The sequence below is a fragment of the Ciconia boyciana genome, chromosome 2 (assembly GCF_034638445.1).
Source record: "Ciconia boyciana chromosome 2, ASM3463844v1, whole genome shotgun sequence".
Lineage (NCBI taxonomy): Eukaryota > Metazoa > Chordata > Aves > Ciconiiformes > Ciconiidae > Ciconia > Ciconia boyciana.
The window spans coordinates 50,699,323-50,833,409 of NC_132935.1; the positions used below are offsets into that span (position 1 = coordinate 50,699,323).

A 134,087-nucleotide genomic window follows, 5' to 3' on the forward strand; every position below is an offset into this window, starting at 1 on the left:
TGGTTTGCAGCTACCCCAGTGGGCATTTGCCCTATCCCACAAACGTGATGTGAGACTTCAGCCCATGATTATCTGACTCAGAGGTGAAAGTTTTACCAAATGAGCCTTCTCGAGGTAATAACTACATTTTCTTACTTCCTAAGATAACACACCTTTTCTGTCTAGTGCTGACATCATTTGCTAAACTCTTCACTGCAGGTAAAATATCAGCACAAGGATATTTTTCACATTTTTAAATTTTACATTGCTATTTTTCTTCACCTTTCTCCATAATAGCCACTTGCAAGCTTAAAATTAAAAATTGTTCCTTTACTGATTTTTCTTCTCTGTATTATGCAGGTCGCTAATGAGTACCAGGCTGCTGGCATTGCTTTACTTATTTATTAGAAAGAGAAGAGCAGTGAAGCATTTAAAGGAGTCACATACAAAGAGCCATAAAAATTTTTGCGGTGACACACCGTAAGACAGAAATAAAGTTCGGTCAAGACACAGTTCTACCGAACGTTGTAAAGGGTTCATTTCATCTGGACGGCAAATTTCAAGAATTTTCTTTACTGTGTTTTAATTCACAAGCCATGAGAATCTTTAAGTTATTAAACCAGCTTTGAGTACTTAAAAATGATTCTGTTGCTAAAGCTGCATAACGTTAGTGAGGGTTGTAATGACCCTGTTCCACACAAACCCACTTGGAGAAGGCATAAATGGTTGAGGGGAGCTTTTCTTCTCGTGTGCTACTAGTTTTTGGAAGAATATTAAAAACAATATTTGAGGATGAAGCCATGTTGAGTGTTTCTTGGGGCATGTAAGTGTGTGGTTACCTAAAGTTTTTCCTTTTAATTTCTGTCAGCCATTCCTGGTTAATCAACCTGACGTATTTGTGCTCGTTATATCGCGATAACAAAGCATGTGCAAATGGTGTGATTCCTACGTGAGAAGTCCTACCACGTTATTGTGCTTATCATTTAAAGAGAAGAGGAAGGACAAAAAGAATGTATTGGGCTGGATGTATTTTTAAGCAAGAGAATTAGTCATTCCTTAGGCTGCAGCAACTGCCTGAGGAGAAAAAGGCTATTGTTATATTCTGCATTACTTTCTTTAAAATACTGGAAACATAGAATAAAAAGCTGATCGTAGGTATTCGCTGGACACGTCCGGTTCTATTCAGGGGCTTTATTGGGCAGTTTTGGCCTCACAGCCTGGTCTTTTTCATAAGAAATGTCAGCAAAGTCTCTGAATTAATGGACTGCGAAGTGCTTAGAAACATACCGTTTCGCAAAAGTATACTGCGAGGATGTGACACTAACGGGAGGTGACCCATGGGTTTATGGCAAAATAGCCCACCCTAACAACACCACATTAGTACAGCTTCTGTACACAGTAGCTTTGAACAAAGCAATATACAGCGGAGTGGGAGGTGAAGAATGGTAGAATAAGGGAACCCTGATCCAGAATAAGACTTGTAAATTATTTGGTTATCCCCGGTTTTGTTTTCTTCAGGAGAAGGGAGCTGCAGGCTCCCGGCTGGAGAAAAGGAAAAAGGCAAGGCTCCATTTCCATTGGATAATTGGAGAGGGAAACTTAGTAGCAGTTGCGAGCCATGTCACATGAACCTAAGTGGTAAAGTCCTGGATTTGCCTACATGGATTTGTTTTCTTTTAATTTTGCTGCTTTAAAAAAAAAAAAAAAAAAAAAAAATGCAGTGCAACTCCTTCAATCTTTTTGCAATTCTGCGTGGTTGAACATTTGAAATGAGTTTGTGTATCACCCCCAGGCATTGATTCAGACTTGATTGGGGCAAAGCAGACTCCATGTGCTTATTTTTATACACGTCATTTGGGAAGTTATATAGCCAAGGGAACAGAAAATGTGTTGCTCCACTGCCAAATTATCACATATCCCTCGATCAAAACGGGAGGTGATCCTAATCAACAAGTTGTGCGACCTTAGTGCAATGGCAACGTCGGGTCAAGTCGGGAAAGTGAAGAGACAAATCTAAATACAAATAAAAAGAAAGAGAGAGACAGAAAGAAAGAAAGAAACAACCAACAATCCTTATAATTATCATCATCTGCTGCTTTTCCCTCTTCTGGCAAAGAAACACTCCATCCATTTGCAGAAATCGCCCGCGGAAACGTTACATCAAAACTAATCACAACGATTAAAATCAGCTTTTCTGTGCAAGAGGAGAGTAAAAAGCAAGTTGGAGGCTGGAATGAGACTGTTTTTTCCACCAAAAAAATCCGAAAAAAAAATACACGCGATATATATATATCTATCTATATGCACGTTTCGAAGGAGATCAATTTTATGCCCGTGTGATCAGTTAATTTAATTTAACTTTTATTTCGGAGATTGATTCAGACTGGAGGTAGAGACATGAGCTAATTGTATCCTGATCCTTGCCTTGAGGGGTTTCAAAGCCCTGGAGCAACTATTCTCTGTATTTTGCTCTGTCTACCTTAGCCAAGCTATTGCATTTCTCTCTGGTGTAGCGAGGAGAGCAGACCGCTGCCGGGAGAGAGAAATATCGGAAGTGTGAGGTGGGGGGGGGGGGAAAGGGCAGAAAGAAAAAAAAAAAGAGGGGGGGGAAAAAAAGAGGGACACTTTTGCGGCTCCGATGTTCCAGGTAAGGGCTGCTCGGGATTGTTGTTGTTTGCAGCGGAGGGTGCGGAGGGACTCGGGCGCCGCTCGCTTCCACGCATGTGCCGGGCGCTCGCACCCCGCGCGGGGACGCGGCGCGGCCGCCTCGCCCGCCGCGCTCCCCCGCGCAACCCGCGCCCCCGCGCAGCGCCGCGGGGAGGCGGGGAGGGAGGGAGGGAGAGGAGGGGGCCGTGCGGCGGGCGGGGGGCGCCCGCTTTCCCCAGCGCCTCTCGAGGGGGGCTTGGGGTGGTGTGCGCGGGGGGGTATTTAATTTCGATTTGTGTATTTTCGCGCGGGGGGTGCGCGGCTGGCATTGTTCTCCGCCGGGCTGCAGGAGGGGGCCGCCATTGTGTGTGTGTGTGAGAGAGAGAGCGAACGGGAGGCACCTTCCCCCCCACCCCACCCCACCCCACCCCATCCCCGCGCCGCCGTCCCTCCGCGGCGCACCCCCTCCGGAGCCCCCCGCGGCCCCCTTTGTTGCCGGGGCGGCGACGGGAAGGGCGGCCCCGCGGCCCTTCCCCCACAGGGCTCGCGGGGCGAGGCGGCGGGGCCGCGGGGCAGCGGCCGCCCTTCCTCCGCGCCGCCTGTCTGCCCGCTGGCCCCCCGCGGCCGCGGGGGCTGGGGCGGCTGAGGCGCCGCCACCGTTGCCGCCAGCCGCGCGCGGCCGCGGGGGCTGAGGTGAATGAGGCGCCGCGACCGTTGGCGGCGGGACGGCGGTTGCCCGCCGGGGCCGGCCGCCGCTGCCCCGTCCGCCGGTGTCCGGCGCCGGCCCGGAAGAGAGGGAGCCGCGTCCGCCGTCTCAAAAACCAAAAAAAAAAAAAAAAACCCAAAAAAGAAAAAAGCCGTTCGCCGCCTGTTTCCAATCAGCGAGATACAAGTTTATTTGACCATGCCCGGCGGGCACCGAGCGTGCTCGGACTGCTCGGGAAAATGAAAAATGGGCGAAACGCTTCTCCCTTCTCAGCGGCGGGGGCTGCCGAGAGACCTCCGCCTCTTCCCGCCGGCTGGCGAGGGAGGGCAGGGGCAGAACCGCCCGGTGCACCTCAAGCATCGCTCGGTGTGCGGGCGGGGATGGACGGCACCAGGCGGGTGCGGGCGCTTCGGGGCTGGTGGCTTGTCACAAGCGCGGTGGGAAGGCTGCGCCCGAAACGCAACTTTCCATCTTCATCTTCCCCCGAGCGCCGGGGGCGGCTTGGCGGAGGCGGCCGGGGCCGGGGCCCGCGGCCGGGGGCTGCGCGCTGCGGGCGGGCGCAGCGGGGGAACTGCGGGCTGATGCGAGGAAGTCGGTGCCTTGCGCACGGCGAGTCCGGAAAAAAAGTGGCAAGTTCTCCTGGTGCCGGATGGGTTCAGCAGCGCCCGTGCGAGGATGCTCGCCCCGCAGGTCGGAGGCACTTGGAGAAACTTCCCCTCGCCTATTCAAAATGACTGCGGTGATTTTGGTGTATTAATTACGCCCGAAGCACAACACAAAATGTTCTAGCACACACTAGAGGTCCCTCTCAGAGCTGTCAGACGCTAGGGTGTTTTCAGGTTGGGATGTTCTTTTTTTTTCCCCCCTCCCCCCGTTTCACTATTTGAACAACATTGACTATTGCTGCAAATATCAGTGCAGCATATGTTATTCAAGTAAGGGTGAAGAAGGATTGGCGATGTTTCTGTTTGTGCCCCTTGTTGTTTGGGCATCAGTGGGTCAGTTAATATGCACATTCCTCTGCACTCTAAAAAACCGAATCTAAACGGGACTAATTTCATGCTGTGATTTACGAGTTTTGTTTGAAATATCCTTGCAGTTTGTTGTTGTTGGGGCCAAGTTCCAAATTTCGTACTCGCTTTTCTTGTGTGAATCCTGCCGTGGAAGTAAACAGCATAAAACTTGAATAAGGATTCCAGGCTATGGCTCAAGGTTTCTAAAAGAGAAATATGCAAGCAAGCAAAAAGCCAAGTTATTAAGATTATAAAGAGTCAATAAAGGTGATGGCGGTGACTAAAAATGATTGATCCCCAGCAATTTTCATATCCAGACCATGTTATGGAACTAACTAGTCCCCCCAGTCTTCATGTATTACAAGCAGTATTATCACCATTTTACGGATGGAGAAACTGAGAAATAAAAAGAAGGTCACTGACTTGCCTAAAGCCATATAGCAAATAAAAGATAGATCTGGAATCAGCTAGGACAGATTTAGATCTCTTGCTGATTTGCGCTGCTGTAACCATTGGAATTCTTCTGGATTTAAGTCAGATTCAGGCCTTAGGTGTTGCTCTGTCCCTTAGAAACACTGCCTTCATCTAAATTCCAGTTTGAACATGACTGAATTACATGCAAGATTTTTGGGGGAATATTTGGTGTACATCTAATTTTTAAAAGACAAATTACTGTGAAACTTTAGGACTGTGTTGGTTCTTGATTCTTCTTTTTTTTTCCCCCTCATTACAGTTTCCTCTGTCACATCAGCGTGGTTCCCTAGTTGGTTTTTAGTTTGTTTTTTTTTTTTAATGAACAATTTCCTCATGTGTAGTGCAGCTTTTGTTACTGGTTTCCGAGAAGCGCTTCTTACTACATTTCTCTGAATGAAGCCTTCAGTTTTAGGTCGGAACAACCTCAGAACAAATGATTTTGCATGAGGAAGACTTCCATTCATTGTGGATCTCACTCAGGCAGAAATGAAAAATTGCATGCCTACCGTATATAAAAAGCCAGCCTTTCCACTGCATAGAGGAAAGGCTGCATGTAGAAGACTGTGCACATAGACTTTTTATTGGATTATGATAAGTTTATGTATGGAGAAAATGCGATGTGAAAGGAAATATTCACTGATCATAACAAATGTGAGTACATTATTCAAAGTGGGGTCTCTCACAATTAACAAAATATCAAATCTGCCAGTCACAGTCAGACAGCATTTCACATGAGCCCAGCTGGGAAGGAATGATAATTTCTGTATTCCAACTACTTTAGAAACATTTTCAGGATACCATAAAACAGGCACAGATGCACAGATTGTGATTATGGTGCTTTACTGTTCATTTATTAATGTGTGCTGGTATATACAAACTGCCACCACTAAAGCATAATGTAAAGTTCCTGCTTTCGTGTAACTAGTCATCAGCTGGATTGAGTAAGATGCCGATACTTCAGGGAGCTGATAGTCCCTCAGTGTTGCTAACACCGCTGCAATGAGGGTCTGACCCCACATCCTAACAAGTAGGGAAGCAGACATAGAACATGGGTGTAATTAAGAATATTTCCCCCCGACCCCCCAATTTGAGCTTATATGTCTCTGAAAGAGAAAGCATTTAGGTGGGAATTAGCCCCACAGAGTGTATGTGGTTTGTTTAAGACTATGTACGGGCTCACTGGCTGAGCCAAGTTTTAAATGCCAGAGCTTTAGCCCCCTTTCTCATGTTCTGAGCAGTAAACTACTGTGCCTCACTTGTGTTCAGCTCTCCTCTGGTACCAGAGGAAAAATAATGTCGATCAGAAGCAAATTTTAGCAGAGATGCCTGCTGTTACTTATTTTGGATCCTCTTACACTGCTGTAGCGGAGCCAAGTTGGATCTCCTTCCAGGAAACAAATTTAGTTAGTTGTTGTTTTTTTTCTGACAGAAACATAATTCTTACTTTAAATGGAATATCTTCTGTTCGTCTGTATTGCACTTATGTTTTCTTTTTACAGCCTGGGTAAAATTCATCTCTGGTATGGTGCCATTGACTTCTGTGTTGTTTCACAAAGAATTAATTTGCCTTCCTGTGTTAAAATACAAATTTCTGTTGTCTTACTTTCCACAGAATACAATTTCTTTTTTTTTTCAGTTTGAAGGAGAAAAATATAAAATGCACATCTTCATTTTTATTTTGTCCAGCTTCACTACTTGAGCAGGCAGAGGTACCTCTTCTATCACTACTTCTCTGGTAAATTAAGTTGAATATATATACACACATTTAGAGAAAGTCTATAGGCGGGAGGAGGGAGTAACTACTGTCTTCCTAGCTGATAATACCTTCAAAAAATTTTAATGGATGTGAAAGCCATTAGCACATTCCATATTGATGATGTATGTTGTAGCTTTAATAATCTCATGTTCTCTAATGTGTATTTTAATCATGCTTTTGATCCAGAAGTCAAATAAACAACATCCCATGTCCAACTGAACCAAAGTTGATGCTGTTGCATGTTCAGCTGTTGTAAGGCCATGTTTATGAAATGAATGGCTCACCTGATAACCTTTTCCTGATAGCTCTTCATCTGGCTGGCTACCCCCACTGGCAATGGAAGTTACTGGTTTGATGTGGTTGGCAGGTTAGCACAGATGCGGCTTTGCAGGTGGTTTGTATGTAGCCGAAGTCTACGGGTGAGGGATACAAACCTTAGAAGCGCTTGTTGGGGCAAAGGACAACTCATCCTGACAAATTATTAAGTGGCTTTTACTCAACTGGTTTTCCTTGCCCAACACTCGTGAGTAAGAAACAGCCTTTAAAAAAACCAAGAAGTAACACTGAACAGCAGGGTGGCCCCAAGACTATAGGGAAACGAGTTCTGTCTCACCCAGGTTAGTGGCTTTTCTGCTTCTGAATCTCAAACAAGACCTTTACAATTGTGGCCATTCCCCCTCAGCCAGCACTGGTGACTCAGTTCTGCCCCAAACCTCAGGTTCAGTATAGGCATCTATGGCTTTTCCTTCATTTTCACTGGCGTGATTCAGGATGATTTGCAGGATAGCTAACAGGCAGGACTGTAATTGGTAGTATGTAGGCTCAGGCATGTGCACCCCACTCCTGACTCTGTGTGAGTGTGGTTGCCTCTATCAAACAGGCAGCTGGTGTGGGGACACAACTGTCTCCTGCTGCTGTAGTAGGTTTTGCCAGACCTCACCTGTCATAGCCTTGAGTTCTCACCCAAGAACTGTGAAGCCACATTGTGATTTGGTCAGGCAGAAATGATGGGAGGTTGTCTCAGGTGAGGTATTTCCAGCAGACGTGGGGAAATGTTAATATTCTGTGTAAGGCACAGGCGAAACTTAATCTAGAGCACAGTGTGCAGCTCTGAGCATCCATCTTTGAGAAGGGTGAACTTAAGCTGGAACTGCGGCTAGAAGGATGATCGGGGAATGGAGTATCTGTCTTGTGAAAGGAGATTTGAAGAGGCTTGAATGTCCATGTTAGCAAAGTGTAGTCTGGAAAGAGATATGACTATTCTATATAAATACACACAAGTAGTAAATCCCAGAGAGAAGTAACTGTTCAAGGTAAAGGACAGTAAATGTGTATATAAACTGGCCCTGTTTGGGCAATAGTTTCCAAGAACGCTTTCTGATACAATATCTAGAAGATTCAGCATTGAAAGTGGACCTTGAAGTTGGTAATACTCTGCTTTGGGCATGTCTTTAAAACCTGGGCTACTTGGAGAATATTTACAAAAAAGGCACTGCCAACCCTTTACCTCAGTGACCTTAGCTGCACAGTCCCAGTAGGCTACAGTTGACTAAGTTTTTTCATCAACATTTCTGTCAGTGGAGAAAAGGTTTTGTTTTTTTAAAGAAAAAATACATTTTAATATATATTAAAAAAATCTGTCAAAAAGCAATTTGAGATTCTTTTACAAAACTGAAACCAGACTTTTCTCATACCTGAAAAACACTATTTTGAATTTTCATTAGACAGAAATTTGAAAAAGACCATCTGACAGAAAAATGAAAAAAATAACCTGAATTTTTCACAGAAAAAAAATCCTCAATGTCTGTTTTGATGATCAGTGAAAATTTTGTGTAAGTGTTTGTCAGTGGGAGGAATTTCTGATTTGCCCTTTAGATAGGATCCATCATTTCTTCTCGGTTCCAGCTGCAAAACTATTTCTCTTTCTACAGTTCTTCATTTTTTCCAAGTTAGACCTTTAATGCTTACCGTTTTCTTCTGATGTATTTAGTGGCATTCACTTTATTTTCATCATATTCTATAACAAGAAGAGGAGACATTTAACAAAGAGAGGCGACCAAAGAGCCCTTTTCTCTTTTTCTCACCTTCTTACAAACATTAACGGAAAAAGATCCTCTTCATCATCCGATCACCTGTCAAACTTTCTGCATGCTAGTTTACTTGTATACCCAGCTTATAAATCCTGGTGGGGAAGGACCGTCTCTCCTGCTGCAGCAGAGCACTGCAGGTATTCAACAAGTAATTAATAATAGCTCCTGCTATCAGTGTTGCCAGAGGAGCAGCGGGAAGAGAGGAGTGGCAGACATTGAGAACATATAAATAACTGTTGGAAACCAAAGTATCCGGGGGCTGCTGAAGTAGCTCAAAGTTAAGGCAAAGTGCTCTTACGAAATAAAACCAGCTTTATTTCCCCGTGTGAACTGAACTTGGCAGTGGCATTAGATGGAAGAGGTGCTGCGCGTATCACGTCTTAGAAGGGGAGTGCAGGCCCAGCAGCATGATCACACCGCCATCAAGGGAGGGAGGGAGGAGCGGCGTGGTCGCCCAGATGCAGAGGGAGGAATGAAATGGGGGTCTCTCACTAAAATACCCATGCCAGTCTCCCCAGGGTGTACTGCTTTCTAAATAAGCCAAGACTCACCTAGAGGTTTAGTTAAGATGTCCTAAGAGAGATTGATGGTCCATCCATTCAGCACCGGGGACCAGTGCTGAATAATTCAGAGGATCATTATCATTTCTGTAGCCCATTATGTACCCATTATACCAAACACTTTTCTAAACACTGAAGAGAGAGAATCCATGCACTAAGGACCACTCACACAAGGTAAACAGACCTTCCTAGCTTGCCAGTAACAGGCAAATTTCACACCATTTATCTATAGCAGCCTGTTTCGCTGTAAGTGGTATGGCAAAAGGGGAAAGGCGTTAGACAGGCTTACCATCTGTATCGGAGGGGGCCCTACGGGTGATGTCAAGGCAGCTGTACCAGCTGGTGACTGTAGGTGAAGGCATGAAGACCATTATAGGAGAAAATGAGAAAAGGGCAGACCAGGTCGACAGAGGACAATTAACACCCTGATTATCAAAGGGAGCTCACAGATGCGGGGAAGTTAGGGAGAACCTTGAAGACTGGTGAAAATCGGCAGATGCAGCACCAATGGAGGGACTCAGAGTCAAAAGGGAGAGCTGGACAGTTAGGGCTCCATTCTGTGTAGACAAACAAAAGGCTGATGGATTTACCCTAGACATCCAAGAGATGGTCATTAATGAGATCCAGGTGGGATCTTACATGGATCTGCAGCTTAGCTCTGGAGAAAGAGAGAAGAGGGAAAGAAGCAGTGGAGTTTGGAGGTGGCTGCAGATGTGAGCTGAGGGACAAAGAACGAGAGGGTGCAACCTTCCTTACCCTCTAGCTTTTCCTTACGGTGGCCTCTGTGGTACAAAGACAGCTTGGGATTCCTGGAGGCAAAATGAGGACATGATTTTTGCTATTAGCAGAAGACTGAATTTCTAATTATGTCGATGCTGTTCTGAGGCTTCCTGAAAAACGTGGAGGCAGGGGTGTTCATGGTTTGGGGACATATGAGAAAGCAGCTGCAGTTTTTGCTGGGCCTTCTGCACTCAGGCAGGTGAGACCCAAGCAGGAATAAAGAGAGTTATCTCTTTCTCAGGGAAAGAGGTGGTTCTTTTAGGGGAAAACTGTAGCTTTGAAGAAGAATTTTCTTTAGCTCAAAAATCTTTTGTATTATTACTGGCTACATACAATCTTTCCTTTTTTCCTTAATCTTCTTGAACAATTTACATCAATGTCCTGCAACTGGGAGTTCCATGGGTTGCTTAGAGATAAGCTGGAGAGTGATATCCTTATCCATTTATAAGCTAATGCCTTTTTAAATTCCATTAGGTGGCCTCTTGTTTTATGAAGGGCATCTGATTTCTCCTTCACACCATTCATTATTTTATATACCTCAATTCTATCATCTTTTACTGTTTTCCTTTCTAAATGAAATAGTTCTGGTCTTAATCTTTTTGTTTAGAAATACCCCCACATGTCTCTAATAATTTTTGTTGCCTCCGGCTATCTAGTGTAGCTATCTAGCACTCCCATCATTGCGTCTCACTGGATCTTTTAAAGCTAGTTCCAAAGTCATCAGTGTGAAGGAGACTGAAGGATAGTCTTGTGGTTAAAGTACATCACCAAGAGTCCAAAGTTTTGCTTCCAGATCTCCTGCCCTATGACCTTGGGCTAATCACTCAGCTGCAGAGATCCACAGTTTCCCTTTTAGTCCCAGGAAATGGTATGGGAAAATTTCAAGCAAAATATGTTAAGTGTTTCTCCACGCCTGGATGGAAATTGTTATAGAAGCACAGCCATATTAAATGTAGTAGTTTCGATTGTTTTTCCACAAGGCAGCTGCATGTGTGTTGAAATTTGTAACTTCTCCCTAACTGTTTGATTGTATGGCGCTTGGCTGTTTTCTATTTGTTACACTGCTCTGATATTGAGTTCCAAACAAATTCAATTAAGTAATTTCTCTTTGTTATTTTATGGTGAACTTCGTATGGAAAGTATGAGTTACAAACGATTTGGGCGAAACAGACACATGGCTTTCATGCGTCCTTGGGGACTTGGAAAGCCAGCGCAGTCCTGCCGAAAGTGAAAAACAGAATCAAATTCCGACATTTTACATGTAGGACGTGGCCCATTCCTGGGAGGCGTTGGGTGCCACTCACTCCCACTCATACTTTGCGCATGTGAGATCAAGACTAAGGTATTGCTGGCTTGTCTCCAGTCTAAATGAACTAATTATCCACAACCTGTCAAGACTCTCGCAAGGAACGTAAGACTCGCCCATCTGGTTCCCTCCTCTGACATTTGCAGCTAGGCCTGGCTGTTACATATTTCTAGCACCTCTATCGCTCTCCAGAAGCCCACTTCAGGTCTGGGGCACCTCGCTGCCTTGGTGCGTCATTTGGTGCCTCGTCATTTCTGGCACACAGGAGCCTGCAACATTGCAGCTGGGTGTGCGCTGCTGTCACTGCCCCATGCTCCAAGGGATCTCATGAGCAAACGTGTTCCTGAATGTCATCGCTTGCTGCAAAACAGTCATGTCTCAAGCACTGGTATAGGAGATCTTTGAGGTGTCTGAACCATAAAACCTACTGTTTTTAAAACATCTTGTGCCACAAAAGGCGCTAAAGAATACACTTTTTTGATAGGATGCTACTCCAGTAGAATAGCAAAAGCTAGCTGCTTAGATATTTGTAAGGTAAAACTAAGGATAACTAAATTGTGGTATAAACTGCATTTTTTTGGTCTGCTTGTTATCCTCCTAGCCTTGTACCTCCTTTTTTGCCTTGATGTCCCTCCTCCCTTTTGTAAGCAGATAGTCAGCTACTGCTCCCGTGGATACCCCAGATGGCACTGCCTGCTCCTTTTGCTGGCTGGCTCAAGCCTCTGCGCACATTCCCGCCCAAGCCCTGGGAAGTTCAGTGCTCTTCTGGTCTCTTTGAAAAGGGGCCAATCCTACAAGACTCTCCTGATAACCCCAATCATGTCAAAAGGCCTGTTTGTGTGATTAAGGGTAACACATAAGGATGTGCAGGGGTTTGGTGCATCAAGAATCTTTGCAGCTTTAAAAGAGGAAAAGGGTGGTTTGGCCTTTGGGGGGGCTTGGAGGGTTTTGTTTCCCTTATGCCTTATAGCTGGCATTTTGTCAGAGCCTTCTGCTCACTAGCATTCCCATGACACTTGAACATGCTCAAAGAAAAATTTCCTGTGAGAAATCAGTGGGCTTCATTAAATTTTCAAAGTTTAGAGCTGTGATCCTCTTTGCCCCTCTCCATGGGCAGCTGGCCCTGCCAGATTCTGATTGCTTATGTGAACATTTGATAAATCTCACTGTGGACTACATTTGCTCTTTCACCCAAGTAGTTATCACACACATTTCCCTAACACTTTAAAATCATGCCTGCCAAACATTTTCTGATGTAAAGTTAAAAGTCATCTATTACTGAAGTGATTTTTCAGCCCTCATGGGCATGTTTTTCTTTCTTTTTTTTTTTTCTTTATGTAGTTCAGATAGTTTCAAGCTCTTTTAAACAGGCTGTCAAGGGTCAGTTTCAAAACATATATTTTTTTTTAATTTTCTGTGCCCTAAAAATATATTTGTGCTATTCTTCTTTTATACATCTCCTTTTAAAGTCGAACTCAAGTGAAACATAATGTTGCCTTACTGCCAAGGCCACAGAGAAGTTAATATAAAACTGGAGGTTGCTTCTTCCTCTCCCATGCCGGTCGCAGTCCTGCACTTACATCAGGAAGGACACTTTTGCCATTGACTTCAGTTAGCCACAGCCAAATAGGCCCCATACCACTGTGCTGAACTCAACGACATCTTTCTGAAGCGACCTCTGCCATGTGCGGTGGCACTCGTGCCTGCTGTGCTCCCAAGACCTCCAAACTGGGGACATGGCTTGAAGGGTGCACTGGCTCCCACCTGGCTGCCGTGCCGGCTCACGGGGAAGGGAAGCAGGTTCTTGTCCAGAGAAGAGCTGGGGTGGGACTGGATCAGGCATCCAGATTTGAAACACTCCCAGATCCCCCGCTCTAAGTTGGACCTGTGTGGATTTGGTTGCAGCTTTGCAGTCCAGTGATTTGGTGTCGTTTATGGCCAGCCTCTATATGCAAACCATTTGTTCGTATTCAGAGCCTTGCCTGACCCTTTCCTTATTTTTCCCTCTTTTCACCTCCTGTATGGATCATACTCCTGCTTTCAGTGTGTCAGCAGAAGGCAAGATACCACTTCTTTTCTCCCTGATCCTCTCGTTTCCCCCCTTCTCAGTGCTCCTGGCATTTTCCTTTAAAGGCCTCTTTTCTTCCTTTAGGTTCCAGAGCTGTGCATGGTTTTTGAAACCAATTAAAGCAGTTTGTCCTACCATGGCAGGGAGATGCTAAAGCAAAGCATGTGTGTCTCTTGGTTTTAAACCAGGATTTTTCTTACTCTTTTCCCAGTTTCTTGTTTAGCAAACATGGTTAGACAGGACCATGGTGTAAAAAAAGCAAAGCAACTCCTCCCTTCCTGGAGAGCACCAGCCTGATAACACATCCAGTTTTTTTCCAAAACCCTGCTAGTGCCCTTGAACTTACTGAAGCATCAAACTCCAGCATCAAACAGCCTGACCAATCTGAATTTGTCATTTCTCTTCAAAGTGTCTTGGCAGGACCTTTATTTGAAATTGCATTTGCCACTTGTTTGTGTCACAACTGCATTTCATGCAGTATCTAGAAATGCAGAGACTTGGGTCTGGGCCAGTCTTAAATAAAGAAGCTAATGCAAATACCCCCCACCCCAGTAAAACACAAGAAATGCAAAACATCATACGAAGCCTTCTAGGGTGGAGATAGAAATCTAATAGCTAGCTAACACTTAAACTGCACTGCAATTAAAATATAATCCTTTAAATTTCTTGGATTTGGAGGGAGGAGAGGGTTGGAAAGAGGTACAGAGAAGGAAATGAGTCAGAAGTGAAGACATTACAATCCTTAGCCTCAACATGGAACTACTTAAGCATACCATAATTGCATCACAGAAGGTATGCATACCCCGAAACCAAAAAGGAAGCAGGAAGGCAAGAAAAAACAAACACAGTATGATGAACCAAACAGGTAACCTTTGGGAAAAGGAAATCTAGCCCTGGCTAACCCGAAAGAAAGGAACGTAAACTGACAAGGAAAAATGAAAGATGGGAAACAGGAGGACTGAGAGGAAATCTCAAGTGCAAACATACACATTTCTGCAAACAAATGAGAAATATAAATATCTGAAAGAGAATTAGTGGATTTGCTGGATCAAAGGGGCAGTTAAAAATGACAAGGGTATTGCAGAGACTACATTATATCCTTCCATCAGTCTTTACTGATTGGAAATACATTCACTCTCTACATATTTTGTTTAATTACTAAAGATGGGGGCCTGTCAAACATTGAGGTATCAGAAGAGAAGCTGCAGGATTGACATGCTAAAGTAACAAACCTCCCAGAGCAGATGGCATCAATGAAGGCTGATAGCTGTTAACAAAATCATGCGAGTTTCCCTTAAAAATAGACTATTCTGCTATACCAAATCAATGGAACATGGCATGTATTTTATTTTAAAATCAAGATCATCTCAACCACATGAAAAAGAAAGAAAGGTTGAAATATAAGTTAGTGAGTTATAAAATCTGCACATGAGCTTAATGCTAAGCATGACTGATCCAGTAACAGAAAAGCATGCTTTTTTTAACTTCCTAAAAAAACCTTGAAGTATCTCAATGAAACCATGGGTTATGCAGAACCATTTAATATAAATTTTAGAGGAAAGTCCATAAGGTTTTTTGATAACTTTTCTCAAAAGATGCTGTTAAGAAAATCTAACAGTCATGAGGTGAGATGCAAAATTCTGCTTTAGCTTCTGTTTTACAAAAGAAAGCAAGTGTTGCAGGAACGAAGAGTGAAAGATTAGCAAGAAAGGCAGTAGAATACCCACAGATAGACCCTAGGGGTGATCTTTAAAACTTTGATGAATTATCAGAACAATAAGCTGGGACATTTGGAGGTAACAACATTGTCAAAATTGTCTGGCCCCTTGGTCACCCAGGGCGAGACAAGACTCTGAAAAGCTTGGGGACCCAAACACTTACGTGAAGAGGAAGATGACATTCATTTTTTACTTTCATAACGCAGACAGTGACAAATGTGAGAGTAAAGATTTTGAGTTCTCTGCATACACCATCAGGTTATGAAAAACCTCTTAAAGCCTTATTTTAGCCTTGCACGTCACATGCGAGCGAAGCAGCGGTGGAAGGGGCAGACTGTGGTGCCCGGTTGCTGAAGGCAGAGCTGCAGAGACTCCAAACAGCGCCGGGACCTGGAGAGGGGGCTCCCGTAACGCAGCCGGGCTCCTCGCCCTGTGCTGGGGGGCTGCCCAGCACCAGGGGGGTACAAAGCCTGGCCTGCAAGGAGAGAGCTTCTGACCTGAGTGAGCAGGTCTGGTCACCCTGTTGTACAAGAGTTAGAGTAAACACAGAAGGGACCCAAAACATACAAAAACAGAGAGGCATGGAAAGTCACCACCTGGCTGTGGGCGAGCTTGTTTGTTTAGAGAAAAGACTGAGAATATGCTAAAGGTAGATGATATAAAGAATACAGTTGAGAAAATAAATTATATGTTTCATTTCACTCTTTCATAATATTAGGAAAAGGTTTGTGTGGCAGTGTTAGTTTGTAACAAAGAAACTGGTGTTATTGCTGGAAGACTCAGCTTTTCTGAATTTCTGCCCAGAACTGGCTGCAGCATCACTCCTGCCCTTTTCTGTGTGTTTCCCTACCTTTGCAAACTGAAACAGCCAGGGCAATGTTCTCACAAAGATCAGAAATACAATAAAACATAAAGCCAGCAAGTCTAAAGCTGATAAGAGGAATTATATTTTGATACCAAATGGAAACTCCCTGATGCAGGACATAACTAAAAGCAAACACCATTTTGCTCAGCATGGGCTGGCACAGCCAGGTTCACTCGGGCTGGTCCTAGGGAGAGAGACAGGAGAGAAGGCTGTGCAAAGACTGGACTTAGTGCCCTACAACAAAGCTGTGATCCACTTTTAAGGAGGACTGTACTGGTCCCTTCATATTTTTTGCCCATAAAAATTACTAAATTGTGTAATTCAAAGGTTCCTTTCACTGTTCTTGTGTATTTTCTTTCCCTTACTCCTGCGGTGGTCATGTTCTGCTGCAAAATTACTAGCAAAAAATGTTCAGTTTGGTATGGGTTATTTGAAATTTTGTCAGTCCTGGGGTGGGCAAGAGAGAAACGGGGAGATACTTGAATGAGAAGAAATTCTAGTTTCTGGAAATGAATAAGACATGATTAAAGCACAGAGTAAGCTCCTTTCATCTCACAGCAAATACAATATTTGTGGCATGTCAGGATGACAAGTTTCTTGTGAATGACTAGAGTTCAAAATACTCCTATTTGTAATTTTGCGGCTGGTGGCACTTCAGGGTCCAAGAGTCACCAGAGGAAATTACAGAGAGGGAAATAATTTAGAGAAGAAACTGAAAATTTATTGTGACACAAATCACAGTGGAGAAATGGGAGATGAATTTTGTTCCTACATACAGTACATGCTTTAATCTGCAAGCTAAGAAATAATACAAAGCCTCTCTGCCTAACCTGATCTACAAATAAAATCAATTGAATTCCTCCACCTTTCCCTGGCAGTAAAGAGTGACAGTATAGGTAAAATGTAGGTGACTTCAGGGTGATATTGCCTACACTGATTTTTTTTGTTACTTAGCTAAAAAAAAAAAAAGGAAGGTCACATTTTGTCCTTTTTAATCAGTGTCCCCAGTGGGTGCTTCTGTTCTTGCTCTTACAGAGTATTTTATAAGAAACTGCATTTGAAAGCCCAGTATTTGACTTTTGGTTTTGTCTAACAGGACTGATAAACTTAGGTGCAAAATTGCTAACCTGTGAGAGTGCTGAGATGCCAGGCCTTATAGGGGCCACCAGAAAATAAGAAGAATTAAATATGTGGTGAACTTCCCACAAATTCTGTTACAGAGACTCCTAGGGTAACACCTATTGCTATGTGTATGTGAGAAGGAGAAGGGAGGAAAGAGAACAGCCAGATCACAGTTTTCCTTTCTGTTCTCAAGGGCAGATTGTGTAATCTCTATAGGTGGGTGCACATCTTTAAATATATTCTGAGTATTAATGAATTTGGCATTCATGTCTGCCAGCCATGAAATAGCAATCTGCAAGCTGCTCTGAGCATCCCTTGCTGTGCCAGGGTTTCCGTGGAGGTGGTTAGAAACTCACAAGATTAGCCACACTGGACAAAACCTGCTATATTTAGCTGTGCAGAGGGAGTTCCCCCATTTCCTTGGTTATCTATTACATTTGCAAATAAATGTCCTGCTGAAGGCATTAATAAGTGGTGTCAATAACTTCTTCAATCCATAAACTGATCACAGAGCAGGGTAAAACTGATTGCTAGATAGAGAGTGCAACTATGTCCCACCAGACTGGCAAACTGAGCAGCAGGAGTCACTGTCCCAAGGCAAAGAAATGAATACCAGGGTCTGTCCAGAAGTTAAAACCGAGCAGGTGGAGCATTCCCTAGTCACACACGGAGGAGGAAGGGGTTGCTTGGTGCACCATGCATTTATGAAATGTTATGGGTAGGCAGTTAAACAGAGAGAAGTGCTTTTGTGCTCTGTTCTGAGAGAAATGAGAGAAACAAGTTCCCAAAGGACACAGATTTACCTGGAGAGGCAGCCATGGAAATTATGGACGTGTTTCCACTGTGCTTAGGAGACCCTCTCTTTTGCTATGAGCAGATGACACCAAAGATTAGTTTGAAACAATGATTATTTGAATAGAATAACCACAAAGCAAGATAATGATAGTAATGATAATGGCCACCTCTTCCGTTGCATTTTTTATCAGCAGATTTCAAAGTTTATTAAAAAAGAGGTGTTTAACTTTGGATGCATTTTACAGAGAGGGAGACCGCTGCACAGAGGATGGAGTGACCTATCCAAATTCAGCCAGGAGGCATTTGGCTGAGTCACGAATAGAAACCAGAGTGCCAGCCCGGTGGGGAAGACTTCTTAAAACAACATGGAACCAAGGAAAAATGGGAACAAAGTCTCTGCATTTCAGCAGTGAGAAGCACCAGCTGCCTTATTCACCATTTCTTTAGAATATTAGTATGCACTTTTTTTTAAAGATGAGTATTTAATTAATTACTGAGTTGGCTCTGCAGTTGCTCTACAGGATGAAAACAAACACTTAAACAAGCCTCTCCTGCCAACTCCACCCAACACCTACTCAGTTACAACAGATGGATGAGTGCCATGGACCATATGTCAAAATGATACCAAATTTGACACTGTACAAGAAACTGTAGCATGCTGCAGAAAAAAAAGGCTCCTACACTAACGTTATTTAAATGCCAGATTGCACTGATCCCTGTTAGAAGTGATGTGCACAGAACCCAGACAGCAAAGCCTGTAGTTGCTCCCACAACCTCCTGAAATCTTCCCATCTCTTTTAATAGTCTTGCCTAAATTTTGTCATCTTCCAAGGGTGGGAAGGTTTGCTGAAAAAGGATATAGTAATACCTGGCTGGAGTCCAAGAGGGATGGAATGACTGTCTCCTCTCATTGGAACAGCTTTGATTACACCTGCTTTTGTAGTGTCTAGTAAATAGGGCTACTCAAGGTGCTCCTTGCTGCCCTTGGACACTAGCCTTGAAGGACAGGTGATCTCTCTTCTGAGAGATTGTCTATTCCTGAAAGATGAAGAGATTCAGATGTAGTGTGGACAGGGACATATGTATGTGAAGAAGGTATAAACCTTTGATATTTACATAGGTTGCAGCTTCATTCAAATAGTTTATATAATCTTGTACTGATTGACTACTTTAAATCTGAAGCAGGGTACCCTTCTGAGCAAATCTGAAGGCCTTGCAGGTTGGATAGATGGCCCAGGTTTACTGGGCTTTCCAAGGACATTGGTCACCCTTGGTAGTGTGGGATAATGACCTGAGCCTGGTGAGCTTCCCTGGAGCTCTGGAGCATCTGTAGTTGGTACCACAGAGTTCAGATGAAAGAGGTGCCTTTGCAAGCCTAGTTTGACTTCATCCAAAGCAACAACCTTTGGAAACAGAAACTTGTACAGTGAGACTGGTATGCTCTTCCCAGAGAGTCTCAGCAGTCCAGACAGGAAATGTGTACAAAGCAGTTGTCTGACAAGAAAAGTTCTGTCAAAACTGAAGCTTTTTGCTGGAATGTATCCGTTTTGATGAAATCCTAACCAGGAAAGGTTTCTCAGTTAAACTGAGTGTACAAATGACCTAGAAATGCCAAAAGTCTGCTGATTCGAGCAACTACATGGGATAACCTGAACACCTGGAAGCTGTATGAGAGGTCCCCCACTCAGAACTGTGAGGGGTATTCTTTTTGTCCTAATGGGGATTTGAAACCTCAACGTCTTATGGAAAGGAAATACCATTTCCCAAAGACATGGTTGTAACTGTCACACTGTCCCCATGCTGCAAGAAGCATTTTGCATAAAGGAAGGGAAGTCCAGGGAGATCATGTCTACTGATTTTAAGTTTGAGCTGCTGAGTGTCTATCTTTTTTCAGAATATTTAGCATTTTTGTAGCATTCTGCTCCAGTTGCATGCAATGAGTGCTTAGCTCTTTCACAAATGACATCTCAAGTGATTCGAGTCAGGCATCTACAGCATAAAAAAGAGGCTCTTGGTGCCCACTTCGCTTTGGTTTAAGTGACTAGTGCAGTATCTTAACATAGGAACTTTGTGGCAGAGCCAGGGATAGAATCAAAGGATGTATCTTCAGCTCCAGCAAATCTGCAGACAAACTGTCAGACTACAGATGCCTATTCAATGAGTCCCATCCATCCTGGACACTGAATGAGGCAAAGGCCCCGTAGAAAAAAGAGGATGTGATTAGATCACTAAGTGCAAAAGAAAATGTGTCAGTAGGAGAAGAAGCATAGCCATGCTGGGTTTAATCTAACTAGCAGGGAAACGGTTTTATTGTAGATGTGGCTGTATGGAAGACTCCAGTGTTGGGTGACTTGCATTAATGTCACACCCTTAGTTTGCTGAGCAAACTTACCATATTCTCTTTGGTGCCCACAAACTCTCAGCAACATAATAGAGTCAAGATCCACCCTCAGATCAAAGCTAAATCATGTTCCTGCTGCCTTATCACATTCTTTTTATTTGCAGCATGCACGTGGATCACACAAGGCAGGCGTGACCTGAAATACCAAGGCACTACATGTAAAATAATGGCTGGTCTTTGGCAGCAAAGTCAGGAATTGTACACATTTTTAATATTCTGTAAGATTTTTGCGTTTTACCACTGTGCAGTCTTAAAGAATATAATCTGTTTCAAAATCCTTATAGTATATCTGTGTATTCCTGCATTTTAGAGAAACCCTGATATTATGTCCATAAGGCACAGGAGTTAATCCGTGTTAATCATTAACTGACTCCAGAACAATGGCATGTGAATGCGAATTCTTTGTGGATATTGGACCTCATTACTGTGTTCCCGTTGGAGCAGTGACCTCACCATTTTGGCTTGTATCATGTTAGCACTGTCTAACGCTGTGGAAATGGAGGCACCAGAGGTTTTTAAACACGGTTGTTGAATTCTGTGTGCTTTAGTAGATGTTTTTAGTGTCACACAATTATGTAAGAAAGTCAAAAGTATGTAGCTCTAATTCCTATGATGGTAGGTAGGCTTCATGATGTATCCAAGATCAAGGAAGTGATCATTTGTAGCTGCACAGCACTTGGGTGGTGGTGTTCTCATCAGAAAGGTGGCTTGTGTAGGTCATCTTCACAACAATGCAGCTGTGATAACGGCAATGAGACTCTATCAGTACAACTGTTGCTCAAAATAAAATGAAAACTCTTCCATTAATCAGTCACATTAGTAAAATTGTCAAGGGTAGGCAAGTCCTGAAATGGTACAGGAAGCCTAGTAACAGAGAATGGAAGGGACTTGGGAGGTCTTTTGGAGGTCTGTAGTTGGTCGTTTTGTACTAGTTGATTAGCAGATAGCTGTAATTTCTTCTAGTAAATATTTTCTTTGTGACAATTTTGTTTGATGAAGTGTTGGAGAGAACAAGGGAAAGTAAAGAAGAGCACCAGGCAATGCATATCAGTTCTTCAGGTCATGGTGATAAAAGTTGAAAGAGGAGGCAGAGAAGAAAGGATGGTCTGAAAATAAACAAGAGGAAGAAGAAAACAGTGGAAGTATGAGGCAGAAGAGAACAAATCAGGGAGTTACTTGACAGCTGGGGTAGGTGAGAAGTGCCAAATACGTGTCTCTAGACTGCCCTGAGTTCCCGGTGGAGCCCCCAAGTAAGGTGCAAATCAAAGTTTCAAATGTTTTCCATCAATGCACTTTCCATCCCATAGTCTGTCCCCAGAGCCAGTTATCTACCCCAGTCATCCAACCGCCCTTCAGAAGCCCTGGTAGGTGGCAAGGGGAAGGAGCATCTGGGCCCGTGGTTTCTGTGGCTGAGAAGACTAATCTCCCTTCATTTAACGGCTTATCTTTTTCACAGTTCTAAGGATGACTGCTCAAACGTTCTTAATCGTGTGTGTGCTTGCCTGATGGGAAATGTGCAAGAGCATTTCGGGTCTGTGGCTTTGGTACATGGCAAATGGCAATTAACAGAACAAAATCTGCCTCTGGCAAATTAACCTTGCACAGAATTCTAGAGGGTTTTTTTCATTGGTTTTGTTTTGAAGTGACTTTATTTGCTGAAATGCAGGAAATTGAGTTTATAATTTCAAAAAAATTGTGAGGATGGAGTCCTTCTTCCCTGCCATGTGCACTTATTTTTCAGTCCTTCTTTCCCACTTCTGTTTGCCTAGGCATTGGCCTGCATCCTTTCGTGTGTATTGCCTCTGATGTCTGACTCATTATGGCAACAGAAGTGTTGATGCCAGGCCCAGAAGCAGTACTTAAAAACCTGCTATTCTCTCTCCTTCAAGCTCAAAGCTAACCCAGTTTGTGGCAAATGAAAGAAATGCAAACATTTGGCACCTTGTCCATGCATCAGTTTGGAAACGTAGGACCTTTCTCCTCCGCTTTTCTGAGTCTTTTTCTATTTGACTAGGCTGTCATGAAGACCACTAACTCTAGGGTGTGGAGTTTAATGCTTTGGAAGGAAATGACTGGTTTATTGCATTCTTTCTTGGGTTGCCAAGCCTCTTCCCCCACCTCACCTCCCAGTATATTTCTCAGTGCCTCATATCCAGGAATGAAGAGATTCTCAGATTTCAAAGGAAGAAACAATCATCCTTAGCCCTTATGTTTGGGATGGAGGGTGAATGGATAGGGCAGTGGGAGAAGAGAAAGGCAGAACAGGGCTTGAAAACAAATGCAATCTGAAAACTCAAAACCAGAAGTTAAGCAAATACTCTCAAATACACTGTTTAAAAAATAATCAAGGCTTTTTCTCTTTCTTCGTGCTTTGTTTGGGAACATCTTGTGATCACAAATACTTGAGATTGGCAAGCACTGTGCCCTGTTGTACCCAAAGACTTGCAAGGACACATGGCTGAAAGCACGAAGATTCCTCTATGCATGGTGAGGGAGATCAGTATGGCAGACTGCTGCAGTGCTTGGTACCACCTTGAGTAGAGCATCACAGTTGTTTTGTGCCATGTGCCAAGGTGAGAAGCTGGAACCTCTTGAGGAGGCAGGCAGGGGTGTACAAAAATGGAGGAACTTGGAGAAGGAGGAGGAGGATCAGCCTGTCTTTCCCACAGATACTAGCGCTGTCTGTTCAGCTGTTTGTATGCCTCCATAGGAACAACGGAGCAGCCAGGGATTCTCCCAGAGAAGTTTGGGAGGTCGTCCACCCTGAGATACAATCACAGCTCAGAGAGGAAGGGTTTTTTTCTTCTTCTGCTTTGAAGCTGACAGGCATGCATTTTTTTTCCTGCCAGTTTTCAGAGGATTGCAAAGGAGAAGAGATAAAGCAGAAGGAGGAGATAGTAGAAGAGATGTTCAAGGTAGTTTTACATTTCAGCTCAGCATATTTTCCGTCCCACCTTTCCCTGTCTTTCATCTTCCTGATCCCCACCAACAGAGATATTCAGGCAGCTGGGCATGTATCTCTGCTCATTCCTGAAGGAAGAATAGGTGGTGAAGGAGAGGGTATGGGAGAAAGAACAAGGTGATCTGGAGAGAGTGGAGGACAGATGAGGAGAGGAAGCATTGTCCAAGCTGGGACTGATGTGCAGCATTTCCGTTACCTGGGTGTGATGCACAAGGGAGAGGGGAAAAACTAGGGAGTTTCTCATAGAAGAGTAACAGCAGAAAGAAGAGCACCAGGCCCAGGACATTTATCAGCCAATTTTACCAGCATGAGACCGGATGCTGAGAATGGCATCAAAGGAAAAAAAGCAGGAGAAGGTGTCTAAGATAAATTTCTCCACAGTTGCTTTTAAATAGAGTGGAAAGTGAGAAACTAGTAGGTTTTGTGCCCCTTTGGAGGTTGCAAGAAAGGCAAATGCAAGAAGCCTTGGTGTGTCTTAAAACCAGACTTCTTGTTCACTCTCAGTCACCTTCAGGGTGAAGTGACCCTGTCTGCCAATGACAACACTTGAGTGACCTTTGCAAGATGTGTGCTGCTTGGCACCACTGCCTAGAGTCCTTATCAGTGTCCCAGGAGAAATCTTCTCGTGCCTCTGCAGGCACAGCAAATTTACTTAGGCTTTGGTTGTGACACCAGCAGTTTGACTTGAGACAAGGTTGCTGGAGGTTTTGAGCAGAGCTGACCTGAGGGTCTAGCAATGCAGAAGCTGCTGAGGGCAGCAGATTACCTTGAGGAACAAACCAGCTCTGGCCCCAGTTCTATGTCTGTGCCAGAGCCCTAGAAAATGGGACTGGCTCCCACTGCTGCCTTCACCAAGAGAGGGTCACTGCTGGGAGGGGAAAGAGTCAGATCCCACCTCTTGTCAGCTGTGGGATGAAGTCTGGCTCTACAGCACCCTTCTTCTGGCTCTGTCACATCTGTCCCCTCCCTTTTCTGTGTCAAATGTGCTCTGGTCCTGAACGCTGTCCATCACTGCCCCTTCACTGAGACAGCGGAGTTCAAATTTAGTTGTGCTACTGAGAAGCATTCACCTGTTCTGGGCATAGAGCTCATGAATATGTCTGTACATGCCCAAGGATCACAGATGGATCAGGGCTATAGGAATGCTCCCACGGTGACTCTTTCTGTCCACTGGGACTGCTGATGGAAAGAAACTGCAGGCAGCCAGACCACATCTTCTTCTATTAAATGTTCCTCTCCGAAAAGTATAGGATGAATTGCACACAGTTTGACAACAGGATGGCTTTAGGGCTGTAAAGGTTTGGATAATTGCCAACAGACTTAGGGGACATGCAGGGATTGTTGGAGGAAAGCACAACCTGAGTGGGAGTAATTGCAGAACCATTTCATATTCTTTTGTAGTCCAGATCCAGCCCCCCACCTTTTCCTGTCATTCACCATTGCTCCAGCTTATTTTCCTTGGTTAACCCAGCCCAGCCCTGACATCCTGGTATCAGATCTTCTCTGATACAGCTGTGGCAGTGGTTCAAAAGGAGCAAGACAGGATGCTAATGGAGGAAATAGCCATCTGTTTGGTCTGGATTTCGGGGGGGGGGGGGGGGGGCGTTCAAGAGGAATGTCCATGGTGAAATTGTACTTCTATCTGTTATGACTTTGCAAGTCATCATATGTCAGACTGGTTGTCATGAGTCCAAGATGAGCTCCCCCTGATATTGCTGGGTTTGCAAACGTGGTGGGAGATTCTCTAGAGTTCCCACTCTCTCCTAGAAAATCTTAATGACTCTGAGCTCCTTATTAACAGGGGAGCATTAAGGTCTCACGTATATCAGTAGGGCACAGCAGCAGTCTTGGCATCCTTGCTGTTAACTGAGAATATCCTTTAAAAATATAATAGTAAGTTGAATGATGGTTGACTGCACAGAGCAAGGGGGCTTCTTATTTCTTCCAAGCCAAATATGTGATGCAGATTATTCTACCGGAAAGTCTTTAGCTCTTGTGCCCAGATTACTAGCATTTTCCCTCAAGGTGTATACGTTTTGCAGCAAGCACAAACAGTGTGGCATGGATCACCACAAGCTCTCAGATGACTGCAAACAGCTGAGACTGAATTCTCCTTTCCCCAGTCTATTTGCTAAGCCATAGTCTGTTGGCAGATTCAACAGAGTCAACCCAGACTGCATCAGCCCAGAACACAAGGATACTTTTCATGGTAGGATGCGAAAGAAGAGGTGCAACTAGTGGTCTTAGATTCGGGGGTTTCTCTTTTCTTGCTTTTGAGGTGCTTCTTGAAGTGCTTTGCTTTGCAGTATTAGGTAATGGGCGCTTTGCAGTAGTAAGTAATTTCCACATGATAAATGTGTCCTCTTCATTATCTCATGGAGTGTCTTCAAACCAATTATGCCGACACAATACAATTGCTGCCCATTTCTGCGTACTGTTCTGTTGAGTCAGTGACATTTTAGATACACATGAGGGAAAAGATCCTCTTTTAGCACTGTGTAAAACTCGTGTCATCCAAGCCAGAAGTTTTATTACCTGGCTTTGTTTGTTTCCTTATTTACATCAGTCTATTTTAGGCTTAGGTGGTTTTTTGTTTTGGTTTGGGTTTTCATCCTATTTTAAAACTTATCCAAAGTTGTAGATCATTCACAACATTTTTTTGGTTGTTTCATGTCCTTGTTGCAAAGCAGAAGAAATTGAGAGGAATGTTTCTCTCTCTGAGGTTAAAATGAAGGGTAAACCTTTCATATAGGCAAGTGCTAGCTTGCCTGCTGCCTATTAAAATAAACGTTTATGCATAGGACTTTGAGAAACTACTCTAGGGCCAGTATTTACCACCTTTCATTAAAAAATGTATTATTACTGATGTACTATTTGGAGGAGACTTGCCTAATACAAATATCACAGCGTTTATGTTCAAATTATGATGAAAAATGTTGTTTGACTTTTCTGAGGCTTTCAGAGGGTGAAAACTCTTCTTTTTTATTTCAAAATTCTCCTACTGACCAGCAGATAAAAAAATAAAAATACTGTAAGCTTGCAGGTGTTACTTCACTAACATATCCAAAAATACTGAAAAAGTATTGGGTTTAGGTACATTTGTTGTTTTAACAATGGTCACCCAGCTCTAGATAAAGCCTAAGAGACAGGACAGCCCTTCAGAGAGTGTGTGCAAAACCAGAATTCAGCAGCTTGTCCCTCGATTTGGCTTCTGAGCAGCACAGGGAAGGGAGGTAGTGGTGTTTGTCCATGGCATTAGGGAGAACCTTCATGAAAGCTCAGAGTTTGTGGCCAGAAAGCATGAAGAAATGAAGACCTGACAGACTTCTCCAACATGGGGGTGGTTGTGTAGCTTCTGTGTGTTACTGATAACTACTGCAAAGAGCTGAAACTCTCACCATGACTTCCAAAATGGTAACAGGCTTCTTGGACCTCACAGATCTTAAGAGCCAGGCAGAGAGGTATCTCTGCAGAGGGCAAACTTACTGTTCTGTTGGGTGGCCAAAAAGCCTCTGGGTTTGTACCCTCTGTACAACAATATTTTAGCAACCCCAGTAAGTGAGAATGATTATAAAAATCCTAGGTGGACAGGTTAGCCCATGAGCAACCCACCACGTGTTTCTGCCATGATATAGCATCAGAATCATTTTCCCATAAGATTTTGGATGTGGCCAAAGCCAGGAAGTGCAGCAGGCAGGTTCAAGCAGATTTCCTGTCCGTAGGTGCTAATTAGTGCTGCTGACCTCGGTGGGACATCAGGATTTTTCTAGTTTATTTAGCAGCGTGTAGGGTTCTTTCTACCTGGCCCTAATTAGCCCATGCACTAGTGGCCAAACTGGAATTCAGAAGACAAAATCCTGTCCCTCCTTGTTTGGGATCTGACAAGCTCATTTGAAGTGATGGGTTAACAAATTGGATCTAGAGCTTCCTTTCAAATGCAGTGCCCATCCCCAAAACATTACAAATTATCCAGATACTTTGATCCCTTCACAAACAAAGCTCCTGTAATTCTGCCTCTCCATTTTATGTGTGATTGAGATTCATAAGTACTTAAACACCAGTACTTTCTGATGGAGGAAAACTAGCTCTTAGAGAATATTACTAAACATTTTAGTGTAAGCAAAGCCCAATATATCTTGCTGAACAAAAGAAAAGCTTTACAATTTGGGAACTCCAGTGAAAATAGAAGAACTACGCTGATTAAATGCTGTGTTTAGAGTTGGGCAGAAGAATCCAACTGTAACTGCTGAAAATGCAGTGAAATAGCAGGAGCTTTTGGTAGAAGTATCCTGAAAGTCACATCTAGCTAGTTTTAGAGGAAAAAAAAGTGTGGTACAGAATATGTAAAGCACAGAAGGGACATATTTTCCTTCACTCTTCTACCAGTATGCCAGAAAGACTGAAGGTCAACTTTTCAGAAGAACACTGTGTTCACTAACTCTAATTTAATTATCTCCATAAGCAGCCATGTTTGCAAATGGCTAAGCACAAAGCAGCTCCCATGGAAACCATATCAGGTGCAAGCCTGTTTAAAAGTACAGCTGGCTTAAATACCTATACGACAGTTTTTGAATGCAGAGACCTTCTAATAATCAGAACAAAGTTATTGGTTCTGAGAACTCAAAGAAATCTGGATATGAATTTCTTGAAGTAGTTCCTTGTGATTCTTTGACTCTTCTAAACATATGGCCAAAGAGGTGGCAAAAATGGCTTGTGTAGGATTTGGATGGTGATTTTTTGATAAAGAAATCTTGAGAGGAAATGAAGTCAGAAATTTAGAGACTTGTCCAGAAATCCAAGTCAAGTTACCAGCTCAGTTCTCACAGGCAAGTTTATCTGGGAAATCCCAGGAGTGCCAACCACCAGTCTTCAGAATAAGAAGTCTAGCTTAAAAATCACAGGGATTTCTTCTTCCTGAAGTTACAAAACTCTGGTTCTCCACCTGATTTCCAAGTTTTTACAGAGCAGTAATTCAAGGTTTCAAACTTGTCTTCCAAACGCTAATTTTCAATCCCTCCATTCCAGCATATGGAGGAGAAAACTCCAAACCCACTAAGTATCATGAGGCTGTGAGATTTGGCAACCCTATTATCAAGATGTTACTGTCAAGGCCAAATCCATAGGAACGACCTTGAAGTAAAGGCCCTATTATCTCTCACCAGCTCTTCAAACTATCCATCCCTCAAGAAACTTCGCAATTGGAATAGGATGCCGGGCTGTTTGGAAAGAGATTAAATTGTTCACAGCTGCCTGGGAATTAACAAACTTCCTCCTCTTTACAGTGGAATGCAGCATATTTCTGAGCCAGGTGGAGGATACCATGTGAGGTTCTTGTAGGACCTGGAGTTGGCACAAAGAACAACATTTTCAAGTCTGGACATATATCTGAGTTACCAGGGCTCAATAATAATTTTCTGGCAGATTAGTCCTGCCCTACAGCAGGTTTCTATGATCACTAAAGCCAGAATGAAAGCAATGGGTCCAGATTTCACACTTTATATCCTTCCACACTGAAGCTTTGATTTTAAAAACTGCTTTTTTTCCTTTGACACCAGTCAGCAATAATGAATCTGACAATACACAAGTAAACAGCAGAGTAAACTGCAGGGACAGGTCCGTAACAGGCCAAGTGACACAGTCATAACTTGGAGGAAATTATTCAGAATAACTTGATAAACCTTTGCCAAGATTGCTAATGGAGAGATCGTGCACTGCAAATTGCAAATGTGACCTTGTTTTGTCCAAGGCAAAAGAAGAGCTTACAGTTTTTTTCTTGCTTATTTTAATAATGCTCATTGATCCTAAAAACCAAGGTCTTTACTGGCAAATAACTACCTGCTTGTAATTAAGTAATTCAATCCATGAATCTGAGGGGTTTTAAAATGATTTTTGTTTATTTGATGACACCTTTAGTTCTGTGAAAAAAACCTGAATTTTAGCCTTGATCTTCAAATAAGGAAAGTTTGAATTGGGCACAGCTTAATCTTTCATGGATAGAAAAAGACAAGGCTATTCAAAGCAAGGTACAACTCAGGGATGGACAAAAAAGTTTTACACTTAAGCATTCTCAACAGCGGCAGGTGTAATTTTTTTAGAATGCCAAACTCTAAGAAAATACCGATGCTCACCAGCTGTTAGAAGGTATTTTTCATCTGTTTTAGTGTTACCTGATACTGAAAAAACCAAGAAAGGTACATCCAATGCATCCAGTCTTTTTCACTAAACTTTGTAAGCTTTCTTTATCTTATCTCTGAATCAATTCAGTTTCTTTACTTTTCCAAGCTTTACCCTCTATAACTTAAAATACAGCACTCTATTGCAGCCTGCACCTTCAGGTCTCTCTCACTTCATGGCCTCTGGCTTTAAACCTCAAATGAAAGTCCTGACAATATCCTGAAGATTTTCCCCCAGTTTTTACCTGAAATCACATACGCTAGCAACATTTAGTTTAGTTTATGAAAGTGCTTTTGCATAAAGGATCAGTCAACTCAAAATAAGCATGCAAATTTTCTTTATATATTAATATTCTGCCACATGTTCTACAACTTTTTTCTTTATATGAATCAAATCATGGTCTGATAAATGACGTGATGGGGGCTGGAGGTGAACGTGCTATACTTTTTTATCCCTGTATTCTTCTTCCATATGATCTATGAATTTGTTCCCTTCTATTCAAGTGCTGCTTTACCTGTTCATGTCATCTGTGATGCAAACGTTATTTAGGCAGTTCCTGTATGTTTAGATCTCATAGGATAACTAGCAATACTTTAGCATCTCTCACATTGAGAAGGGAATGTGGCATTCTATTATTAGGGCCAGAAAACATCGTGACCCGATCATGGTTTAGAAGAAAATAGATGCAAAATTTGCGCAGGTCAGATTTGCTGACATCATATCAAATGAAATGGGGGAGAATGAAGAGAAGGCGTACAAAAATTGAAGAGTTGTGTTTAATTGTAAGTTACCGTTTCAGCAACAGAAAGGTGGGTCTGGGTGACAGCCTGAGCGGGGCTGTGACAGCGTTTAACAGTATGGTTATGCTCTCTGTGGGCTTCATTTGAACTCACACAGTTTTGAAGTTGCTTAAACTGGGTTTGTGTCGACCCAGCTGAGGTAACTCAACTGAGAAAAGAAAATCCAAGTAGACAGGCCATTGGTGCTGGGGTTTTTGCTACATAAATACCTGAAAAGGAATTTCCAAATTCACTATGACACAGACATAATACTGGTGGAAAAGGGGAATAATCAGTTTATTTCAGTCACTAAGTCAAAACAAAAGTATATTGACAGTGAATTCATGGTATAAAGAGGCGTTAAAGCCACTAGCTGACAGTCAGAGGAAGATTCCCTTTTCCAGGCTGTGCTGAAGGCCAACTGTTGCCCTGTCCCTTGAGGACCCCCAGCTCTGAGAAAAGCCTGGTGTGAATAAGTTTTGGAGGGTGTAAAGCCCTACCTCTGGCCCTGTGCGGGAATAAGTTTTGTGGGGTGTAAAGCCCTACCTCTGGCCCTGCGTGGGAATCAGTGCTCAGCACACCTCGTGGCAACACAGAAACTTCGGGTCATGCAATGGGGATGGAAAAAGTAAACAAGACAGAATCCATACGGTACAGACACAAGGTGGAAAGTGCATTTCTTCAGAGTCTCATTACATGACATTTTTGTTTGTTACATTGTAAGGACTCAGGTTTTTTCTTCCTTTTTTCTTAAAGGAATGTTTAAGGAGCCTTCTCAGCCAGACCCTGCTGTCATATAACCAGTCATCCCTCCCTGCATTTCTAGACTTCATCCAGCCCCGTGTGACTTCCAGCCTGAACTTTTAGTTCAAAATAAATTTTTATTGGAAGATTATGAACGGAAAATAGGATTTTAAGAACTCCATATCCAATACAGCATTCATTTATGCTCTATTACATAGTACTAAAAACACTGTATAAAGTGAAAACTTGTACTTACACAGACCTACAACACCTATAAACAAGGCTTTGTGGTTCCAAAGGGATCTCTCTTTGGAGGTTCCTTTCTTGAGTTACTGGCTTGGTCCTTCTAAATTTCCCTCAGCTTCATGTCGAATTTATGGACCCAGTTGAGAAGGTCTAAAAACTAACTTAAATTATCAGCCTGGATGGAAAGAGCTCTTTCTCTCCACAGAGGAGAAACGTTATGCCGCTAACATGGTGGGTTGCTCAGTGTCAGTAGTTCACAGACAGGACCGGACAACTGCTAGAGCAACTATAACCAGCTACTGCTGTGCCTCACAGACCAGCCAATTTGTGTCAAGTGCCCTCATCACCACAGAAGCAAAGACAAACATAAACCGAAACACAGCTAAATAAAGCATTAATATATCTCCTGGCAACTTACCTCCAGCACATTTTAAAAGACCCTTAAAACCTTTATGCAGTGCAATGCAATTTATTACCTGCCTCTCGCTGAACTGCCAACATAGCTCTTCTATATTTTTGGAAGCAAAAATGCTCCAGCTGCTTGTCGCTGAAAATAACGATGATTCACAAAGTCTTGACTTTTAATTTGCCAAGCACTAAACGTGTGCTTTCTTACAAAGATGATGGCTCAGGTTTTCTCTGGTTTGTTTTGAAAAAGGAGCACTCGGGAAACAAATCGTGGCCTCAGCAGCAAAAATATTGCTTTTGTAAAAGAAAAAAAAAGCAGTCAAGTGAGTAACGGCAAATACCTGCGGGAAAAAAAAATATGAGCATACTTTGGAAATACGCTTTCGATTGGCACCATGGAGCTTCGTGAGGGGGCTGGTTTGATGCTGCCTTCACGTTTCACAACGTGTCGGTAATAGCTGGTGCTTTGATATGCACAACTACCACTAACATTTCATAATATGACAATCTAAGAGGTGAAATAGCTTTTGTATTTTAAAATTCATTAAGAACAGCTGCAACTTAGCGCTCATGGATACATCATTACTGTCCTAAATCAATGTCTCCTTTGTTGAGTTATATAAAGCCGTTTCATTGCCACGCAGACAGGAGACGCTAATCTAAAAAAGAAAAATTTAAAATAAAAGAGATTTAAAATCTATTATAGCACATTATAGGTCAGCCTCAGCTGTCCCTAGTATCAAGAAGTAATGAAACAACTAGAAATATCATAGACACGATACATATACAAAATAAAAATAGAATTAGCATTTTGAAGTGACAGTTCTGAAATGCTAAAAAAGCTTATCTCAAAACTGCATGTTTCTGGGTGGGAGAAGGATTTCTAGGACATGCTTTTTCCCTAAGTGAATTTTCCAAGAGTCCCAAGTGTGATTTGCCTTCTAGTTCTGTAGTGTCAATATGGATTTCTCATACCAATTTCCACATAGCCTGCCTCTACAGCAAAAATATCTTGTGTTTAGAAAACATATTAACACATTTTAAGAACATGTTTCTTGCATTTAAACTAACAGTAAAAGTATACATGGAGAAAAAGTTATTTTCTTAAAAAGATGCCATGTGGTGAGCCTTAGGGTTAACCAACAAGGTTGTTTTAAGCACTGTTTTTTAAAATCTTTCCTAGATGCCTAGACTGGATCCTGGAGAGCAAACGATCCCAATGGATTTTCTTTGCTTCTTGGCTTTTGGGCGATATTCCAGTTTAGTTCCTAGTGAAGCTTCATGATGAAACACCTACCAAGAAACACCAAACCAGGAAGGTTTAGGTGGCTGTAAGTGAAATAACCACTTAGGGAGGCTACAGGAGAAGTAGCCTGTGTTAGTCTGAAGGAGAATAAGGCTGTGGAGAGCTTTAGCACAATAGTTGGATAGTCGAAGAGCGTGGCTCTAGCAAGTTCTCTGCCTGCCAGGAGTGAGACCGGGGGCCAGGGGAAAGAGTAGCTTAAAAAAGAAGCGAGGAAAGGCCTGAAACTATTTGGTAACGTGGTTACAAGCATTACCTTTATTGTAAACCAACTGACTCACAAAGAAGGATTTTTGGTTTTGGTTTTTGACCTGGCATGCTAATTCTGTGGCATATGGACTGATCTCCAAGTGTACACAAGGAAGGATAATCCGGTCTAGGGTTGCAACCTTAGTGGGGCAGGTGCATTATTAGTGTTCTGTGGGTATTACATCTTCGTTACTGACAGCGGTAATAAAACGTATCCTCCAAGTGTGGACAGGATGTGTATTAGAATCAGCCTCAAACCTTGAGTCCTAGGGGAGAATGCTGTCTATGCCTGTGCGGAGCTCTCGGCAGGATAAAACTCTGATTAATGACATGGAGGGTGGAGTGGATCTGAGTTTAATGTTATTATGCCAACTTCCATTAGACAGCCTTGTGCAACTTGGGCAGTTTTGGAATGCAGTTTGATTACCTTGTATAACTTGAGAGCTTGAACAATAGGATTTAAACTTCTGGAATACAACTGACTAGGGTAAATCTTATCTTTAGGAATGTAGACAGATAACATATATATGTGATTAACTTAGGTATGTATATATACACATGCACACGCATCTATACATATAGGTTATACAGGTATATACGTTATATGGGTGTCTTCCCAATTACGGACGCCTGCAGCACTCTAAACACCTCACTTGCTACTCTCTGAATTCCCCCCTGGCTGCTGAGGTGCTTCCAACTGATGTGTGTAATATGGATGCTCCATATATATTTTTCCCCTCCAACCTCACTGCAAGTTTTTTATGTCCTTTATACTTACTATTAGTATACGGGGCTCCATATTCATCTCCAAGTCTGTCAACATAGTTCACCTCCTGTAATCAGGAAATGGTGATTAAATGAACATCCAAGTACAGAAGCTGTCAGCCTGGTGTTCATCTTTTTTAAAGTTAAAAAAATCAAATGTTCAATTACCTTTTGCACCCATGTGGCTCTGAAAAGCTCTTCTTAAAAAAGAAAGTGGCTTAATCTCTTCTACGATCTTAAAACAGAGTCAAGTCCAAAGGTTAATGCCAATCATGTAATTTTTAACATTTATGGGAACAATAAAGGAAAAAAAAAGATCCCCATAAAAAGGTATACACCACAAGCCCTGCAGTTCTCTGTCTTTTAAGGTGGGTTGTCAGAGCTCCTGAAAGCAGCTTGTCTGGGGCATTTGGGTTTTAGCCACAACATGGTCTTGCTGCTTTTAGCTACCTGTTTCAGCATCTGATCCATCATTGGAAGGTCTTTGAGACTTTGTTGCAGGGTTGGGTTGCAGATAGCATATGACAGGGGAAAAAAAAGTTATTTATATCCTCTTTATGTGCATAGGAAAAAATTCTCTAGAATATATCTATATGCCATCGACCTAAGAGGGAACATAATACGCTCTCAAACTACAGAGCTAGTACAACCTCTTTAGTGCATGCAACAACTTTGACCTCGGTGTAATTACTCCTGGCTTACATCAATATAACAGTGCGGGGTTTCTTTTCAATTATTTTCTGGGAGTGGCAGGTTCTCTTCCCGGAGTGCTTATTTGTTTCGAATTGGCCTAATTTGCTCAACGCTTTGCGCATCCCTTCTTCGGGATCCCACGTTTGCCCGCACGGCGAGGGCTGGGGCTGCCCCCCACGCCCCGTCCGTGGCCGCCGGCCTCCGCCCCGGGGGAGCGGCCGCGGGGCTCGGCGCTGCCCGCCTCCGGTACCGGCACCGAGCCGCCCCACAGGTAACCACCACGGCTGGGGCCCGGCGCTGAGGAATTGCCTACGGATGAGTAGGCACCAAACGTGGTAACTCAGGCCAGCAGCTCCGCAATTAAGGCTATAATTTCAGGTGTAGCCAGGAGTCGTAATGAATATTTATTTCAACGTACCGAATAAAAGAAATCGCCCGGCGAGGCGGCATGGGGAAGCTTGGTGTGTGTGGCGTGGGTGCTACCGGCGGGGGGTTGGTGGGGCACGGCCGCCTCGTCCCCTCCTGTCCCTGGGCGGGACAGGCTCCCTCGCCCGCGGTGCGCGGCCGCAGGGCTTGCGCCCCCCTGCCCGGCCCGGCAAAGGACCCTTCCCGGGGACGGAAGGGTAAGGCGGTGTGCAGCGAGGCGGCTGGCTGTGGCGCCGCCGGTACGGCTTCCCGGGGGAAGAGCCGGGCGGCGGGCAGGCGCTCCCCCGGCGCGCACGGGGCGGGGGGCGCGGAGCCGGCGGAGGGCAGGGCCGAGGCTGCGCTCCCCGCCCGCGCTGGGCTGCCCGGGGGCTGCCCTCTGTGAAAGCCTCCGCAGAGCGGCCTCGCCGGGTCCGGCGGCTCCGGGCCCCCGTGCTCTCTGGCGTGGGCTGCGGAGTCCCCTCGGGTTTTGCCCCGTCGCTGAAGAGGGCGGCTGAGGAAGGAGCCGGGCTCCCTGGGAGGCAGCGGCGGCACAGGGGGCCGCGGGCCCTCCGGCTGCCCTAAAGTCTGCAGCCCAAGCGAGCGGGAGGGCGGCCCGGGGCGGACGCCCGTCAGCCCCCGAGTCCTTATTTCTCTCTCTCCGCAACCAACCTCGCTGGGGCTCCCGCAATCCAAGCGAGCGCCGCGGCCACCAACCGGCTTTTCCCGGGCGGGCTCCGAGCCGCACGGATGCAAAGCCCCGAGCGTCCATCTCCTCCCGAGCCCCTCGACCGAAATCCAGGCGCCCGGCTAAAGGTGCGAGGCCGGCGGCAGGCGATGCCGCGGGGGTCCCGCAGGCGGGGACCGGGTCCGCCCCGCCAGCATCCCGTCAAGAGCAGAGCCGTTCTGCCGGGCAAGCACAGCCCGAGCTTTTTGGGTGTTGTTTTCCGTTTGGGGTTGGGTGGGTTTTTTTCTTTTTTTTTTTTCCCCCCCATGTTTGTTTTTAAGTTACTATCAAATGAGGACGTGCGATGGTTGAGGAGGTGCGAGGCGCGCCGACCTCCGTCCCGGCTGCTTGGTGGCGGTCCGTTGCTACCGAAAGAGCTGCTCCACACACGGAGTGGGTTTTTTTCGGGGATGGGGAGACGGGACGGGCGCCGGGGTGGGGGAACCGCCGGGGCGAGCGCCCCGGCCGGGCCGTTCCCCACCTCGCCCCCGGCGCCCATCTCCGTCGCTCGACGGGACGGACCCGAGGTGAGCGGCGGGCGCGGTAAGTACCGCTCCCTTCCCCGCGGTACCCCCTTTGCGCGGCTCAGCCTCCTCCCCATCCATCCCAACCCCTCCCGCCCCTTCCCCGCCGCCGCCACTGGGAGCGCGGCCCCTTTAAGAGCCCGGCTTTGCCTCCCGGTAGCTGAAGGTCATTAAAACACAAAAGCGCTCCAGCGCTGCGGTCCAATATAGCGCATGCGCCCTGCCCGAGGACTGGCAGGGAGACGGCAATATGGCGAGAATGCCTGGCAGCGGCGGCGGCGGCGGAGAGTGGAGCGGCGGCGGCGGGGGAGGCGGCGGCGGCGGCGGCGGGAACAATGCGGGGGACCGGCCGCCCGGCCGCGGCCGCGGCGTCGCCCCCCGCCCGCACCGCTACTGCAGCGCCGGCGAGGAGGAGGAGGGCGAGGAGGAGGATGAGATCCAGGAGGTGCAGATAACGGGGGACGAGGAGGAGGAGGAGGACGGAGCCGATGGGGGGCTGCTGCTGGACGAGGAGGAGGAGGAGGAGGAGGAAGAGGAGATGGGTCTGGAGTGGGACGGCGAGGAGGAGACGGAGCCGCTGCCGCCCGCCCCGGGCCGTACGCCGGGCGGCAGCGGCGGCGGCAGCGGCGTCGGGGCGGCCCCGGGGGGCGCCGCGGCGGCTGCCCCGGGGGGCGGCGGCGGCGGCCCCGGGGGGGCGGCGGAGGACGCGGAGCTGGAGGCGGCCCTGCTGCTGCAGCGGCCGGAGCGGGCGCGGCTGAGCGAGAACACGCGGCTGGCCACCCGCTACGCCGTGCGCATCTTCCGCGAGTACCTGAGCGAGAAGGCGCAGAGCCCCGACTTCGAGACGATGGACAAGGGGGCGCTCTGCCGCGTCCTGCGCTCCTTCTACGCCGAGGCGCGCTCCAAGAGCGGGCAGCTCTACTCCAAGTCCTCCCTCATCAGCATCCGCAGCTCCCTCAACCGCTACCTCAACGAGCCGCCCTACTGCCGCACCCTCGACCTCACCAAGGACCCCGAGCTCCGCGCCGCCAACCTCACCCTGGCCGCCGTCATCCGCAAGCTGGAGGAGCAGGGCGCCGGGCCGGTGGTGCAGAAGCAGGCCATCACCCGCGCCGACCTCCGCAAGCTCTACACCTGCAGCGTCTTCAGCACCCAGAGCCCCTTCGGGCTCCTCAACAAGGTCTGGTTCGAGACCTGCATGTACTTCTGCACCCGGGGCCGGGAGAACCAGCGGGAGCTGGAGGAGGACTCCTTTGGGCTGGCCGTGGATGAGGACGGACGCAAGTTCGTCTACTTCAAGGCGCTGGGGCCCTACCACAAGTCGCGCTCGTCGTCCTGGAGCAAGAAGCGGGCGGAGAGCAGCGACGAGGAGAACCTGCCCCGCATGTATGAGACGGGCACCGAGTTCTGCCCCTACGCCAGCTTCGTCAAATACCTCTCCAAGCGCAACCCCCTCTGCAAGGCCTTCTTCCAGCGCCCGCGGGACCACTGCAGCGAGGGTGACATCACCTGGTATGAGAACAAGGCCATCGGCAAGAACCTCCTGGGTACCCGCATGCAGATGCTCTCCAAGGCGGCCAAGCTCTCCAAGACCTACACCAACCACTGTATTGGTGCCGTCTCCATCGCCACCCTCAACAGCATCGCCGGCATCGGCACCAAGCTGGGGGCACCGCAGCCGCCGCACCACCCCCCCCCTCCCCACCACCACCACCACCTCCTCCACCACCCTGCTGGCGGGGGCTGCTACACCCCTGCCGCCCTCAATGGTGGACCGCGGCCCCGGCCGCCCGCCGCCAACCCCTACGTGCTGCCCAAAGACGGTGACGCCGTGCCGGTGAAGGCAGAAGCGGCTGCAGTGGCCCCGGCCAAGCGGGCACTCTACGAGGCAGTGTTCCCGGCGGGGGCCGCAGCCGGTGGCGATGCGTGCGGGCCCTCTGCCTCCCCCAAAAGACTCTGCCGCCGCCCCGCCGAGCCCCTGGATGCCGCCGCGCCTGCCGTGGTGGTGGTCTCAGTGAAACACGACCCCCTGCCTCACCTCCTCCCTGAAGCCAATGGGCACAGAAGCACCACCTCACCCACAGTAGTTTCACCTGCTATTGTTTCCCCCACACAGGTAACTGGAACAGGAAAGGGAAAAAAAAAAAAAAAGCAAGGTGGCGACCCCACCACATAGCCCCCACTGCACCCCTCCTTTCTTCCCCATCTCCCCTGAGGCTGGGCACCAATGCACACTGCCAGCCCCTGCCAGCCCCAGGGTGGCTCCCGGGGCAACTTTCACTGTTCAGGCACCCAACGAGCCCGGATGCGAGTTATCCAATGTCGCCCCCCCCCCCGCCCCCAAGTTCCTGACCCTCCGCCACAGATCTGTGGGCCGCTCGCCATGTGCCAGCGGGTTGGATGCGAGTGGTGCCCGGGTGCTGCCGTGCTCCCCCTCGGCAGCAGCACCGATGGCTCGGCCCTGCGGGCTCCCCATTTCCCTCCTTTTTCTTTCCCCCCTTTTTTCTTTCTCTTTTTGCGGGAGGTGTGCATTATGAAAGTTGGACCAAAATAGTAGATAAGAGTGTCAGGTATCGTTAGTGTGTGTGGTGTTCTTGATGTGCTAATGAACTATTTGAATAACCTCAAATGCAGGAAACAGCCAAGAGAATACTCAATTACACACTAGTAATGAGGGTGTAATTTTAAACTTCAGAAGTTAACAAGAGGGTTAATATGGCAATTGCATTCGTCTTGTACTTGTTTATTTTAAATAGCTCTGTTTCCTGGCAGTGATCCTCTTCTTTTTTTCCTTTTTTTTTTTTTTATAAGGCAAGTTGGCTTTAGTTGCATTAGTTGCCATAGTGGTGAAATATACAGTAAGAGCACAATTAAACGGGTTTAGGTGCAGCTTAACTGTGGAACAAGCCCAAGTTCATTAGATGTGTTTCGTTGAGGTAAAGCGGTCTTGTCAAAACTGCTGTTGAGCTGTGCCTTAATGCGTGCCTTGCGAACCCCCTCTGCTGTGTGCTGGCACGCGCTGGTGCCTGCTCCCCGTCCCCTCCAAAAGTACTTTCCTTTTGGGTGTTTGAGCGCTGGAGCTAAATTACTTCAATTAAAGGCTCGCTGCACCTCTGCAATTGGCTTGAAGTTTGGAAGTCATTCGAACTAAATCTGTAAAGTGTATGCAGTTACGTTGTGCCCCATGAAATACCGTGTTTCAGGCAGGAACTTTACTGCTGGCTGCCCTACACGATTACAAAACCCCTCTGACATTCTTGTGTCAAGTAATAACAGGGATCGCAGCCGTCGGCTGGAGAGCGCGGTGCTGGGTGAGCACAGGTATATGACATGCCTGAGCTGTTTCCCAAGTGGAAATACCAGTTCTGGACAGACTGACCCTTTCAAAGAGTTTGCCAGCTAATCAACCAGCCTGAAGGCTAATTGGGGGGGCAGAGGGGGTCTTCCAGTGAATGCCTGCATAAGCATCTATGTTCTTTAAAATACCTGTGACCTCTCCTTTCTAGCAGGGGGGTTTTTTTTGACCACTTCAGTGGAGTACTGTAGTTTGATCTCCTGCTGTGTGTATCTGGTGTCTCTGAATGGCTTAGAGGCTTGATTATGTGCAGATAATGTTTTTGTTCTACTCATTATTTCAGGTATAAGCTAATGCTCTTTGCTGTATTTAACCCTAGACTCTTCTTTCTCTTGCTTTTAATGACCTTGAAAGGAATTTTGAAACTTCAGGCATAGTTTAGCTTTTTTAGAGCAGCAGCAAACGTGAGTACGGGAAGGGGAAGAGGGAACCGGGCAGAGCAGTTCTGATCCAGTTCGTGGTAACAGTTTGCGTGTCTTTAACCTGTTAAATGAGCTGTCTTGGTACCTTCAGTCATCAGGCTGGAGAGCTGGGTCTCTACCCCCACCCACAAATCTCTTCACACTTGCATAAAGCTTAGGTGAGGAGAAATCCAGCTGCTGTACTGTTTGTCGCAGAGCTGCGCTTCCTACGTGAAGCGTTCGGAGCTGTAATTCTCATTAGTGGCGGGCTCTGGGGAGAAAGGGAGAAATATCTAAAATAGATGATAGAGTACACAGGCATGTGCTGTTTTCTTAAGTGTATCAAGAAAGAAAATGAGCAATCAGCAAGGATACTGGACAGTGTGGGGCTTTTTTCAGTAATTATATGGAAACTTTCCTCTCCATTCACAATTTAATGAGCTAAACAAGCTGCCCAGCCACTTTTGTAGCTGAATCTTGCCTTTGCTACAAAACTCATTAAAGTCTTTCAGAGAAGGAAAAGTGCCTTTTTTTTTTTTAATCACCAATTCTTCTTGTGTCAGTTTTAACTTACGCATATCTTCTGGGATGTGACAAACTGAAAAAATATTGGCTGTGGAATAGATTTCCTTGGGAGAATGTTAATGCTAAACTTTTTCTCCCTAGCTACCTTTTATAATAGGTACACTAATCGAGGTCCAGGGCGTTTCCTGGGGAAATTAATGACTGGCCGGGGTTAATGGCCCAAGGCATTGCCTCAAGCCATCCACTCTCCCAGCCGGTCATTAATCCCCAGGAAATGCCCTGGCCCTCAATCGTTACTGCTTAATTATAAACAAAGACTTTGCAGGCCTCTTTACTGAATACATCTCATCAAGTAACCTGACACTAAATTCCGCTGTTGACAAATATTACTGATTCCTTGAAAACATGAAGGTCATACTTTTGTGGTTTATTGGTCGTCTGTGTAATTATTCTTCCAGGGGACAGATTCTGCTGCCCTCGTAGACTTGTGGAATACTCTGGTGAATAAATGGTGGTGTGATGAGTGGGTTCTTAGCATGCATGTAAGCTCTTTTTTTATAGCATTGATAGCATCAAGCAAGGTATGGAAAAGGCTAAACAAAGGCGCTAAATGGGATGTCTTCAATTTGCACTGACTAGAAACTTTTAAGTGTAAGAATCTGAGCAAGGATGTTAATTTTATGCTTTTCTATCGTGGTTGCTCCCATCTCTTGTTTTAGTCCCAAGATGGCTTTTCAATGCTGGGTTTGTAAGAGCGTCCTCCAGAGCTAGGGAAAGGTACGTTAAATGTTCATCTTGATCCAACTGTTGCTTTAGGTTGCAGCCTTGAGAGCAGCATTTATAGAGTGTATTTTAAGCATACAGCACTGTGCCATCATGGCACAACTTTCTTTTCAGTCCCTGTTTGCTCTGAAGTGTAGCAATTTTCCTACCACTGACAGCAGTACTTCAGTTCAAGTTGATGACAGAGGGATGTAATTTGGATGTTGTTCCTCTTGTGTGTTACTGAAAGATGAACAATAGCTAAAGTTTAAGCTTTTGATGCTACAATGTGGTGGTAGCTGTTGAGATTTATAGATCTGGTACACACTGAACTTACTATAGTAGTAATACGCAAAAATAAGCCTAAGAAAATAGATTGGCTTCTGCCATGGGTGAGGAGAGTTGCGTGTCACTTGAAAATGCTTCTGTTATGTCAGTTCTCCAACTCAGTTGGGTTTCGCTGGGCTGCTTGTGACGAGTTTCATCAGCTATTAAGATATCTACCAAGCAGTCATTAAAACATGACCCACGTGCATTTGTCTTGGCTGTTCCAGGGAATCCTTAACCATTTTTCCTCCTGTTTTAAATCTAGAGCTGGGTTTTTGTTTTCTTTTGATCTGGCACATGTCTTTTCGTTGCCTTACGCTCTCTTTGAAGGGCTTACTTTGACCAGAACCAGAAATCTGGTTCTGACTGCAGGTTTTGTAGAAGGCGGCAAAACAATAGCACATGATGAATATAAGTAGGCAGCAGGCACAACTGGGAACAAATCAAAGTAACTAATAAGTTAGTCTAGCTCTTTTTAGTCTTTGGGGTTTTCTTGGAGGTGGATAAGAATCTTTCTGCTTGATCTTTGGTCTGGGAACATCCTACGTTTCCATAAAATGGCCACAAAAAAGGCTTCTGTTCTGTATAAATGTTTGTAGTACTCTGACTAGAATCATCGCTAGGTGCTTTCCGAGTATACAGGGTAGGAGAACTCATCAGACAGCTTCAGGGGAGGATGCTTAGGATGGCGGTGTTAGGATGCTAGGCTTTATTTCTATACAGATAATAGATGGGGCAATATCCCTATCTTAAAGGCTTAAAGTACAGCAGCTATTAAGACTGATGACTGCTAAATACCTTGTTAGTTCTTGTGGCAGTACTTCTGTTGATCTGGTTTCAGAGGCTGCCCTACTGCCTGGTTAGTGCCATCCTCTTTAATTAATGGGTTATCCCAGGTTGCAAGAGAATTTAGGATTTGCTTGGTGTCTTTTTTAAAAAGAAACACTGAGGTTAAAATCTTAAAAGTGTGAAGATTAAAGGAACTGTAAAAACTGTGCCTACCTCAGAGGCTACTGCTTCTTGGTTGTTGTTTGTGGTTTTTTTAATGGGGAAGATTTTAATCTTACAGATGTGGGAAGTGATTAACCATAGAAGGGACCTATTATACCTGACAGTCATCAAAATTGCTCTGAAGTCCTCGGGAGGTGGGGGATAGGGTAGCAGGGGTGTCAAATATGGTCCCCAAAGACAGCTTTCTTACCAATTTCTGGAGTGAAACATGTGAATCCTGGCTATTGCTCTGTTCAGTGGAAGTCAGTGTTGTTTGTAACTGAATGCTTCTAAAGATCGTTGAACAGAGATGGGTTTGGTTTTTTATTTTTTTTTTGAAGACAGTAGGATATCCCAGGCTATGTTCCTTATAACTAACATGAGGTTTGGTAGGCATGTGAATGTTTCCCAAGATGAGTGCAAGAAAAGCAGAATGGAGATTAGGCTTAGTGATCTCCTATACGGCTTTGGGGGCACTGAAAGGAATGACGGTAACGGGTTTTTCTTTCCTAAGCTGAAGTTGGTCCATTTTGGATCAGCTATTGGGGAGGCAGTTGATTTAAGGTGATTCAGGAGAGTATTTCACAGAACATCTGAGAATGGTGTTTCAATACTCGCATTTAGAATTGTGGTTGTGGAGTTTAAAGTCCAATACTGTCTTTGTAGGTCCTCTTAGTTGTATTTGCACGATATATTGGAGGTATTAAGTTTTGTAACTATTTCAGATGGTGATTTCTTCCACTATCACTTTAATTTTCAAAATATTTTTACTTTTTAGAAATTAGACTCCTTTTATTTAGTTGCATCTTGAGCTAGTCAGAGAACTTGCTTGGTTCAGCCTCCAGTGATGGTAAGAATGCAAGAGGTGATCTGTTTTGCATAACTCAAATGAAGATGACCTTTTAAGTACAATTAGGAGGAAAAAACAGCATCATTGAAGTGCTGCTGTATTTTGACACTTTTTAATTCTATGGAATCTGAAATGACTGTGTTGGTACTTTTCCTCTGTGCACATCAAAGATAAAATGCGCAAACTTAAAGGCAGCAGAGAGCTTTTTTTTAACAAAAAGTCTTCTGTGATTATCCTGTAAAAGATTTCCCATTGCCCACTGTTCTCCTTCTAGAGAGCAAGAGATCAGAAACTGTTCAGTCTAATTGGTGAGTCTGTATGACAGTGAGCTGCCTTATTTCATGTGTGGTGTAGAAATAAATGAGTGCTTAAACCCTTTGAAACACACCACTACTGCAAAAGCCATAGGCTGTAATTAAATTGAATGTGGGTTGTATTGTCTTGTGCCCTTGGCTATAAACTTGATAACAGACCATGGTACACCCACTATTGTGTTAGAAGCTGAAACCTAATTAGCGATGTTGTAGATTTTCAGTCACTTTCGAAGCCCTTCTGTTCATCTTTTTCCCCGTGTCCTTTCTTTCTTATTATCTTGCTTTTCTGTTTCTGAAGTAGTAAATGCACCCTTCTTTTCAGAAGGAAATCGTTAAGGGCATGTAGCCAAATATGTACGTGCAAGATAATTTTTTATCATATTTTGGATTCAAGGGACAAGTGTTGGTAACTGCATTTTATCTGATGTAGGAGAGATTTATTAGTGTTGTGATAGTAAAAATATATAATGATGTTTCCAGGGAATGCTCTTCCAGGCATTTGAGGGGGGAGTGAGGAAGGGATTGGAACTTCTCATAATACCTTGATCTAAAAGTAACATTGGAAGACACATGACTGAATTCTGTTCTGGTTGTTTTTGGGGGATTATCCACAAGGAAAAATGGCTCTTCTGGGCTTTTAGAAATTCACATGCTTTTGCACTCAGCCAGTTTTAGTTAGTTGATCTGAAAACCTTCAAACTTGCTAAGGACTTAATCCCTAATGAGGACAAGTGCCTTTGATGTGTTCTTAATGCCATCTTTGGTTTGGGAAATAATAAAAGTTGTAGTGCACAGATGCAGTGTATAAATTTCCAATAAATTCTTAGTTAATTGATATGCTTACCTGTTGTATGCATCTGTACACTTCTGTAGCTAGGACAGGTCATTTTAATTACATTGAAACTGAGTGAAATTTTTAAGCCCTATTCACTTTACCAATGTCTGAAAACACTTTTTTCACTGTATGCTTAGGGGACATCTGCTGGGTATAACAGTCCTGTGCGTAGATACTTGAGATAGTGCCTCCTGGGGACTTCTGACTCGCTTCTTGTACTGGCCTGAGTGGTGGACTGCGCTGATGTGGTTTGCAGTGTTTCTGGTACTTAAACTGGGTAGCGTAGCCTGGATAACGCGTTATCGTGTAGCTTTTGGCAAGGGGTAATCACTTCTCTTCGGACAGCGGCACCAGCAGTGTGAAACCGATGCTTCTCCTGTAATGCTCTCATGGTTTTCCATTGGGGAGCAAGAGGAGCCCAGGAAGACAAAGCCAATGTCATCTGCAGGGAAGCATGGACTGGAAGTCCCCTGGTGAAGCTTCCTCAAGGTGGGGGCAGGAGAGGGGGGTTGAGCGTAGCTTTTTCAGTAGTGCACAGCCCACGGGGGTAGGTGGGTCGTTTGGTAGGTGCTGTTCAGGTAACATGCTGGAGCACTTCTCCTTGCAAAAGGAGGAGGACAGAAATCTCTTATGGGAGGTGAAGTGCAAGGATGAATTTTGGCTTGCTTCCTGTTTTCTTATCCCAAAGATCTCGTGGAGGTGCTGGGGTGGTTTCTGAGCTGGGACTTATCTCTAGCACAGTGCTTCATTTCACTCTCTCCTCCTTGAAGTGCACAGGATGGGGTCTGATGATGCTGTCATTTGTTTTAGTTTGTTTTTTGATATGGGCAGTGGGAGGAAGAGGAGGCTGTGTATTTGGGACTCTTGTGCTTGGTAGCTGTAAAGAAGGAGCCACAGCTCTGGGGCTTCCCTGCGAATTGGCGCCTGTGTATGCCATTACTACTTTTGCATCTGTCAGAAATGTAATGTATAAATGAATGACTTTCCTAAAACACCACTGTATTTTAAGCTCTTCTTTTTTTTTATGCGCATCCATTTATGTATGTTTAAAATTAAGGATTGCTGGATACATTTCAAGAGCGATTTCTCAACACCCTTCACCTGAATCCTGAGCTTTTACTCACCACAGTGATACATATAGCTGCTTCTTTTGCTGCTCTTGATTTTTCTCCATATGTTTCTAGTAGGCTTCAAAAGTGGCAGGGAGAGGTTGGTCTGGAGTAAAGAGAGCATACTGTGTCTGATGCTTTGGCTCTGAGTTGTTAAGGTCCACTGTAGTCATCCTGAGCTCTTACTCTGACCTGGGGTTACTGGCTGCGAAGCCTGTGATTGCCTTGCCGGTGTGAGCTCTTGTTTCACAGGTGAGGTGTCTGCAGCGCACTCTAAGGAACAGCACCGAAACTCTCGGGCGCAATAGGAAATCATCAGTGGTTAATTACCGAGCACCCTCTGGCTTAAAGCTCCCCTGGAGAAGAAGCAGCGGAAGCATGTGGTGTGTCTGGCCGATGTGGGGGTGTGAACACGGGGTATGTGGGTTTAGCATGAAAGAGAAGGGGAAATCCGCTTGTGTTGCCCTCCTCACCCCAGTTCTGCTTGGGGTGGGTTGGGACCTTTCTCCCCGAAATGTGGGGAAGAGGAGGAGCGAGGAAGGTGAAGTGGGCTTAAATGGCTTCCTTCCTTCCTCCCTTCTTACAAGGGCTGGCTCTTATCTGTGACATGCCTGATAAATTCCTTTCCTAGTATTGAAATTGCCCTGTTCAGAAGTATGCGAGTTGTCTGAAGTGCTGTAACTAACCCATATAGTTTTGATGCCAAATTAGGAGGACCTAACTGTGAGAGTTAGGTTGACAAGTTGGAAAGTATAAATGGGAGCACAGATGCTGTGACAGACAAACCTACAGCTGTAGTACGAACAGTGTGTGAATATCAGTTAGAGGGAACCGGCTTGAATTGGTTGCTGTTTTGAGGGTTTCCCAGTCGTTCTAATAACTTTATGACTAGCAGTGCTCACATAAAGGATGCTTGTGTGCTCTTCCTCCTCACTTCAGATATGACAGCGATACCGGCTGCAGTTGTTTATCACAGGAGTTAGCTAGAAAACTATTATAGACCATGTTTGTGGTGATCGGGAGATGATGCTTTGTGTAGGCTTTTATCAAGTTTATCAGTACTGGTTTCCATCTTGGGTTTAGAAAACATGTTGTCTTTTTCCTGTCATCATAACACTAGTTTCTGGAAGCTCTCCCTAGCCTGTTGCAAGGCCAGGTTCATGTTTCTGCTCAATTCTTTAAAATGCATTTTAGAGGGGAGAAAAATAATAAAATGCTCTAAGCATGTGGGTTTTGGCAAAGAACCAGTTCAGAAAGAACTGTGTAGCCTTCTAGTATATTTTACACTTTCTCTTGTCTTTTAATTTGGTAATGCTGAAGTATGTATCTTGCTGATTATCTCTCTTTGAAAATGCAGTTTCTCTGAAAAAAACCCACTCTCTCTCTCTGAAAATCCACACTAATCAGTGACTGGCAAACTTGGGAGTGGAAAAGTAACTGTTCTTGGAGGCTAAAGGGATAATGCAAAGCTCTGTGGTCCATGAAGCCACGTGAGAACTAAGTTTTGTAGAACTGGCTGATGTTGGTAGGAATATGATTTCTTTCCAGCACAAACACTTGAAAAAATTATATTCCTTAGCAGGGATGGCAATGCAAATCCCCCAGCCTTTGACGCTGGTTCTTTTGCGCAAGTACTGTTTGAAAATGAATCAGGCAGAGTGGGACTAACATGGTTTCAGTGTCAGACTTAAACTGCTTCAAAATTGGCTGTCTGAAGCTGCTGTCAATCCAAAGCAGTATGTGTAACTCAGTTACCGTTTGATTTTTTTTTTTTTTTTTTTTAAAGCAGAAACAACTTTAATGTCCTGTCAGAACTTTGTAGTTTTGCCTTCCTTTTGGGGTATTTGACACACTTCCAAAGCAGCCTTATTTCTGGTTTTATCCCTTTAGAAGTCTTTGCAAGTTACCTTTTTGGTTTTGATTTTTTAAATGCATTATTTTTGAAATGCACCTGCATTTGCCAGCTGGTTTCAAATAAAACATTGTGAGGCTTTTTGATATCTCTTCATGAGGGCCTGGATACAAATGTTTCCACTGAAAGTACTTTTAGATATAAGCTGTTCCCTTCACTTTTAGGCATTTAAAAGTATCAAAAGTAAGGAATGCCAACAACAACAACAAAAAAGCTAAGGAAAAGCCAGGTTCACTGTAACTAGCAAGTACAAATGTCTCAAAATGGGTATGGAGCTTAAAATGTACAGTGACTCAAATAATACTAAACATAGTATGAATTGAAATGCTAATGCACTGGTGTATGGAAGTAGCACTACACCACTATGTAAGTGGCAAAAGTATCCCCATGGTACAGAGGAAGATAATGCAACACTTTTTTAAAAGTTTCCTATGGTAATTCATTAGGAAAGGTTTCCTCATGCCTGTGCTAAAGTGTAATTTTAACCAGTCAGTTTTCCTCAGTATGGTATATTCACTTCCAAACTGCTAATAGACATATTCAGGATCATGAATATAATAGTAGGCTAGATTTGCAGTACAGGATAATGATATGGTAGTAATTGTTGCAGTCATGTAAAACGTACAGCAGACACTTTCAGAAGCTTGTGTGGTGTTTTAATTGTTGAGAGATACCAAAGCATCAGGTCAAACCAAATCAATATCTTTCCAGGAAAAAATATAATAGCTGATGATTAATTTCTTTTTTTTTAGATTTCACAAGGCCCATGTCCAAATTTTTGCTAAAAATGCAAACCAGCACCCCTTTTATGCTTGTTAACTTAGCTGATGACTATTCTAACTTGTTAAGGCATTTCTGCTTCTGTGAAGTGCTGGACTGATTCCACTGGGCACTTTTTTTTGCTACAGGGTTGTGATCTTACCGATGTTAGTTGCTATAAAATGCTCAGGTGTGGTGATTTTCTGGCATTCTTCTGTGAAGACTTCTGGTGACAGAGCTGCAATGACTACCCAGCTACCCTCACCTTCCCAGCAGCGGCCCCTTGCTTGGCGCGTGGGGTGGCCAACTCCTCCGTGGCCTCGTCCTTCCTGCGGCAAGTCAGTTTGGGCTCCGAGCCCGTTGCCGCCTGAGCAGTGGCCATGCAGCCCCGCCGCAGGGATGCTGGGCACCGCTGCTGGCAACCCGCGGCTCTGGGCTCCTTGGGTCTTCTCAGGCTTTCCTCCAAAAAAGGAAACTAATACTGTAAGGGAAAACTAAAATGTTTTTTACACTTCCCCCCTCCCCCCCCCCCAATTCTTTATAAAACTGAAAAGCTCCAAAACAAGCCCCAGTCTGAAAACCTTTTATTCTCTTTAACGTTAATGACAGTGATCTGAAATAGCTGTTGCCTTCTTTAACTGAAGGGACTAGATTTTTAGGAGGGGAGGAGAGCAGAGATGAGCTTACCGACCTATCTGGAGGTCAGAAAACAGGGGTTAAATAACTGTGCTAGCAGGATTTTGAAGGCAGGACATAAGAATTTTGTGAGAAGAAAAAGATCTGGAAAGAAGTTGAAATGGAAAATAAGGAGGAGAGGGAAAGCAGGGTGAGAAAATGTTACCAACTATCTTGTTGCAGCACATCAGTTTGGAAACTAGATTAATTTCTGTATACCAGTGTGCTTCTGCTGGATTAGTTTAATGGATTCAAGGGGTGGGAAGTAATGCTCCTGTTTGGAGAGGGACTAAAATTGGAGGAGAAAATTAGGATTAAAAAAAAAATCCTTCTCTCCTAATGCTGAATAACAAATGTAGTAGGTGCACTGAAGCAAGATTTGATCAAGGAAAAGATAGACCCAGAGGGATGGCAAAGAAGAATTGTGCATTTTTTTCTTTAAAGTAGAAATACTAGAGGCATATGTAAAAGAACAGTGAAGGGGGGGAAGTCTTGGTTTTTTTCAACTTTAAAGTTAGTTAAAAGAAAATGAGTATGACTTAAATTAAATACGTTGTATTATTGCCCCTTATGAAAACTGAAATCTAAAGATTTTTTTTCCTTAACCTTAAAAAAAAAAAAGTGACATTTAAACCAGTGGTTTCCTATAGACTTTTGTGTCAGAGTAAGTGTTGGTTCTCAAGTATGTATCCCAAAAGAAATCCACTGTCAGTGCGGTGGTAAAGTGGCCTATAAGCATAGTGTTTGTTTTTATGCCTACTGGACAATAAACTAGTTTCCTCAAGCTACTTGAAATACTCCTTGTAAACTAAAGTGTCCAGATCAATTTCTCATTCGCATCTTATTAAAACTCACTGAGGAAGTTGGGAAAACATGTTTTTGATCACAGCGCTGTATAAACTAGTCATCTACTCCATTAATCTTTAAGCTACTTCATAAAATTCCTGAGAAGAACCCCGGTGGGCTCCTGCTTTCGAAGACAGCTTCATCCCACCCGGGATGCCAAGCAGAGAGAGAGCAGCTCTGCTGCGGGATGGGAGGGCACGCGGGAGGTTCACGGGGTCTAGAGGAGAGGAGACAGTTGGAGAGTCTTGTTTTTTCCCATGTTTATCTGACTCACAGTTTCCTAGTGCAATACTAGGAATGTTGAATTATTTCCATGAGTAGCTGTCTGCATCCAACATGACTTGTGTATGCCAGTCTATTCTGTATGTTACTGCCTGTTTTTTTTTGTTGTGTAGTCAGTTCATATTATATATGACAACCTTAAATGCCTCAGTGGTGTGCTTGGTCAAAACACATTTTTTTTTTTTTTTTTCCCCTAAGGAAACAAATGTAGGGTCACAGCTCTGAGAAGTCAGGAATTTCTCGTCGGTTCTGGTAGTAGATGGCTGGCTGCTAGCTTTCAGCAACCCATTCTTGAGAAGAAGTTAAGCTGCTATCATACTGTACTCCACACTTTCATAAATATATTTTAAACTTCTATACAGGCTCTTTTCAGATCTCTCTTCTATCAAGTTTCTGCCTATGCATCTTAATGAGTAGGAGACCTCAGATCAGTATTTACAGCATCTGCTTCCGTGCTTTATACGTGCAGCTGTATCAAGATACATGGTTATGCACTTTATAAGAAACTTATTCAAGGAGAAGCGTTCATCTGATCAGCAGTATCTACTGGTTGGCAATGGTAGGGGGATGCTTTGAGCACTGTTATAAAAGCAGTACTATTCTGTTTTGGAGGCGCTGTCAAATAAATATGCTGGTTTTGTTGTGACTTGAAAAAGGTTTGTGTTTTACTGTGGAAAAAAGTATATAAGAAGTGGCTGCAAACATAAAGCCTCCCTGGAGTGAGAAGCATGCCACCTGCGTGCCAGTGGAGAGTAAGAAGTTGTGCTTCAAGAGAGAGGAGATGGCAGTGTTGGAGATGGTGTACCAGCTGATTAAAGGCTATAAGGAGACAGGCTACATGGCTGAGAAAGCTGGTAAGAGAAGTTAATCTGGTTGCACCAGCACTCTAGCCCAAAAGAGGGTGGGTGAAGAAAGTCCTCATCTGTAGTGACAAAGTCGTTAGCTGTTTTTAAAGCGGGGGGGGGGTTTGTGACTTATGTGAAAATTAGTGGTCTCAGTCAGATCCTAGTGAACAAGTATCCTCACAGCGGAGGAGGCCACCAGAACTGGCGCTAATTGTCGCTCCTGTTGGCAGCCTGAGTGGTGTGGAGGGAAGAGCTGCCCTCGCCCCAGAGGTGAGCTCCTGACCGTCAGGACCAGGACGGGCTGACGGCCGTGCGGGAAAGCTTGCTCTGCTGGTGCAAGATCGTCTGCTGGGCTGTGAATGCGATGTTATCTAAAAGTAGCAGACTCCTGTACCGATTAAAGTGGAAAAACAAGACTAATGGTCAAATTCCTACTCTCCGTGTTTTTCACTAATCATGAAAAATAGCAGTTTGCTTCTCCATCCTCCTGTCTTTACTGTCATCTTCATATAACTGTGCTGACTTTTACTGATGGCTTCTTGTGTCTAATCATTTCTTAATGAAGCAGGCTAGTATATTTTACTTTATCCTGCATGGGCTTCTTTTTGTCACTCATTCTTGTTTCCCTCTACTCCATTTCCACTCCAGGCAAAAATTATTTCCAGCTGAGAGGGGCTGGATGCGTGTCATTCCAGAGCAGTTGTAAATGACCCTTCTGCTTGTAAAAAGCAGAACATATTTCCCCTCGGTGCACACCCCCTTTTCTCACCTAGAATGCATGCAAGAAAGGTCATATGGGGCCAGACCCGAGGGGTGTCTGTCCCCGTACTCCATCCCCAGAGCGGTGGCCAAGAGCAGATGTCTGTAGAAGAGAATAGGAATGGGCAAGTAGGTGATGCTTTTCATGTGGGTCTTATAAAGATGTTTGCCAGGTCCCCCTCTGAGGTGTAAGTGACATGGCAGAAGGACGTAAATCATTAAAAAGCAGATATTACCACAATCATATTGGGTCTGTGGGATGAACAGACTCTTTGCATTTTCCTGTCAAACTGTTTTGATAGGAATGTTGATTACAGACAAGGTAAACTTGTTTGTACTTTATTCATTAATAACAAACTATAAACTGCCCTGCCTCCCCTCCCCACAGGCAAGGCACTTGAGGAGATGCCAGGCAATTAAAGTACTTAAGACAGTAATTACAGTCAAATATACAACAAAAATAAAATCGCTGCACATGATTTTTTTTATGCTTGGTTTTGTTCTCTGCATTTATTAAACCACAATTCTTGCCTCACGATTGAACAGGAGTCTCTCAATTGGTGATACCAAAGTGCGCGACAAGTTTGCTTTAGTTCAGCTGAGTATTCAGTGACCTCTTTGAAGGTCTCACTATTGAACTCTTCGCAGCTCTGAAACTCCTACTCTTTAGGTGCATCTTAGTCAGTATATAGAGCTGGCGCACCTCGGAGTCCTAGCACTGATCGGTAGGGAGGTGATACCAATGGTCTCTTGAAACTTTTCCTTTCTTGCTTTCCTTGCTAGTTTTCTTATTGTACAGGGAGTAGCATATCTCTGGTTACTGTGATACTTAGGAGGGGAAGACCAAAATAGGCTGTTGTTCAGTTCATAATCCATACTTGGCTTCAAATATTTAAATTTAGCTGATGCATTTTAACCTTCAGAAATAAGTGTCTGCAAACTTGACTTGTTGTGAACCTATTTAATGAGCTAGCGTCCTGCAGTATAAACTTGCGTGTATGTCAGCTCAACCTATTTTTAAGTTAAATTCTTAGTGACTTCCATATTCCAGATAAAGTACACTTTAAAAAGACAGAAGCTTAGCCGTAATGAGATCCAGCTGGTGTGCGTAAACCTTTCACATCACATTACATAATTAAGTTGGTAAGTAACGTATGGGGAAAAGTTCTTGTTGCTTATTCTTTTGTACTGGAGTTTTACAAGGCTATATAAATACTGTAAGTATTTAATGGGGGAAATGCAGGATTAAAAGCAAACAGCAGATGATGTATGGTACAAAAATGTCATAAACCAAATGTGTAATATTACCCTTTTGGTTTTTAATATTAAATGACTGAAACTTGACAGTGTTCTGAATGTCACCTACGTTAAAATAGCTCTCATAAGAACAATTTCCAATTGATTGGTTTGATTAACGTGACTAGTTTAAAGGTAGATCACTTTATGCTGGACGATATCAGAGTGTGGATTGCTTCTGAGTAATGTTTTGACCGGTCTTTTTATTCAGTAAAATCTACATTGCTGTGGTATTCAAAGCAGGGTGCAGGCTCACGGACTCCTTACCATAACTTAACAACCTGTTCTCCTTTTAACAAACTGTAATTACAGAAACATAAACTACATCTTCATTTATTTCGACGGTAGAGCATGGGAGAGGAATGTGGGAAGGCATTCTTTGTGCCACCATCAATTTAGTTGCCTACCTTGCAGTTGTTTCATAAACATCCTGGAAAGCTCCTGAAAATACCGACTGTGGAATGTGCCAAAAATGGTTAAAATGCAAGACTTCGTCCTCTGAGAGGCAAGCCCTGGCAAATCTTAGCTTGATGTTACTGCCCTCGGCTGCCCTCCTCCTTTGTGGAAGGCTTTTGCTCCCTTGCAGAGTCAGCAAAAGGTACCGTGTGCCTGCACTTCAGCAGCTACAGCAAACCTTGGTCAAGGGATTATTATTTTTTGGGTGCTGTCATCGTCACCAGCAATTCGAGTTGCCATGTTTAGTCTGTGAACTGGAACACGGGAGGCGTGGGCATACTGTCTGTTTTGCCAGCTCTGCTACAGGGGTGGTAGCCTTGGGGAGAGGAGTGGTTAAAAAAAGAGCAGTCCTAAATTGCATAGCTGTTTGCTGCATGATGGGGAGTCTGAGCCCTCAGCTATCCTCATTTAAAAAGAATGGTCAGGCAGGTATCATAGCGTATTTAAAGTTTAGGCTGTTCTTCTTGTGAAGAGTGTAATTTACAATAATTGCCGCTTTTAATAATGAACCAATCTATTTGAGATGTCTCAATGCCCGCTAAACAGTTAAAATGACAACTTAATTTCAGGATGTGCTGTTACCGATGTAGGTATATTGACCTCGAGCTGTTCAGGGGGGGATATTGTGGGGTGATTTCCATAGCAAAGGTATATTACACTTAGGCTTCCTTCTACAGAATGGAAATCAAATTTTGAACTAGAAATAAACTTTCACTTGCCTGAGAATTACTCAACGAGAGGTGAAAGGAACATTCAGAATGTAAGTGAATAACAAATATCTTTTGGTTTTGTGGGTTTGTAAGTTCCCATAAATCAGTCAGCAAGTTCCCAGTCGTGACAACCACGTCCCATGATCTGACATTGCAGCCACCGCAAAACTCTAGTGAAGGGTGCAATCAACCCGTAATAAGAGTGGCAAGTCAAATGAGTAGCATTAAAAAAACAGGGTGCTGTCTTGCAGACTTCTGACTTAACTTTTTGCAGGCTGTCGGTACACTGACAGGCTCTTTAAATCGCCTTCCCTTTCCTCTGTGGGCCCTCACCTTGCCCTTTGCTACTTGCCAAAGCAGGAAGCGAAAATCCATTATGGGACTTTGTAGGGGGAAAATGGGCTGAAGACCTTTAATGGCTTGTTCATAAGGATTTGACATGGCTCAGTATTTTGTGACCCTTGTTTTTAAGGAAACGCTTGTCTTAATGAGCATTTATTGTAAAATATGGAAAAGAAATAGGTTAAAAGTCAAAGTAGTGATGATGAGTGATTCTCTGTTTTTCTCTTGCTGCTCCGGGGGACCGAGGTCCCCACTGCTCCTGGTGAAGCCATCGAGAGGAACGAGGCCACACTACCGGGTGACTGGCCCATCTCAGGGTTTCCAGCAAGGCTGAGCTCTGGACATGCAGTCCGGTGCCACCCAAATGTCCCAGATTAAAAAACAAGGATAGGAAGCAGTGCTGCTCAGCAGCCTTGGATTGCTTGGCAGGGCTGCGCTTCTCGACAGCTTCTTGTTGCATACAGGACTTGCGAATGGCCAGCGGACCTGCCAAAGCGGTGGGAGCAGTGGTTGTAGGTGCTGATGGGGATGTCTGCAAGTGCCCAACGCCTTGTGCGCTCCTGCTGTGTGGAGCAGCCTTGCTGGGAGTGAGGTGTGAGCTCGCTTCAGCCTTGGAGCGGCCAGTTCCAGTGCTCTGCCGGACTTTATCCAAATGCTGGCCTGAACCAACCCTGCTTGGCCTGCGATTCGGTGGGATCACGGCGCAGCGGGAATAAGAGGCACTTTGTTCTCCATCGTAGATACACTGCGATTAAACTCTATAGTCATGAGGCTAGATTTACTGCTGTGGTCTCGCTGTTTTGCATTTCACAACAGCACAAACGCCGAGAGAGCGAGCGAATTTGATCCGTGTTTCCTAAGGATTGTGAAATTCTCCTCCTGTATAAATTCACTGGCTGAATTTTAAGCATGATTTATAAAAGGAGCCTTTCCTCATATAGTAAACATGATTTCCCTTTCTTTAGGGCTGTAAGACAAATGTTCTTAGTCTGCAAGGTAACTTTTTCAGTGTGCTATCCTTAACATGGTTTTGGCTCATCTTTCCTGCTGCACACTTACTGAGGCTATTTAACTGAGATGCAAAAGAAAAATACTGTTTCTTCAGCATTTGCACCTAACATTGGCTTACAAGAAACATAGATCAAGAAAGGCATTTGTTTTGCCCTGTTCAGAAGCTTTCTAAAAATCCTCTGAAGTGTGCTGTGGTTCTTATTTTTGGTCCGTTTCCTCAGTCTGCCATTGCAAGTAGACTTTCTCTGGCTAATCTGCTGCCTGAAATACTCTTTGTTCAGGAAAGCAAGTCTCTTTCTGTTGTAATCAGGGCTAGGAATTCAGCTGCAGGGTCACTCTTGGTGCTGTAGAGTTCACTGACCACGTTTTGCTTCTGGCAGTCCTAGCTTTGGCCCCTTTACACAGATCGATGCCAGGCTAACCTCATTTATTGCTACTACTGAATCAAAACTCTGCTTCTCCTATTTAATTTAGCTCAAAATAGATGTAATGCAAACAAGCGTCAGCATGGCAAAAGAGCCAGAAGAAGGAAAAGAAGGAAAAAAGGCACTCAGGGTTTTTCTGAATTAAAGGTACCAAATGGTGCCAGGCTTCAGATGTGAGGAATTGGTTTGCACTGTATCATTAGACCCTTTATAAAAATCAGTTGTCATCATCGATTCTAATTTGCACGTGAGTATTAGAGTTTATCTGGTTGTCTTCAGTTCCCTTTCTGTGTTTAAAACCATTTCTAATGTAAATGCTACTGCTTAAGATCAGCCATGTGTTCGGATTTCTTCTGGGTTTCATCGTCCCGGGGATGAATCTCCTGGTTCGCTTCGTTTTGCCCCCACTAGGTGAACCTCCATCCTTATTGCTAGATGCCTTCCACCAGTTTCCACAGCTTCAGCCTCCTAGAAGCTTCCAGACTCGCTCATGGTCAAGTGAAGTTGCTGTTGGCAGGGGTGTATTATTCTCAGTGAAGCTATTCAGTGCTGAGCACTTCCTAAGGCTCGTCACTGTGAGATGGGTTAAGAGGTTTTGTTAAAGCAAGTGTGTGGCAGGTAAGAGTCCTGCTATCAAAGGCTATCAAACCCTGTGACTGCAATATAATTTTTTTCTGTATCTGTGGCACACCTCAATATGAGAAAATGTCGGGATCCTCAGGACCTTACTTGAAGTTTAGATGACGGGACCTTTATGGTGTTGGTTGGCATCCAGCCACTGTTCCTGGACAGGGCTGGAGTTACAAATTCCACTCGCCACGCCTCATTCCACACTGCTTGTCAAATATGTGGAATAAGGCACACTCATACCCTCACCCGTTGTTGCCTTGGATTGAAGCTCTGTTCGCTGTGCAAGGCAGCGGGGGTGGAAATCATGAGGTTTAGTGTTTCTGCTGAAAAACAAAACAATCTCACTATGCATCCTTCCACTCCACCCCCTCTTCCCAAACTAATCCCCTTCAGTTCTTCAACTCCAGGGTGGTGTTCAGCAGAAATCAGGTGCTCAGTTGAGTGTGTCTGTAATGGGACGGAAGATGGCTGCCATGAGACAAATCCATAATTTAGGAATTGTTGGTGAAGTTAATTTCTGCTACCCTCTACTAGACGATCACCACAAGACCCCTGAAAGCTTTCCTGTTCGTTTCAAATGCTCTTTTATTTCTCGCATTACAATTCATCTGTTCCTGAAGGCAAGCTTTTTGAGTATTTGTTCCAGAGGGGAGACCAAAGCCTGTCAGATGTTTTTGGTTTTTTGATTTCACCACCCTTCTCCACACTCTTACTGATTAAATGCCTCCTCCTCCTTCTGCCTGCCCTTTTCTTTTTCTTGCAGGGCTTTGTTGTTCCAACGGGGGGTGCTTCAGTTTCCCACTCCCAAGACATGCTTTGTGTCTCTGTTGCCTCCTTACCTTGCCTTTTGCAGGAACAGTGGTGCTTCATTCTCTCTTGCTTTCCTCCCCTTCCATGCTGGGGAGGGAGCTGATGGTTTCCTGCACTGCTCCTCTGGGCAGGAGACAAGCATCAATTAAGATACAAGCTGTAAGGCCTTCCTGATGTTTCCCTCCAACTTACCTGGTACCAGGTAAAATCCTTTGCAGATGTTATCTCCCAGACTTTATCTGGAATTGGTCTTTCAAAGACTCAGGATGTGTCGTTGTGTGCGACTGTCCCTTTATCTGCTCCTTTGCCTGTCAAGTCCTCCTCTTGTGATGGTTTCTTCCATTTTTCAGGTCTTTATTGGAATGTAGTGGGTTTTCTGCATGTGATTTTTAAAATTATTATTTCATTGTAGTTGGTGGTTGTCTACCTGGCACCTTCTCTTACTTTTGATACTCAAACTGCTCTTTTAAAGATTTTTAATTTTTTTTAGATACTTCCAGATCTTATAGTCTTGATCTTTCTTTAAAGTTGTTTTTTCTCTATTGCAGAAGCCAGGTGTAGTTCAGAGTTGTTAGTTTGTCCCTATAGAGGATGTTTCCCCTTATTGGCATGGTCTTACTGGTTATTATCCCTCAAGATATTCAGTGGGTTTGTTTTCTCTAGCTTTAGTTAGATGAAGTCATCCCCCCTATCCCAACAAAAGATTTCTTCAGGTATTATTTTGAATGAGGATAACTTCACATAAAGCTTACTGCCTCATCGGTGGTTAAATGAGCCTAGCTGAGCCTCTTGTCAAGGGCCAGCTTCAAGAGCCCTGTTACAGAACAACTTACCAAAAGAGAAATTTCATACCTAAATGCTTACCCCATGGTGGTTGGTCCAGCTGTGGCAAGTGGCAGTGTGTGTCCTGGGTTGTCTCACTTAACTTCTATATGTTTTAAAAATAAAATAACTGTGTACTTTGTTTAGCTTTCATTTTCTTGGTGAAGCTGCTGGTTGCCTTTTTAATTTCAAGCTGTCCCTCAGAATAATCTAATGATGTGATTCTTCTCTGGTGTTGGCTTCTGTGTCATAACACAGCTATATGTACTATCAGTTTATGTTAATGTGTCTTTATTTCTCGCTTTTCAATTTTATTGAAATGTGGTGTACATTGGAGGCAATAAAAGCCAATAGCTAGAGAAAGTGAGATAGGCATTTCTTGTTGATTGACAGGCATAGTCTTTTCTGCTTCTTTAAACATTTTCAGGTCCTTTTGTTGTCCAAGCACTGGTGCTTTGCGTGTTAGTAATGACCAAAGAAGCACAAACGCAGACTTAGAAGCAGGCCATGCCACCCAAAGAAATGTATATTGTATAAGATTTCATCCACTGTTCTAAGGTTACGTGTGCAGTCTGTTGTGTGTCGGGTCAAGTAAAAGCCTTTTAATATAAAACTAAGAGTTTGCTGAGCTAGTTAGCAGAGGTCATTGTGTCTACACCTAGATAATGGATTGCTGCTTCATGAGGTTGGTGGTGGCAATGATGGCTTCTGTTAGCATACAGCACATGGTTGTACAGATTTGGTGTTAATCTACCCTTGTGGGCTAAAATTAGCTGCCAAATATGAGCTACAATGACTACTTGGAGAAATCCCTACAGGCCTGAAAACAATAATAATCAAAATTGTATTTCTTAGCCTTGGATCCTAAAGTATCTTTTACACATAATGGAATTAAATGAACCAAATCTAAAATATGCTTTGTTCATATGCCATATGGTCGTTGCCTTGCCAAGCACTCTTCTTGCCTTCCAGAGCAGACTCCTGTGTTCTCCTTTCCTCAAATCCTGCCCTTCACGCTAACCAAAGAAATTGCTGCTTGACCCCATAGTCATATGCCTACCATTCCTTTTCTCCCTTCGTCCCTAAATGTTTTCTCAGCATCTAAGAAAATATCAAACACCAGAAAAGCGGTAAACGGAACTAAAAAAACTGTCATGCGTGACTGCGTTGAAGAGGCCTTTTGAATTTAACCATGGCTGTACTTACCTTAATTCAGGACTTCGGCCCCTTCCTACCAGCCACCAAAAAGCCTTCCTACTCCTCTGGGGGATTTAAGATCCACAGATGGTCTGATTTTAGTATGGGGAAGGGGTAGGGAAGTATCTGGGTCATTGATGGTTTGCGGTTTGGGTCCCATGTGCCGGGTGCATAGCCCATTTTGGGAGCTCTGGGGAGACCCCGGTTGTTGCGTGCCGCCTCGTATATGTATTTTTAGCAGGGGCCTGTTTCCTGTCCCCGCACTGGGAGCACCTGTGTCGTGTCATGCCGCCTGTCCCAAGGTGTTAAGTAACCCATGTGCGTTTTGAAATAGCTAATGATAATATGATTTCTCTCGTGATAGTGTTTTGGACTTTTTTCATTCTCCTGCTTGTTATGAAATCTGTAGGCTGATAATTTTAATGGGAGTTACGAGAGGAGAGGAGAAACTCCTAGCCAGCCCTGGAAATGCATGGGATCGTGGTGGAGCTGAGTAAACGCTCCCTCTTGCAGTCCATCTTAACAAGGACTTCTAAAAAGCCTGTCATTTCAGTAAGTTCAGCTTTTACCCTTCCTCGCACTGTCCTCCCTCTTGGCAGTCTCTGTCCTCTGGTGGGGTTTCCGGAGATGATCATTTGTGAGAGATAGGGTTGCTGCTTTGCTAAGTTCAGTTCCAGAGACCTGCTGGGAGGGGAGGTGGATGGGAGAGAGGAGGAGAACCCAGCAACGACCCAGGGCTCCTAAAAGTCGGTCTTTTTTGCCCATAATGTTGCATTGCGTTGATGCTAGAGTGAGGGATGTATAATTTAAGATTACAGTTTCACACCGTATTCCTAACTCTCTACCAGCCTGAACTGTAACTGTCAAAATTGCAGTTCTGTTTACATCTTTGTCGTAAATTAGATAATTATGAATGTATGGCTTTAAAGCCCTTTTGTGCCTTTTTTTTCCTGCAGTTAGGTTATAGATGAAGCTATCTGGTTTATTGTCTAGTCTCGTAATTACTAAGTGGACGCAATGTCTTCAAAATTATGATTCAGTCAGAATATTTTATTATTGGTTGCTGCAAGAAACATCTGGAGAGTGCTTAGAGCTCTTGTGTTGTTACAGCATTTCAAAGACACAGTTTTATTGGATCCTTATAATTTGTCCCTTTCCTTTTGCCTCTTCATATGGCAGGAAGAGCTAATAGCGGCTTTTTAATAGAGGTGACTCCAGATAGAAAATTCTTCAGGTAGTTGTGAAGGTGGATTTTTTTGTTGTTTGCATGTTCAATCTGAAGTAGATAATGCTCTGTTGGATATGTCCAAAAACATATCTTCTCTAGATGGGTCAGTATGATCTCTTTCTGCTCCTAGGCAAATTAATAAACCAAATTTAAAAAGTGCAAAGGAAAGCAGGCGGCTGGCTGATTCAAAGGGAGAGGCTATGTTTTTCATCACCACCCTTTCAAAGCCTCTCTGAATCAAAAGAACCATTGGATTGCGAAGGCAAGACCTATGCCACACCAGAAGCTCCCAGTTCAGCAATTTTCCCAGGGTAAAATTATAACTCGTGTTTCCTCAGCACAGGCTGTAACTGGCAGTGTTCCTTCTACTTCTAAGGGTGAAATTGCTGGGGGGGGAACAGACATCTAATGTGCCTCTGGAAGTTTTACAATGGGTGTTAGCCTCCCTTTGTGGAAAGGTAGATGTTCTTCTGGAACATACCCAAGGGCAGGTGCTATTCAAACTGGAGTGTAAATTAACTTCAAATAAGGCAGTATGGGCTTATTTTTGTTCAGTTTGAGAGTCAAATTTAAAGAAGGAAAACCAATTTCTCAAATTCTGACAGTTCATGACCATCTTCCAGTTATCCCACTGCAGTCTGCATTTTTATGGGTCTTTAAAATCTTCAGATATGACTGCAATTCAAGATGTTAATCTTTATTCATGTACTACTGATAGGATCTTAACTCACAAACAAAACAGATTTTAGCAATGCTTGTTTTTTGGTGTTGCTTCTCACCAGAAGATTATTGGACAAATTGCAAACTCGGTCCGAGAAGAATGTAACCAGTTGGTTTCTTTCCCACTCAAATTTTGACACCATCTTTAAGGATTTGTTTAACTTTGCATTCAAATGTACCAGCGTGGTTCTGCCAAACAGAAGTCTTTCCCTTTTAAACCCAGGAGGGACTGTGTGTTGTTTTTTTTTTCTTGTCCTTTTCTTATGTAAAGACTCTTACAAAATATGTGCAGAGTGCCTGCTAGAAGTGGATAAAAGGCAACACTTGAGTGAGAAGTCTGACCAAAAATTACATTATTAATGTATCTCAACCTATGAGGCGTCCGCCTGGGAACAGTTGGAGGATGGATTCCAGTGTTCAGAGCTCCCCTGTCCCTGCCCGTGTCCATTCCTGATCCGAACCCCACACACATGCGTGGGCTGGGGGTGGCTGTTGCGTGCCGGTCCTCGCTGGTGCAGGAGATGAGCTGGGAGATCCTCCATCCCTCACGGAGGTGGCAGGAGCTGTTCGGTGCTCTGTGCTGGGCTATTCCCAGTGACCGGGGAGAGCTGCCCCAGAGTACGTAGGTATGTCATCTGCAAAGGCCATACCTCCTGCAGCAGGGATGAAGTGGTCCAAGGGGTTTGGATTGATGCTGCTGCTCCTCGCCAGAATGAATGAAGCCTTGTACGGAGGAGAACTGGTTGGTCGTCTCTGTCCTTTGCCAAAAGGTGAAACTCCCTTTGCGTGCTTGCTTTCCTGTGAGGTACAGGTAAATTCACGTTGTCTCTGCTACCTGAGGTTTGATAGAGGTAAGAGAAGAAAAGCGACCTATTTTCCAGGTTTAAAGGAAAGTAAATGAAACTGTCCTCGGGGCAGCAGAAGCAAAGACTTTTGTCTTTGCTGTAGTGTTGTGGGCAGGGCTTACAGGCTGCTAAAGGCTCTTCAGACCTGGCAGCCTCTTTCCCAGGGACTGCTCATCTTTTTAATAGCATTTCCTTTTTTTTAAAAAAAGTGTCCACAATGACTGCAGCCTTTCTCTGCTGCGACTGAGGGATCTGTTGGTACTTACTGGCTTGTAATAGTTTCTGCAGTATCTGGCAGGATCCCCCTTTTGCCTGTGAGAATAAAGAAGGCTGAGTGAAGGTCACTGAGGTGCCTCGCTATGCACCCTGTGAAATATTTTGAGCTGGGCACGTCTAGTTAGAGGAGGCTCAGGCTGGGGAATTAGGCTTCCTTTGGGTCACTCCTAAATCAATTTTATTGCTAGTTTGAGTAGAAGCCGGTGCAGAACAGACAAGCTCCTGGTGGAGCAAGTGGCCTGAAATGCCAGGTATCCAGTCCGCCCCTATCATAGGACGCCATTAGAAGCGGCACAGCAGGTCTGTTGACCTTTGGTCCGACGTCCTCCTGCATCTAAACACTGCGTCTTCCAGCATGGTTAGGGGATGTTTTTGCCTGCTGCATCCTGGGGTAGACACCCTGTGATTATACAGTGTTGGGTGGGCAGTGGTGTGCTGTGCAGTAATTGAGAGCAGCTTTCAAATCCGGTTTTGCTTGTAAATTAAATGGCCGCTTCTACTGAGCAAGAATCGAATCAGCAGCACGTCTGAAGACCGTAGAAGTCATCTGCTTCCATTATGAAAGCCAAAGCGGCTCGTGGAAGTGTGTGTGTTTGGGGGGTAGTGAATCTGGGCTGGACCCCCAAGTTATCTGTGGATTTTTATTTTTTTTTTTCTAATAGTGCAATGGGTTGGATATATGCCCAAGATCCTGCTTGCGTTATGGGCTTAAGTCAAGTCCTGTGTCAGCCGCATTTACCACTTGCTTGACCAAAGCATAGAGGGTGTGCACAGCAAGAAACGGGTAGGCAGTGCAGAAGAACAGGGGTTTACTTGCAGGGCCTGAATGTAATAAATGAAAACATTTGGGCTGGCCTCAGCACTGCTTACCCAAACACGCAAGGGGCTGAGTTAGTCTCCATAAAGAGTACAAATTTATAGAATATCTTGAGGGAGGTATTAAACTTTTGTCTGCAGTTTCAAGGCTTAGGGGAATCTTCAGAGAAGTTTATAAGCACTTGAGAAGATACATCCTGTCTCTGTAAACTTGACCTTTTCCAGATTTTGGCCTCGCCTTTACTGCTGTACTGGTATAAGCACAGGTCCTCATTTGACTCCTGCCCTTATCCCGAAATCCTTTTTCTCCAGTTAGAGATTTTTCTTAAACTCTCATTGGCCAGTTTCTGATGAAGGTGTGGTGAGAGCTGTTCTGCTGAAGTTAGTTGTGTGCTGCAGACTCGGCTACTGGGTGCTGGGGTTCTCAAAGTGTCTTCAAGCTCTTGTCCAAGGGCATTTTAAACTGTCATGCCTCTCCAGGTAGGCAGCTCTCTCTGTCCAGCACAGATACCTCGGTTCCCTCAGCCCCTTGCCTTGCATTTGCTTCTCTGCACCTGTGGCATTTATTCTAGGTCCTGATCAGCTCTGATGAAATCCCTGCAAGGCTCGTTTTACCAAGGAAACGCAACCACAGTCTCTCCAGCACTTGCAGCAATGAGCAGGTGTACGTGCTCAGCAGCGCCAGCATCTCGAGGAGGAGGAGGCTGTGAGCAGCCAGCGTGTGGGATGTGGAGCAAGGGACCCCCGTCTCGAGGGTCCGGATCGGTGCTCCACCCTGGGGCCAGTGCCTTTGGAACAAGGAGGATGTAGCAGTTAAAATTGTTCTGACAGGTAAGTGCTCCAATCACCGCTGCTGTAGCCACTCTGGTGTGACAAGAGGTCCATCATTGCCTCTGTAGGCTTGATCTGTATTTGGGCTATTGCAGGATACAGAAGAGAGCCTAACGCGGTTCCTGGCACCTCCAGGAAAGGGTTTCATCCAAGGCTTTGTCTCATGATGGCCTATACCTTACACCCTGGCTCTGATGGACTCCTCTGGGTATCTCTGTCCTCTCTCTGGCAGCCTGGTAGCATCCTCCAGCTTCCTAACATGCATTGCTGCATGTATTTCTGCAAATATTACTGAGTGCTGCAAACATGGCACTGGTGGTGGGAGAAGTGAGCAGCTGCTTGGTATCACAGTAGGTCTTCTGCTGTGCTTGGGTGCTTCAGCATCTCAGGAAAACCTTCCTAAATTCTCAAGCTCTCCATTGTATTTGACTGTCTTGTATGGGATAATTTGACCCTCTGTCACATGTTGACAGACATTCAGGATTTAAAATGAGGCTTTTCCTCCAGAGGTCTAAAATAATAATTCTGGTACTACCGCTGAGTCTCAGGGGACCTGGTATCTCTGCTTACTGTGGCACTAAATTGCAGCTGATAGTGTTCTGGGCCTGTTTCTCATATAGGACTCAAACACAATTGTTTTGGAGTTTTGCTTTATAAACATAATTTGTAATGTTCAGAGTCGGCAATCCTAAAGCTCGCAGCTGCAAGGGAAAGAGCAGTCGGATTATATTGATGAAAGGCAAAACATGACAGTGCAATTGGCATAGTTTTGCTGGGGGAAATGATGCACTGTTTCTTTGTTTTGCAGACCCAGTGGCACCAGTACAGCCCAACCATCTCCTCAGAGAGCTACTGGCCATCAGCATAAGGGTGAAGAAGCAGAAAGGGCACGGGTGTGCTCACGTGTAAAGACTTTTTGCCAAAGATCTGGATATCTTCTTTGTGCTTCTGCACTTTTCAGAGCGAAGGTGAAGAGAAGGCACTGCAATGGCATGCACATGCCTTAAGAGACCGAAATGCAGCTTGCACGCTCTGCACTGTGCACGTGGTCATCTTTGACCACCTTGCAGGGCTCTGTCTGAGGGCCCAGCATAACCTGGTGTCATCTGTGGATGCAGCGTACCGTGGCCATAGCCAGATAATGCAGTGTGAGGACATCGCCAGCCCACAGAGGTGCCCAGCCTGGGGCTTTCCCTTACTAGCAGGACGAGCATCTGGGCTTCCTGGACACGTAGCTCTGTATCTTTGCCTGCTTGCTACACCTTCCACAAGTGCTGTTTGTACTGTACTGATATTGTTTACATGGAATAAATGCTTTCTCCAGCCTCTTTGTTGTGGCGACTGTTTTTGCTGAATTGAAAAAAAGTGGGGGGTACTTGTTTATGCATTGTGGTGAGACATGATCATGATTTTTTTTTTTTAATATTTAATGAAATTTTTGTTCTGAAAAAGTACATCCTCAAAATGGGGACACTTGTGTGGGAGCTGAATCTGAGAGTAGTCCTAATGTTCCTGGTTTGGATGAGGGATGTGAACTGGGCTTTCCCACATCCTACAAGCACCCCTAAGCATCAGCCTACTGTTTATTTCGGAGTCGGGTGCATAGCTGTCCATGACGCTTGAGTGATTTCTGCTTTGTATTGAAGGAAAAGGGATTTGTCTCCAACTTTTGAAGTTTGTTCACTGTTTGGATTCATTCCCCGTACAGTGGGATGTATGCGTTCAGAGGAGACTCTTCTGCTGGAGGTGGCTGATGTGGGTGTGCTGACTGCTGTTGCCAGCTGTTCCTGGGCACCCAAGCTTTTGTGAGGAGAAACATCTGTCTCATGGCTTTCTGCTGCAAAAAAAAGATAATGAATGCAGACAGATTTGATGCTTTAGAATAAACTACTGCATGATTATCTTTTCTTATGTCCAGACCAGATGAGACAAGCTTGTCCTCACCTTCCCCAAAAAATCCAAGAGAGTTTGAAATATGTAACTCTGAGTTTTGCAGCAGTGATAATTGCTTGGGCTGTGACAGGGAGCATCTGATAATTTTAGAATTTGATACAAAGGCTAAAGCTACAGTATATTTAGTAGCACATATACACTCCTGCTTGAGCTGGGCTGGCTCACAGGGAAGATGTTGGCTATAATAACCCTAGCCAGCAATGCCTTAACCTGCAACCTAAAATGATTCCCACAGTTCACTGAATCAAGTAGATGTTTTGTACTTGAATGTCGGTCCTCCTGTGAGTGAGCTCGGGCTGTCTTGTAGTGGCATGGTTTTTTTCAAGGTTTCTGGCTTAAGAAGGGGATTGGAATTACTTTACTCAAGACCACAGAGTGTAAATAACACTTCTGAAACCACTGCTAATCATAGCAGTCTAACTTGAGTGAATATTTTGAGGGGAGGAGGAAGCCTCTGGTCTCTTTGATTTTTGTACACTTAGCAGCATGTTGTAATAACTCACGTTCTTCAGATATCTTGTATTTCTTCCACTTGCTACCAGAAGGTTGACATGGTTCCTGTGTTGCTCTTTGGTAGACCAGTTGCATGGGTGCACATCTCAGCCCTACAGCTACTGTGTTTTTTCAACCCAGATGTAAAGGCTTATTCTTTAACTATATTCTTTGAATGGATTTGGGGAAAAGGTGGTATAGAAGAAAAAGGCACGGAGGAGAAGAGATCTGAAAGCTCTCCTCCATGATCCTCAATCCCCTTTGGTAGAAAGACTTCTAAATCCTAAGGATTTTTGTAAATCCCAGGGAGGAGGAGTTCAGGCAGGGCTGCTTTTGCTTCTGTTGAGCCTACGGGAGGGCTTGCCTACGGCAGAAAATGAGAAGCAGGTTCAGATATACTCAAAAGACCTGGGCCTACCAACTGCTTGTTGTTGAAAGACTCCTTCAAATATCAGCAAGAAAGTGGAGGAGCCCCAAACTGCTCTAATAGAGCAGTGTTTTTGTATGTTGAACAAAAACTGAGTTGTTTTACGTGAGCTGAATGCTTTTAACCTGCCAGCACATAGATTTTTAGAACTTTTGAGTATGTAGTTTCAGTAATAAATTCATTCTGATTGGACATCAGAACTCATTATTTTGAAAAGTTGTTGGAAAAAAATCTTTGCGTACTAATAATGATAAATGTTTTACGGGGTATTTCAAGTATTTTGGTCCACAGGAAGCATTGTAAAACCTGGGATTTCCTGTTCTTATTTAATTTTTTGTAGGGTAAATATTAAAATGTTTGAGAAGAAAAGGTACCAAGTGAAAAACAGACTGTTGCCAGATCAGGATGGCCGCTGCCCATCCTGCCTGCGCAGGCTCTAGCTGTGCTTTGTGTCCCACTCGTGAATAGTTGGTGTGGTTCCCGAGGCAGCCGACAACCTCTGTGATCTCCCGTGTGGAACAGCCATGGCTGAGCTATAAACCCTTCCTGGGTGCAGGTCTCTCCTGCCTGACACCAAGCATACCACAGAAGTCTTCTGAAGAGCTTTTTGATCCTTTTTGTCGTCAGCTGTTCTAGATAGCTTGCTGGATGCCATTGAGTTTAGTTTCTACAACTCCCTTCTCTCCTCCTGTAATTGTTTCTAAGGAATTATATTTGTAATCACTTTAGGTAGTAGAAGCTTATAAATTTACCAGCAGTGCCTTGTTCTAACCGCTTTTTACCTAAGTTTGTTCACTTCCATGCTTGCAACAATCCAATGCAAGCAGTGTATTTCTTCAGAGAGGCTTTGCCCCCGTGTTATCCTTTCCATAGCTGAACCAATACAGCTATTTAACTAATGCAGTGATTTAACTCTGATCTGTTAAACAAATGTCAGTGGTCTTAATGCCGTAACCCACTGGGGGGTGATCTTCTGTGCTGTGGCTGTGCTAGTGGGTTGTGCCACATAAAAGAAACTGTTTTTTAAGCACCCAGTTCTCTGAATCCCGTTTCTGCTTTAATTTCTCTGGGGCAACTGCAGTAGAAATACTACTGCCTAATTTCAAAGTGGTCTCTAAAACAGTAGTGAACTGGTTTTATCCAGGGAAATGTGCTTTGTGAGCTAAGGCTGGAGCAAGGCTATCAGTATTGTATTTAATATCTAAACACTGAGCAGATGGGCGTTGTTTCTTGAGGCACAATAAATGCAGGTAACTTGAAGGGTGAATGTTGAAAAGGGGGAGGGTGAAATAAGAGAGCAAAAGGGTTTATTATAAAGCGGTTTTATTTCTTGGGAGTTTTAGTAGGTAAACTGTGTAAATGGCAGCTTGGTTACATTTTGGTTTTGGAAACTGGTTCCCTTTTCTTATGGGTTTTTTTGGTTGTGGGTTTTTTTTTTTTTTTCCCTTGTAAAATGCCCACAATCCTTCGACCTATCTCCCATCCTGGTAGTGGTGTTTATACTACACATTCTTCTACCGTTTCATGCAGCCGGCGCTATCGCAGCTATGCTGAATGAGGTCCCAGCCTAACTACAATATTAACCCTGCAAATCTGTTCATTTTCTCCCGAGCAGCCCCAGGCAGGGTATACAGGAGAATGTGTCCAATTGAAAAACTATTACAGACTCGGTGGTGCTGCAGTGTGCTAAATTGCAACAGGGCTGTGTTTTTCTGCTAGAGAGGATCCTGCTAGGGGAGGTGGTGGTGTCTGTCTCGTACAAGTTACTGAATTTGTTTTTCATTGTAGTCTCAGCCTTGGTTGATGATTTTTTTTTTTAAAACTGTTTGTCTGATTTTAAGCACTGAAATGTGTTCCCTTCCTCACACCTGCTGCTTTCCTCCTGCTAATCATCCAACATGTGCCTTCTCCCCCCCCCCCCCCCCAGTTTGTATCACTCCTTGCCTTCTTACTTTCACCTTTCCAGTTGTTGGTTTTAATTTTTTCTTCATTATTTTACTGAATATCATACTGCAGATCAGTAGCATCTTGGGTGGTGGTTGTACCACATGGCATTTATAGCAGACATTAGTTTTGCATAGCGTGTGTACCTTATTTTGTCTGGACTTGTCTTCATTGTGCTGCAGGCACCTCCTCAAGCAATTGTAGTGATTAAGCATGGTATTTCTGCAGATTTATATTAACTTCTGCTTATAAAGAAACAGAAGAAAACCCAACCCTCCCCCCAACATCTAAACTAGATGTTTTTCTTCATCCCCTTCATTTTTATCACTATTTGACCTAAGCTTGCTTTTGCGTATGAAAGAAAATTAGTTAAGTGCCTTGTGGTTTATAGATGCCTTTTGTTACGTGTTACTTGGATTTATTGTGCAACACTGGCCTGTAAATCATTTCAGTTAAACATTTACCTGGCTTGTGTTGCCTTTATGGTTTGAATCTTTTAACAGCCGTGAAAAACGGAGAAACGATGTTTTCGGCGGCAAAGGGCTTTGCTAGTCCAAATACCCTGTAACTCTCTCTCACGGCTGTGCTCTGCCTCTGCAAGGCTTGCTGCCTGGCTCTGTGGAGATGTTTACAAGGAATCCATTACCTTTCACGGCTGAAAGACGTGTCGAAAGAACAAAGAGAGTTTTGTGATGAGGTGTATCTAACTTCTTGCTGCTTTGCTTACCTTTTAAATGTAAAACTTAGTAATTTGCAAGGGCTTTCAGTTCTCAAGGCATCCCTATAAGATTCCACCCCGTACGGAGCTTTCCTTCAGTCGCAAGCGGGGTTGTCTCAAAACCGCTCTCGAATGCATTTCTATTTTAATCCCCAACTTTGAACGCAGCCTGCCTTCCTGGCTCCAGCAAAGCGCCCTGCCCTGCCCTGCCCCACCCGCCGCGCGCGCAGGCTGTGTCTGCTCTTTGCTGGCGTTACATCTCTTCCTTTGTGACTAAAAGTTGGTTTCATCAGCAGGGCATCGGCTCCCGCTCCGCTCTCGGAGCTCGCCTGCCTCGGGAAGTCGCTCAGACCTGCAGCCTATGCGGGGCACGCGGGGGCATCTGTCGCCATACGTATAACTTTTAAATGGAAAATGTCTTTCTCAAAGGCTGTCGATGTCCAGTGGTCTGCAGTCCATGAGCAGTTGACTAGTCCAGGTGTTTCTGCTTCTGTTTCCGTGCTATGTGAATTGGGAATTCGAGAGAAGAGTGTGCAGGATGGAGGAGTTGAGGGTTTGTATTTCTGTTCTGACTGTACGGCAGTGACGGAGGGCTTGGGAAGGAACAGAAAGTCTACCTGGGGTCATCATCTTAATTAAGGAAAATAGTAATTGTTCTTGGTCTTTCTGTCTGCAGCTCTTTCTTTCAGAGCCTTTGTCAGCTCTTAAATACGAGAATGAGCTTTTTTTTTTTTTTTGGTATGGGTTATCTGTCACGAGCAGGATTCAGGAAGAACTTGTTTTATCAAACATGATTTCTACTTTGTGGGTTTTATCACTGCGTTTTGCCCCACTTATTTAAAACGTAGCCAGTTAAGACTCTTACAGCTGGATTGATTTTAAAACCTGCCAAATATTTGTCTGTGCTTTAATAAGATGAAAATCATAAGCTGAGACTATGAGACAGTGCTATTGACTCGAGACTGTGGGTTTCTGTGAGGTTTTTAAGGAGTTCGTTAACCCAGGTCTATCTCTTCACAGGACAGTCGGCCCAATATGTCAAGACCTCTCATCACTAGATCCCCTGCATCTCCATTGAACAATCAAGGCATCCCCACTCCAGCACAGCTCACAAAATCCAACGCACCAGTTCACATTGATGTGGGTGGGCACATGTATACCAGCAGCTTGGCCACGCTTACAAAATATCCCGATTCCAGGTAACTTTAAAAAGCTTGTTCTGCATGTCTTTGGCAACTCCTTTTCTTCCATTTCATGCTTGGACGTCCTGGGGCTGTCTTAGAATGATAAATTTAGTTTCTTTTGTTCCAAAATTAAATTAGGTTTCTTTGTTCGTAGGAGGTTAGAGACTGACTTTTCTTTCCCTGCTCCACTGTTTCAGACAAATGGCATGGCTGCAAATCCCTATGTGTATGTACTAAAACAAAGTCGATGGTAAAGAGCACTTACTTTCTACCTCCTAGAATTCTGGTTTTATGCCAGGGCACCCGTTCTGTGGTTTATTACATTCAAAAACTGTAGTGATACTGCATTTAAGTTCAAAGGTGGGGGTGTTTGGGTATTTGTTTTGTTTCTTTTGGAGCAGTAACCGCTCTCCTATAATATCAATGTGTAATCTCGGATGTGTCACTTGAGGTAAGGGCGAGGTTGTATGTAACAAAATATAGGACAGCATTAACTGAATACTTTTTATAGAATCTTAGGACTTTTCAAATAATTAGACTCTTAACTCTCATGTGCCTTCTAAATGAAACATTTGTGACTCCGGTAACTTACTGGTATTAAGCAGTTATAAAACTTCTGCATGCATGAGCAAGTGGTGTACGTAGAGTCGATGAAATAAGAGTGCAGCTGTAAGAAAACAACAGTGCATTGAGCACTGTGTGTGGATATTACATGGTGGTGGTGGCAGATAAACACTGTAGTGATACTGTAATTCTGAGAGTTGGTTATCGGTTAGCAGGTGTTGATTGTGTCCACAGTATTAGTCCATACCTTGCCATTCACTGCCCAATCCTGCTCTAGAGGGAAAGTGATGTTACCTTCGTGGTCTTTCCAGCATTTGAGGGGGGAGTTTTTGAGTTTCTCGATCCCGCAACTCTGACTTGCCTTTCCAAAGGGTACAAGGCGCACTTCATGGGATGTGATTTTGTTCTAAGCATGGGTTTCACTGGTACTACTGCCTCTGCAGCGTCGCCTACTTAGTTTTAGGTGGGACTGGAGTAGCGATTCTGACACTAGGAGCTGACAGTGCTACAGGAGGAGAACAGTAAATAAAGGCGTATGAAAGAGAAACAGCTGGGCACATGGCCTTTCTTATGACAGCCTCCTCAAGGAAAGCCAGGCGGAGGGAAGTAGTAGAAGCCATGCCAAAGCACAAGCCTGCCAGAAGAGATTGAAGCAGTGTCTGGAAAAACTTGAACTGTTCTTCGAAAACCAAATCTATTGTTTTGGGGAACTTTTTTTGGGACCTGCTTGTGTTCAGCTACTAGGAGTTGTGATTACTGAGTGGTTTTCTCAGTAGTTGGATAGTGATGGTGTCTGAAATTGTTGTGTGTGCAGTATGAGAGGCTTTTGCTATTAATACATGCAGCTTCTGTTTCCTTGTCAAGTTCACTGGGACAGCATATTACTTTTTTAAGTGAAGAAACACTAAAATATCTTTCATAAGTGTGTATGGTGGCAGTGGAATTAAAGCTTAATGTATTCTGCGTTCAATTGAGCCATTGTAGCACTTGAAAGTGGAAGCTATGCCTGTAGTATCAAAGTCAGTTTAATAAATTAAACATTTTAAAGCTCTTCAAACATAATTTAAAGAAAACCCAAATTGTGAGTTATAGTCATTCTGTTTCAAGTCGTTCTGACATGCGCTTGTGTTTCACTTCTGACAGTAAGTGTCTTTTGAACCCCTTGATGAGTGAATATTTCCAGCGTAACTATTAGAACCTGGAATTCCCAGCCACTTCCAGAACTTGAGATTTTTTTTTTTTTAACATTAGCAGCTTCAAAAGAGCAATTACTAAACTCGTTTGGATGTCAAGACAATGGCATGAAGCAATAAGCTGGCAATCATGATATAGTAGTTCGGGTTTTGTCTGTGAGATTTTTACCTTAACGTTTTTTTCCAAGGGGGGTGTGCGTGTGTATGTATATATATGGTGAGTGCTGGGTACAAATTATCCAGTAATATTTGGACCTTAATACAAATTGTTCCCTGGAGCCTGACCCGATCAGTCTATATCTACAGTCTAACTTTCTTAGTGTCAGTTAATCCAAGGTTTTGGTCAACATTGCTTGTATGTTTTCTTTTTCTACCAATATGACGTGTGAGAATGAGAGCAAAACTAAGGTAGGGTCTCATAGATACCTTTGGGTGAGTTGAAGCCTCCTGAAGGCTTAGTGTCATATGAAGTATTGTCTGTGAAAAATAAGGTCTTGATTATCTTGCCTGAAAGAGCACTGCTCCAGGGATGAGTCAAGGCATAGGTTGCAGGCTCCAGCATCTAACAGGTTGAGACATGAAAGTCATTAGGCTTCTGACTCGTATTACATGTAGTCTAAGGGCCAGAAGCCTAAGATGAATCTTTCATCTGTGGGCCAGGTACCAGAGTCATCTTTCTTTGCGAGATTGAAAGGGTGATATCCAAACCAGCAGCTTTGGAGTCACTGTGACCTGCTGGTGTGAAGGAGACCTGTCCTGATAGAGCAGTCTCTGCTTTGGAGCAAGTGTATTCTTTCTTCTCCTTTTGGGTTCAGTAGCATCTCATCTTGTGCCTCTACTTTCTCCTTCTTAGACAGTAGAGTAGGAATTGGAAAGTGTATTTTAAAAAAGGGTTCCTTAAATGATATCAGGTAAAGACTTGTAGCTCGCAGGGATCATTTTCCATAATTCTTTTGTTAGATCCCCCAAACTGGTTTGTGACTTGACATGTAAAATGTCTACTGAACAGTATCCATTCATTCCTCCAAAGAAAGCCAGGTGAGACTATAAAAGCACCTTGCTACTGATGCTGAGTCCCTGCCCTTGGCTATGGGAAGACCATTGAGGGCTTCTCTCAAATGCCCTTGTGACTGAAGAACCCAAGGAATCAGAGCCTATCTGTGCTTTGGCCAAAGGCTGACACAGTGAAGCAATCCAATAGATAAGCAGCTTATCTAATAGATGGTTTGAATTGAATAATCCTAGAATTTTACATTCTGAAGCTGAAGTAATGCTAAAAAAACCAACCCAAAATTCATTGAAAAACCCAGCAGTATAGAATTCAAAGGACCCCAGTTATAATCTAGACCAGGGAGAACCTGCTCTTTTTCACAAGGAAGATCCCATATGATTATTTTATCTCATCAACAGGCTTCAGGTTCTCCTAAGCCACCAGTGAGACCATGCCTCAGATATGATCTCATGCAGCTAAATAATAAAATTTGCCAGACTTAGGCTTCAAGAAAAGGCAATTTGAATCAGTATATCTACCAAGAAGACCTAATATAGTCTTTCAGTCTGCTGAAATAAATGGTAATTTTCTTTAAATGCCTGAGGAGGGGGCAGGTGTCCTTTTGTGCAGCTCTCTCCACCAAGACTGTAGACCTTGATGCATTCACCCATACACAGATTGTTCCTCCTGTTTCTCAGTTGTCGACCGGTAGTTATTCATATGTCCATGTGAATTAACCAAACAAATTGTTTCTATTCTGTGAGGAGTTTTGTTGTTTTGGAATTAGTTCTGTTCTGAACTAGGTCATGCCCTCCTCTTCTCAACAACCTTTGGTTTACTTTAAGTTACCAGATCTGCAGGATGATACCTGGCAACACAAAGTTATCTATTAAAGATTTGGGTGCACTAATTTTTTTTTATTATTTTGTTTTTGCAAATGAAGGGGTTTTTTTTAAAAAAAGGTCTGCTTTTCACCACCCAGAAAAAACCTCAAATTTTTTATGTCGGGGAAGATGGATACAAGATGAGGGCCTGCTAAAGGAGCCTTTCTCCCCCGAGAGCTGAGGCACATGCATGCTGTCCCATTGGTCCCTATGATTGCCAGAGAGTCTGTGGAAAATGGGTTGAGGTTTTAGGATTTATGATTATAAGTAGAGGAAGCACAGGCCTATTAGTTCTGGTATTTGAACCTGAGCCACCTACTCTCCTTCTTTCAGTGCATTATCATCTTGCAGTATGATTGAACGCTTTGCTTGGAGTCACCATTCCTACATCTCTCAGCCTTAATGCTGTCTGTACGGTATCTACCAAAAGTTATTGTGCACCAGGCTAAGACAACCTCAACTGACTATCAGAACTAAATGGGAAGATGTTTAACTTTGATCATATGACTATCGCTTGTCTGATATCTCTGATATCAGCAATATCAGCAGTGTTGTCTATCTCATAGGTTCAAAGCACCTGAACTTTTCATTTGTTCTGTCCAAGTCATCTGGTGCAAATATTTGCATAACACCATGGCATTGGCTTGCCACATCCTGTATTCCCACCACAGAATGGGAAGATTTCATTAAAAACCTTGTATGTATTTCTTTGTAGAACCTTTCAGGGTATCTGTTTGCATTGCTACATCTCCCATCTTGAGTTACTCCCTGCATATGAAGATGGATTCTTCTTATACAGTATTTCACAATACTTCCAAATTTCTGCCCAGGGCTGTTTCAGGTTTTCATATGAACCAATCCATTCGTGTCCCAGTTTTCTTACCCAATCTTCACTCTCAGCCCTCAGGGAAATTAAATTTCACACACTTCAATCCAGTTAGGACACTGGCATTTTTTTGGTTGCTAAGGTTGCTCTTTTCCATCAAGAGCACAGAATTACTTAGGAGAATGTCCAGGCTGTCCTTGGCCTTTTTTGACAGTTTGTGAGCAAGCCTTGGTGGACCTCCAAGGACATGCTATGAATTAGGCAGGTTAGCACTGTTTACCTGTTTCAGAGCTTTGGCAGTTTCTGTTGTCTGTAGACTGTGCCCAGTTCGAAAATAAGACACCGATGTGGCCCTTAGTTCAAACTTCTGCAGGTTGCAACACCATGCTGGAGACTTCTGGTGCGGTAGGAGGTCCATTGTGGTGGGGGTGTTCTGCACTTTGTGTAGGACTCCCTCTGTAATGTCTCCACAAGAGCAGCCCCATCACACGTTTCCTGCTCACCTTGGATAGTACCTCTCAAACTGTTGCCATGTGATGCTAAGTGTTTAAAGAAATAAATCTAAAGTTTTCTAACTAATCAGCATTTGGGTTGGGTTTTTTTTAAGCAAATACTAACAGAATGGGTGTTATCACATCTTTCTTTCCACTCTCCTTATTTGAATTCATCTTCCTGAAAGGCACATCGCTATCTGTGGAGGTATTTGGTGATCTTTCTAGAGTAGCAACATCAAAGCCCAATGAGGTGGTGGTTCTTAAATAACCACGACACTACAGTAGCTAAAGACCACAGCAGGCTTGCACTTTTTGAGAGCAAACGTTGTGTTGCAAGTTGTAAAGAGCAAGCTTCCCTGAGAGTTTCCAATATTATACACTAGCTCAGCCAGCTGTGTTAGTGTGAGTGGTCCAGGTCGCAGTTTTTTAATATTTTGTAACATTCCTGGCAGGGGGAATAGGCAGAAGAAGTTGGCAGAGGCTCAGTTTAATCTTTGTTACCTATCCTGGCTTGCTCATCTAGTTATTCACCTTCTATATTTCACCATTTGATTGCTGCATGGTGTTGTGGCAAGGGCAAGGGAGGGCTTGGGATAGGGAAATACATTGACTCTGTCACTGACCCGTTCTGTGACCCAAGATAACTGATTTAACTTTGAGCTTTGGTTGCTTCCTACCAAGGTTAACAAAAAAGTATTTTGTAAAATGCTTTGGGATGATGACTGAAAGTGTAAAAGATTACTATCTCTAAGCATAAATATTCATAGAGCCCAGTAACTGAGATAGAAGCAGTTGATGACGTTGGTATAATCAGTGGCACGTATTAGTAAAAAATGAAATGTTGATTCATGAGGACCAGACTCTCAGTACAGTTAGGCAGTACAGTTGTTCTGGTTAGTGTAACCACAGATACAAACTTGGGGGGGGGAGCAGAAACAGAACTGTGAATGGTAGTGTACTTTATGCCTATTCTAAGAAATGCAGATAATTTACACAACGGATACTGTAAAGAGAAATCTTTTGTAACACACGTCTGTCAATAAAGAGCTCAGAGGGTTATTTTCTGGTCCTGGCTGAACCAAGATTAATTGTATTTCTAGGTGTGTATATTGAACTCAGTGTATGTATTGACCTCATTTTGCCTCAATTAATGATCACCACAGGTCAGTCATCACTGTCTCCGTAGAAGTGAATATTTTGTGAATCTTAGTCCTGTAATATCACTAACTTGCAAGGTCAGCAAGTCATTTCTGTTGCTTGTGGCTGGTGACTAGGTGAAAGAAATAGCACGATCAGATTAGCAGGTTCTTGCATCATGTGGTCAGTAGCAACTGATGGTGAGTCACCACTGAAAGGGGCCATGGAGTTGATGTCTTCCTGTTCTAAGTGTCAGTAAAAGTGGTTTTGTGTATTATTTATTTGGAGGATAAAAAGCAGCGTTTTCTATTTGTTCAGTGCTTTTGCACTCAAATGTGTAAAATGACAGCAAAATCAAGATAGCGGATTGTTAGAGTACGCTTTGCACGTACACAGACCCAGAGAAAGTAGATGTGCAAACCAGATCGCAGGGGTTCATGCCATGCTTAACTGTGGCTGCATGGCTATGACAGTGTGGATGGAAATATTCAGGGGAATAAATTTCTACATTCAGGAGTGTTACAAAGCTAAAAGCTTCAGCTCCTTATTTCTGAGGCTAGTAGTCCTCTGAAGTAACAAACATTTTTCTTGAGGGGAAAGAAGATAATCCATATCCATATTGTCAGTGTGGCTCATAGATCCCTTTCCCAGTAGGCTTGTGTGAGGTTCTATGGGTTGGATCAACCTGTAAGTCAGGGAGGGGGGAGTTTGTCAATAACTAGTTGAAGGGTCTGTGCTCTGAGAATTCCTTTCATTGCAAAGGCTGCTTGATATCAGCTCCGTGGATGGAAATTTGTTAGTGGGGAACAGTTTGTTGTTGTAGAGTTTGCACTCTTCTACCCAGTAGCATGGCTTCATAAATGAGGCTGAAGGTACCCAAGCAGTATTTCTCATTCTAACTGACCAAGAAAATACTTGGGAAGAAAAAAAGGAGTGCTGAGTCTATGGCTGTTGCTGGTCTCTTAAGGAAAAGCCCATTAGAAGCTGAGGTGGTACTGAAGTATTCTGCTTATCGGTCATTTCTGATAGGATCCAGGTTTGAACCATAGTCTTGAGGTTCAGTCATTTGTTTTGCCTTTTGCTGTACTCAGTCCTTGCACTCAGGAATCTCTGTATGTTAGCACTAGGTTCTCATCCTGCTCCCACATGAACTGCTTGTACTTCATTGGTCTTTCATAAATTGCAATGTAGTTGCTAAGAAAATTGGCATCTAGTATGTACGTAATTGCAGAAGTAAACATTTGGCTTCCAGTTTTACCGTCAACACCCGGCCACCTCTTGGGTGTGTTTGCAGCTTTAGGATATAGATTCCAATTTCTGGCTTACTACTTTCTGGTAAAGATCAACCTTCTGGCTGGGTTTCACGTATGCAAGTCTGTCTGCCATTTGGGGATGTATTTGCAAAGGTTGCACAGGAAATTGTGAAAAATGCTTAGGACCCAATGATTATCTGCACTCGTTTTAATGCAAATAATGCATAAATGCTGTGTTAGCCAGGGGAATATCACCAGTTCCTGTTACGTGGACCTGTCCTCTAACTTAACTGGTTTGCCGTTTATTCAAATATGGTCACGTCGTAACCAGTCAACTGTCATCTGGCAAGCTTTATCATTTGTTCTCAATCTTTCTTTCCCCTTAATCTACAGCTCTCACGATGTTGCTATCTGTGACTCCTGCCCTTCAGTATCTTTTTTTCTGTCCCCATTCTGCTCTGAGCATTGACCTTACTTCTATCATCTGAATTCCCTCATTGCTTTGTCTTAATTTCTTTTTCATCTACACTTTCCTATCTCTGTCGGAAGGAGTCAGAGCTCACAAAGGTCATAAGTGATCTTTACCTGACAAGGCACATTGCTTGCTTGCTTGTCCCTTTCTCCCCACACATCCTTGGTTTTCTGGCTTCTGTTAATGGCAAGCTGTCTTTGAGTAGTTATGCAGCCAGCATATTTTATAGATATTGCAGATGATGCTTTCACACCTAGTGACACCAGTTGAAGAGATGCTCTGAGACTCATTGATGTTGATCTCTTTCATTGAGTCTTTGAATCGGTAATAAAAATAAACTATTTCCAACTGTGATGTGTACTTAGCTTGGATCTGTAGGACTCCTCCAGCACAGTTGTGTCTACACCTAATTTGGACAATTTTCTAGGTACTTTCAAGGCACTTTCTGCCTGCTTCAGAGAACCGAGGGGCTCCTGCAACAGTTTGAGAGCTTTTAAGCTGAGCTTGTAGCTACTTCTTGTGGCATGCTTTGTAGGGGCACACCTTTAGGAAAGCAGTGGTCTCACGGTCACCTTCCCACCGAGTCCTTCCACTGTGCAGTGCCGTTTGTGGAGACACTTGGGCTAGCTCAGATGCTCAAAGCAATATAGTGCAATGCTCCACCTGGACTCGTTTATCCTGCTTCCAGATAACTCAGCTGTGCTGCGTCTGGTACCCAAGCTAATTACTGAAGACCTATCTTTTATATTTCTACACACTGCTGCATTTTGCAGAACAGGCACTCAGTGAACGAGAGCAAAACTGGCAATTCAGTTTCCATGCATTAACTTCCTGTTTGTGAAGGATTAAAAAGTTGAAAGTAACAGAAAGATTACAGGGGTTTTGCTCATAAGATGAGGTGGTTGAGCATAGCAGTATTAAATGCAACAGGGTATACTTCAGTAGTTCATCAATTCATAAAGATTAATTCTACCTCTTAAACCCCAGTGGGGTTTTCATGTTAAAATGTGACATGCCTGTCAGTCAAATGGCAGACATAGTTGTTCTTGAAATGACCTATTAAAATACCATTCCTTTTAATTAAAAATTGTAGTATTTGTGTTCTCACGCAGGCCATATTTTGAACGGTAGAAACTCTGTTCATGTAAGGCGCGTTGCAGGTAGAGGGCTGTCACAAGCTGCGTGACGCATGCGTGCAACAGGAGGAGTGATTGAAGTTCCACTGCAGCAACATGCGGCTTGCCTTCGGCTCCCGCTGACACGGAGGGAGATGGAGGGATAAGCAGCATCTCCCAGGACCACACCCAAACCCTTTGCATTCCTTGCCTAAGAAATGGCTTGTAGTAAGTTATTGTGACATAGAAGGTTACAATACACAGTATTTGCCATAAGTGTGTCACTTCAGAGCAAATGATGGATTACGTTCTTCCACACCCCAAAAGTCGTCTTTGTGCTGTAATTAAAAAATAAATGTTGCAATGTTGAATGGGAAATATTTTCTGCCATACAATGAATTTGTTTTGTTAGGTTGCCTGGATGTAATTGCAGCAATGTCAGTGTATTAAACCCTTGTCACGGGGTAATGGTTTCCTGCTGCTACACCAATGCCAAAGACTGCTTTGCTGAGCGGCTCTATTGCTGTTTATCTCCATCAGCAGTAGTGATTATTTTGCTTCTGCAAAACTTTTTTTTTTCCTTATTTTGTTCCCTGTATGCAGACTATAAATTATAGTTCTGTGTGAATGCTAACCACAAATCCTAAACAGTAGGAAGCACTGCCCTGCCAGAGAGCAGCTCCGCTGGGAGCTGGTTTTAGGTTTGCCCAAACTTGTCGGTGATCTGAGGGGAAGAAGGCGTTCCAAACCGTGAAGGTCTGCCGGGCCCCTTCTACCCATCTGAAAATTGATCCCTCTTAAACAGTTTAGAGGGCCCTCAGGGTCTTACAGCTTACATAAAAAATGAAAGCCCTTCCTGTCTTAGAGCAGCACAAGCAGTCAATACAAAGGAGAAAAATGATCTTTTAAGTGTATCCCATTGAATCCATTATCTTGAGGGCCCGTGCGTAATGCTTCATCAAAACATCATCGTCTGTGATACATGGGGGAGAGGGTGAGGTGGCAGTCGGGGGAATTCAGAGAAAATGCTGCAGTACTCTCAGTGCCACAGGACAGGCTAAATATGATACAAGCCAGAAAATGAGAGCTGCAGAAAAACTGATATGTTCCTCCTTATAACAAATTGAATTCATATTTTACATGTTTGAAACAAGCAAATCATTCAGGAAAAGTTTTGAATGTTTCTTTTGTAGGTATGAAAGCCCTGTTGGGCATCTTGTATAAAATTGCTTTGCTTTCGATCAGAATACAATCTTTCAGATTTTTTTTTTGCATTACAATGATAAAGAAAAAAAAGGAGGGAGAAAAAAAATCAGTGTTTGTACCATCAGTGCATTCTAGCCTTGTTTTGGGAGGTAGCGAAAGGGTTGGACTGCTCTATCATGAGCTGGATTGGTACTGAATTTCTGGTTCTTGTGAGCAAGTATCAGAACTGTTAGTTTTTAAACACTGAAGTTTTTCTAAATCTTTTGCATGCCTGTACTAATGATTCGTATGCTTTTCTTAGAATAGCATGAAAGGAAGATCTTTGATTTCTGTTGTTCTGAGTTTGCAGTATTTACTTAATGGCATAGTGGTGTGTTTTACCAGATTATGTGGTTAGGAGCTGATCTTTTGCTGTCAGTGTTTCCTTACTGCAAATAATAAGGATGTTGCTCTTTGGTAGCTTATATGCAATAAAACAGAGAAGAAATCCGATTTGTTTCCAGTAACCAGTAGTTTCAATAATTCAGGAGTGCTATTGAAAAAATGTATTTTTGGAGGGCAAAGGGAAGAATGAAGAAGCAGTATTTTTGAATGCAACTGAGTTGTCAAGTGCACATCCTTTGGGGTGTCCTCCATTTCCTATGGTGAAAGGTTTGCTTAAATAAACTGAGCAGTAGGCAGTGGGTGTGTACCTTTGCACAACAACATACACCCAGGTGCTTTGTTGGCCAGGGTGATCCTAAAGGCAGAGTGCTGTCAACATTCCTAATTGGTTATTACCCAATAACGCACACCCTCCAGTGTCTTGGGACTACAAAACACTTTTTACCTAGCCTTCCTACATGAATAATGAAACACTTCAAATATTCATCCAATTATAGTCAGCCTCTACTCTTGACTAAGGGTTGCCAAATGCAATTGGACATACTTCTGACATAGAATTTCAGGCTATATCTGTGTTGGAAGGGTTTAGTCATAATTCTTTACTTCTGGGGAGAGATTAGATAACACCATGATGGTAATTTCTCCAGCCTCAAAAGCTATTGTTTATTCACTGTTGCTATTAAGTTCTAGTTTAGTAGCAGTATAATTTCAGAGCTTTAGAAAAATGTATTTTTAAAAATTTTATACTGGGAGCTTGTCACATGAAACTGCTCGTGTTCTGTTTGAAACAGTAAGATGATTTGCTTGTTCTCCAAGTGCTGTGGATACAGCTGAATATGACTGAAGTCACCATCCATCAAGCACATGAAAAACAGACAGTTAGCATGTATACTTTTCAGACATGTAGATTGTATTTATTTTCCTCTTCTAGTTTTTCCAAACATTTTGCTGTCCATCATGATTGGCTCCTGATATGCCAGTGTCTGACTTTTAAATGGGTTTTTCTCATGTCTTGCTAACATTCTCAAAAACAATGTCCTCATCCTTTGTAGAATAGCAAGGTTTAATTTTCACTTTACTAGCTTCTCCTGTGAATAAGCTCCCCTGAATGTTAATCTTCCCTCTGGCCTTCCAAAACCTGACGAAGGTGCTGTGCCATACCCCTGCTCATGGCAGTTTCCAGCCCTGCTGCAGTCATGCCGCAGGGAGTCACGCTGGCTCCAGCATGCTGCCGCAGGGGAAAACCCCGTGACAGTGTCCGTCTTTCTGGTCCAAAGGAGATACACGAGCAGGGAAGTGGTGGTAAATGTTATTCTAGGAAGATGTAAGCTGGGGGAATGGTGGCAGGAAGGATGCCTCCCTGCTTGATTTCCCCCATGGAAGACCTAACTCACAGGAAAGGAAGAGGAGAAAAACTGCTGCTTTTCTGTAGCTAAAGCATATTTGGAGGCTCCGCTTTTTATCAGGCATTCTCATTTTCCCAGTTTCTCATATTGTTGTCTCATAAAGCTGGGCCTTGGGCCATGCCTTTCATACTGGCCTTTTCTTGCTTAGTAGCTAACCCCAATAAACTCATCAGCAGAGCTACAATTGCGCTTTCCCGCTTCTGCTTTGGGTTAATGGTGTAGCTCTCCGAAACTGAATGGATGCTGCTCTCTGGACCGCAGAGGTCTGGTTCCAGGTGAGCATTTAATTCCCTGCTTGGGAAGCAGAAATAAAAGCCCTAATCAGGTATGTTTCACGCTTCTCTTCGGTAGGCTCAACAAAAGGAAGGGTGAAAAGGATGCTGTTGGAAGTTGCTGCTTGTCTGCTATCGTTACAAGGCACAAAGCATTGGTTTGAAAATAGAAACTGCTCGTATGGCTGTGGATTTCAATTGCATTTAGCTTCCATGTGGGTCACTTTATTTCCTATTAAAATGCTAAGTAGTTAAATCAGAGGTGTGAGTCCTTCTTCCTTCTCTTTATTAATGAAGTTCTGAAAACATGACAAACATGAAGGGCCCTGGGAGTGATGAAGAACACATAACAGGCTTCTGTACCATGCAAAAAGCATAAAGCTGGTAGTGCAGTTCTCATTCAAAGGAGAAAAATTAGTCGTGTTGTTCTCCAAACCTGTCCCCGAGCCTGCAGAAGCTCTGCCAGGGCATGCCGTGCTGTTCCCGATCGGGACACCTTGGCTGTGGCTCCTCTGGGAGCGTTTCTTCCAAGGGCCCTTTCTGATGCTATGAAGGACCGCAGGAAGGACTCTGTCCCTTGGCCTTGCATGCCTGAATATTTTTCTTTGCAGTGTGCTTCCGCTGGGAAAGGTGAGCGATGATGAAAGCTTTGTCAGCTGGAAATTGCAGAGGCTGCAGACAGAACAAAATAAATGGGGTGAGGTACAAAAAAAAAAAAAAACAGGGTCAGTGAAATCTAGTCCCAATAAAGGTCAAGTTTGTTGTAGCATGTTGCTGACTAAATGTACATCTGAAACGAGGGCACATCCATCACAGCAGAGTTTATTTTCCTCATCGCTGTCCTAATATTATTCTGCCGTAGTAACAAAACACATGCAGCAGCATGGCAGGGCAGTGAGGGAGCAGGCTGGGAGGGTGGGTAGCGCAGGGGAGAGCCGGTCCCCCTGGTAGAAAGCGATTCTGTACGGTTCAGCTGGCAGGAATGTGTTCTTGTCAGCTTTCCCTGCTTCAGGGGTTGAGGTGAAACCCCTTTTTTGTCTTGTCTAAGTGTCCGGTGATAATAAATAATAAGCCAGTGATGTGCTCCCAAAATTAGATGTGGAATTTAATTTTGCCCATGTTCACAGACTCTAAGGAGCAAACGTGTCTTGTCTGACTTTCATCCTGCAAAGAAGCCTGAGCTGCTCTCCACAGTCCTACACAGGCTGTTTCTGTACCTCTCAGTATTGTTTAGAGAGGATTTTCCACGAAGATCAACCAGCCCTTGAAGCACAGTGGAGAAATACTCCTTCCTTTTGACAGTCTGTTCTGAGGCTCAAGTCTTAGCCAACACTTCTCACTGATCCCTGCAAAGCCATCCCTAACTGCCTTTTGCACTACCGGCACAGATGTGGCAGGCTCCTTCCTTCCTTACAGCAGTGTAAATTCCTGGGGCATATCCCTTCCGGAGGTCTCTTAACATCAAAGCAGGTAGGTATCAGCTGGTGGCAATTAGGGGTGGCAGAGATCGCTTGTGTGCTTGCACCGCTGCTGCCCACTGTGCCTGGAGCTCTGCGTGGGCTGCTGGATGCAGGCATGGAGTGGGGCTTATAGGGGCAGAAGGGCTTGGGGCAAGGATCTGGCGGGGGCAGCTGCAGGCGAATCTCAGTCCTTTTGCTGCTTTTCTATTGACTGTATCGCTGCTAGATCACTGGTAATATCAGAGCTCAGTTTAACCTCAGGTGCCTTGTTCCTCCTGTTAAAACCCATCATGAAGCTGGTTTCTGCCTTCTGCTTCGGAACTGGGCACCCGGGGCCATTTTGCCTCCTGTGATTTTTTTGGTAGGCATTTTGTGGTATGCACTGGGGGAAGAAAAGCTATGCAAAAGTGAGTGGCCAAGGACTGCACCGTAGGTTTCCATCACGGGACTGCTTGGTTAATGCAAATAAATACAGACTTTTGTGCATGTGGTGTTTTAGCAAGACAATATATTTGATGGTCTGGCTCCACAGTCAGAGTTGGTTGTTTTAAGACGTTATCTTTCTCCAGATCCCTTCCTTTCATTGTGTTAATTGGCTTCTGCCTGCCCGTAAGCTCTCGAAAAGTAGTTTTTAGGAAGGTAACGGAAAATAATCAGAATCTTCCCATAGCCCCAGACTGTTTATTGTAACACCAGTGACTTCTGGAGAGGTGGGGGTGGAGAGCTTTGATGAAACAGTGCAGCTCTTGATTACCCCAAACTATTTTCAGGCTTCTGCACCTTTCGATAATGTGGTTCTGTAGATCTCCTGTAAAGATAGTAGAAAACAATTATATCTATGCCTTTTGGTGATGCAAGAGAAAAAATCAGAAATCTACCAAAACACCTGGATTTCTACTAAATTAAAATTTTATTACATTCAGATATAGAGCAACAAGTATTTGTATTAAGTAGCTACACAAGTGGAGGGGGTAATAAAAGGTTGTCATAACATGTTTTATTTTCAGCAAGCACAGAGAGGAAGAGAACTTTTTGAAACAGTTTTCTTTCTCTGAACATGCCCGTATTGGAACTTGTTTATTCTGAAAAACTGTTTTTTCAGTTTTGAAATTCAGGATTTTTCCTCACTAAATTGTTAGCTTTTTTTCTTCTTCTTGTTGGTAAGGGAGCCATAGCCTTTTGGCATACATACCTGTGTTGGTTGTTGATCAGGGTTTTTTCAGTACCAGTCATTAGTTAGTGCAAGCTGCAACTTAATCTATTGATATGAGAGTTGTGCAGTGGTTCCAGTGTCTGGGGACAAGGGCAGATGCAGTATAGAAAGACCCTTAGGCAGTGTTGGTTTTTTTTTTCTTTTTTAATCAAACTGTAGTTAAATTCAGTTCTGTCTTTTTAGAGAAAGGCTTCAAAATTAAGTGAATGAAATAATGAAAATGTACAAACTCAAGCAGTAGGCTGCTCCATGATCAACATATTTCTGCTAATTTAAAAGCAGCGCTCAGCTTGGTAGGCAACTTCTTGTTTATTAGCAGCCTGGAATTGCCGCAGGGAAATTTTGGCTGTTGGGCTGTGCTGGTTTCTACCAGGAAGATCACAACAGATGTAAGATCTATATCCTCACTATTGTAAATCCTCCAGACTGATGGAGTTATGCTTATTTGACTGTTTCTCCACAGATCATTTCCCGCTTGTTTGCTGGCATTCAGAATTTATTAGTTGCTACATGACAGACCTGTCGTAATTTTTCAGCTGTGTGATCACCAGCGAAGCGGTGCACGAGGCGTACGTGGAACGAGATCCACTCCCGCGTAGGTGGGCTGGGCTGGAACTGCCCTCCATAGGTGGCTGTGTCTGTCCACTGGCTGTAGCTCGATCCTAGGGTCAGCTCACTTCAACACCCTGCTAAAATACTTGAGGCTGACTGCCTGCATTTAGGAAATGGGGAACCTAATGTACTTGCAGTATCATATGACTTTGGATGGCACTCTTCTGTATTTCCTCTGGTAAAGCTGCATCTCAGGAAGAAGCTAGAGAACAGTCAGCTCTTCTGTGTGAGGGTAACCTGAATTGCAGGGTAAAACAGCACTTCGAGTAAAAAAGTTACGAATTCCTACGCATTTTAGGAGCACTGCAAACTATTGCTCACAACTTCATAGCATATAAATTTGTTATTTTTTTTACTTAATAAAGCCTAGTTTTCTATTGAAATGAGTATCTAGGAAGAACAGTGTTAAACTGTGTTTAATGTATGGATTTCAGTACAGTTAGTTTCTGGTCGTTTTGTGAGTAGGATACGTTTGCCTTAACATGGGCAGCTGGTGCCCGCGCACGGTTCCTGCCTGGACTCCTGTGGCTGCTCCAGGAGGGCGCGAGTCTGCAGTAGTGTCCCTGTGCCACCCCGGCCCTTCGGGAGTCCGGGAGATGCGCTGGAGCATCTCAAGTGGCACCGGACAGCTGTGTTCAGGCAGCTGAATCACATCCTGGCTGTTGTGTATTAAAGGCATCGTGATGCAACATTTAGTTTTGTCATGTGGTGTTTTTGAGGATTTCACTGGCTGCAGTTATAGTGTCTGTTTTCACATACGTGGATCAATTATTCCGTACACCACTATTTATGGGGCTGTATCGCTTCTGTACTGTATCTCAGTTCTTTTCCTTTCTTCTCTCTTTACCTCCTCCACAGAAACACATCTGACATACTGTTGGGTTTGGTATGGCTGCAGGGATGATTACACCATGACAGCATCTAATTTAATAAACAATAAAGCTGCTGGTTTGTATATGTAAAATTTGTCAATGGAAATAATGTTATCTGTGTGCTTTTTATCACCCCCACCACCAGCAGAATGTGCAGGCATGGCTTTGGCATTTCTAACCTATGCATTAAGCATTATTTATTGCTCAGAGCCACTGTCTAAGCTGTTTTAGGTGGACTTTCCTGTCCTCTTAACTGATTAGCGCACAGGTTTTGTATTAACTGATTTGGTTAGTGGTTTGATTTTCCTGGTTACTGAAATGCTTAAATCATTTCAGCCTCTAGCATGGAAGCAGTTAAACATGTAAATGTATGGGAATGTTTATACGGGTATAAACATGTCTCTCTGTGTAGGCACATGTGTGTGTCCACACTAGGAATCACAGCAATGTAATTGTAATGTATATAAGTTAGAGTTAATCAAAACAAGAGCAGCCTACGGTCCTGTGTTTCTCATACTAAGTTCTGTGCTCATAACACCCACATCTTCGTTGCCTCTGTTGTGTATGCTCTCATGCTGTCTGGATTGCCTTTCTCAAAGAATTTATAATCTAGGATGTTAGGCTGGAAGTACCATTTTCAGTCTAGGTGGAGGTATCTCTGAGCAAGTGAGCTGTGTAGTAAAGAGAAACACAAATGTTCGAGAGGAGTATAATAAATGCGTTATTGTGTAGCTGGCCTTGCAGCTTTTCTCATTGCAATTAAAGTCAGCTTTATAGGAAAACGTTATTAGGGCAGCCAGGATGACCTTAGTTTGTCGTCTTCATGGTGTATGTGTAGTAATACCATCTCCAATACATGATTACCTGCTGCTATGTACAGAGAAATGTGGTGCTTAATTAATAAACAGGTCATCAGCAGCTCCTGTTCCTCCTCACAGTTCAGCATGTGTCCTTGGGCTGTATTTTCTGCATATTATTCGAGTCCTCTTCTGAAGAGTCATTCTTGCATGCTTTCTTTGCAGCATTCTTTAGTCTAGTACCTTCTTGCTTCATTCAAAGGAGCTCAAAACAATAAGGCAGGCATGCTTTGTGGTAGCATTGTGCAGGAAATCTGACACACACTTGGACAGAGTTCATTTCTCCAGGGCAGCCCCCATCTGCCTTACCTGCGTTCCGTCCCTGAAACCCATTCCTTATCTGTTAGACCTTCTCCTACTCCTCCAACAGATGAAGCGGGGGTCCCATGGGCAACAGTTGGCTACACTCTACACCCCTGGCTTCTCCCCAGATTGCGTGCTGCCTGGATGGAGGGTGCCGTGGGAAAACAGTAGGTCATTAAAGACCAAGTCTAAAGTGCGGAGAGAAGTTTGCAAATGAAAGTTGCAGGAGCATCTCTAATATCTGACGTATCTTAACTTGTGATGCTTGTTTTGACTACTTTAATAACGTTCTTTATATGTGTATTTTTTTCCTTTGTCTATTCTTGTAGAGCTTTAAAAAAGCAGGCTGAACATCCTTTCCACCTTGCCTGGCAAATTTGTCTTGTGACAGTCCGAGCCGAAGTTCAGCAGCAGGGCTGAAACCTGTTAATCTGTTTTACAGGCTTCTGCTGCACAAGCTAGCAGTAGCAAATTGTTGTCCTCTGCGTGAACTGCACTTGAAAGATGTTACGAACTTTGCAAGTGACTTTCACGGGTATTTATTGAGAGCAGAGGAGCAAGGATGTTTGGGAATACTTGATTCTGTTCTGGGCTCTGGAGGACGGTGTTTCCTGGGGATACAGGCTCGTCACAGTTAACAGCTAAAGGTTTTAGAAGCACTTTCTCTCTCTGAATCTTATTCATTCATGAGAAGCTTTTACTTAGGCTTTAATGTAGAAGTGGCCTCTTTCTCTCTTGAGAAGCAGTCCCCATAGGATCACCCGTACAGCATGCAGAGGTTAGTTGTACAACCTCCTGCCTTTATGGGCTGCAATGCAGGAAGAGTTTGTGCAACTCCTGCCAAGGGAAGGGCAAGTGTGTTCTTGTTCTGTCTATGGAAATGTGTTGTCCTTTCTCTTAGAGGAGGCAACAGTTAACAAAACAACATAGACAGGATTTCTGGCTAAGTAGTCAGAGTTGTGAAGATCTTGGAAAGCTTGCTTCCTTATGGTTTCATTGCAGTGATTGTCGTTTACAAGGGCACAGGCTCCGTGCATAAGAAGTGTGATGCCTGGTTCCCAAAGTAACATCCTGGAAAGGGGCAGAGTTAGCAAGTATCATAGTGCTTCTTACGTAGCATATATATGCTTAACTGGGGTATCTGTTGGTTTTGGATCCAGAACTAATTTTGCTGCTACTTTTCTAAGGGGTTTCATGGAGAATCTCAGAGCGTTTCCTAACTTCCAGTGATTTGTACGTGGAATTCTGATGCTGAGTCTTCTGAAGGGTGCAGAGGAAATACTGAGAGCTAATAGTGGTTTGAATGAAATTCATGAAAGCTGAGGGGCAAACTGGATGTACGAAGGAATACAACAAAGAATTTCCCCCATTCTGAGAAGGGGTTTTTTGTTGGTTGTTTGGGTTTTTTTCAACATCCAGATTTTTGAAAGGGAAATGGCTCTGGTACCTTTGTCTAAGTTGCTTTAACAGTGTTCTCTCTTTGTGGAATCTGCATTTACAGGTTTATTGATAGGGATTTGAAGATGGGTATTGCTAACATGTCTTTTTAAAGAAAAATTAACAGGCTCAAAGGAGAGTGGGTTGGAGCTAATATATTTTTGCTTTTTACTTAAACATGATCCTGAGACACAAGCTGTACTTTTTTACATTGCTGCCTGCGAAGGGGTTCGGTGTTCTGAATATATAGATTATCATGGCCTTTGGGATGTTGTGCATCCACCGGTTTATCTACTTTCTGGCTTTTGGTATTGAATGATAAACACTCCAGTTCTGCTCCTATCCTCCATTATCTGTACTCACAGCAAACCTGACCATCTTAAACATGATTAAAATATAATTCAAAAGTTATTAGCTAATTATGACGCAAAGTACTTAATTTGCCATTGCACCCTAATAACGTAAACGTACTCCTGATAACTTGGTAATAACCGTATCATAAGCAAAAGGACACGGTTGCTACTAACTTAATAGGCAGCTTCCCTCAAGATAAAACATAAATAACATACCTCAATGAAATCGGATTCAAGCTTAGTAAAATTATCTTGGCAAGCAAAGAGAATATTTGTTAATTTTTCTGTGAAATGTTATCATTGCCAAGAAAACTTAGTTACAAAAAACAGAGATGGAAAAAGTATTTGCATGAATAATTGATTTAACATTTCATTGGTTTGAATGATTTTAGGAAAAGTGGTTTTGATGTGCTCTGGAAAACTAAAAAGTTTTTAAGGACTTATTTGCAAGATACCAAACACTGTAGGAGATGTGGGGCTTAAGGGCTTGCACTCTGCTCTTCAGTATATCCAGTGCGTGAGCGAGCCTGAAAAAAAAGAGCAAGGAGAGATGGCATTGTAAAACATAAAATAGGGGTGGTCACGCTGCAGCTATGGAGCAGCAGGTGAGCCGTTGTGTGTAGCTACTCATTGCCTGATGTCCTCACAAATGGCGGAAGCAAAACGCCTCTCATGATGAGAGGGACGGTGGCAGGTATCTGCAGCCTCCTCCCCTGCTCCGAGTCTCCTTGACTTGGCATGCGGGGTGGGTCAATCAGAGGGCCGGCTGGTGGGAGAGGTGTCTCAGGGTCCTAGAGAAAGAGAGGGGCTGTGCTACCACTCTGTAGATAGTGGTTTGGCTGAAGGAACAGCCTATTTGGGGACTGCAAGACAAGTTTTCTGGAGATGGGTCTGTATGGTAGCAAAAGGGCTCGAGGGACTGCTTGGTATCTGGAGACAAGCAAAACTGTGAAGGTCAGGAATAGATGGGACATCTTGGAAAGTGTCAGCAACTTCAGTGTCTGTCAGATGGAGGAACCTCACTTTGTCGAAAGTGATGGGGAATGCGGGGATGAGGATCCTGGTTTGGGGTGGGGGAACAGCTGGAGAGCAGAGGACAGACCCCTCTCAGCCACATCTGAAGCCTGTAACGCAACCTAGAGGTTCAGGAGGTTTGGCTGCCACGGTATTGGAATTGCTTTTAAAATACTTGCCTGCCCAGCCTTGTGTGAAAAGATGCAGATTTGGGTTGCAGCCTCTTCCTCTTATCTGTCTGTATCTCTTTGGTATACCAGAGCAGAGAGAGAAGGTATATGGTAAACAGAAACTCCCTGACCCATCATCCACCGTCTGGGGATAGTGCTCTCCTGGCCTCACCCTTGCTGCCGTTGTGCGATGTGGTTGATGGTTTCCATCTGCCCACATATATAGTTTTCTGGCCATGAGTCACCAGCTCTTGACATCCCATCCCAACTTTTTATTCCCTTCTTTTCTAAAATGTCAGCGTTTCTAAAAGTGTCATTTGGGTCTGGGTGGATGATGGTCCTGAGTTTGGGAATGGGGGTTTGAACATCCCGGGAGAAGGCTGACATTTTTTGGCCTACATTTTTTGAGCCATAGGGAGAGCCTACATTTTTTGGCCTACTTCTGTTGGACATTCGGGTAGCCTGCACCCACCATAAGGCTGTAAACCAGTATGTTATGTACTTTGGGAGAGTTCCTCTACCAGCTGTATTTCATAGTGTAATTATCACTTCTGGTGTGAATCTCCTAGGTAGCTAGATCACCTGCTTAGCAGGGAAAATACAGGTTTTAATTTTTCTTGGAAAAACTTCCTCTTCAGGCAAACAGAAGTTAGGGTGTTGCTATTGACTTCTGGAGCCTTAGCCATCCATTTTTTAGTTCACCCCAATGTTTCCTGTGACCCACATACCCTCTTTTGTTCAGCTGTCCCTTAGGTACACATCTCATCATCTCTACACTCATCTGCGGCGTAGAAAGCCATAGTTTGCTCTCGTGTAAGCAGCATTTCTGCAACATGACTACATGGTGTTGTGCAATTTATTCTTTTCCAGTTAATGTGTCAGTTTGTCCATGTGGGTTAGATCCAGTGACTGTTAGTTCATTTTGTAATATGTCTGATTTGCTCTCATCTCTGCTCCTGGTGCTGCCTCTGATCAGACAGGTTATAGCAAATCCCATGTTTCTTTTCTTTTTTTTGGTCTCTGATGCGTTCCCTGACAATACCACCTCACTCATCATTTCAGATCCTTCCCATCTGGTCCTCATATGCTTTACTCTGCATTTAAGACTATTCACCATTTCTTGTCTATCTCAATTTCTTCTAAATGTTTTATTAGCCCTCTGAGCTTGCCCATACCTTTTCTTTTGCTTCCATGCTGAAATAACAATCTTAAGATGTTTGAAATGATCCCCATGTACATGATTCAGTTCTTTAATATTTAGCAAATATTTCCACAAAGGTTTGACATCCTTCTACTCAGTATCTGGGATTTATCTGTTCTTTAAAATGCCATGTAACATTTTCTTTTAAATCTCATAAGAACTGGTGTTTTAATACCTCCTCCTGTACATGCTTCTTGCTCTGTCATTTTGGCTCCTATATAAATACCTTTTCTATAGAAGGTTTAATGAGATTTTAGGTTTTAATACATTTTTCCCCCTGTTACCTTTGCTTTATAATCATTGTATTCATGCCTCTTCTGATAATGTAGGAACTGTCTGTGCCAAGGAATTCCTGAGATTCATGGACATGAAACCTTAAATTAGATGTAAGGAGGAAGAGATAAGAACAAATTATAATAGCACTGAGAGCAAGAGATTACAACAGGGTATTTGGTTAAAATGCGGTTTTCATAATATATGTTCCTGAAAATTGCAAATGTATTCCGTTATATCATGTTTATGAGCCAACTTTTGTTATGCAGAGTTATAAAGATTGCTAGGTATTCAGTTACTGTGGATCCAAATGACGTGAGGTATTCAAAGAAGAAGAGCAGGTTGTTACTGTCATACTGTCATTACTGTTACTGCCTCTGAAAAAAGAATAGAAACCTCGTCATTCTCTATTTGGGTAGGATAGCATTTGTCCCTGGCATGGATACCTCTTCAAATGTACTAGCTTCTAGGGGACAGTGCAAAATTATATAATTTAGACATACGAGGAAGTAAAATTAAATAGCCATGAGATGAGCATACCATTAAACAGAGCTAATTCATAATGAGCTCTTATGCAAATTGCCTTTGAGCACTCAGTAAAAGAAAATGAAAAGAAATTAATAAGGACAACGTGGACTAAAAAGTCTCAGAGAAAAAAAAAGTAAAAGCCTATTCCAGCTCGCTCTCTGCACACCCCAGAGTGTTAAATAAGCATTCCCATTAGCCACATAAATATAATGATGTGATAATAAAACTTGCATTCACTTATCCTTTTAAGGGCCAAACCCCTACTCACTTTGCCACAGTGGCTCCAACCAGGTGAGTAAGATTTCAATTAAAATACTTTTTCTTTGCCATGTCGTTCATTATTGGAGGGAGAGAGATGTGTTTTCATGAGCACTTTGCCCCTTGCCAGCCACTGAATATCCAACCTCGGTGGAGTCCCAGGCAGTTACTGGCCCTGCCGTTAGCACGGGATTGCAGGTACCAGGGCATCGCCGATGCCCCTGCTGCTGCACGGTTCCCTCTGCCGGGTTATTACAAGGGCTTCACACCAGGAGTTTTCCTCCCTTTTTTGTTGTTCTGCAAAAGACACAGAGGGTAGCGAAAGCTGACAGCTTAGAACTCTTGAAAATAGTTTATTGCAAAAGATTTTCAGTTAGTTTTCAGTTCCTAGTGTCCTCTGATAATGACAATTGTATGAAAAATAATATTCTGAATATATTCAATAATAAGGAATCTGTGTTTTCTCAGAGAAAAAAAAAGGTTTATTTCTACCGTAGATTGAAAGTAGTGCAATATTCTGCATGCTTGCAGACATCAAAGCTTGCATCTTTTCCATGTTCCTTGTATCCCTTTGATTACAAAAGGGATAAATTTTAGCTCTGTCCACTGAAGCCACTAAAACAATCTGCAGAACTGTGTCATTTTTCTTAGTGTTAAGAAAGTTGTGCAGTAGTTGACTTGTTTAATTAATATTGGCCATCTTGTTCCTAATTTTTGCTGCTTTCCCAAATTCTCAACAGAGGCAGAACATACTAAAGGGAAGTCTTTCTCTTTATGTGTATAATAATATATATAAATATTTATACACTGAAAGAGCAAGGTTATAAACACACCATGTATACAGTTTTGCTGCAGACTGAGTATATTTTTATACTTGACAAACAAGACTTCTTTCTGAAGAATTTGAGAAATCCTATAAGCAATGTCATTTTCCCATGCTAGCTCTTTGGTCTAGAAATGCTCCTATGAGAGTGCTGGTCTGTGGGGAGAAGGGTCCATCCCTGTAGTATTTTATGGAATTAAAACACTGATCTCTTCCATGTCCCATTTTCTCCCCACTAAAACCAGGCTTGTGGCTGTACCTGTTTTGTGTCCTTAAAGTAAAACCAAATTCTCTGATGGAAGCAGAGTTTTCCACTGGTTATGTTTTCAACCCTTGAAGCATTCGAGTTCTGACAGTGCAGTATGATACTTAAAGCCACAGACATTAATTATTACCCATTGGAGGTCACACTTTCAACCCATGGGACATTAATTTTCCTGATATACCGAAAATTCCAGCCTGTTAGTTTTAATTAAATATTTCAGAAGTACATTTTCTTGTAAATGGACTACAGTTTTTTATCCTTTACCCTTGATATTTGGCTAATTCTGCATATAATTATCAGCTTGTTTTGCAAGCCTCCTTCAAAGCACTTTCCTGTTCTGAAATCTGTTCAGCTGTTACGTGTTTGTCATTTTTAAAAAAAAAGGTTTTTTTGCCAGTCATCGGCCAATGTTGTCAAGAATGAGATGGGGAAAAACATCTTTCAGGTTTTCTTGGGAAGTGAAATCATAATAAACGCGACTTAGAAGTCCCTTCTCGTGCCAGAGGATTGATGTCTCTTATAATTGCAGTGTGAGACCAAGCAGGAGTAACAGTGGAGCTATGGGTGACAGGGAGGATGGTTACTCAAATATTATTGTATAGAAAAGTTGCCAAGCGAGGCACAGCAGAGAGCTTGCTGCTGTGCTTCCAGGAACCCAAGAGTACACGGTGAGGTTGGAGGGTGAAGGCGTTGATGGTTCCCCAGATCCTGGCATAGCCCAGTCTCTTCTCTTGATGGGTGTAGCAAATGCAGCTTAGGAGAAGGACCATGCCACCAGATTTGGGTCCCATATTATCTCAAGTCTTTCCCTGGAGGCTGCTTTGTGTAGGAAGCTGGAATCTACATTTTTCCATCTGAAAAGCAAAAAGGCTTTAATTTTGTTTTACAGAAGTCTCTCTGCTGGAGGTCTACCCTTCCAAAGCTGTTTTAACATGTGAAAGTGCAGTTGTGTATTGCAAAGTGATCCTGGTGGATTCGAGGGGAATTGGGACTTTGCAATTCCTTGGGTTTTTCTGCTGCTGCAAAGCAGCAGTGCACTAAGGCAACACTTTCTATTAACTCTTCCAGCCCAAACCCAACAGCTTTCAGCTCCCAGGTAGCATTCCTGATGGTTGTGTGCTCGTCAGCCCTATGGTTTTGTCAGAAGGCTCCATCCTCTGATACTATCTTGTTCTTCTCCTAAACAATTAATAAAATGAGGACAAAAAGTCTAAAGGTTTAAAATCATAGAATCATGGAATCATAGAATGGTTTGGGTTGGAAGGGACATTAAAGATCATCTGGTTCCAACCCGCCTGCCATGGGCAGGGACACCTTCCACTAGACCAGGTTGCTCAAAGCCTCATCAAACCTGACCTTGAACACTTCCAGGGATGGGGCATCCACAGCTTCTCTGGGCACCCTGTTCCAGTGCCTCACCACCCTCACAGTGAAGAATTTCTTCCTTATATCTAATCTAAATCTACCGTCTTTCAGTTTAAAGCCATTACCCCTTGTCCTGTCACTACATGCCCTTGTAAAAAGTCCGTCTCCAGCTTTCTTGTAGGCCCCCCTCAGGTACTGGAAGGCTGCAATGAGGTCTCTCCGGAGCCTTCTCTTCTCCAGGCTGAACAACCCCAACTCTCTCAGCCTGTCTTCATAGAAGAGGTGCTCCAGCCCTCTGATCATCTTCGTGGCCCTCCTCTGGACCCGCTCCAACAGGTCCTTGTCCTCCTTATGTTGGAGGCCCCAGAGCTGAATGCAGTAAATATGTAATTATAGTACTAATTTAGAACTAGGAAAATACTGCAGAAACCAATTACTGTTATACATTTCAGTAATGACTGACTTGGCCAAATATATATGTTTTGTGTGTGAATTCCATGATAGATTCCAAGATGACATGCTTGCGTATAGGGGAAAATTAATTCTAAATGCCGAGTGCATCCATATTAGACGTAATTGTTGTTCATCCACCTAGTGAACAGGAACCTGTATTATATGGCCTGACGCAGCTTAAATTTTGAGCATCAGGGCAGGCAGTAACAAGTATCCGAGGAAGAAAGCTTGAATTGTTCTAAAGGATGGCTTTGAAAAAAATATTTTGTACCTGATCATTCTGCAGAATGTATTTAATTCCTTGTCTGTTACAGATTTCATGTGACTTGAATTGATTCAGGCATTTCCTACAGAATTGTAAATGGCCAGTTGAGGTTAATGTGGTTTTATTTCTTTTCTGGTCAGAAAGAATAGATGAGACTTGTATTCTGTTCACAACCTATTACTGGGTGTACTACTGAGGTCCCTGCTGCGGGCACAGGCATCCCTTCAAACTCTGTTTGGGTCGGCTGTGCCATTTTCAAAGGGAGGGTGTATGGCTGTGGGTGTGAAGTGGCGTGTGGTCACCTGGAGCACCATCCCTCTGCAGTTCCCCGAGACCCCAGTGCAGGCCCCTGCCATCTTCCCCTCTTTGGGAACCGCTTCTGTCTTTTGCCTCTTGGATCTCTTTTCTGGAGATCCCCGTCTCCTGGCTGATGGATGGGGGTGTCTCTTGGCCTGGGATGCTTCGTGCAGCCAGGAGTGCTGAGTTTTTGGTGTTTTTTTTTTTCCTACTGGTGGTGGGGAATGGTTGTTTCTTCACTGCTTTTATAACAAAAATAGCATGCCATGACTGTTCGTTTTGCTTGCTGTATCCTTTTTGTGAGAAGACAGATTTGTACCTTACCTATGCCTCAAACTGAGCGTGATCAGGGAACAAAAGTGCCTCTTGGTCCCCTAGCTCCCTGCTGGTGTACGGTGATGCTGCTGTATGCTCTTTAGTAACCTGCAGAGGTTTTACTGTGCTGGTTCCTGAAACAGATGGGTTATATTGGAACAAAAACTACATACGAATGAGCCTTTTCATTAAAATAATGAAAACGCAGAATCTGAAGAATATTGCAGAATGTAACAGGTTGTGATGAGGCTCTGAAATCGCATCCCAAATTGTCGGTGGTGTTTCACACGGAGTGTCCGTGTGACATATCGCAAGCGAGCTATTTCGAGACCATGTTGTTTACAGGTCTGCTGTTGGAAAGAATCAAAAAGTACTTCCACATTGCACGTACAGACGTATAAACAGGCACACAAAATCAAACCTCCCAGTTGCTCCTGCTGATTTCATTGGGAAACCACCAGCGACGCAGGAGCATTTTGCAAACGCCCTGGTGCAGAAACACAACATATATTTCGTGTTACACTGGCAAGGGTTTTGTTTGGAGTTTTCAGCCCTTCCTACTGCTCTAACTAAAGCTGGTTTGTGAGGCACCCATCTAGGAAACGTGTGTGCGCCCAGCAGTTGATGTTGCAAGAACTGTTGGCAAGCGGAGGCTCTCTAGGTGGCTGTGTGGTTCTGGTGGTTGGTGGGTGGTCTCTAAAAACTGAGGCATTTTTCCTGGTTATTTCAGAGTGTGCTAATTGATACCTGCTACAAACAGTTAATTTTTACTGTGAAATCGTTATCTCGCATTGATATATTATAACCTTTGTATCCCCAGCTACTTATCCCACAATGTGCTGCTCCCTCAGCTGTGTCTGTCCAAGCGTTGGTTGCAGTAAATGGCATCCAAAAAATGAACTGGGATTAAAAACAAACAAACCCCAAGCAAACAACAACAACAACAAAACATTTCCCAAGTGCAATTTCCAAACTAAATCAGATTGACCATGCAGTCCCCCAGAAAGTAGAATACAGTCAATCATGGGGGCTGGTGCATCTGGGGGGATGGGGTCTACTGATGGGGGCTATCAAGAGAGGTGTCCAAAATAATCGAGGGAGTGTCACTCACAAGACACGGATTTGGGCAGCAAGGCTGGTGCAAGAGGCTCCTGCCCCGGCTGCTTACCCTCCACCTCCCCAGCTGTGCTACTTAGAAGTTTCTGAGGCTGTGCTGGAAAATATGCAGCTTAAATCGAGGTTTGAAACCAGCCCTTTTCTTATGAAGCGGAGCCGCAGAGCTTCTTCGCTGAAGTTGGTGCAAGGGGTTTTGCAGCGTTGGGCCGTTTGAGTGGCTGCTGAGCCGAGCTTGGTCTGACTCTGCCGCTCACCTCTTGTTTCCTCTCCAGAATCGGCCGGCTTTTCGATGGCACGGAGCCCATTGTCCTCGACAGTCTCAAGCAGCATTATTTCATCGACAGAGATGGGCAGATGTTCAGATATATCTTGAATTTTTTAAGGACATCGAAACTCCTCATTCCTGATGATTTCAAGGTGAGATTTCAAGGGACTTGGGTGTTTTGCATGTACCTTGGTAAAGGAAGTATCTGGCATGTAGTCAAAACAGAGTGCTAGACAAGGAGCGGGGGGACAGGGATGGACTTGTAGAGTACAGTGCTTGATTTCAGGTATGTGGCAAATGTAAGCATGGGGTTGCTAAAGTGGCATCTGTCAGCCCTTCCTAGAGTGGCATCAATATTAAATTTTCCCCTCCTGGCTATAGCGTAATGGAGCAACCTTGCTGTGTTTGACCTAGGGAAATTAAATATCGTAGGATACTGATGGAGACAGAAAGGATGATACAATCTGGAACCAACTGCTCGTGAGCTTTGCTGATTACTTGTCTTCTCATCTGCTTTTATGCTTCCCCTCTGATTGCAGCAGCTCCAGCTTCCACTCCCATGCTGAAATTCAGAGAATGGTGTGGGAATCATAGTATTGACAAAATAAACTGCACACGTGGTGATATTTGAGCATTAAGTCATAGAATATTTTCTCCCTCAGACTCTTGAATGCATACTGCAAGTTTAATTTTGGAGTTTTAGAGAAGTCAGGGATTAATAGTTCCACGTTTATTATTTAAACTTTATTAAAGAGCCTGCTTTTTTTTCTTTTTAATAACAAATTAAATTTATGGTAGTTCACCATGTTAGACATTAGCCTAGAGAGGTAGAGCTTCAGACTCCATGTGATGTTCTGTGTTTATTCACTTGTAGGTATGTGGGTGCATATGTGGTGTCAGCGAAGAGAGCACTGGAGACCGCGGTTGCAATCAGAACAGATCTTTATCGTTACTTAATGAATGCATATCAGCGTAGCTGGCAGTGCCAGTAGTTCACCGTAGGAAATACAGTAATTCAGATTTAATAGCAGAGGTGATGGGGAAGAGTTAGAGCAGTTCACACTGGTGTGCAGTCTTTTATTCCTTGCATCTGAGACAGATTTTCAGGTGTTTGGGGCATAATAGGTATGAGGTTGAGTTCAAAAGCCATATTGCAGCAACCTTTGAATCATCTGCGGTAGACACATACATATTTCTCCCATGCATGACAAGGGTAGACCTACCTGAATAACGTGGGAGTTTGGAACTAGCCGGTGAGCACCTTATCCCTCTTTTGAAGCCTTAGCGTGGCTTTGTACTGCTCTCGGCATTTGTCCTGAAGGTAATCAGAAATACAGAAAAAGGAGAAGCCACCTGCCATGCAATATTAAGAAGTTATATATGCAGAGCCTTTTAAACACATAAATATACTGTAGCTGTGCTGAAATTAAAAATGTAACTCCTGGCAAGTTCACCCAACCAACGTGATGTTCAAAGGGGTGTCCTTCCCAGTTATGCTTTAAGGTGTCCAAAAGATTGGTGCTTAAAATGAACAGTGGTCCTTGTTTCTTAGAAATATATAATTAGGTGACTTTTTTGTTACATGTTAAATGTAAGCAGTATTTTGAGCATGATTTTGGTGTCGCATTCTCATCAAGTATTTGGTTTCTAGCTCAAATTCAGGGCCATACTGATGGTTAGCAGTCTTCTCTTGTTATCATTCTATTCCTCTCTTCCCTAATTCTCATGTATTGCTTTTCTCTGTATAAATATTTTCCTTACGCTCTTAAACCTAGAAAAACAAGTTGGGTTTTGTTTTTTTTTTAAATTTAAAAAATGGCAGTAGACAGACTCCACATCATCAGTTCTAAATTACTTCTGTACTGGCTGTGCTTAGAAATGCGTTCTCTCTGCTCTGGCGTTTGAGACGATGTAGTAAACAATACTGTTGGCAAAATGGGGAGGTATTAAAAAATACTTAATTTTTAAAATGCAGTAATATGTGCAATCCATTATGCAAATATCTGAATCATTTTACACTAAGAACCATTGCAGGCTCCCTCATTTACATTCTTATACCTGTTACAATGCCTGCTAGTATTGCTGTAAGACACGATGGATCCTAGTGATGGATTTTCTGAATCCTGATTGAATTCTGTTCCATCTGTTCAATGAGGTCATTATTCTATGACATCACTATGGGGATAAAATACAGGGAAAAGTGGGATTTTTGCCTGGATTATTCCATAGCAGGAGGGAGTTGAGCAAGCATAGCCTCCCCCTCCCTTCACGAGTGCTGCTATACCCAATCTGTTTCAAGTGGCTGATGGTTATTTTTTTGCTTGCACTGTTATTTTATTACACCTTCCTACACAGTAATTATGAGCTATGTCTGAAGGGTTCCAGATCTAGAGTGGCGTTAGCCTGAATAACCATATACATTAAGTGGTCCATTAGTAATGCCTCTTTCTTAATTGTGCACAGTAAATATATGTGTCTTTCAGGACTACAGTTTGTTATATGAAGAAGCAAAGTATTTCCAGCTTCAGCCCATGCTAGGAGAGATGGAAAGGTGGAAACAGGACCGGGAGAGTGGCCGCTTCTCAAAGTCTTGTGAGTGCCTGGTGGTGCGAGTTGCCCCAGATCTTGGAGAGAGGATCACACTGAGTGGTGATAAGTCATTGATAGAAGAAGTGTTTCCAGAAATTGGTGACGTGATGTGTAATTCTGTCAACGCCGGCTGGAATCACGACTCGACGCACGTCATCCGATTTCCACTGAACGGATACTGTCACCTCAACTCAGTTCAGGTAGGAAGTCACGTATGCATTTTCTGGAAGGGAGCCTGCTGGCCAGGTACCAGTGGGTTGACCCTTTTCCCTGTCGCTGGGGCATTTTGGTGAGCAAAATCAGCTGGAGGGTTTGAGCTAGTTATTTACTTCTATGGGTCAGGGCTGCTTTCTTGACTTAATTCACACGTCATCGCCAAATCTCTTTGCAAGCAAACTACAGTAGTGTTGAAAACCTCCTTTAGGAGATACACGTTTGCCTCAATATAAAGACATTGCATATTTGGAGAAACTTTTTTTTGACATTTGAATATAGGGCGACCATTCAAGCCTGCTTCCAGTCCCTTGCCCTGCTTGTTATAAATTGTTTTCTGGCTTGATGAGAGGGTACAGGGACATCTCAAGCCAGGGAGGGAACATGCCACATCCCCACAGAGCCTGTTGTGAGGGCATGGGGATCTGTCCCTTCACCTGAGAAAGGTAGTGGAGATGCTCTGATTTGCCAGAGTCCACAGGGGCTCTGAAACTAAATGGGAAGAATGGAGGAGCAAAAAGGTGAAGCCCTGGTCTCTTATTCTGGGTGTAACAAGTGAGAAGTGAAGGGAAAGGGGAATTAATGTGAGAAAGAGACGACGGGACAGTAGCAATGGCCAGCTACTGAGAGGAGGGCCACACTTCCACAGAGGGTCAACACAGCCAGTGTCCTCCTCCTTCTTCGTCCTCCCTCCTGAAACAGGACCCAGTATTTCTGGAGAAGGGAGCAGCCTGCAGCCACAGGAGAAGGCATCTGTTGAGTCTTACTCTCATAGAGGGGACTTTGTCTCAGCCCCCTCTGCTATATTTCAAACTGGGACATCCTAGGAGGACTTTGACCCTTCAATGAGACTATCAGGCAAGGCATGTAATGTGAAGGGTACAGCAGGGAGAAATTATCACAGGTGTGGTTAAAAACTAGTGTGTCCTTTTTGCAGCATTACCCAGGTCTTTTGCATTTGATAAAGACCTCCCTAATACTTCTTGAATAAATCACTGTATACTTTTTACTTTGGACAAAGAAAACATGTTCGGTTTTCCTCCTTGCTGTGGTAACAAAAACAAAGGTATGACTGCTTATTGCAAATAGGGACCCATCCATTTCTGTGGTCTCAGGGAAGACCCTCCTCTTTCACTTTCCGCAGTTTTTCCTAATTTTTATGGCATAGTAGAGGCCTGTAGCGATAGGACCAGGGGTAATGGTTTTAAACTAAAAGAGTGTAGATTTAGACTAGATATAAGGAAGAAATTTTTCACAAAGAGGGTGGTGAAACACTGGGACAGGTTGCCCAGAGAGATGGAAGATGCCCCATCCCTGGAAACATTCAAGGTCAGGTTGGATGGGGCTCTGAGCAGCCTGATCCAGTTGAAGATGTCCCTGCTCATTGCAAAGGTCACTTCCAACCCAAACTATTCTACGATTCTATGTAGCAATAGCTAAAATCAGTAGCTGTTATGAAATGGATAAGAAAAAATCTGGGAGACAAATGCAGGTAACTTCTGGAATAATTATAATAAACTTATAAGTTATAATGTCATCTGTTTTATCTTTGTTGGTTAAAAACAACCACCTCACACACTTGTCTCCACCTAGTTAGCACATCCTGCACAGCCAGCATTTTGGAGTGAGAGGACTTCTTCACATCTGGAACTGTCGCTAGCACTATTGATGCTGCTTGGTTTAGATACACCTCCTAAATGCTGCAGACTCATGAGTGAGTTCTTACGCAGAAGAGACTTGCGAGCTGAGCTTGGCGTCTTTCCCTCTGCTAGGTCCTGCTGTCCAGGTAGAGAAGCTCTGCTCTGCTGCCTCCCCAGAGGAATCGAGCCGAGTGCTGCAGTATGCACTGAAGGCTCGCCAGGCACTGCATATGTGTTAGCACTTAACACAGGACTGAATAGACCTATCTAGACCTATCGAGATATGGTTAACCCATGTTATGCTTGGACAGTTGTCTCTTACTGGCCTTTACTGTCATGCTGAAACATCAAAGTTGTTTTGTCGTAGTGACTAATGCAAATTTAGAACAGCCTTAGATGTAAGATTACAGCTGAAAAGGGATAAGACTTTCAAGGAGGGTTATTTAGCCACGTGTCATATGATAGTTCTCAAAGCAGTTGTATCCTTCAGCTCTTTATCGCTTATTCTGATGCTTACATTTTTGTCACACAAATAAGAATTGCCAAGCATATTTACTGATGTGAAAAACCTGAGTCAGAGTGGCAAAATATGCACAGGCTTCAAGAGAGATGATGATCCCACATTGATAATGCTGCATCTTCCATTTTTGGGGGATGTAAGCATCTCTCTAGTCCTAATAACACTGTGGGGTGGGACAGGGACTGCCGATAGGCCCGGTGAATGAGGTACAGACCAAATGGTTTGTCCAGGGCTGGGCTAGTTTCCTGACCAGTTGCTTCCACTGCATTTTTTTCTCAGGACCTAAGTTCTCCTGCACTATTTTTTTAGTGGCTTGCACTGAGACATTTTGGGGGGATTTTGGGTTATGTTGTTAAAAGCTAAAGATCAGGGTAAACTAAAATTGCGCAGATGTTTTGCTGGGTGCTTCCAACTCTCTTTTCCCACCCCCTCCTTTTTGAGATTTGTCTACTGTGCAATTAACCATGCTCAGGTATTTTGGAAAGACATTTGCTGACCTGAAGCAATACATGTAAAGACGTGCCATGTCTTGTTTTAAGCGTTTTTAAACCACAGCTCGCTTCTCCCCCCACCTCAGTCCTCTGCAGCCTTCTGCTGCTCTGCTTGCCCTTGCTGTCCCAGCACACATGCAAAACCAATTTGCTAACTGGTGAAACAGCTGGGAAGGACTCGGTAGGCACCTGCTCCCAGCGCAACCCCAGTGAGGTCCAGTCATGCTGGACAGAGGGTCCCATGTCCTGTGGGGTGCGGGAGCACCAGCCCCCCTGCCTTGTGGCTGGTGGCCATCACAGCTGACCCTGGTGAAGCCCTGGCAGAGTCTCCTTCAGAGGTGAGGCGGAGGAAGCCCAGGCAGCAGAACAGGTGAAGATGATGATAAAAGTAGCAAAGAGTATAAACATGGGACAGAGTGCCTCAGCCCTGCAGTTACATTAAACCAGCATGAACATGGGTAGTTAAAAAAGAAAATAGTGGAATAGTGGTGTGGAAGGAGACCACGTTCTTAGCAGCCTGGAGCTGGTGCTGGGAGCTGAGGTCTTTGCACCGTCATTTGTTGGGTGAGCTGTGTTGGGCACATCCCCCTGCCACTCCGAGAGCCCTGCCCGACTCTTCTTTTTTCTTTGTGGGTTTTTTTTTACTTTTTTCTTTTTGCCATTCTATTTCCCACTGGAAGCAACACTCGGGTTGTGAAAAGGGAGGGAAGAAGGTGAATAGGCAGAACTCGTTAGTCCCATAATTAAAGTTAAAAGGTCCCAGGTTTTACCACAGGTAACTATCCACAAACCTTCGTAATCGCAGTTGTTTTTTAAGTCTCTAGAAAATATGATGGTAACTTTTCTGAAATTATGACTGTGGTATCTGCATTGACACCATTTAGTTGAAGTGTTTGCTCAGCATCCTCTGGTATCTGCTGTGCAATCCTGTATTTGAGCTTTTGTATTATAAATTTTGTGAAGCAGAGAATGCATTTTTCCAGGTATGTTTCTGTGGCTAGAAGAATACTGGATTTGTTGACAGGAGTAAAAAAATAAAATATGTTTTTCTTCATTATTTTTCTTATTGCTCAGTGGCCAAAGTCAGCAGAAATCAGTTGAATACAATGAAGCTGAGGGAACCAGTTAGCGGATCTGTGTAACCATTTTTGTTTCCTAGCTGGATCCATTTAAAAACAGCATTTGTTGTCCTCGGACAGCAAATAGTCTCTTTATTTACTTATACATCTGTGTTTGTTTCCTCTTTTTTGCAGGTACTTGAGAGGTTACAGCAAAGAGGGTTTGAGATTGTTGGCTCATGTGGAGGTGGGGTGGACTCTTCCCAATTCAGTGAATACGTACTGAGACGAGAACTCAGAAGGACATCTCGTGCACCCTCCGTCATTCGAATAAAGCAAGAGCCTCTGGACTAAAATGGACATGTTTCTTTATGCAAAAAAAAAAAAAAAAAAAAAGGAAAAGAGAGAGGAAAAAAAAGGGGGACGTTTCATGTGCAGTTTGGACTCCAAACAAGTCCTGGAACTAAAATTGAATAAAAGACACATTTATATCAAATATAGAGACCACACCTGAATTAATATGGGAACATTTGGAATAGTAGTAATAATAATAACCTCAAGGTGTAAAACAAAACACACACACACACATATATAAAAAATATGTATGTATGTATATGTATGTATGTACATATATATATGTATGTATATGTCAAAGGGTAGGAAATGCAACAACAAAGAAGTGGTAGATGAGGTTGGTGCTGTGATGGCCATTAAGTGTCCTAGGCCTGACTCGGGCCCACTTAACGGTGTACAAGCCATTACCATTGGGGGATACATAGACTACTCTTCACCCATTTTCCATTGCCAAACAGCCATCCACTTTTTAATGTGTACACACCTTGACTCAACTTTATTGGCATATAGAGGTTTATGTCTGTCTTTTTTAGAGGTGGATGGGCAGGTGTTCAGGAGATGACCATCCATTGCATTCGAAAGCTAGTCGGCTGAAATTTTAAATGTAGTTTGTACAGAAGTCGCACACTTTTTGTCTGCCCTCACAGATGTGAAAGGTTAACTTTTCTTTTGAATGAGGTTTTTTTTTTTGTTTGGTTTTTGTTTTGTTTTGTTTTGTGTTTTTCCAGAGGGGGCCAGAATAATTAATATTTGGTAGAGATGCTCTGGTTTGAATCTGCTGCTTTCCTACAATTTTTTCAAATTTTATAATGTATTAAATACAATAAACTCTGTTTAAAATAACGAGGGTCTGATTTAAGCCAACAGAAGCAGAGAGGTGGGATTTAGCTCACTGCACTCTGGCGCGTGGAGTGGCAGCCGCTCTGGCAGGCAGCGGGCGGGCAGCGCTGCCTGCGCACGGTGGAGTGAGTTAAAGGCAGCAGATGCCGTTGCGGGATCTCTCTGGTGTGCCGCACGTTGCTGGTCTTCCTTCAGCGCTGTCCTTTTAAGCTGTGTGCTGCTTTGAAGAGAGGCTGTTGGTCAGACTTAAAAATAACACCAGCTCAGCCCAGGGAAACCCGTCAAAAAATGACGCCTGGTTCTGTAACCTTCAATGTAACAGTGAATAGTTGCATCCTTCCCTCTTGACCAAGGAGTTGGCAGCTTCAGCTCTCCAAGCCCTTGCCCTGCTGAGTGTTAGTCAGCCTGTTTGTTTTTAACATTGTTCGTTTCCCTTGTTTCAAGCTAGTGTTCTTCTGCCTAGAGAATGAGACAGTCAGCCCCTCGTGTTACACCATCAGCTGCGTTGCTCTTGATAGCAGGCGGTAAGTCGATGTCCTGCGTAGATGTCCTGCGAGTTGTTCTCTTGCAGAGTCTCACCGAGGCCACCTCTGCAGCCACCTGGTTCGGGCCGGTGAGATTTTGCAAAGGCTCCACATCACGATACCGCTGCACGGACCATTACCGAGTTGATGCTTTCACCACCTAAGATGCACCAGCAACCACCGCCTTTCCTCCAAAGTATCTTTTTATGCAATATTCCAGAATATGACTGTGTATTCATCCTAGTATGGAAGTTTCTGTCGACGCAATGGTGCCGGCGTTCCATTCATTTTGGTGACACTTTGCTATTTATTTAAGAAAAGAAAAAAAAGAAATTGTTAAATACATGTAACAAGGTTTTTAATATAGTCTGATAACTCAAAAAAAAAAAAAGCTACCATTTTTCTGGCTTTTATTAAAAGATGTCAGAGGGCATACTTAACTCTCTGGCAGCACATATCAATGGTTTTGAAATTATTGAAATGTGGAAATGGGTGAGGGAGGGGGCTCCAAAGATTAAGGTTCATTAGTGGGTTATTAGATCTTCAATGTGATGCTGATCTGTCTATTCACAGTACTGAAACAGCTGCCTCATTGAAAATGCTTGTTTTCAATTAGCAGCAAGTAGTCCTCTTACAAAATAAACAAATGCTTGCTCTTACTGCCCACAATTTGGTTGTTAGTTTGCATAGAAGTCAGAAAGCTAAAATCCTGGGAAATAAATATTTTTAACAGATCTTCAAGCTGTTGGAAGTGGTATGAAATTTGTGATGTTGAAAAAGATGCCAGTCCCCATGGGTTGAGAGTACAGGGTTTAACAAGGCGATGTTTCAGAGACTATTTGATGCAGAAACCCTCCCTGCGTTTCCAGGTGGAGCCTCATTTTCTGGGGCCTCTGCAGTGTACCCGGGGATTTGTTTACACTGTCTGTTAAGCCCAAAGGTACACTCAGATCCAGACCTGCCCTGCTAGCCGCCACGTTTACGTACAGGCATGTGCTCCGGTGCAGGCTGGAGCTGGGGGGCTGCAGCTCCGTTCCCTGCTACCCACCGCTTGGCCAGCAGGCACCCCAAGCCTGCCTGGCCAGGAGCATCAGCGGCCACCCAAAATCGGCCCCGCAGCGCCTGCCCCAGGGCTGGCAGCGCCCACACCGCCTGCAGCCTTTGCACAGGCTGGGTGTGGAGGGTGAGAAGCTTTTGCCATTAATGCTTTTCCTTGCGTTGCTCCCAAAGCCAGCAGGTTGTGCTCAGCTGGCGGTTTTGCTTGCTCAGTGCGTCCCTGTCCCACTCGATGACACCGAGGATACCTTTGTGGTCCTTCCAAATCCCCAACTGGCTGGCCGCCCTCCCACCGAGCCCATGTTTGTTGTTGATGGAGTCAAAAATCACTGCCAAGACCCTGAATGTAAATGTCGCTGCAATTACGATGTGGTCATGGAGTAAGAGGTCATGAATAAAGAAAGCGATGGCTGATAAAAAATGTATGCAGGAATATAAACTAGTTGTAGATTTTAGAGAGCAAATAAGATTAGTCCTGTTTGCAATTGAGGCTTGTAACCATGTGTTTTTAAAATGTTTAGAAAAACTGATCAACAGACAAATGAGCAATATATCCAGGAAGGGGAGAGTGGGGGGAACCAAGGACAACCAGATTACGGTCAGCTCTTTTCTGGAGGTTAGTAATTTTGACATGTACAATAGTTTAAATTTATCTAATTTTTTATTGAAAAGTATGACTGCATTTTATGCTATCAGTGGTGCTGTATTTAATAACAAGAGGAAGAGCTGCAGTGAACAGTAGCTGCCAACATTGTACTTCAGCAACTTGGTTGAGCAGCTGCCAGGAGAACTGCTGTGGACATACAGAGACTGCAGATGCCACCTAACACCCCTTCCCACAATGAGACACAGGCAGAGGAACTGGGTCTTCACCCTTTGTTTTGGTAACATGAACGCTGGATTTCTGCAATAACCATTGACCCAGGGTTTAATTCTTCCCCTGTTGCCTCCTTAATGTACCAAACAGCTACATAACGTAAGTATGGATCTTGGCATGCTTGGATGAAGCTTTAAACTGTGAGTGTCCCATTGAAGACTGAGTTAATTTACCCTGCTCTGGAGAAAGTGAAGTCCTGCTTAGTCACTAGGTTAATCTCTCTTTCCAGAAGCACTACTTGTAAATAGGCACTGCTAAGTTATTCTTATTCTATCTCCAGGTACTTACTGGCCAAGTAGTCTGGTGCAGCAAATGTTTTTCTTCTCCATTGCCATGTGTCTAGAAGCAAGCTGATCATTTCACTGCTTGATTGGCACAAGCAGGTATAGTTGAGGCATTTTTTTTGGAAGCCCGATGGAATCCATAACAAAATCCAATGGGGACAACTTACTACCCTCTGAAAACATGAAAGTTGAGCCACCCATTCAATTATTTTTCTTTATGCTAAACAGGCACTGATTTCAATTTGAAGAGAAACATTTTGTTCATGAGTATAATTTTTTGCAGCAACCTTTAAAAATTGATTGCTATACTAATTACAGGGTTTTTACCGTCACCCAAATGACTTGTCAAGTGTGCTTTTCTTCAATGTTCACATTTTTGGGGAAGGATTTGATTTTGGAAGCGTTTGATTTTGGGGGGTGAGAACAGAATTTTATTGACCAATGGTCAGTTTTTCCAGAGAAATAAAAACTTTTATTTCCATCTGTCATTTCTTGACTGTGGGGTTCTATATTATGAATTATTTCTAGGGACAACTTGTATTTGTATGTAGGCATTCTTGCTGCCTGAGGTTTATTTACAGTGGAAGTGAAACCAAGACATCCTCAGGGCCTGTAGACCAGTTGCTTTTTCTCAGTCTTCAGTTTGAGTGGTTTATTATTTCTTGAGGGTCTGGAGGGATCGCCACCACCAAAAATCAATATGTTGCATCAGGTCCCTGTGTTGGCTTTGGCTGCTACCTCATTGATCTGGTTATTGAAGACCCCAAAACTGACTTAGCATTTGGGATCCTCTATTTGAGATTGAAACTGCTAAAATTGGATCCCTACTCCTCTTCCAAGAAAAGATGCAGGCACATAGCACAACAATTCTTCCCCTTGTAAGGTGAGCTAGTGCTGCTAGCTGGTAACCAGCATGGTAACGTCCATGCTGGGGGGAAACCCTAGTGCCAACCTGCTGAAGCATCCTCTGTTTGTACAAGGGTGTGCGCTCCAAAAATGGAGGTGTCCTCTGACAGATGGGGAAAAGTTCACTTTTCCTTGGGTCTGTGATTTTTTCCACATGTCTATTGACTAGGGACTTAATACATTACTGAGTCCCGTGCACCTAAAGTAAGTGAAAGTATGTAATTTTTCAACTGATGTCAGATATTATGGGCCAGATCCCATCTTCTGCCTTCTGTATTCATGGTGAACTTGCCCCACACCCAAGTTATAAACTGACTTACCGATTAGTGTATTTTAGGGATTATGAGAAGAGGCATGGCGTGGCGATCAGCTGTTGATACTGTTGCATCGACAGCAATTGTACATTGTCTCTGTTGCATGTTGCTTCTAAAAAATATAGTATTTTCCACTGCAGGTCAGAGGAAGAGTGGTTTGATCAGACTTTTCTCTCTCAGCCCCATTGAAACAGTATGTCCAGGAGCTCTTCTGTCCAGAGAGGCTGTCACTGGGGTGAACAGACTGGGTTTGTACCCTTCGGGGAGCACGGGGTGTTGGTGCCCTTGCCCAGCCCAGCGAGCCCCATCCCTTGGTCCTCGGAGCGCAGCTCTGGCTTCCTGGTCTGGGGAGAGATGGGAGGGAGATTTGTCTCTGTACTCCGGAGTTTGGACTGATAAATGATCTCATCTACAACCCCAAATGGTCTTCTAGCTTCTGTTCTATTATGTAGCTTGTCAGCGTTGTTATTAATTTTCCTGATGAAAGTACGTAGTGTGGGATGCCTAGCCTTGCCTGCTCGCTGTTAGGATGCAGCCTAAAGGGCAGGGCAGTGACCTGTCGAGTGCGCACCTCGCTTTGGGCATTGACTTAAAAAAAAAACAACCTACACATGGTGAAGTCCCCGAAACTCATGTACTGCACTCATTCTGGCTTTCATTCAAACCAGGAGGCTTAGTGGGGATCACCAATGGATGGTTGATACTTCATTTGATTAACCTCCAAGCAATTACACTCAGTGCAAAAACAAAAGACAAAACAACCAGTGTGAACACTAGTTCTGAAGATCTGTAGCCGTGATTTCACTAATTGCTGCTGCTTCTGAATAAATACTTCAGCTCTGGGTGGCTCACATTAAAAACATTTATTAGCAGATAAATAACATTTCTTTCCCTTGCTTTCTCCAGTTCAGGAGGCTTGTTTTTCTTCTGCTTGGAGCTTTGCCTGGGCAGCTCAAGAGTAATAGTTTTGGCCCTAATGCAGTGCTTGGTCTCTTCAAAGCATTGTACAAACCTTCAATTAAGCATCTCTCTACCTGTAAGGGAAGAAGGTAGCAATAAGCTCATCTTGCAGCTGGGGAGGCTGAAGACGCTCGACTTCCAGCCACCCGGGTGGTAAGCTGCACTTCAAGAGTCGCGCTCGGCTGCCACCCTCTTTCACAACTCCTCTTGCAGTATAGAAAGAGGCTGGAATTGGTGAGGTGCTATGGCACGTGGTTTTTAAAGCTGAGAGTTGCAGGCTATTCAAGCAAATACTTCAGACCTGAGATGTCTAATAAGCTTAAAAAGTAACACTACAACCATGTTAAGCTTGATATACCTTTGGGATTTTTTTCTAATTCCTCCCCAAGTGAGAGAAAAATAAATGAAATAAAATTCCCTTCACCTTTCATGTTTTAAGTAGAGTCTACTGATGTCTTCATCTCCTTCCTCTGGCTCAGCTCTTCAGTAGTGACTATAATTTTCTGTTTATGGTGTTTCGGTCCCTTACCACAGAACTCGGGCATTACAGGGGATGGGTGGGTGGGAATAACAACAAAAAGCTCCAGTGCGATTTGTGAAAGAGCTTTGGTTGTCCATATAGTGGTCACAACCAAATCCTGACACACGCCGGGATGGTCGATGGCAGGAATGTTTTGCAGGTGTGGTTGCTGAGGTGGGGCAAGGCATGGCTGGCTCCTGGCTTCAAACACTCCAAAAGAAAAATGACAACAGCAGGAAACTAGGGCTCAAACCCTCATGGATTATCTTCCTCCTTAAGCATCTGCTCCTCTTTCTCGCAGTTGTAGCCTTTAGAGGAGTAGTTTAAAAGCTGGGCTATCGTCTCAGCCGTAACCAGTGCAGCTATTCCAGGAGAAAGCTGCTTGGCTCAGGGACAGCTGCTCCGCAGAAAAATTCTCTTCTGATGCATTATTGATAGATGTAAGTTAAAGCCATAAAGCTCGCAGCTTTATCAGGCAATATCTACTAAATCCTGGAAGCATGTAAGATAACCTAAATGTAATCTACTGCATACCAGCTCCTTCAGTGATGGATAGCACAACAAAAGCAGGACTAATGAAAAATTAATGAAAACAGTTACTTCCATAAGAAAAATGATCTGTTTTCTCCCACCTTTGTATTGATTTTAACTGGCCCTGTAATTGGAAGTGTATAATTTTTTCCTAAGGTAAAGAGGATTGAGGGCAAGGGAGAGCGAGCGTATAATTCTATTCATGTTTGTGACATACTTTCAGGCTACAAAAACAAAGCATTTTCCTTAAGATGTTGAAGCCGCTTGTGAATGCAGACTTCAAGAATATTTTCTCAGCTCAGGCAAACTGCCATGCTGTTTGCCTGAAACCAGATACTGCATGAGCAGAGTACTTGGAGTACTTTGAAGGCTAGCGAGGAAGTACAAAGAAACAATGTTTAAGAAAAATCAAATACAGTGCATGTAACTTGGTGGTTTAACATGTTTCATGCATTCAAGTTCATTCCTGATTCACCTGCCACTTTCTGGAAGGGAAAAACCCTCCAGTCGCTCTTTGGAGAGGGAACGAATGTCAGGCTCAGAGAAGGACCTTCTCTGTGAGACCAAACCAGTGGCACCATGTTGTTCATGCACCGGCTTGGCAGTGAATTCGCTGCCACGTGTAGTCTCCCCACCTTCTCACTGACACCTTTAAACACAACTGTCTTTTTCCCTGGATTTAATAGAGCATTTCTGTTTTTTTCACCATACAACAGCAGAAATCAGTCTGATCTGCAACTCTGCTGTAAGCTCCATTTTAAATTATTCTTAAGTCTTTACCTGCTTAATGTTAATAAATCCACTGATCCCAAAGGGCGCTGCTGAGACAATAAATCATATAGTTTGTTTTGGTAGGGAAAAACAGTGCATTTCTCCAAGTGTTGACGAAATGCTTCTTTCCTGTTTCCTCTTGTGTATGGTATGGGACTTTTTCTAGTCTCTTCCATGAGAGCTATCAAAGACATGATATGGGGCTGTATTGTGATGAGGAGCTGAGAAGCAAGATGTTTCTGCACGTATTGGTAGTAAATGTTACTCTTTATTTCAGTCTTTTTCTAGCATCTTTTAGCTAGTATGCCTTCATTTTAAACATCATCTATTTTTTTAACTTGAGAGATTTAGCCACATCCTTGGTTGTTGCTTTTTTTTATTGTCTTTCTCACTGGCCTGATAACAGCTGCAATACAAGACGAACCGCCACCTTTGATGCATGTCATTAAAAATTAGGGCATTTACTTGTCCTCAGTATTTGGCTTGGCTTTATTTTCATTGCAGCAGTCTCAGCTGGTCCAGTCTCATCTGGTGCTCCGCGCAGCAGATGCGGTGGCCGATTGACGTGGATAACCAAGGGCCCCCTTGTAAGGGTGCCCTCCCCAGCTCGCTGGGCCTTGCCGCAAGAGTGAGTGCTGCAAGAGCAGCACCAGTGAGGAGAAACCACCCAAAAGCTGCTGTGGCTGTAACCGTCCGGCAGCGAGGGAGGGCTGCAGGCTGGGGCAGCTCCTGTACCCGCCGTCAGGGACTGCCCAGGCTGCAGGGGTGGGAGGGGTGCTGCTGGCAACAGGGTGTCTTGGGTGCCCAGCTCCCTGCTCCACCCTCAGGCAAATCCTCCGGATCCCCTGGAGATACTCAAAAGCCGGCTGGACACAGTCCTGGGCAACCGGCTCGAGGTGGCCTTGCTTGAGCAGGGGGGATGGGCAAGATGATCTCCAGAGGTCCCTTCCAACCTCAACCTCCCTGTGTTTCTGTTGTTCCCAGGGAGATCGGACTGACTGAGATGTGAAAGGTTTGTCAGGGAGAGAAATGTGGCCCTACCCCCCTACTTGTTGCTGTCAAGGTCCTCTTCTTTCTGCAGAGCGACGCACCAGGAGTGCAAAAAATTTCCAGAGAGGCAATAGTGCTGGATACAGAAGTGTGTGGCCAGGCCAGGAAAAGCACTATCTGCATGAAACAGCGTTACTGTAAGCTCCCAGCACCTTGAATAAACCAGCAAGACTTGTTTTAAAAAAAATTACACCGGGGAAAGCAGGCTGGAGAAGGACATTAAAGCCTGTCGTGGAAAGGCGCTGGGGCCTGCCGGGGGCCGAGGGTGCTGGTGAAGCGCGTAAGGGTGTGAGCAGGGCATTACTGGGATGGGCCAGCCGTGTCCCCGAGTGACAATTAGGGCATGCTTCAGCAGTTAGCTGGATGGAGGGCTCAGTGCCCCGGGTCCCAGTCCTGCCACCCTGCAGCGCAAGCCCAGCTCTGCAGGGGCGGAAGCAGCCTATGGAAGGAAGAACACCGTGTAAACAAGAAAGGGTCTTAATGTGGGAAAACGAAGCTAGAAGTCATCAAAAATGGTGAACGGCGATGTCACAGGTGAAGTATTTAGGATCACTGGCAACTCTGGCATTAGGTCGGTATTTTGTATGCCACTTGTTAATCCAGGTTAGCGATGGCAAAACGTGGGAATGATAAATGATGAGGGCAAGTAAAACGTGCATGCGAGGAAGTGATTAGCACATACTTTTTCCTTAGCATGCCAGAGTGAGAGAAGGACAGTAATTTGAGTGAAAGTATGTGGAGGAGAAAATTATCTTGATTGCTTCCATTTTTTTAAAGAAGAAAAACTTAACTGTTACACCTGTTACTGTAACAAAAAATACAGACCAGCCACTTTATGCTGGGCAAAAAAGAAGAGACATCCTGAAAAAGCCTGTTTTGTTACAGATGATGTTCTTTTACTTTCTCCTGCCACCATCTGTACATTAATTACAAAGTCAGTCTTCTGCCTGCCTATCACTTCATTCTGTTTTGCTCAACATGTGCTAGGGACTGTAAGAAAGTTCATCAAAAGAAATAGAAACAATATATAGATTTTTTTCAGAAACAATCATTATTTACACTAACACATGAGTGTTTTTCTTAAAAATGAATATGCACTCTGTGTCTGTCTGTTCCCCCACCTTGGCGTTTAATTGTGTTTTGAGAGAGCCTGGGCAGGGCAGAGCCTGAGTAAAGGTTCGCTTTGGGAAGCACAGGAAAGGAGAACTTCTCTTCTCCACGCAGTGGGATAAAGTTGATACTCGCTTGCAGGAAGAGCTCTTCTCCCAGGTGACAATAGGAACTCTCATGAAACAAGCATAAATAAAAACAGAGCCTTTCGAGCAGCATCGGAAACAGAATAGTCTGCATGTGTTGCCTCAAAAATAAAAAACAGCAGGGAAAGGGCTTTCATGCTTCCTTGCAGTTCTCAGAGATCTGAAGAGGCCACAGATGCATTTCTTCCTCCACGTGTCACCCTTAAGTTACGCTGTTTATTTCTGGAGCGTCACAATTGTCTTGCATCTTCTTAAAAGTAAGACATCACTTCGTTCTGCTTTCCTCCCCGTGTAGTATTATCTGGGGTTTTAATTCTGTCCTCTCATTTTTTTCAATCGAGAGAGATCTTTTACAACATTTTTTTCAGCAGGGAACGGAACGGGGATTCAGTCCTAATGGGGTTTGAAAGCCATCGAGTGCCAGTGCTGAGCTTGATGTAATAAACTGTATTTAAAGTATTACTCATAGAAAGTCTGTGAACAGTGAAGCTGCAGCTCATAATTACACGACATTGTTGCTGAAGAAGGAACAAACGAACAGCAGAGCTTCGAGAAAGGTAGAGCCGGTGCTCCTCACAGCTCTCTTGTGGGGCCCCGATTTGGGAAGGCATTTCAGGGTGTCCTTAGCCATCGTCCTTAGCCATCGGTACGGTAGAAGTTTAGTCTTCATTTCAATGGGACACTCACAGTACTGAAATTGTGCATATATTTCCATACCTCATCAAGCTAAGGCACAGATGCCTAAAAGAAAGAGGAGCGAGAAGACACCAGAGAAAGCTTCCCCAAATTTTGTTCTTCCTGATTTTTTTGTTTGTTTTACTGATTGTAGGGCTAAATATTGATTTTTCAGCTCTGAAAAACTGAAGACATAGCATCTTCTTCTGCCATGTTCTCAATATGCTTAAAAAGAAAAATCACTCCGTGACCACATTTTTCCCCTATAAAAATGTGAGCAATTAACACAGCAGGTTCTCAGTTCAACATGTATAATTTATTGTAAAATGTATATAATTAGTTTGGCAGACAGCAAATGCACCAACACAAGCATAAACCTTTTTATGAATCCATATGTAATACTGGATGTTGATGGATTATTACTACAGCAAGATGTCATGTTAAATAACTGATGCAGATGTACAGTAGCAAATTACTGGTTTTGCCATTTTCATTAAAAAAGGAAACAAACAAAAAAACCCTATTCACATCTCCATTATTTATTGAAGAATTTTTTTAATACACTCACTGCTGGAGCATCTGAGTGTATTAAACAGCTGCATTCAGTATCACATTAAGCTAAATTGCCCACAATGGGCAGCTGCCTCATTTCACTGTTCTTAAAAGTCCAAAATGTGTTTTCTGAACCTGAGGTATTTCTCTAGCGAGTATTTCACCAAAGGGAGAGGGAAGCGGGGTGGGGGGAGCATGTTGCTCTGCTGCCGAGACCCTGGCCAAACTGAGGCCAAAAATTTCCGAGCGCAGGAGAGAGGACAGGAACACAAGGAGAAGCTCTCCCAGCTTCATATTGATGGACCTGGTTTAAAACCTGGTGGCCAAGGAGCATCGCGTGCCATCGCTGAGCTGCCCGGCAGTTACGGGGCTGGGTCTGTGGGGAAAGCCACCCTCCCGGGTTAGCTCAGCAACCTCTCACGCGTCCTGGCTCCCAAATATCTACGTGCCATGTAGGGGTGTAGCAGTGGCACACCACAGCAGTGATGCAGCCCCTTGGCCACCCAGTGTACCCCCTGGTGCTTGAGATACCCTCCGTAGGACACAGGTACCGCCCCCCGCTGCTGGCCCATGGGCTGGGAGCAGCAGGGCGCTGCAAAGAAGAGGGGTGTACGTGTGTGTTGGGGCAGGGGGGACGTGGCGGAGGAGCAACCTGGGTCTGCCTTGCCCGTCGTGCCGGACACCCCTGCCCTGTGCTCCTCAGTCCTGCAGGAAGCCCTGAAGGCCCTCAGGAAAAAGCAGGGGCTCCTGCAGCACCTGCCCAGGCTCGGTCCCTGGGGCGCATCCAGCAGGGTGGGCAGGACAAGGGGACCCCCCTCCGTTTCTTCCCTGTACCATTACCCCTACGTCTTTTTCCATAGAGACCACAAAGAGCTCAGACATTTTCCAGCCTCTCTGAAGGTGTCGGTACTCCTTGGGGGAGTCTCTTCACATCACCGATGGGGCTCACACCCTGATGTCAAAGCCTCTGTGTCCTTCCCTGCACCCAGCACCACCTGTGTTTCACACCAATGTTCCTCCACTTGTCGCCTGCTTTCACATCTTCTTTGGCCTCTCCCTCATCCCGGAGTTCATTTTCCCATTCATTTTCCCACCTTTTATATCTTCCTCCTCCCTTAACCCATTTTTCATCATCTCTTTCCAGTCGTCTGTTTTCTTTCTTCTCTTATAATCCTGTACATTTGGATAATTTTCATTTGGACTGTTTAACATAACCACTAGATTTGTGTTTTAGCCTTGTTCGGCAGGTTAAAGGCTCCCTTTTCGCTTATGTTCTGCATTCTCTTCTCCCTCCTAATGTAGGCCAGGGTTGACAGACTTGGGATCCAGCTCAACTTCAGTGGGAAGCTTCACCAGTGATTTCCATGGGAGCAGGGGGAAAACATTCAAAATGTTCCAATGTGAGAGGCTAAAACTAAGTGTCTGGGTTTGTCTATGGCCAGATTTCTCAAGCTACTCCACATTTCCAGCACCCCCAGCTCCAGAGGCACCTGTAGGTAGAAAGAACAACGTTTCTGAAAAGCAGGCCATATTTCCTTAGGTTACAGATGACGGAGGCAGCATCCTACCTGGTTTGATCCAACGTGTCAGAGCAGGGACCTTATCTCCAGCAAGTCTCTGCTAGGCATCGTGCCCAGTCCTTCTGCTATATTTATATCAGTAGTATGTTTGGAAGGAAGGAGAAAATCTTTTTTGCCTTCCAACTTCTATGCAGGGGCAGCTTGTAGAGGTTCACGTGTTTCAGAGAAGCCAGAAATGTATATCCCATCACCCAGCTTACACACTCACACATTACCTGACTGTGGTGCTGCCCCATGGTAGTTTTCTGAGCACGTGTGTCCTGTAGACGTGGTGTGGCCATCCCGAACCAACAGCTATGATGGGTGAAGCCACTCATCCACATAGCTAATCTAACAAAAAAACTCCATAATGTACATTCAGTGATATGCTAGAAAATATAATTTTGCTGATTTATTCCGTGACCCTGCTCTCCTCAGCCAGCAAAGCAGGGACTGAAGCGAGGGATGCCCGCAGGAAGCCCGCTCAACCTCTGCATAACCTGAGATGGCTGAGCTGGCAAAGCACTGCTAACGCAGCCCTGGAAATAGGCAGCCCTGGTTGTTTCCAGCCTTGGTGTGTAGAAAGAAAGACTCCCACATTGTGCTCCCATCACATTCAGATGTTTTTTATTCTTCAGTTGCAAAACACCGCAGAAAAATAATCCAAACCGATCTCAGGAGTGAAAGAAAAATGGAGCGGCAGCTGTTTTTGAGCGAGGCTCCTTTGTCAAATGGTGTCTGTTCAACCCCCCTCTGTTCAGTAGGAAACGTCCCACTAGAAGAAGTCCCCCATTTCCAGCTTATCTTTTCTGCAGCTGTCATTGCGCTGCTCATTGTTCGTGACGTTACCGGCACCTGTGTCTCCCCGCGATGCGATCTAGAAGCTCCCACTGTTTATTTCAATGTAAATATTTTTTTTGTTGAGAAACAAAAGGGCTGGAAAAAGGGAGGTTATGGGAATATTTAGGATGAGATAAGGAATCTGAAGCAGAAAAGAACACACCAATTACCTCAGCTCACACGCTCATCTGCCAAATGAAACCAGTTTTACCGGCTGTTGCCCAAAGGCAAAACACCATAGGGCTTCTGATGTCATGTTGGCCTTTGGTTACGAGCCTGGGTAAATGGTACCTGGCAGAGAGAGAAAAAGGGCTGTGCTGCTTAATGCCAGCTTCATCTATTTATGTTCGTCTAGCATCAATTAAAAATATCTCTGTCTCATTCTGCCTGCCTTCCTGCCTGCCTGCCTGCTAGCGTGGTATTCGTTTTCTTTCCATCCCGCTGTAGATTGCCTTGCCTTACAGTTTACAACAGCGAGAGCTGGCATTTGCCTCTGGCAGGGCAGAGGATGAGAAACCATCTCACTTTCATACTACTTTTCCTCTGCTCTGTCTCCGTGCAGAGCAGCGAAGGTGTTTGATGTGTGGGTTGTTGTGGAGGGGTGATGTACAAGGCCAGGGCTGCTGTTAATTTGCAGTGCTTCAATAGCATTAGCTTTTTCCTTAGGATTTAAATTGAATTGGTGGCATTGCTGGGACAATATAGTGCTGTAGATCTGAACTGCGTTCCGTGTACTCATCTGTCTTTTTTTCTTTATTATATTAACCTCTTTTTCTTCTTTTTTTTTCCTTTTTATATCAGCAAGACCCAGTGAAGCAGCCTTTATGTTGCAATAATTCTGCATGTTTTGGTTATAAATATCCCGAAGCAAAGTTAAGGGGTTTTTTCATATAACTATCAAAGCAAGTGTCTGCTTCAGCACAGAGTGAAAGGGACGTTTTACACATAAAAGCTCATCAGTGGGTGGTAAACAGCTTTCGTCCTAATACATATTGCAAATATTCTGCTGCGGCACAGACTGACGGCTTTGGTGAAATTGGTAGCATCTGACTGAGACGCAACAGTTCCCCATGCTAGTTGCTATCATGGGAGCCTAACCAGGGTCTGAGCACTCAAGAAATCCCAGGAGAACCAAGTCTTTTGCCTATTGCACTACAAAAGATGTTTCTCGCACTTTAGATTTCCAGATGTCTCCTTGAGAGCAAATAATGCCACAAAGTAATTTAAAAACAGGGGAGGTAAAAATCAGTAACTTCAGCAATAGCAGCGTAGACAGTTTCCTCCATCGCAATCTCCCATCTAGACTTTCCGAGCAGACTCGTGATTTCAGCGGCTGCCTTGGCAGGTTCCCAGCATGATGCACCTGAAAGCAGCCAGGCTGGCTGAGAGCAGATGCGCAATGGTTTCAGAAAATCGGAGGTCTTCAAGAGTTCTCACGTCAATCATCAAAAACTACTAAATATTTCACAGTTTTCTTCTTCCTCAGTGTTGCATGCCCTCAGAATGGCAAATACTTCCTGATCTGAAGTCAACACAACAGCACTGGTGTATCGCTGGCTTGCAACAGCATCTATTTGAAGGGATGTTTTAAAGCAGTCTGCAGTGCTGGAAGGCGGCTTTTTCTGTACTGCTTCTAGCAAGGATGCGCTGATAGCACTCGGCAGCATGATTTATTTATTAGAACTTCATACTATTTTTTTCTCTCCCCATTGACACAGGATTAAAATTAAACATCCTTAACTGCACGAGATGAAAGTATAGCTTAGCTCATTCAGGTATGTCTGTATTAGATACGTGTGTAAGTGATGGCTCTCCACTAGCTTGATCTTGCATTTGTGTACAGGCGAAACTCCCCTGAGACAGCTCGCCCGAGTTGGACGTTCACATGAACCGTAACTATACCCGGAGGTGGCAGCGACTGGACTAGGTGAGGGCAAACCTTTGCAGCCTTTGATTCTCCGCAGACCCCATCGATAGCTGTCATTGGTACTAAGGGGGGCTGTCATTAAGGCTGAGGTCCTTGGGAATGCATCGGATTCGTGGCCCTGTCATCTCACCTGCTGAGCACAGTGGTGCAGCAACAAGCATTAAAGCTTGATAACTCACCTCTTCATGAGTTGGTAAAGAGGAGATGCATTCTCAGGTCACGCATCTGCTTGGCCGCTGTGTGCTGCTCTCCAGTGGTGCAAGAGGCCCCAGGGACACCAGTGCTGGAGGAGCCTGGCCAGGTGAGAGGCACCTCCATGAGTGACTGTGGCATGGTGGGGGTTTTTAAGTTGCAGGAGCACCAAAGCAAAACTCGATGCATTGGCAGCAAGTGGGGTTTGCATTCAAAGACCCATTGGAGGTGTGCTGAGCCAGGGTCGGTGCTTCAGCATGTGCAGATTTTGCATGGCAGCATGAGGAAGCAAGGGAGTGCTGGGGAAGGCTGTGCTGGAGGCACAGGGCAGCCACCGGCAGCACAGCCAGTGGTCATTTGGGCTGACTCTACTTCATATTAAGACTTTGCTCATAGCAGTTACCAAGTCTCAGGCTAAGGGCAATGGTGGTACCTTACAGTGGTCTCATCCCTTGGTGCTGCTTCTCATGGATACAGTCTGGGTAGATGGAAAATGTCTGGCTGGGTGTCCTGCTGTCGGTGCACAGTGACATCTCACAGGGTGGCATCGTGGGGAGCCAAAATGCTGAGAGCAGCCCTGGAGGCACACAGGACCCAGGAGAGGGAAGGGAAAGCATCCCGCACCGAAGGTCCACTGTCAAGGAGGTACCGCTGGCTGCTTTGGGTGCTGGGGCAGGAGCAGGCACATGCAGAAACCCAGCTGGCAGGGAAGGTGGCAGATGCAGAGCAAAGGGGCTCCCCAAGTCCAGGCGCTGCCACGGGGACCTGGGTGACCCAGCCCTGAAAAACACTGCTGGGCCAGACCACGCTGCTGCAAGCAGGTTGCATTCTGCCACTCCATCATTAAAGTTTCTCCTGCCCCATCAAGCACAGTTACCCCAGTGTCCAGGCTGACAGGCATGAGTTTGAGGTTTAAACAGGACAGATGTGGGAAAGGAGTTCCAGAAGATACCAGCAGCTTTTCAGGGAGGTGGTTTGCCTGCACCTCTGCTTACCTCAGAGTGTCTGCTACCCTCGCAGCTGGAGAGGAGAGCGGTGGGATGTGGTGACCCATCCTGGCCATGGATCGAGGGACCTGCTGGTCTTTTGCTGATGGATGTGTTATGGAGAAGTCAGAGCCAGGCAAGCCAGTGTGGTGGTTTGTGGCATAGTATGTGTGGTGCAGACTTGTTTGGACTAAGTAGAGTCTGAAAGGGCCTTGTTGGGGATGCAAAGGGTCTTTTTTTGGAAAAGTATTGCCTACGAGGGCCCCTAAGCTCTGCAAAGTGTGGAGGTGAGCATGGTGCTCTGAAAGGAGCTCTGAAAGTGGGCTCTGCTTGCTCTGCCAGGGGGTCTACACGGCATCCAGCAGACCAGCGCAGATGTGGTCTTCAGGGGAAAGCAGCCCCTGTAGCGTTATCTAGAAGCTGAATGCTTCCCTACCAAGGATTACAAAGGAGAGATGAAATATGTTTCTTGCTGGAAATATCATTGAATGCACAACTTGTCACCTTTTACACCAGCTACTTTGAAACACAACCTCATCCTGCGTGCAACCAGCTACAAAAGCAAGGTCTACTTTATCCTTCAGACTGCCCAGTTTCCCTCCTTTTGCGATAACTAATAAGTGTATTACTTTGTCCATTGCTCTCTGTGCATACGTTACGCGGTGATGACACTGAAACCAGCTGCCCTATGCTCAAGATTCCCCAAGGTTTGGAAAGGTGACCTGGAATGAAAGCTATCGTCATGAAGACCTTCACACATGGGTGGGTTGGTTGGTTGGTGATTACAGAGTATGAAGGGATGAACTAGTAGAGCTTGGGCAGTTTTATTGCAAACACTGTGGCCAAGATTATGCTGTAGGTGTTGAGGTGTCCTCATTCACGAAGCTTAAATCACATGACAGGAGAAGCAGCCATGTTACCAATGCTTGCAGAAGCATAATATATATGAAAGTACTTCCAGTGCTTCCATCTCCCCAGAAGTAAACAGAAATTAAAATATGCTCTGAGTTTGCACACACAGAATCATTAACTTTGTATAGTTAGGGACTAGAGGGAGGGAGGGAAGGGGGATTTTTGGTAGGGGTGTTTTTTTTTTTTTGCCCTGGGCAAAATTTTCAACATTAACTAATTAATGTTTATAAAGCACTTTGCATATATAGTGCCTTTCATCAGGGGATCTCCGAGTATTAGATTATATTATCTTGAAGGCCCCAGGCCTGTGCATACTAGCCCTATAAAGTATTAGCCTTATAAACTTTAGTAATTCACTTTGGTTTTTTTTCTGGGCTTTTTTTTGGTTGGGTTTTTAATCTTCCCTCTTCTGAAAATGTGCCGAGCATTTTGGCTGTGTATGTAAAAAGGCGGTACAAAGGGTGTTGTCAGCCAGAATGACCATATGAAAAATCAGGTCCCCACAATGCACTTCTCAAATCCTCTAATTGCTGGAGTTGGGGAGTAGTAACCATGCCAAACTTAAATTGAACTATAAATCCCACATGTCAAGTAGGGATCAGGAGGAGGCATCATCACTGGTGGGGGAAGCAGCTCTGATATTTGCTCTGCATTACCTGGTAATGACAGTGGGAACAGGGAGAGAAACCTCTGATCTCAAGCAACATCAGGAAGCAAATGCAAGCTCCTGCATGGGGGTAAGCTGGTGGACCTCCTGTATCGCATTAAGTTTCTGTTACAGAGAGAAAAGGGTCAGTGGTGGCTGGGAGCTGGGAACCCAAGGATGGGCATGAAAATGGCCACATTTAGCCCATCTGGAGTGTCTCTGTTGCTGTCACCCTCCCGGGCAGAGGCAGGAGGCAGAGTACCCCAAAGCCACGCCAACAGTAGTGAATCTCCCATGTGTCAAATCTGAAAAGCCTGCTTGGGCGTGGGCTCAGTGGATGACTGAAACAATTACTTAACAATAGCTGGTTGTGTGAGCTGGCAGGGATGTAGCCAGGTTCACAATGGAAAAAATGTGTGGGCATCTCGGCTTTAGCGAAACACATGGCAAGCAGACTTGCTGCTGCATGCAGGAACTACCAACAGAGAAAGCAAGGCCTTGGGGAGCAGAAACTTGACAGGGACAAGGCAGAGGATGTCTTTGCCCTTACTTGCACGTCTTACAGGTGGAATTCCCCCAGCTGAATTTAGCTGGGTAAGGGCTGCTGCTCCGAGGGCAAAGACCCAGCAGCAAACCCAGCAGTCTTTGGAAGAGTCAGCAGTATTCAGAAATCAAGAACAGAGCCATCCCCTCCGAGGCCATCTTGCCCAGACCAAAGTACCCTTGCGAGCAGTGAAAGTTCACAGCGAAGGGTGGGAAATCCCTCCCCTTCAAAGGAGCAGGAGAGTTCAGCAGGCCGATAGCACACGTAGCTAAAACCAGACAGGTATTGCTTCATAGAAACAGCCTGAGAGCTCTTCCAGAGCCTGCACACATTGAAGAACTTGATGGGGAGCTTGGGTGAGTAAAAGCGCTCACTTGCTGCTCGTAGGCTGATGTTCTGAGTCCCAAAATAACCACTGCATGTGACTCCCAGGGGAGAGGCAGTTTGGAGAAGTGTGCAAGGGGGCTGCAGGGAATGGCTCGCCAGCTGGGGTGCAGGCAGCATCTGGGCATGGAAAGTCATATCAGGAAACCGAGCAAGTAGGATTTGCTGATGAGGCTTGCAATGTGGACAAGAGGCTTGGGAGGCTAAGCCTTGCACCCTGCACTGTGCACTCCCGGTCCTGAGGAAGAGTGGGAACCCCAATACGGATCTGGAGGGTGCTCACTGTGTTGACCTAGAGCAGCATTCAGATGGAGACACAGCTGTAGCACAGCTCTTGCTGGCAGGGAGCAGCTGGAGATGGCTTTGCTGTGGAGCTCCACGTCCTCTATCCCTGGAGCCAGCACTGTGAGACCAGGAGGCTCGCACATTGTGTTGGCAGATCTCCTAGGAAGCATGGCCCACATGGGCTGCTCTGTTGCTGCAAGCAAGAGAGGGTTGTGAGGGCCAGCTGTGGATTGAGAGTGAAGAGAGAGCTAACTTTCCTCCTCTGGAGACACTACACCACAGAGAGTCAGCCGGGGAGCAGCCAAAGGACTCATCGCCTTGCTCCAACCAATAGTGTAGGGTGATGTACTGTGTGTGACCCCAGTGAGCACTGAGAAGGACTTCTCCTGGTCTTCTCTCTCCCCCTCAGGTAGTTGTGGTTGAAGAGAGACTGGGAGAAGAGGAACCGAAGCAAGAACTATGCTGGGGTATGGACGGGTCTGTCCTCCTGGGCTCTGACAGTGCTTTTTTCTGGGGATCTCCACATATGCTGGGCTCACTTTGGTCTTTCAGCTTCTCCTGTGCTACACGTGCTATGTTTGTCTCCCACTAGCAAGTGTGTATTTATATTGGCAAATGAGACCATCTACCAGATAAAGAACCTCAAACGAGGCAAGCAGGCACATTTACGAGGTGCTGCTGCCGCTGGCTGTGCGTGTATGCGTTATTCTCACCTCTTCTTTGATGTAGACACTTCACTTACGGGTCAGGCTAATATGCCTGGTCCTTCAGGCCAGGATACTCCCACACTTGCTTGTTATTCAGCAGGAGAGAGTGTGTGGTGCTATTGGTATTACCTCCAACCTAGGGCAAAAGTGGATTAATTCACGCTCGTCAATAGGGAATGAGGCACGTTTTCCCTTCCACCGAACTCAGGAAGCAGACGTTGCTGCACCAGGCCCCAGGGAGCCTGGAGCCGGGCATGACGGCTCACAGGTAACCATAAACTGGCTGTGAGTCATTCCTGCCCTGGCAGCCGACCAGCTCCGGCTCCAGCTACCGTTGCAAGAGCTACTGCTCCTGGAAGAGATGAGTGGTTTCACTGCCCACTGGTTGCTGTCCCTGCTCACTGGGTTGGAATTCACCTGGATTTCTCTTCCATGGGTGGATGGTATAAGTGCTTTGGAGCAAAATACAGTGCTCAGCTTTGAAGATCACAGCCTTTTACCCATTGCATGGCTGCAGCTCCACCCTTCACCGAAGCAGGTGCACTGCCAACTGCAGACTTCAGCCTCAGCAGGTCTGGGAGAACTCGGGCTCTTTGGTTGCTCTTCCCATTTGCATGCAATCCCTCTGACTCCTGAATCCTCTCCCTGTGACAGGTAATTTGCCTACTTGACAGGAGCTCGGGAAGAGCCATGCAGCCTGGGATTTCCCCACGTTTCACACCAATGAGTCCTGATGGGTCCGCTCCTGTAACCGTGAGCTGGGATGTAAGAATGACAAAGGGGCAATGCACAAGGATGAGAGTGGCTTCTGCTGAAGCAGAAGGGGTGTCAGTCCAGCACAGGGAGGCAACGCTAACGTGCATGGGCTTGGGAAGACCATCTCATGGTGCTGTGTAGGCAATCATCCTTGGGAGTCCTCTCCCATGGAGGTCACCCTGCTGGTCCTCCGGTGTGGACAGCTGTAGCTGAGCAGCTGTAGCATGACCAAAGAGCTTGCAAGGACCAACATCACCGCGCTGGAGGTGGCTGAGGGACTCCAGAGGGATAGACAAGAAAGGACTTGCAGCAAAGCTGAGTCTGCAAGGCTGAGTTGGGCAACAGCAGTTTAGATCAGCTATAGATCTAGAGGCCCTCAAGTGAGGCAGGAGATGGAAGAAGCTTCCCTCTCCTGCCAGCACATCCATATTTGGAGATGTGGGTGCAGGCTGCTCGCTGCCTAGGGGATCAGGCGCCAACAAATTGGGCAACTTAGTCTAGCACTGGGGAATTTTGCCACAGTGCTCTCCTTCTCAGGTTTTGGGGGGTTTTGGGTGACTCTGGGGGAGGAGGTATTAATTTGTACCCTCAGATAAAATATCTTCAGCTCTGTCTTATAGTGAGCTCTTGCGTAGTGTGGAAAGCAATTCATGTCCCTCCAAAACAGGTGTCACAGGCAACTCTCCCGACCTCGGGCAGTGCCGCTTTGGATTTATGGCCCAGGCTACGTACATCTTTGAACTATTTGAAGCGGTGGCTCTCTCTCATTAAAGTCTGTGGGCCAGAAATAGAGACGCTGCTTCCTCACCATCTTATCCACAGGGGGAAGACCAACCCTGGTGAAAGCGGTGGTTGCTCCCCACTGTGGCAAGATGGGTGCCAGGGCTTGGCCGTCCCTCCAGGCAGCTCAGGAGGGACACGAGGAAGCGGCAGCAATGCCCCACGGCAGGGGAGAGTAGAGCAACGTGGCAAGATTAGGGGACTGGGAGGGTGGGATGACCGTCTCGGGCTCCAGCATAGGGAGGATGGGTTCCTATAAGTGTGTGTAAGCCTCGATTCCAGCCTGTCAGTGCTCCCTCCTAAACAGAAGGCATGCAGCTTCCCCTAGAGCATTGAAAACATAGAGGGAAATACCCTTCAGAAACTGCCCAGATTTCATATCTGAAATTCAGACCACCAGTCTTGTGATTCCTGGAGATCTGATTCATGCTTTTTGAACGTGTGGGTTTGGCAATTCTGTGCTTGCACTTACAGCCATTTCCCAACCCCTTATTTTTCCCCAGAGGTGTTCTTATTTTTCCCTTTTTTGCTCTTGTATACATGAAATAAACTGCTTGGGGGTTAGGGGAGTTGTTACCGATAGCAAAACTCATCTATTAAATTCACAGTGAGCTGCTCACTAAACAACAACAACAAAAAAATTCCCCACAACTTTATAGTCTAAAATAACCACGGCAGGTTGGAGCGACTCCTCCGCGCTCTTGCTTTGCCTTGGGATGGGGTAGACTACGTGAGGGCTCCTCTTTTCAAGGAGCACAGGGAAAATGCTGTCCCCCCATCACAGCCTCGCTGGGGGTGGTGGACAAGCCCTGGACTGCCGTGGTAGACGTGACCTGTCTGTCCCCATGTGTTTCTTGTGGGAAAGCTGAGCTCCTGCCCCCATCAGCTGCTCTGGGGAGGGAGGTCTGGGGTGCACGCAGGCATGTAAGCCCCTAGGAGAGCATCTAAGGGCCTCTCCTGGGGTCACAAAAAGAGGATGGTTGTGTTTTGGGAGATTAAGTGTAAGAGTTTTGGACGCATATTCAGTCAGGTAGCAAAAAATCCTGGTTTTTCCTCTCAAATATTTTTTTCATCCAGTCATGACAGGGACTGTATCTTTATCACTGTAGATATCAATCGGGGCATAAGTGCTACCTTCGTTCAAAGAAACAGCATTAATTATCCAAAGCCTGTGCTGAGCACCATTTGTACTCCCATAGACAGCCTGCTGCTGGCACGATAGAAGGCAAAACCCCACACCCATGGGAGTGGAGGCTGCTTTCCATTCCCTGCGAGGGATCCCTGCCCACTTGAAGACAGAGCAGCAGTCAGGGAGCAAAAGGGAGCCCCACTGCGAGGGAGAGGGTTTGTGGGGTGCCCGCCCGAATTGGGCGGCAGCGCGCCCTGAGCGTGCCGGGCCAAGCGCGGGAGGTGCTACAAGACGTGGCCTTGTTGGTGGCTTTGGGACTCTCAGCTAATTCCAGGAAAGGGCTTCGTTGTGGTAAATATTAGGGAAGTATAAACAGCCCCTGCCACCCTGGGACTCCACTGCCTCAAGCAATGTGCCAAGGAGATCCTCAGAGGATGGCACATCGAGAAGGGGAACTACCAAAACTAGATGGAGGGAAATCCCCGACACAGGGCTTTAGCTGCCGAGAAGCGAGCACTTCCTTCTCGCGGCGTTTGCTGTGATGCCGCAGAAGCCTAACAACAGCAAGTTTTTATTGGCATCGCAGCAAAGCACAACTTGAAGGAGACATCCGAAAGGGAACAGCTTAATAGCCTAAAAGCACTGCAGCTGCCTGGGACAGCCTCCTTTCTGCTGTAGGCGCACACAGGGGTCTAGGAAAGGAAAACCGCTCCACCCCAGCTGTCCTTCCCTGGGGAAAAGGGAACCTGCATCCCCAACACCTCAGGAGGCCGGAGATGATGGTGGAGACCTTTGCAACCAGCACCCCTCAAGGCTCTCCAGAAGTCACATCCAAGATTTGGAAGCTCTTGAGAGGGCAAGTCAACAGGAGCGACATTGCCTAGTCATTAATGAAGATCATGGGAAGAGAAAGTAACTGAGCCCTATTTTAGCCGTGTTGATTTTGGTTTAACATCTCGGCATGCACAGAGGGTCTCCAGGTGCTCACAGTTTCTGCCTGTGCAGAGGACACCAGGTTTGCAATCAAGATCTGTGAGCCATTAGCCCAGACAAGTGGCAGCTGAGATGTTTGTGCAGATGTCTCCTATGGAAGGCAATCAAAGCAGCGAGCCTGAAGACATCTGGGAAGGAACTGTAGTCATCCAAGGGAAACAAATTATTTGAGGGGTAGGGAGAAGAACTGGAGCAGTCATGAAAGCTGAAGAGGAAGGGAAGGTTTTGGGAAGAGCAGAAGTGCCCAACAAGCTGTGCAGGAGGAGGGTGGGAGCACCCGCTCTGGACATTGCTTGGCTGTGAGTGTTTCAGTTGGGTTCCACCTGAGCACAGAAGTTAAAGACAGGCCAGAGGGAGCCTGGATGAAGCAGACGGTTCACTGCGTGTTTACAAATCATTCCCGGGGCTTAAAACACTGAGAAAGGGCAGCTGCCAGGAGATCAGCAAGGGAAGGCAGGCAGTGCTGCAGCGTGTTCGTGCTGCAAGGCACGAGCATGGGGGCAAAATGCAAAACTGAGGCAGCGGGGGCCAGGAAGGGGAGGTGGGAAGGAGACCCAACACCACAGAAACCAGGTGGAGGGGATGAAAGGCAAGAGTGGGAAAGCCGAGCTGGCCACTGCACCCGCATCTCAGCCAGACGTGTCTGGAGATCTTGGTTCAAAGAGCCAGGGAGTATTTGTGCCGCATCCCCACGTCAGGAGCTTGAGCCCCTTATGTACGGCTTACGGCCCATGAGGGAGACTCATGGAGTCTCCTCATGTCAAGGAGACCTCCTCAACGTGGGGTGCATCCGAGGAGGCTGAGCACACGGTGCTGTGGCAGATCAAGGGGCGCCCGGGGGGATCGGCCGGCCCAACGGGAGCTCGAAGCCCCCGCAGCCCGGCCTCCCACCCACCCACCCGCAAGCTCACCCTCTGGCCAAGAGCCACCGGACCCCAGCCCCACACAGCCGAGGGGCAGGGCAGTCCCGCAGCAGCTCCGTGGGCCCCCGGCAGGCTGGGCCAGGCCGGGCATGCCCGGCAGCCCCGGGGCGGCGGGGTGGTGCTGGCTCCTCCGGGCCCTCCGCCAAGCAGGTGGCTTCCCCAAAGGCGGCTCCGCCAGCGCAGCCCCAGCACCCCTCCGGGGACCGGTCCCCACACAGGAGCAGTGGGCGAGTTGCCGCCGGCCCCCGCCGCCCATTGCCCCTGTGCCACCCACCCTGCCCGAACCCTACGCCACTTCGACTTCTTCTACGTGCAGAAGCGCTGCCCAAGGCAGGCGACAGCTATACAGGGTTTTAAAGCTCTTCCCAAGCAGAAACCTGTGTTTCTGGGGGGAAAAAAATCACCGAAAGAGGCAGCACCCTGCCCCTGCCGCCCTGCAAGGGCTCGGCTGCGCCTCTCCAGCTTTCTCCCTTGGGGGATCCTGCCCCTGGGGTCAGCTCGGCTTCCCTGCTCCCAGCCATCGCCAGAAGCTCGGCTGCGGCTCAGGACTGCAAAAAGTTTAGCCTGTTATAGAGAAAAAGCCTGAAAAGGCAGCCATCTACCTCAGGAGGTGGAGGAGCCTCACCCAGCTATAGGGAGGTCTGGAAGAGTTGGGTCCCTGCAAAGTTTTCTTAAATTTTGACTTGATCAAGACTATAGAGAAAACAAAAGAAAAAAAAAAGCCAAAAAAAAAGCCTCCTGACTCACTCTCTTCCCAAGACTGCCCTAGCCCAGGGCATTTTCTCTGCCTTGGGAAGTGTTGCAAAATTTGAGCTTGCCCTGGAGGTATCTCTCACTAATTACTGGATATCCTGGTTTTGTGTAAGGACACAGGCAGAACCTTCCCACAGGTTCTTCTTTACAGCATGGGAAAAAAAACTCGAAACACTGATTTCTGTTTCAGCATCCCCAGCAGACTGCTGTGAAGGGCTGATTGCACACTCGAGGGGATCTCTTTCTGGAGCCATCCTCCCCAGCTCTGGGGCATCACTCACCAACAGTCTCTAAGAAGCGAGGAATTTCAAAGGCAAAAACCAACCTTACTTTTAATATTTGCCCTCTGTACCTGAAGCTTGGGTCACCTTCAATTTTTTTTCCCCTGTAATAAAGAAGGCTAACGCTTTCAAATTAGAAGCAAAGACTCTGAGAGCTCTGTGAGATGAGGCCTGTTTGAGGTCGCACTGCCCGTCAGCCATGCTGCAAAGGGCTAATGAATCGGCTGGTTAAAGGCAGGGTGCAGAAAATTACAGCCCAGGCCTTGACAAGAGGTAGCGCAACCCTGATTACCATGTCAGCTCGACACAAGGCAGATGCTCGCATGGGCTGTAAGCCTCCATCCGTGTTTTATTCACATCAGTAGAGGAAAACTGCTTTGGCTCTGAGATGTTGAATAGCCCGTGCTGTATCTACGCAGCTTCTGCTCATTCCAGCTTCTCTCTTTCAGCATCAGTCAGGCCACCGACTCCCATGGACAGCACATGTCCCCCTTCCCGCATCCTGCAGTACTTCAGCTCTGTGGCTGGACCACAGCACCGGGCTGCAGCTGGCGATAATCCCTCCTGCCACTCCTTCAAAGAGAGATGAAATTATTACAGAAGGTTTCTCCAAATTGTAGGAAACACGAAGTTAAGAATGAAAACTGCATGGAACAGGAAGCAACGATTTAAGGATTTCTTCCCAAACAGAAATTACTCAATAAGTCTGCTTCATTAAATACATAGCCTGCATACTCATACCTACCTACTTTGATGTATTCTTTTTTTTTCTAGAAAGGCCCTTTTCTGTCAATTCTGTAAATGAAAGCCTCTGCCAGAACACACATAAAGGTATCACCGAAGCTCCTGGAGAGAGGAGTGAGCTCTCTCTTCAATCCTCTGAGTGCCTTCTCCTTTTCCTATCTTCCCTTCTTGAGAAGTCCCACTGATCAGCTCTTCAAGGGAGCCTTTATTCTCTGCCCAATTTTGCACAAAGGTATCAAAGGATTTTAACGTATTAAAACTTGCAACCTCTTCAAGAATTTGTCTCCTTCCTCCCTCTCTCCTTGTTGCTGGAGTTTCACACCTGGGAGCTGTTATAACTCAGCCCTTACAAGAAGTAGGGTATTTCTTTTAAAAAGTTACTTAGCCATCCTTATACACACAGAGTACATGTATATTCACACATAATTACTTGAGAAAAAATACTCCCCCTCCTCCCTTCCAGCTTCTAAGGACAGAAGTAAGAAACACCTTCAAATAACTGTAAATAATAAACCCCGTCACGCTAAACACTTCAAAGTGGAAGTGCACATATCTCAAGAAGCTTGGGGAACTACACATAATTATGAATTAGCTCTCAAAACCAGATACAGATGATCCGTCAGATAATTTTTCATTCCAAATAGATTTTAAAATAATATTCCCTGTGATCTGGTAGAGAGAGCAACTGCTTACCAATAACTGCAGTTCTTCAAGGAAAGCCTGCGGAGCAGCAGCATGCATGCCGAGCTGCTGAGATGAAGATGACTTTTTTGCCTTAGCAGTGCCCATGCAGAAGACCCCCGCGCCTTTGCTCCCTCCCACCAGGGCACAGCCCCAGGGGAAACAGTCTTTCAGTGATGCTACGGATGGGCAGAGCTCTGGAGAAACACGTACTGGTCACCTCCTGGGGCCTCAGCGCAGCTCCTGATACTGCCCAACGTCCAGCTGAATCACGCAAGACATAGCTATACCCTTTCCTACTTCTGAGAGAGGAAGAGGCTGAAGAGGAGATACCTGGAAGAGCTGTGGGACTGTGAGACGGGGCTTGGGGAAGAGCATGGACGACCAGCTCTGATGGGGTCTGCAGCAGGAACCTTAGGTGGCTCTGAAGAAACAATCCTGCCAGGGAAACATCCCTTGGAAGGTGGGAAGTACCTGTTGCTGCAACAACCTTGTAGAAAACCCTTGACTGAAGTAGGACTTCATGGTAGAAGTCTTGACCACCATGAAACACAAACTTCCTGCGAGACTCTGCTCCCTGCACAGAAAGTAGCAGCCTCAGGGCTGACGTGAGCTGACCTGCACCACCACCTCCTTCCACTCCAGAACAGCCATTCAACTTTCAAGTCCAGGGCGGAGATCCTCCTTTTCCTACCTCCTTCACAGCCAAAACCCTTTCAAAAGCAGGCTACCTGCAGGCAACCTGTGAACTATGAAGCAGGGGATCCTGAGAAGAAACTGGGTAGCAAAGTTAGCAGCTTAACACGCCAGAATAGCTACAAAGAGCAAGCAAGGAGTGACCAGCTCATGCCTATAGTAGAAGAGGAAAGAAGAGGCAGTAGGAACAAGGACTGATGTATCTGGAAGGAAAAGACCAGTTTTCTTGCCTATTCCTTCAAAGCGTTACAAAGCAAAAAGGGGTGCTCGCCTAGCTTACAAAAGGCCTGCACCAAGTGAAACGCTGACATTGTGGCCTGCAGACAGGTAGCCTTCCTACTAGATGAGGGTAGGACAAGCCACTGACAGGTGGCAACACGCCCAGTGCCGAAAGTGGCAAAACAGAGAGGTCTGGTGTGCTACGTTCTTCACTCATCAAAGGAGTTAAGCCTTCATGCAGATTGCAGTTATCTCCAGAGCTGCAGGCTCCAGCCGTGGGACTTTGGATAACAACGGCTGGATCCAGCTCTTGGAGGATGTGT

The 134,087-nt window shown here is 44.7% G+C and overlaps 1 protein-coding gene across 4 annotated transcripts; it reads left to right on the forward strand.

Moving 5' to 3' along the window:
* The first annotated feature begins 2,573 nt into the window (after positions 1-2,573).
* KCTD1 (potassium channel tetramerization domain containing 1) lies at positions 2,574-108,054 on the forward strand. 4 transcript variants are annotated; one of them, XM_072852587.1, is made up of 5 exons: positions 2,574-2,626; positions 70,771-70,949; positions 98,854-98,998; positions 101,330-101,635; positions 105,553-108,054. In XM_072852587.1, the coding sequence occupies exons 1-5, from the start codon at positions 2,618-2,620 to the stop codon at positions 105,709-105,711; spliced, it is 798 nt and encodes a 265-aa protein (XP_072708688.1). In that variant the 5' UTR covers positions 2,574-2,617; the 3' UTR covers positions 105,712-108,054. The 4 variants fall into 4 exon arrangements, with proteins under 4 accessions (XP_072708688.1, XP_072708685.1, XP_072708684.1 ...); XM_072852584.1 differs by lacking the exon at positions 2,574-2,626 and adding an exon at positions 35,463-35,820; XM_072852583.1 differs by lacking the exon at positions 2,574-2,626 and adding an exon at positions 36,445-38,371 and having other exon boundaries at positions 105,553-108,043.
* The last annotated feature ends 26,033 nt before the right edge of the window (positions 108,055-134,087 follow it).

What these genes read in the sequence shown, in the direction of transcription:
- KCTD1 (XM_072852583.1), top strand. Translation starts at nt 36,506, where the DNA reads ATGGCGAGAATGCCTGGCAGCGGCGGCGGCGGCGGAGAGTGGAGCGGC. An exon ending in ACAAAATATCCCGATTCCAG is followed by an intron (nt 70,950 to 98,853) that starts GTAACTTTAAAA and finishes TTTCCTCTCCAG; the next exon opens with AATCGGCCGGCTTTTCGATG. An exon ending in GTCACCTCAACTCAGTTCAG is followed by an intron (nt 101,636 to 105,552) that starts GTAGGAAGTCAC and finishes TCTTTTTTGCAG; the next exon opens with GTACTTGAGAGGTTACAGCA.